Raw genomic sequence first — 116,714 nt, 5'->3', positions numbered from 1 at the left:
TTAAAAGATCATATAAAACACTTACTAATATCATATATTAAAATAACACATTTTAATTAACAATATTAGATTAATGTATTGTAAATTACATTTACATTATTTTGCACTTAAATCATTTTACACATTTATCTTTTGAAATTGTTATAAACTTTATTAAAATGATATCATATGTTATTTATACGACAAATTTATACCAAAAATCTTTATAAAATTAAGACTATTAAAGTTTTAACAAAAATTTAATACCAAAGATATAATTTTAATATAAATATATACAGATTCCACTATTGTTACTAAATTATTAATTATGATTTACATAATAATTCAATTTGATTTTGTTTGTCATCACATTAATGATATCATCGATTATATCATTAATGTAATCAAATATCATAAGTGTGTCTTAATTAAGACATCAGATTTATGGTTCTACTGTTCTTCGAAAATCAAAATAATCAGCAAAAAAATTTGGTCATCTCTGAGATGCGGTATTTATTTAATAAACTTTTATATTGTCCACCACCTCCCGTACCCCAAACTATCTAACAGAGCCATTTCCAATATGGATCACTGCAATGATCATATTTATTTGTATGGCAATGGTTGGCATTATAGTAACATTCTTCGTCTCAAAGAAACTTAAATTTGAGTCCGAATTGGCCGACTTGTGGTGGAAAGTCAATTATGACGGTATGTATGACATGACACACAATTTTTGAACAAAATTTATTTATAAAACATATTATTCAATAAAAACAGATATCATATTTCCCGAACACGTTATTAAAAGCCGAGCGAGTGGTCAGAAATCGGTTATGTCGTTAAATTACAGCGACACCGATGGCTTTGTGTCGGGCAAGACATCTACAAATAAGGCGCCGTCAGTCGTCAACTCATTGATTAGTGCCGGCGGTGTTATAGACTCGGTATTGATCGGCACTTATAAGGGTATTAAAGTTGCTGTCAAACCATTGAACATAAATAGGTTAAACCTATCGCGAGAATTGCTCCACGAATTGAAATCTGTATTAAAATTTTATTTTTCTACTCTTTTACTGATTCATATTGTTATGTACAGGTGCTGGACATAGTGTAATCATACAAACAAGTTATACAAATAGTATAAAAGTTATATAATAAACTTGACTTAATTGATTTATAATTATTAGTTAACTTGGCAAATTGTTCCTGGTAATTTAACATTGTATTGTATAGTACAATACATTGTATATACAATGTATAGTAATAATAATAATTGAAAGTTTATTATTAAGATTACAATACAATACTAAATTATCAATTTGTAAAGTTAACTATATTTAAAAATAAATACTAAAGTTTAAGTATTTGTTGATACATTTGTTAATATGTTTGATGTGTAGTCAGTCTTATGATAAATTATTTCGCAAATAATTTACATTAACATAAATTATATAAATTTTTAAAAATAATTATTAATATTAAATATCACAAACAATAGTTTTATATGATATTTAAGTTGTATTTTGAGAGACAACTATTTAATTAATATATGACTAAAATAGGTTTAAACTTTAAACTGTCCAAAGCATCTGTACCTCAAGATATTGTGATTCAATTACTAATTCTGTGACGTTGTTTGAATACCTGTCCCATTACAAGCAGATGCGAGAACTGACTCATGAAAATCTGACCCGATTTGTGGGTCTCTGTCCCGATGAACAAAATTTAGCCCTTCTTAACGAACTATGTATTAGGGGATCGCTTAGGGATCTACTGGAAAACGAAAAGATTAACATTGACTGGACGTTCCGGTATTCAATGATGAATGATATTGTCGAGGGAATGATTTTTCTACACAACAGTCTACTCGACTATCACGGACGGCTCAAGTCGACCAACTGTGTAGTGGACGGCAGGTTTATGGTAAAAATTACCGATTATGGGCTGAGATCACTTCACGAACAGGTGTTTAAGGAAACGGATGTTAATCCTAGAATGCTATTTTGGACGGCACCGGGTATACCAATTAATTCATTATATATTATCATCAATTTATTATTAATTTTAATGTACAGAACATTTACGTGCAAGAGATCCGATAAATACCGGTTCCAAAAAAGGCGATATCTATTCATTTGCTATAATACTACAGGAAATTATCACTCGTTGCGGACCTTTTGAATCACTTGAACGACTGGGTCGACGGCGAGTAATTTACGAACCAAACGAAGTGTTAGATCGCATACGAATGGGAACAGTACCACCGTTTCGACCGGAAGTGGCACCGGACGAGTGCAGTAAAGAACTGTTGAATCTGATGCACGAGTGTTGGACAGAACAGCCAACCTCTCGGCCAGAATTCATTTCCATTAAACAGAAGCTCCGGAAGATATCTCAGGGTATATCCAGTCGTAACTTTTTAGACAATTTGTTGCAACGTATGGAACAGTATTCGGAAAACTTGGAGCGTATTGTCGCCGAAAAGACCGAATCAGTAATTGAAGAAAAACAAAAAACAGAAGAACTTCTCTATCAATTGTTACCCCGATTTGTGGCCGAAGAACTGAGAAAAGGTATTCACGTTCAGCCCGAAAGTTTCGATGAGGTGACCATTTTCTTCTCGGATATTGTCGGCTTTACCTCACTGTCTGCTATATCAACTCCTATGCAAGTGGTATGTCATCAAACTATTTGAGTTTTTTTTAATTGTGTTATTTTGTGATAAATTCATGATTGCTTTCCTATCATTAGGTGGATCTACTTAACGATTTGTACACATGTTTTGATGCCACTATTGAAATATACGACGCCTATAAAGTTGAGACCATTGGTGACGCTTATATGGTGGCATCAGGTTTACCGATAAGGAATGGCAGCGAACACGTGCGAGAAATCGCACGGTTAGCTCTAGACTTGCGTAGGGCTACCAATGCGTTCAAAATTAAACATTTGCCAAAACGTAAACTACAATTGCGTATTGGTTTCCATACCGGTCCCTGTGTTGCTGGTGTGGTCGGCCTTAAAATGCCAAAATATTGTGTATTTGGTAAATATATTAATTTACTAATTAGTCAATTGTTATAATTTTATTATTGTTTTAATTACATTTAGCTAAAATCAGTTTTAATATAATTATTTTTTTTTATTACCTCCTTTACAAAACACAAGTATTTAAATATACAGTAAAATAATATAAAACTGGTGTCAAACATAAATTTTGTGGGATAACTAAATATTGTGTAAATACTAATAAAAATTAATAGCCTAAACAAACAATATTATTATATAATTTTAGATTCTCTGAGCTAATCAACAATTAATACTTAATTTTATTTACTTACTTTTAGATTGTGAACGTAAGTATAAATAAATTGTTATGTATAAAATCAACGATACTACAGTATTAATATTATAATTAAAAAAAGAAAAATAGTATTTAATTATAGTATTTTTAATTTCAAATAAAATTTGTTAAAATTATCTTCTATGTTATTTTTCGATATTTTTTCTATTTTATTTATTTATTTTTTAAATTAGGCGATACTGTAAATACTGCTTCGCGTATGGAAACTAACGGTAACTAAATTAAAAACAATTGAAATTTTGATTGATTTTATAATAAAATTTTATCATATCAGGCGAACCCTTGAAGATACACATATCGGAAAAATCGCATAAATTGTTGGAAAAATATGGCACATTTGTGACAGTTCCCCGGGGAGACATCGAGGTTAAGGTATGACCACTGTTTAGACTGTTGTTGGTATCTGTGTTGATATTATTATTATTATAGTAGAAGTTTAAATACTCTGAATAATATTATTTACATTAGGAAGATATGTATAATTTATATTTGTTTGTCTACTTAGGGAAAGGGTATTATGAGAACCTATTGGTTAGAATCGGAGAAACAAACAAATCATTTGAATCACAATAACATCACTGATAGTAACGAACAGGAGATGAAACTCGAGAGCATTACTGGTGTCGATGGGTTGGCTAATGTTCAGACGTGAACTCATTGATAACATTGGATCCAATTGTTTCATGACTTTGATTAAGTCATATTTATTTTGACAAATTTGTAAGACACTAGTCGTGTGACAAAAAAATGCTATTTTTATCGCTGATACTTATTACTGAGCGATATACTGTATAATTCAATTAATATAATTTTGAATTATAACATACATTTTAAAAGTTTTTTTTAGTATACCTAACTAATTATGTGTCGAGTTTGTGTATGTGTTTATGTACGGTAAGTGTACTGTATATGCCTATGTGTATGTATGTACTGTATTGTATAAGTAATTACTTTTTTTTAGCATACAGTATATGATTATATTTATTTTAAGATTGTGACTCACAATTTGTGATCCTATTTAGATTATATACTGTACTTACTTTATATATTTTGGCATATATTGCATGTTAACTAATGTCTAATTGAGTGATTGAAATTAAACTTGTTGTTACATATGTTGGTGTTTTGCACATATAAACTATTGATAGTACAAATTAAATGACTTAATCTTATTCATATAAATATTTATAAATTTTCAAAGTTATTATGAAATATCTGTTAAATTTGTTATGTTATATATTATTAGACATTTAACCAAAAGTTATAATAATAATATACTTATTACTTGCTAACCTCACAAATTATATTTAATTTAATTAAAAAAAATAAGTTATACCAAATATTTCAAAATTATGTTATGATATACATTGTTAGTATAGATGTATTTGATATATAATTAATATTGTTATTACACTATTTACACTATACCAGATTAATTAATAATGTTACTGGCATAGTTATTAAATATTGAATAAATATATGACACTATAATTTGTGTTATAATAGCAATAATATGTTGTATGTTAATTTTAACCCATATACATTATGCATTAGCATTAAATAAATATGCTAATTGTAGAAATTACATTTTGTCACAATATTTGGAAAAATAAAATATTAGTTTGATTAACAATTTATCATTTAAGTAAAAGCAAATGTCATTATATTAAGTTTAATGATTTTTATTAATTTTATAAAACTAAAGTGTGATAATATAGTAAATATTAGCATAATTTTAGATAATAGAACATCACTTCAAATATTAATAAAATACTTTTACAACATTTTATTTGAGATTTAATTTTATAATTATCATTATTTTTTGTAATTATCATTTTAAATATAATCATTTCTATTATTTCAAGAAAATTGTATATTTAATAGTAAGGGGCTGATCACATATTACGTTCGCAATTTTTAAGAAATCTAAACCTCCCCATCCCCTATGTTCGCAATTGTTCGCATGTAGTCATTATAAAAAATTACTTTCACGTGTCAATGACCTCTAACCCCCACTAAAAAATAAAATATCTAAATGCAACGTTCTTAAGATCATTGCCCATCTCTTCCCCCTCGTTCGCAAAAGTTCGCTTTGGCCGACCCCACTCCCCTCAAATGCGAACGTAATATGTGAATTACCCCTAATACAATTTTTATAATTTTGGTTTGGAAATATTTTTATTTTACTTAACAATTAATAATATATTTTTAAATTATCTAATATGAGTATTACTATCTAAGTTTAAGTATAAAAGATTATAATAATACTTACAATGACTTTATGCTATTATACCACGATTTATACAGTAATTTCTATAATAATAATAAGTAAATTTTATAGTATTTTTATTTACAGTGTATTGAAAACATAATCTTTATAATTGATTTTATTGTTTTCACTTATAATTATGTTCATTACTTTGACGATTAGTTTATATATTAATAATAACCATTATTTTTTATAATGATTCAGATATATATTATAAATTATACTGATAAATTAAATTATAATAATTATATATAAATTTATGATATAAGTATTATACCGTATAATACTTTATATACTGTATACACTAAATTAGATAGGAGTAGGCAATAATGTTATACTGTATATAAAGTTGTATATATAATAATTAATTTTCATCATTTCAATCTTATTTACTTTATTACTTATGTTAAATAAAATAAATGTGTTTAAATAATAATTTTTTATTTTTATTGACGCATTACAAAAGTAATGTAACACTTATGTTACATATTAAGCAGGGTTGCGATCGGGGTCGCAGTGGACGGGTGGGGGTAAGGCTGGATTACATAATTTATTTCAACACAATATTATTTATATACTGTACCTTGGACAGAGTTTTAAGAGCAAATTTTTCAATATTTTAATTAATATATTATATATTAACTAATTTATGTTTTTCTAACTTAGTTACATCAAGTAAAATAGTTAAAATTTATTTAAATATAACATTATTTTAATAAAAAACATGTTACTAAAATCTTATAAAGAACTATATGTATAAAGAGAATTATGTTCTTGGTAGAATATTATTTTTATATAATTAATATAATAATAATAAATTAAACTGTGAATATTACTGTTTTACAGATGAAAAAACTAAAAAATTATAAAATTTAATTTGAATTAATTTTTATTATTTATATTTTATTAAAAATATTCAACGTAAAAATTAAAAATGAACTATTTGATTAGAATGATTATTTTATTTTAAGTAGAGTATGATTTTAAAGTAATAATAATAATAATAATTAGTATAACTATAATTATATTAGAATACTCATTAATTATTAATGCAAAACTAGTTTTTTATTTTAAAAATTTAAGTTAAGTTTAAATAAATTTATAAATTTTCTAATAATAAATGAATTTATTGTGAATATTTTCTTATTTTCCTTCGAAGTTTCTCGCATTTAGATGGGAATTTTCGGGAACTTTGGGAATTTCCTCATGACACCTTTCTTGATTTTTAAATTTAAAAAAATCCATTTAAAAATACAATAAAACTCAATACCCCACTCAGTAATACTCAAGATTTTTGGTAGTTAATCCCCCTCCCCTCCCCTTCATCTTCAGTATCCCCCGTAGACCAAAAAACTTGCGCAACTCTGATATTAAGCAATATTTATAAATTATTTTATTGWCAAACTATGGCAATAATCTATATTATCTTATAAATATATGATACATAAAATAAATATTGATATATGAAATGAAATAAAACACTGATTTTTGATATACTATATAAAATAAAATAATTGAAAAAAAAAATTTTATATATCAAATATTACGTTAACATTGTTTTTAAAAAGTTTCAAATATATAATTTGTGGCTTATTGTCAAAATGAATATTACAAATATAATATTCAATATTTAAAATAAAATTAATTTGATTTGTATTATAATCAACTTTTATTTTAATGAAAAATATATTTTATATTTACTAAAACTTAATAATAGTATATAATTAGTGTAAATGTAAGTGACAGTGCAAAATACTTTCATAATTATTATAAATACTTAATCAATACAATACTATTAATTAAATTCTTAAATAATTATTTTAATACTTTTGACTGTATTGTATGAATAAATAAGTTTTAATTAGTTATTAAATATTATTTGTTATTAATAAGTAAGTTGAATATTGATTTTATTAGCTGTAATTTAATAACTAACATACAGTATATAAGTATATGTAGTATTTGATAGATAGAGTACAAGTGTTAATATCTGTATTATACTATATTTTGTTTTTGTTGAATTCATGTATTGTACAATAGTATGCTTAATATTTAATTAAATATTATGCTATAAATATTATTAAATTTATAGTGTATATCAATTTGATTTCAGCACTTTACAAAAAAACACAATAAATCAATAACTTGTAACTGGTGCAACATAACAATTTATGAAATAATAATAATAATAATATCAATAATACTGTTAGATCGATAAAAATTATACAGTATTCAAATGGTATTTTGTATGCAAAATTAATTGAAATATTACATATAAATTTATATTTAAAAAAATAATATAAAATATCAGTAACTGTGAATCAACAAAAAAAATATCATTAATGACAGTCAACTTAAATGTTACAATAATTTGAATTGAGTGCAACTTATAATAAAATATTTAAAAATTATAATACACTTTATTTAATACATTTATAAATTAAAATTGTATTATAGTTTTTTTTATATTATTATAACCGTTATATTATTATTACCGGTAAATACAACAAATGTTTAACAACTGAACAATAGGATCGTAAACATGAGTTAACACCAGAATAATTGGGTTTAGTGTCAAATATGTAATATTTGATACATTTTGTGTTTCCTCTCAATTATCTGATATATTAATTGTTGTATTGTTGAAAGTATTATTTTTTGTTGTTGAAAAATATGGACTATTGTGAATTGACCAAAAAAATAAAAAACATTAACATATTTAAAATTAACTACAATGTAAATACTATTTCTAATTTGATTGGTTAATTACCCCTGGTCAACAATACGAAAACTTAACATAAGTTTAATTGTATTAATATTAAACACTTTTGGGATCAAATTTGAAGAGCTGTTGAAATATGACTTACAATAACTACTGTGGACTCAAACTAGTGGTCAAATATGCTATCATTGCTATTATTGTGTTAATATTGGCATCAATTTTAATTACATCAAATATTGATAATTATTATTTGTGGCCAAATACCAGACCTATTAAATATCAGGTGATAAATGATGTTCAGTACAGTAGTGTCAATATTGGTGATGACATCCCTATTGATAATGCCATCAAAAGAGTCGATATTCAACTTAAAGAACTGTTGTTCAGCAATGATGGCAAACGTCGACCAAATTCGAGGCTTATATCGGCCGAAGAAATGTATAAAATGACAAACATTACAATCGACAAGAAGTCATGCAGTGATCAGTTGGGCAGAGATCTGCTTGTGTTAGTGTTTGTGTTCACACGGGTTGATGCCTTCAGCCTAAGACAAACCATACGTCAGACGTGGGCTCTGGACTTGAAACGAGATAACAGAAGTCAACTATATTTTGCTATCGGTCTCAATGAAGATCCAAAAGTACAAGAAAAAGTCATACAAGAGGACAACCAGTTCAACGATATCATACAATTTGGATACTATGAACACTATTACAAATGTACGGTAAAGGCAACGGCATTGTTACGGTGGACAGCCCTAAGGTGTCCGTACGTTAAATATTTTCTCAAAGTGGACGACGACTCCTATGTTATGGCAGACAATCTAATGAAATATTGTGATGAAAATGATGACAATTCAATAATTGGTTTTCTGTGGACCAATGTATTTGTCAAAAGGAATTCACGCGATAAGTGGTTCATTAGTTCCGATGACTACCAGAGCTCTACTTATCCCGATTATATTAGTGGCCCATATTTGATACCTGGCCGATATATGCTGCCAATGTATGAGACAGCAGTTGCACATTACATGCCAGCGCTGCCCTTTGAGGACGTTTATGTGGCCGGACAACTGGCCAAACATTTGAATATAACACGTAAACGATGGCAATCTCTTGTATATCTGACAGATCCTATCAATGTTAAAAAGATTGACTTTTGTCAGATTGATGTCACCATATTTTGGCAACAGTTTAATAGTGATTTGATGTATCAATTTTGGAAACAATACCATAAATTAATCAAATATTGTTATTATAATAATTGAATTCTCAAATGTGTTTTTTGTATATAAAATAAATTAATTTTTTAGATATTTTATAAAAAATGATTATTTAATTTTAATATTTATATTTATAGGGTTTATTTATAAAAAATATTAATTTTTTGAATGTAAGTTTGTATTTTTAAGATAAGTTAAATCTAAAACGAATAAATATTTTTATAATATCTTTATTTAAAAAAATGATTTATTATAGTTTCTTTTTTTATTAATATGTTTAATATGATATTTAATGGATATATTATAATTATGAGATTAAAAATATGTTTATAATAAAACTTTTATCATTTACCTCAAATTTTTTTATATATCACGAAATTCACAAAAATTGTTTATATACGAAATTTGATATAAAATTAACAAATAAAAAATAATATAAACTAATTATCATAACTAATATAACATAAATTTATTTATAATAAAAGTTTTGAGCAATTATTTATATTCTAATAATTTATTTTGAGATGATTTTGAATTGCTAGTAACTATTTGTTATATATAATTATAATATAATTGTAATATATTATTGTATTAAGAAAAATCAATATGACTAATAATAATAATAATATCAATGATAATCAACTTAAAGTAATAACATTTATTGTAATATTGTTTTTAGCATTATATTTAATATTACAAATTAATTTGAATAAGTTTGACACTGAAATGGTTATCCATAAGTTTGGCCAATTGATGCTTAGATATCATCATAATAGTGACTATTTGACAATAAATGAGATCTGGAATAATGTCAAACATGTGGACAATCAGCTGAAAAGTTTGTCGAAAATTGATGACAATGTTGTTGCCAACAAATCTCGTTTTATATCAGCTCAACAAATGTTATCAATTGATAACATTACTATCAATAAGAAACAATGCAATCAATTGTATGGAAAGGATCTGCTATTAGTCGTAATGGTGTTCACGAGAGTCAACGCCTTTTCAAGACGTAAGACAATCCGAGAGACTTGGGCTCAGGACATGAGGTCAGACAACAGAACTCGTGTGTACTTCGCTATAGCTCACGACGAAAAACAGGAGATCCAGGAAAAAGTCATACTTGAAGACAATGAGTTCAATGATATAATACAATTTGGTTATAATGAAGATTACTTTAAATGTACAATTAAGTCAATAGGATTGTTGCGATGGACAGCCATTAATTGTCCGTTTGTCAAGTATATGATGAAATTAGATGACGACTCCTTTATTATCAGTGATAATTTGATGAAATATGTTGAGACCAGTTATGGTAACTCTATTATCGGTCATTTATGGACCAATGTTATGGTCAAACGTAATCCACTTAGCAAATGGTATCTGAGTTATGAAGAGACACCTAACAGTAGATTTCCCGATTTCATTGGTGGTCCCAGTTTGATACCCGGTTGCTATTGTCTTGCTTTGTATGAGACAACAATTACACAGTTTATGCCGGCCCTACCATTTGAAGAYGTACTCATTACTGGACTGGTGGCCAACCATTTAAACATTAAAAGAGAAGATCTAATATCTGAACTATTTATTGGACCGGAATATGACGTCAATAGTGTAGATATTTGTCAATATCAACAAATGGCAGTAATTTGGCAGCGATTGACTGATAAAATCATCAGAAGATTCTGGCAAATTTCACGTAATTTCTTATTTAACTGTTACTACAGTGTAATATAAACATATGGTTATATATATTTTAATTGATTTTTAATTTTTAGTAAATGAAAAAACTAATATTTAAAAACAATCTCAGATCGTGAAAATACATAATAAAACTTAAATTATTTTTGTAGTTTAATTCAGAAAAAAACTATTTAATTTAATTAACTTTTATTTAAATTAATAATAATTATTTAAATAATAAACAATATATTTTCTTTTATATTATATATGTAATAGCCTTATTTTTAAATAATTAAAATAAAATAAAACTATTGTAAGACTATATGTAAAACTATATATTTAAATAAATCGTTAAAGAGAAAGGTAAGTTTATAAATATTGCAGTTTTATATATGTACAGTAGGGTCGGGATATGGTTTTTTATAAAGGTTGTGTATTTGCCAAACAATAACATTTACAGTATTAAGTAAACTAAATATGAAATTTATAAATTATAATCAGACAAACAAAATGATCAAATTTAGTATATTTATTAATAATAGTCTTATTATATGAGTAGATTTTACACTATATTATATTAATATATAGAGATTTATATAGTTAATAGAATATAATTAAAATTGACAATAACTTATTGTTAATAATCATGACATTGAAATATCAAGTTTTTTTTGCTAATTTTATATTTAGATTTGAAAAACTTATATTTATTTAGTCTGTAGTTTGTTGTATTCAATGCTAACTAATCTTTAAAGCTATAAACATTAGTTTATTAAAATAGTAATACTAAAGTATAATAAACTATTAATAGATTATAATTAACTAGAAATTTCAAATAATAAACCTAAGTTTACATTATATTGAAATATTAAATGTTTGTTAGAATATTAAATTGTTAAATAATTAAGTAATTAAACATATATTTCATGTTTTGATGTGAATAACTTTTTTGTAACATTTGTCTGATTATAATTGTTTTCTGTTTATAAAAGTGATATATCATATACAATATGACTATCCATAATATCTAACTAAAAATGTTTTAAAACAGTACTTCAAATATGTTTAATATATAAAATTGTGTCATTAATACATGATAATTAGTATTTTTAAACATATTTATGGCTAAATAATAAATTATAATAAATTAATTTTAATGTTGTGGTATAAATAATATTTAATGTTTAACATAAAGATTTATAATATTTTGATACAATATTTTGTATTATTAATAAAAAAAAATATTTACCAATAATTATTACAAATTATTTACAAATCATAAAAGCTACAAATGTTATGTTTGTTTAACAAAAATATGATACATCATAATATAAATATAAAAACTGAATCCTAATATGATAAACATAATAAAAATTATATACAAATAATATAATTTATATGTCTAGATATACTGTATGTAAAACATATACCTTTATATGGATATATTCTTTTATATTGAATAAAATAACTATATTACATAGTACAGTACAGTATGTATTTTATAATTATGTTTATAAACTTTTTTTTATAAAACGTTTGGTTTTTTAAAAAAAAATTTGACTATAATTTTTATTGTGATAACACAATGTCAGCTCAATCATTGACATCGCTGTTATTATTGATGTCCAGTATAATAGTTGAGCGCCAGTATGAATACGACAAATTAGTTAAGAGAGAAACAATTAAATCATACTATGATTACGTGATTGTGGGCGCCGGTAGTGCTGGTTCTGTAGTGGCCTCTAGACTGTCGGAAAAACAGTCAAATGGGGTACTACTGTTGGAAGCGGGAGATCGGGAGACAATTGTATCGACGATGCCATCACAGAGCGATTCATTAAAAGACACACCAATGGATTGGAACTATACTATTGTTCCGCAAAAGTTTTCCTGTTTTGGATTAAACAACCGGTCAATGAAATGGCCGCGCGGTCGGGCACTCGGAGGTACGTCGGCTATCAATAGAATGGTAAGTCTTCTACATTTAACAATTAAAATTTATATGAGAACTCTATTATTAATTTTATTATGATTTATGACAAATATTATATTAACAAAATATAATTCATAGTAAAGATAATATGATATTGAATATATTGTATTTAAACATTTTATACGCATGTAATGTATATTTTTAGTATTACGATATAATATATTAATTAATATGTCAAGTAATAGTACAATCATTGAATAAAACAATTAAGTGATGATTAGAAATAAAATTATAATTTATTTAATACATAGGCATACTTGCGAGGAAACCCTAAAGATTTCGATAATTGGGTTCATGAGTCCGGAGCCGATGGCTGGCAGTGGTCACAAGTATTCAAATATTTCTTACGAAGTGAGAAACAAATGGATCCATTGCTAGCATCAAATGGATATCACGCGACTACAGGACCATTGGCTGTCTCTACACCACCAGTAGTCGATGTAATGACAAGACAATGGGTCATTGCGTCCAACACTTTGGGTTATCCTATCATTGACTTAAATGGCGCTCATAGACGAGGAACAGCTATAACACAGCGAAATATATTGTATGGTAGACGACAGTCATCTGCGGAGGCATATCTGCTAACAAACTGTTGGCGCAAAAATCTACACATTTTGGCCAACACTTTGGTTACAAAAGTGCTGTTCAATGACAAGAAACAGGCCATTGGTGTCGAGTTTACAAAAAATGGAATCAAACAACAAGTTTATGCTAAGAAAGAGGTTATTTTATCGGCCGGTGTTATCGGTTCGGCACAACTACTTTTACTGTCCGGTGTCGGTCCGAAAAAGCATTTACAAGATCTAAATATACCGATTATTGCRAACCTTCCKGTTGGCCATAATCTTCACGATCAGCCGCGCGTATATGGCATTCAATTTTTAACAAACTCTACTTTTACTAATCAAGCGATAACTATAGAATCGTTAACCAATTATTTTATCAACGGTTCGGGACCGTTGACACAATCCGAGTACTCGACAACTATATACCAGAGCTCATATGTTCACCAAACTGATTGGCCAGACGTACAGCTAGGTTTAATACCCTCTAGTCCGGCAACCAGGCGTACAAGTGGTCAGTCGACGGGTATTCGAGATGACATATGGGATGTATTTTACAAACCGTACACAAATAAAACTCAATTTAGTATTTCGGTAATATTGTTGCGACCGAAAAGTCGCGGTTCATTGCGACTCAAATCATCTAATCCTTCAGATAAACCATTACTTGATCCCAATTATTTTGCCGACAGTCAAGACTTGTATACTATTGCCGAGGGTATGCAAGAAGCCTATAGAATAGCACTTTCGCCTTCAATGGCACCGTTTGATGTGAAACCATACCAAACTATAGTTCCTGGATGTGAATCTGATCATAACGGCAACTTTATGCGTCCATCACTTGATTACTTTAGATGTTTGGCCCGATCATTGACCTCATCGGCAGCCCATATGGTGGGCACGTGCAAAATGGGCGCTATTAGCGACTCTTCGGCAGTGGTTGATCCGAAACTACGAGTGAAAGGTATCTCCAATTTGCGAGTAATCGATGGATCAATAATGCCATCGGTAGTGTCGGCAAATACCCACGCGGCCATTGTTATGATTGGCGAATACGGCGCTGAAATTGTACTTAAATCATCAAAATAAAATACATGTGCACTACTGTACATTGTGTAGTCAATGATAAAAATTAGCTGTCCTTGATCATTTTTGTTTAATATGTATAAATTTATATTAATTCATTGTTTAAATATTTTTGTATAAAAACTTTTATATCTTTTTATATTTGAAATAATAATAATATTATAGATATTATTAAAATTCAAGTCATAATCATAAAAAGCTTTATACTAAAAGACAGTTTTCATTTGAAAAATCCTTGTACTTTATATATAATATATTACGGGATTCCCAGTTTGCAATATCCTTACATAATAATAATAGTCTCCATTATTATTATAAGTAAATAAAAGTTTTTTATTAACAACAATAATGCTTTATTAAAACTTAATATAATATTAAACAATGTCAGACACATAATAAATATATTTTTCCAATCAATTTGGATTAGCATTTTCAATAGATATTTGTAATTTATTTAATGCATTTTTTCTAATAAATACTTGTATTAGCTATTTTGTATAAAATATCATTTTTTTTACTATACTGTACGCATACAAACATTTAATAAAATATGATTGTATATAAAAAAACTTATTTATATTTAATTTTATCTAATTTACTTATTTTATGGTTTGATATATCAATATTATGTTTGCAAAGCGATAGTCGAGTAGTATATCCCGACGACGATGATAGTGAACGACCCAACCAACCGATTCGTAATACTAGTGCTTCGGTCAGTCCTTCAAACAGTGATCAATGCAAACAACAGGATTGTCACACACCAAACGTATGTTATTTATACTTAGATGAAGCACATGTAGGTCAGTGCGTCCGTAGTAATGGTGCTAAAGGAGTTTGCTGTGAGCCAGACGTCAAAATAATTGGAAAAGATTTTGAATGTAACAAAAAATTATTTATTATATTATTAATATTATTAATATATATTAATTTATTATATTAATCTTTCTTTTTTTTGTATAATACCGGTAATTGTTAACAATAAATACAATATTTGTTTAGTGGAAATCCGTGTTCCCAAAGATGTTATACAAAGTCGACGATTCAGACCTGAAGACAGGTCATCCATCACTTCAAACGAAATAAATAGCGCCCAAAAGTTGGCCATAATTTTTATGAACAAACAGGACAGACTTGAAATTGCACTCAAAAATGATGACCTGTTGGCCAAACGCGGTTCGGGAGAGTTCGCGCACCAAAACTTTTTTGGAGCAAATCCGGTGGCTATATCACTGGCCAGAGATGCGACCATTGCGTTACATACGGCTATAGAATTATCCAAAGAGTAAACTTATTTTTTAAATAAAAATTTTATGACATTAATAGTAATTAAATGATATTTTATAGAAAAGGCTTTAATGTCGGCCAATCAAGACGTCTATTACCTGGTATTGATCTGAGAAGCACTCGTATGAAAACATTTTGTCCACAAGAGCCGCGTTGTTTATCTACTAAATACCGGAGACCCGATGGCAGCTGTAATAATAGAAGAAATAGACAGTGGGGTATGTTTTTAAGTAAAAATTTTACAGTATATACAGTACAATAATATACCGGTAATTTAAATTTATTTAATTTAAAAATGGTTTCTAATATTATCCTTTTATCATTTTAAAGGCAAATCGATGATCACATTTGAAAGATTACTCGAAGCTGACTATTCTGATGGCATAAATGATCCGCGAGTTTCAGTCGATGGCAATTCACTGCCCAGTGCTCGGGATGTGTCAATTGCATTGGCACCCGACCGAAATCAACCYAACCGACAATACACTTTAATGGTTATGCAATTGGGACAGTTTATCGATCACGATCTCACACATACGGCTAGCACTAGAAGTATGACTGACTGATCTGTTAAACTAAAATTAATAATTGAATATGAATTTAATAAAACATATATTAATATAATACCAGCAAATGATAACTTTGCTTTGCGTTGTTGTGGTGAGGAGTTCCGTCGTAATCCCCAATTGGTTCATCCGTCTTGTTTCCCGATAATTGTGTCGCCAAACGACCCGTTTTACTCCAACTTTGGTCAAACATGTATGAACTTTGTACGGTCAGCGCCAGCCATACGGCCTAACTGTCAAATGGGTCCACGCGAACAACTTAATCAATTGACCGCATATTTGGACGCCAGCAATATATATGGGTATGTTATACGTTATATTATAGGATACAGTGCAGAAAAATTGTAGGCTTGCTATCATACATATTTATAAATATAAATTTATGAATAAATTAGATCTACAGAGCAAACAGCCCGATCTTTACGAAGCCTACGCAATGGTCGGCTTAGGGTATCATTAGTTAATAGGCGCCAGTTTTTACCGTTTGACAACAATACAAACTTCTGTGCGATACCACAACAGCAACAGTTACAATGTTTTGTTGCCGGAGATATGCGGGTCAATGAACAGACAGAACTGACAGTTATGCACACCGTATGGATGCGCGAACATAACCGAGTGGCCGAAGTACTGTCGGAACTGAATCCCGGATGGAGTGATGAGATCATCTATCAGGAGGCCAAACGTGTAGTAACAGCTGAGTTTCAGCACATCATATTCAATGAGTTTTTGCCAATAATTATTGGTCGGCCAGCTATGCGTGCCTTTAGACTGTTGCTTAAGAGGAACGACTATAGCAATACATACTCCGAAGATATTAACGCCGGTATTACCTCCAGTTTTGCGACAGCAGCCTTTAGATTGCATACTTTGATTGAGGGAAACATACGGCTTATTAATGATAACAATCGACAGGTCGATAGGGTTGACCTTAGGACACAATTCAATAATCCGCAAATTTTGTATAAACAGCGAGCATTGGATCTCATGATTAACGGACTCACTGGTCAACCAATACAACACGGTATTCATTGATACAAAAAATATATGTCAATCAAATTATTATATTATTATCATAAATAGGAGATAATTTTTTTACGAGTGAAGTAACCAATCATTTGTTTGAACCAATTGGACAGCCATTYGGTATGGATTTGATTTCRCTAAATATTCAAAGAGGTTGGTATAGTTTCTTAAGTTATTATATGAATTACTTAGAAAAAAATTATTGCACATATAGGCCGTGATCATGGATTGCCTTCATATAACCGTTTCCGTCAAGTGTGTGGTTTACGGGCAATAAGAAATTTTGGCGACTTGTCCTCAGTAATGAACCAAAATGCGGTTCAAGCCATAAATCAAGTGTATCGACACGTGGATGACATCGATCTGTTTATAGGCGGTGTGTCCGAGAATCCTATCAACGGTGGTCTGGTTGGACCTACGTTTGCCTGTATTATAGCCGAACAGTTTAGACGACTCAAAATGGGTGACCGATTCTGGTTTGAAAACGGAGGACTCGAGTCATCATTTAACGAGATACAGCTCCGGGAGATWAAAAAATCCAGTTTATCCCGTATTCTGTGCGACAACAGTGACATACGATTTATGCAACCGTTGGCTTTAGTTCAGACATTTGATTGGTTTGTTATTTAGTTATTTACACAATATTTCAATAATGATTTCTAGTTAACTAATTTGATATTATATTAACAATAAAATAAATGTTGTGCACAGGAATCCCAAACTTGAGTGCAGAGGCAATGATATACCAACAGTTGATCTAACATTTTGGCGCAATGAGCCCGTCTGGACATAATTATATAGTAGTCAGAGATTAATCATTTAATGTTTGCAAATATAACAATGTTTTCAATAAATATTACAACAAAAATTGCTTTAATCTAAAATTATATTTTTGCTATTATTTGTCAAATTGACTCTAATTTCTTATTACTAGTGAATGAAAATATATTTAATTAAATAAATAAATTTTAATTAAATATTATATACATTTTTTAAAATAAAAATACATACAAAATATTTAATTAAATATTTAGCATTTTTCGTAAATATAATAAAATATTAATACATAAAACTGTAAATATATGCATATCAATAGTGCTGGTCATCAAAAATCATTGAAAAATTGGAGATTAAAACAAGTGTCAGTACAAGAATCACTACTAACACCAAAAAAATGATTTCAATAGTGATTTGTGTAAACTGTTGGTGACATTGAATATACCGTTTCAAAAAATGATAATCAAAAATAAATATTTAAATAAATATTTTGGTATTTTTTAGCAAATATTTTATTGAATATTTTCAGTTTTTAAATAAATATTTTTTAATGCACTACTTATTACAGTAATCTATAAATTTGAATTCAATATTATGAGCTTAGATTACATCACCGGTAATCAACAAATTATCGTAAAAGTTTATAACATTAATATTAGAATTAGTAATAATTATCAATATTTATTCATTGATTAAACAATTATTTTATTTTTTAATAGGTTAATATTTTTATTTAAAATCTATTATTATTAATATTTAAATTATTATTTATGTATTTTTAATCTAGTTTAAAATATTAATGTAAATGAATTCAACAAATAATAAAATAATTAATATCATAATAAATTTAAAAAATACATTTGTAAATAACATATATTTTTAGAAAAATAAATTGAAAATATCAAGTAATATAAGCACAGATACACCGGCGCCCAAACCGACCGCCACAGAAACCTTGGCGTCTCCTATAGAAATGACAGTAACGGTTACACTGGTAGTCTTGATACGGACATCCCATCCGAGAATCGTAACCCAAAAATTGACCGAAAACTATAATTTTAAAAATTAATTTTATATTTTTAAAAATATTTATCTAATTGTTTGATTTAAGAAAAATTTCAACTCTTACTATAATTTGTATTTAAAAATAATATAAAAATAACACAAAAAATTAATTTATTATTATTCATACTTTTTTCAAATTTTTGAATTGAATTGAATTTTAGTGATCATTACTTGCAATTCATTTAATGTTCAAATAATAATTTTTAAAATTAAATATATATATACACTGTATATTATACAGTATATACTATATATCTATACTAATAATATAATGATATTATACTTAAAATATCACAACAAATTTGTTCAGTTGTTTGTTTTGTAATATAACATTGAAAATATTTTTGTCAAATAAATTTAAACTAAAAAAATTAATCTCAACTTTAACCAGTTGAGAATGCTAGAAAGCATTTCCACACGAATTCCTAATCATAATTAAAAATTAAATTCAGTATGATAAAATAAAATCAACTATAGTTATGTAGAGTATCAAACGATTTAGTATTACAAAATAAACTACTATTTTCCTAAAAAATAAACTTAAAAACGAAAAAAATAAAAAATCAATATTCAAAAAAATTCAAAAAAATTCAAAAAAAAATTCAAAATTTTTTTAATTAATTTTTGGACACCATTTTCTTCAATTTCCTAAAAAATAAACAAAAAAGAAAAAAAAACAAAAAAAAATCAAAAAAAATTTGTAGCGGATAGTGGATTCGAACCTATGTTCTCGTGGGACAGACAGACCGACAGACCGACTTATAGAATACATATACGTATTCTTTTCAGGAATTCGTGACAAGTAAAGTTCGACACATATTATGCATCAGAGGTCAAACCAAACTACAAGTAAAGTTCGACACATATTATTCATCAAAGTTCATGGAAAACTACAAAAAATGTATGACACTTACTGTGAATTCAGAGTTCATGGAAAAATACAAGAAAATTACGACAATTACTATGACATCAAAGTTCATGGAAAATTACTATAAACGTACTACACCTGCTATTACGTCAGAGTTTATGGAAAAGTACTAGCAAGATATTATTTTTTATTACTCAATTTTTAAGTTTTCACATAATTCTATACTAATTAATTTAATAAAATTGTTCATTTTAAACAAGTACTTTTTTAATTTATTTAACATTATTATTTAAAATAAACATTTAAAATATATGAAATTTACTTACTTTTTTAATTTTAATTAGTAATTTACACAAATCTAAACTTAAAAATTTTAACACAATTTTCTCTATGTTCTTGATAAAATAAACTTTAAAAAAATTCAAAAAAAAAATTTAAAAAAAAATTCAAAAAAAAATTTAAAAAAAAATTCAAAAAAAAAATTTTAAAAAAAATTCAAAAAAAAATTTTAAAAAAAATTCAAAAAAAGTTTTAAAATTTTTTTATTATTAATTATTGGACACCATTTTGTTTTTTTTTGCTAAAAAATAAACTTAATAAATAAAAAAAATAAAAAAAAACAAAAAAAAACAAAAAAATGCGTAGCTGAGCCTGGATTCGAATGGGACAGACAGACCGACAGACAGACCGACTTATAGAATTCATATACGTATTCCTTTCAGGAATTCGTGAAAATACAAAACAATACTATTTAATTGCTAATCTATAGTATCAATAGAGTTTTGAATAAACAATTACTGATTAAAATTGTTTCTAAATTTAGTTCAAGAGTACAATTGATTTTTTTATATTGTTTACTAACTTATTATTTATAGTATAACAAGTAATTTATAGAATACTATTGTAAATAATATTTACTCAACTAATCTAACAATATGTTTATTTAAAAAAAATCAAATTTGATTTATATTATATTTAGAAAATTATTAATTAAATGAATTTTTATATTTATTAAATTAGTTAAAATTAAAACAAAACAATATTAACTGTTAATTTGACTATAATTACTGAGAATTATTAAAAATATTATTAGTAAATACTATTAAAATTAAAAAAAAAGTTTGTATGAATTATGTCAGAAGTGGGGTTCGAACCCACGCCCTCAATCGAGGACCAGAACTTAAGTCTGGCGCCTTAGACCACTCGGCCATTCTGACTGCGCGATTGGATGTGCACTGCGCTCCGTTAGATTACATTACATACCTTTAATATTGAGAAAAACATATATAATAAAACACTATTATTATTCACAGCAGATGCCGGTATACAAAGTTTTCAATTTACAAAACCAGTTAAGTTATACTGTACTACAATAATGTAGCAAAAATTAATAGATTAATTCTGTACTGTTATATACAGTAAAATTGTGCATTTTTCCAATATTCACATGTATTGTATGTACAGTTTGTCAATTATAAATGAAACCATAGTATTACCAAACTGTTGGTTAAATTTGGTCACACACTTGATATTTATAGCACAGAAACTTAACTAAAACCGATTTCCTAATGATTTTGTTAGTTATCTAAAGATCACAAGATTAGAGAGAGAAAGTCGAGACACAACAGAGTGAAAGAAAGAAAGAAAGAAAGAAAGAGAGAGAGAGAGAGAGAGAGAGATAATGTTCACAAAAATTAGCAAAAAATTTAATTAATTTCATTAAATAAATAATAAATAAAATAAATCTTTTTTTTTGTTTCTTAGCTTTGCTTCTTGTCTTAAATGTCGTAAACAATGCATAAAATAAACAAAAGACAAAATGTGAGACACAATAGTGTCTGACAGTGATAACAGTGCCGTATATATACCGGCTAATGGTTTGTCGGCTCATTACAAGTCAACTGCCATTAATTATTGTTAGACTATTTAATGAGATCTTACCGTAAAATTAAATAAATAATTAATTTTATTAAACATTTAAGATTTGTTTGATATCTTTTTTCTTGAACACTATTAGCACTATTATCAACAATTAGCTGTCTCTGTCAATGTATCGAAAAATTAATCTAATAATACTTTAATTAAAAAATAGGTGATTAACTAATGTTAAATAAAATTTAAATTAATTTTACAAAATAAAATCAATTTGTTTTATGAATTTTTAAGGAAACCATTATTTATTCGTTTAATTTTTGGTTAATTGAGATTTTTTTATTATAATACTATAACTCTAGTATTATTTTTATTGTTTAAATTTGTATTTTTTATTTAATTTGTGTGTAACAGTAAATACAGGTTTCATTAAAAAAAACAAGATTAAAATGATAAAACTTTTTTTTAAATAAAATCCTAACATAAATGTGTCGATTATTTTGGTTGCCATAAAAGTTTCAGTCATTAAATAAACATAAAAATCTCTCTTACAATGTTGTGAGGCATTGATTAATGATTAGTGTAATTAAGTGTATGAGCGCTCACACAAAGCCATCGGCGACAACACTGTGTATACATAACACCACCGCCAGAGAGAAATGCCTTTCCTCTCAATTGACATCAAGAACTTTGTGATTACAATTGATTGGCAAAAAAAGTTATAGCAAAGGTATATATATATATAGTATAAACACATTTATACTATAATATATATGCCATATACTATATTATATGGTTTATATGGGTGTTATTGAACCTAAAAATAATACCATTAAATGAAATATATACAAAAAACCGAAAAAGCACTATAAAAAGCTAATATAAATTGAGATTCAGAAAACTATTTTGTTTGAATGATCATTAAATGACTAAATAAAGAGTCGGTGAGAGAGAGAGAGAGAGAGAGAGAGAGAGAGAGAGAGAGAGAGAGAGAGAGATAATGGCATTGTATGGTCACAATCAAAAAAAGTCACAGACTAAGTGCCAGAATATTCTGGGCTTTTATTTGTCATAAATGTCGAGGTTTTAGTTTAGTTAGGAATCGAAATTAAAAAACATTGAGATATACTGTATGGCATACAGTGTATGCTGTGAATAAAACACAAACATAAAGATGGTTAGAGAGAGAGAGAGAGAGAGAGAGAGAGAAAAGAGAAAATTGTTATTTTAGACTTAAGTACAGCACATGAGATGTAATCTTAAAAGACCTGATATTAATGTTGTTTTTGTTGGGATGTGTTTACCATTTATTACAATTACATTCTTTTCTACACAAAAAATATTGTCTTATTTGGTAATATTGTCAAACATTATAGACATTTATATTATCAGTTTGTGTGATATATTTATATTGGTTTTAATTAAACTTATCTACATTTACCAATTGTCTTATATTTTAAAATAGTACAGTATAAATAAAGTACTTTTTTGTATATTTTCTAATAAGTAAAATAAAACAGCAAAACATTAAACAAAAAATTATTATTAGATAAATAATTATTTAAAAGATTATAAAAACAGATTTCATGATGTAAACTTAATGCAATTTTATCTTTTTTAATTAAACCAAAATAATAACAAAATTTTTGCTATCAAATTGTTGTGTAATACATTTGTATTATCGAATATAAGCTTAATATAGTCAATAACTTGTTTACATTATAATAATTTATAATTTATCAAAGCAATTATTAATTTTTTATATAAAAAATAGTTAATGCGAAAAAATATGTAATTTATATTACATTGAAAATATTAGGAAATAAAATATATTTCACATATTTATGATAAGTCAAAAAAAAAATTTTTTTGAGACATTAAATATAGCACAGTTGTTGATAGTCATTACATCATTGAACCGGTATTTTTCAAAGATATGCCATAAAAATATGTATATAACCTTTGAATCGTAAAACCATTTTGAGGATTTATACTAAAAATCAATGTACAAACAGTAAAGACATGCCACACCTTTTTTACAGTTTTTCATAAATATGATATAATCCTTAGAGAGAGAGAGAGAAAGAGAGAGAGCAGATGTTTTGAAAACGTTATGAACTATTGTTATGGACACAACCTGTTTGTCCGGTCTGAACATAAACATAGAAACTAATGTTAAATATAGAGAATTGATGTCAAAATAAATATATTAGAGATTTAAAACTACAGAAAAACAACAACAATAATAATAATAACATCGAAAAAATAACAATAAGAAAACAAAACAATAAAGATTGAAGTTTACTAATACATAATAACATTTACCTGAATCATAAAAAATAGTTTTATAGTTTTTTTCAAATAAATTATAACATATAGAACTAGTATTATATAAATACAATATATATTTGTAAAAATTTATACACATTTTACTGCTCAAACCAATGCTCAAACCACTAATAGTATTTATATATAACGTTAAAAATTAGCCTGGTTTCTAATATATAATTGTTTAAGTCCACAATTATATAGTTTGAGGTAAGTTTTTATTGTTGTTATGTGTGTTTATTTCGGTTTTATGAAATGACACCTTTATAAGAGATGATTAAATTGCATAACTAGTTATTATTATATGTGAAAACATGTATCTTTTAATTATGGGGACAGTTAGCTCTAACTGGTTCTAGTTAATCAGACAAAATTAAGTGCATATATAGTAAGGTAATATGGTATTTTCTAGTAAAAAAAGATTAAAATTGTGGCTAACAATAACTTTTTTGTGAAATAGTATTAATGGCATTATATTTATAAATGAGATCTCGCAATACTTAAGTGTTTTTATGTTATAGAATAATACATTAATATATCCATTTAAAAATTGTGTGCGAAAAAAATAAAATATAAATTAGTTAAAAATAAATCACTTGCACAACAAAAATTAATGATAGTAATAATAACAATAAAAAAAGAGAAACAAACAAAAAAAACAAAATATAAATATAAAGTATATATTAAATATATAACATATTTTAAAATAACCACATTAAAAAATATAAAATAAAAACGTATATAATATAATTGTGTTGCCAAAATAATTTTCAATTTTTTAAAACTCTTTGTTGATATTAATAGAGAAATTTTTAACTGAAAATCTTTAAATATTGACCCATTTATTTACAGAAAAAAAGTTAATATAATGTTTTAATGTTAAATATTTATTAATATCTTTAGTATTATTATTATTGTGTATTTCAATCAATCAAAATATTATCAAAAATAGAGTTTATGATGAGATAATATTGAAAAATATTTCTCATTTTTTCTGAGTCTATTGTTTTATTGAAAACTCTATGACTTAGCAACACATTTAAATAGATATAATCTTTTTTGTATTTATTTATAAAAAAATAATTCAAAATATTATCTTTACTTGTTTAAGATACAATATTTCTATTCATAAAAACATTTAAAATTTAAATTAATTAGTTTTTTTTTAAAAAATAAGAAACCAAATTATATAATAACACAATAAAAATATATTTAATTTCTTTATTATTATGAAATAATAGGCTTAAAATATATTTTCAAAAAAGCTAATTGTGTCATACAATTTACATATAATATATAATTTATATATATATATAGCAATCTGTATACGTATTTCACTAAATTAATTGTTATGATAATAAGGGGATTATCTCTCATTTTCTTTTTTGTTAGTGAATCAATAATAAATTATTTTAAACTTATATTTATTATTATAATTTTCAGTAAAATAAAGTTCAATTTAATAGCAGTCTGTGTGTGTGTGTGTGTCGGTACTTATCTCCGACACAACAGCACACTATTAGTCGGAGCTTTTACTAAAAAATATTAGATAGTATAATAAAAATATCTAATACATGGCACGGGTGCCGGTAAATCACCAAATTGATGAATATATTTATATATATCAATATATGTATATGTATTTAACTCAGTATTATTAGAGATGGTATATAAATACAGTATAAAAAATTTAAGTGATGAATACTATATAGAGGTTGTGCTGTTTAATAATAATACTTGTGTTCAAAATAAGGGCTTTCTTTTGCTTAAATAATAATAATAGGAAAGGTATTATACCCTGTTTTCATAAAGCAATCTCTCAAAGTATTTTCAAAATTTCTTAATAAAAACACTACTTATACTTGACTTTTAAAGTTAACAAAAACACAAAACTTTGAGAGAAAGTAGACTTCAAATACTTAATAAAAACCATACTTACAAAGTATGAGGTAAAGCACATGCGTTACACATATATTGTATTTATTATATTATTTGCAATTTTTGTATTAATATTTTATGTCAATATAAATATCAAAATCTAAATGATTAATAAATATTAATAATTATAAAAGTAATGCTAAGTATAACTTAATGAAAACGATTTTATACTTTACTTTGAGAGAAATACTTGCAGAAAATGCTTTATAAAAACAAGGTATTATAAGGACTGACAGACTGAGTGGAGCGCCGGAAGGCATAAAAATAGAGCAGATGGTCGAGACAAAGATCATCACACGACTAACACATACACACACGACATACCCAACAAATACTATTCATAGAAAGATTATTTACACTAATAACTAACTGTCCCCCAAAATATGTAACTCATGTGCACTAACAGACAGTTGACTGTCATTAATAGTATCCAACAAATTTAGTGTACATATGGCTGTATACTATTTATAATATACCTATCGATCCCTTATTAACTATGCCCTACAGGTATATAATATAGACTTTAATGGGACAGATAGGGGTGTCCAATGAGTCCAATGAGTCCAATGAGTCCAATGAGTCCAATGCATACTTGTGCTGATGATCAGCGAGAAGTACATTAAACTGATTAAAACAAATACTCGTTGTGTCAGATATTTCACATGAAAATTGTTAGTCATATTAAATATGATATGTCTTTTGTAAACACATCTGTCAATGCATTTCTCAGTGTTATTAACACACGTTTGTATGGTTTGAGATAAAACAATATAAACTATCATAAAAACCAAACAAATTGTGATATTATTATTATATTATATCTATACATACTGTATGACAATGAATTGCTAATAATATACAGTAATAATAATTATAATAACAATAATTTACTTATTTTATATTTTATATTTTATACTATTGTTTTTGTGAGAAACATATTTTTAGAAAAACCACAGAAACAAGTTTTTTTGGGTATAATTTTTATTTCACATATTATTATCTATGTTGGTATAAAAAAAAATTATATACTGAATATTTTTAGTCTTATAAAATGCAAACAAAGATAACATTTTTTGATACAAACAAAACTTGACTTATGAATAATTTTTTTAAAGTAAAAACTTGAGAAAAAAAACTTATAAGTAATGTATACCAAAATATCAAATAAATTTTCTTGAAATTATCGTCAATTACCACAAATATCAAGTTATTATTGATTTAAATAAAATAAACCACAAAATGTTTGCAAATATTGATATTCATATATTAATGTGTTAGTATCAATAATTATTTATCAATTTACATATTAGTTTTAGTAAATTATAATAAATAAATATTGTCGACATTTACTGTTTACAATATTTAACAAAATAAATACAGTTATATTATACTAAGATCATATTCAACTGTATTTAATTTATTTAAAAAAAAACAATTGATATAAAACTAACAATTATAAAAATGATACAAAAAAAATCAATATTTTTCTATTGTATGAAAAAAGTATTTTAAATTTCAACACAACACTCAAGACTATTATCATAAGTTATTAATTTTACTGATAAATTAAATATTTATTAATAAATTTTATCAATTATTTCTAAATAACAAAAATTTAGCAAAATATTTACCATAAAAATATATTTAGCCTATCGTATAATGCAATAGTTAGTCTCTAAATTGAAATGCAAAAATATTATAATTATAATCAATATAAAGTTTATTACTTTAATATGTGGTAATTTAAATGATTAAATAATTAATAAAAAAATAACAAATGTTTCGTTTTAATATTCAATTTTTATTATGAATTTATGATAAAATATTACAAAAACAATGAAAGAATTACAACAAATTACAATATGTATAAAGATTTATATATAATTTATATATATTTTAAGAGACTTTAATAATTTAACATTTCTTATAATATAGTTATTTGTTTATAAAAAGATGGCTTATTTTTGTTTTGTTTTTTTTAAATAGAGATTACCATATACAATATTATAATAAATAAGCATCATTACAAATAATATAATTGTAAAATAAATTATAAATTATTATATTTTTTAAATAAGAAATCAATTTTAAGCACAAAAATAAGATGATTAATAATTATTTTAACTCCTACCTTAAGAAATAATATTATTTAAAAAATATTAATAAATTTTTTATAATTAAAAAATATTCATAATTATTATAGATTTGTTTCGTCTGTTATATTGTTGTTCACACAACACAACAGGTTATTATTATTATTATATCAGTAATAAAAAACTTGTCGTAGTTTTCATCAATAAATAAGTGTAAAAAATATATTTACTAATAATAATAATAATAATCGATATCCAAATAGATATCCAGAGTTTTTTTTGCTTATTATTAAAACTCAATACAAACAAATTGTTTGAAGTCATTCCAGAGTTGATGATATATATAATATATTATTGATTTGATGAATGAGTTTCACATTTAAAATCAGTTTGAAATTATTAATAATTAAAATAATAAAAAATTGAGAAAAAACCAGAAAACCAGTTGTGTTTGGGTTGTGTTAATTGATATCACATAAGAAAAGTTAGTTTTTTTTGTTTGTATGCAATCATAAACCGTTGATTATATGGTATATACTAAAAAGGTTATCAAAAATCACACACAGATTTGTTTCATAATTATTTAGATAGAGTAGTAGTAGTAATAATAGTCGTGCGGTTGTTATTCAATAGTTGTTTTTGTTGTTGTTATTGTTGACCAGTTAGACGAGGGGCAGCTCCGGTATATAATTTTTCAACGGTTGATGGGTTATCTGCAAATGTCCTGATATAACAAGTAACTCATCAATGGTTTGGGAAGTGACAGTTGTTCGGCTTTTAATGAGTTAAACCGCGATTTGCCGACTTCTCGGCGGATCACTTGACGGCACAACTCTTTCAATGGCAACGGTTCCGCTATTTTTGTAAAAAATAAATTATTTTATACATTCGTTAACAATAATAGTCATAACACTTACGGTCTAAACCCCCGATGTATTTCATACTAATTTCGCAGTGACCCCAAACTGAGCTCACAATTGGGTATAGCTTTTTGCCGCGCAGTCCTCGAAAGGCGACACCGAGATACTGGCCATCAACGACAAAGGCAAGTGTGCCCTCATCCATGTCCAGTACCACATAGAAAGAGTCGGGTACAACAAATGTTTCGTCATTGGACAGTATAGACGGATATGTGAGGCCGGAGTTGTTTTTCAGGTCGTGATATAATTTATTACGTCCTAAATCCCAACCCCACGACTGGTCATTAGCGCCGACCAGCGATTGATAGCCGTTTGTGTGTAAATTAGCCTCACTTGTGGCCACACCGACAACGGCATGTGTGCCCCGTTGACGGGTAGACCACGACATTTGCCAAACATGCATACCTCTAGTGTAGCCAACTTTTCCGCGAATACAGTCCGTGCTTTGGGCCACAGGATGTCTATGAAAAGTGGTCGGATCGTCCTCTTTGACAAAGATATTCAATGACCGGTCCTCTGAACTCCAGCCGTGTTTAGACTGCGTCTCATAGTTGGCGGGCGGCATATCCAGCAAGAGGTCCAATCGTGCGGGTCGTGAGCTGTCCAGTAGATCCTTAGTTCGGGAAGCAATAGATGAGGAGTTATCCCGACTGATGGGAGACTTAATTGAACTGACTTTTTGCCCCATAATTGGCGCAAACAGTTGAGTTGGCCAACGATGATAGGATGTACTACTTGTGTGGTTGTGTTGATACACTACACCGACGGGTCGGTAGATATAAAAACGCGGCTTAACTTTCAATGAAGTCTTTAACGGACCACACTTAGCACTTGCACTGAGGTTAGCACTGGTAGTCGTATTACTTGTTGATGTCGAGGAAGTCGATGGACTGTTAGTTTGGTGTCGATGCTGTGCTTGTAGTTGTAGTGGCGATGAGAGATCACATCGATAGAGACCATAACCCGAGTAAAAGCTATTTATGCTATAAATTCAACAAAAAAAAAGTTTTATTAGATAAATATTAGGTAAAAAAACTTTTTTATATAGTATTAGACAAAGAAATTAAAAACTGCTTTATTTTGTAAAACATGTGACACATTGTACGTTAAATTCAAATTCAATGACATTTCATCACAACATACACTTAAATAATTGCTTATGAAATTAATATGAAATTTTAATCACAAACAACAAAAAACATCATATAATTAATGCAATTATATTTTGTTAATTACATTGTATTTGATGTCTGTTGTCATATACACCACATGTGATATATTGTATATTAAAAAATACTGTATTATTAAAATCTATTTACATATTCCGTCAATTTATATATTGATAAAAAAAATTACTATTAAAAAGTCATTTGAATTATTAATTAGTTATTTTTTTTATTAAAATTATACTATAAATAAGCACATCATTTAAAAAATGTATGAAAATAAAATCAAGTGATATATGATTAATACAAGTAATACAAATTCAAATCAAAACTGTTGTGTTTAATAAAGACAAGGATATTATAGTCTGAGAGATATACATACAATAGTATAAGTAATGACCAAAAACAGTAATAAGAGACAGTCGTATCGTATAAAGTCAAACATATTAAGAGTCAAATTTTATTGATATAATTATATTAATCGATATATAAGTTGGAAAAATTTGTGTGAAAATTAATCTAAAGTACAGTATAAGTTTGATTTCAACAATAATAGTCAATTAATAACAACAACAACACATACCCGGGTGTCAATCTATGATCGTGTAATACAATGTCAATGTTAAGCAGCGAATAAAATATAAGTTCAACAAAAAAAACTTTTAAAAAAAATTATTTCTTATAAAAATATTTGTTGTTATAAAAGTTTGATATGAAAACTATAGTGAAAAAAGTAAAGTAAAGGACAACTAACTGACTAAAAACCTTTTATCACTGACAACAAGTCATAGTCATTACTAGTATAGACAACAAGTAAGTGTGAAAAATGTGTGTTAAAAGCAAGTCATTCACCAGAAAAGTCATACAAAAACAAAATAAAATAAAATCACAAAATTATTATTTCTACGTTTTTTTTCGAGATATCACTATTGCATAACACACTAACAACACAACAACTTAACTCATCAATAGTTCAAAAACTTTTTTTCATAGCATTTCAACTGTTGATATTATATTATATATTAGGAGTTAATAACAGTTTATGCGGTTCATCATTATTATCATATTATGAGATCAATGATATTTTTAGTGATCACACAAAACAATTATTCAATTTTCATCAATTATTATTAGTAATGATTATTATTATTAATAGGCATTAAAATGTTTTTGTGGTGTTTTTAGTCAATTTGTTACATAAAAACGCATTAAATAATAGAAATAAATATTATTTGAACATAAATAAGTTATAGAGAGAAAGAAAAAATACAGTTTATATTCAATATACACCATAAATGCATATAAAATACATTTTTATACATACATATACCGACTGTAATGGTATGAAAAACATTATTATTATGTATTTTCAAGTTTGTTGAACTTTATATTCAATCATACAGTGATAGTGTAGTGACATATCATATACATTATACAGCATACCGTACAAACAACGACACTAACTAACTAAACATGTAATCGTATCATAAGTTTTTATTATAATTTAATAAACACAATGATTAAACATAAAAATTTAATATATTTCAATCATTTGTATTTACATTGTATATCTATTTATATCTTATCGTTTATAATAATATTTGTGAAGTTTTAATTTATATATTTACTGTATATGATATATTTACAAATGTTAGTCATATTGTAATTGTTCATAATAGAAAATAGCATTGAAGTGTATTTATCACATACTGTATATTGTATGCTATGGTTTACTGAATACAAGTCAAGCGATTATAATACTACTACTACTTCTAATTATTATTATTATATTATAATAATAATAGTTTGTGAGGGAAACTCCTTTATATTTAGATAGTTTTAAAACTTGATTATCATCGAGGGATATATATATATATATATATATAAGTATATGAATATGACTAACAATTTATTAATAGACTCCTACAAATAAATTGTTATCAAATATGATATATTAATAACATTGTATTTTTTTAAAAAATATGAAATATACTAGTAAGTTAGTACAGTAAAAAATATACTGCTAATACTTGTATTACTGTATAAATATATTTATAGTATATGTGTATAATTATATATCACACATGAAATGGCAAATTTATAAACAAAAACTTTTTATAAGATAAAAAAGTTGACTATTTTTGTTATTATACATGATATACAATAAATAAATATAATAAAAAAGTTGTTTCAAACAGTGATTTAAACTTTTTGAATTCAATAAGTTTGTCTTTTCTTTTATAAAGTTGTTGTCAACAAAAACAATATATTTGGATCACATTTGAATGAATAAAATAAAAAAGTATTGTTTGAAAAAAGTTATCACAAGAAAAAATATATAAATACATTATATCAATAATTTTTTAGTTGTTTTTAAGATAGTAAGTTATATATCAAAAAATAAAATTATTGATTGTATTGTAATGTAAACACATCGATAATACATACCTATCAATATTATAATACATTATATACTAAACCGGAGCACACAAACACAGATATAATAAAATATAAAAATATAATATTTATAAACCAATGGCACAGTTATGTAACAATAATGTATATATATATATATATATGTTATTTTAAAGTCATATTAAAACATAAAGTCAGTTGTTTTTTGTTGCTATTTTTGTATAAACCAAAGACCATTAGAGTCTATGATCGGTGAGTGAGTAGTGACTGTGAGGACTGGTGTATGAGTCACATAAGGAATGGTAGCTTTTTCTTAGTGGTATAATATTTTTAAGAGTGAGGTTTTGTGTCAAAAGGAGCAAAAACTCTATGGCCTTAACAACAGCAACCCAGAGCTCACAATACATACACAAACATATAATATAATTGCTTGAAATACTACTACTATTTTTGGCCACCAAATATAGGTTACAACACATGCAATACAACTTCGCCAAAGAGAGAGAAAAGAGCTAACCATTCAATATAAGGAGCACAGGGAGATTGAGGAGAGAGAAAGACATACAAAACACATAAGCGATATTTTCAAAGATTCTTTTATGTATATATATATATATATATGACTGGACTCGACTCTGGACTCCCTCTTTAAATGAAATACTACTCTGAGAGGGACTGAACTGAGAGAAAGAGAGAGAAAAGAAATATTTTTAAATAACTCAAAACTGCATCTCTTTTTTGGGCAAACATCTGCTCAATAGAGATATGAATGCCCCATAAATATATGACTCTCTGTTAGAGGCGACTTCTTGTACGAACAGAGGGACTGACTGGTAGTCTTCCCGAAGCACACCATATCCCTGTGCCAGACGTCTGCTGTTAGACTTTCTCATTCATATAAAAAAAGTTATTAGTTTTGTGGATGACTTGATGAGGACATTCCTTCGGGTCAAATCAGCACACATTGCATATCTATAGCATAGCTTTTGGTGGATAGGGAGCGCACGTTCCGGCACACGAGTCGCACACTGCCTGCACGTACCTTTCAATTTAGTTATTAGTTACTTATAGTTGACTACTGTATACAGTGTATAGCATAACCAATAAGAAAGCACTGGTAGTTATGTGGAGGACGACAACAACATCAACACTATCAATGAACAGCTATATGTAAATTTTTGTTTGTACTTTATTTTATTAAATATAGTACCGGTAATTAATAACACATTAGAAAATAGTTTTTTGAAATAGTACTTTCAATTTTAGTTGTATTTATAATTTTATAATTTATTAAACATTAATATCAAAAATAACAAAATAATTTTCAAAATAACCAATTATAGTCTATTATATTATCGCAATATCACAATGAATTTTATTTTATTTATTTTTTATATATGAGCAAATCAATTGAGTGGAAAATTAATTTAGTTTAACGAACAATACTGATAATAGTGTAGTATAATTCCCAATTGTAGGGTATGTCATATCATATGATGAGCAATATTAGACCTAAAAATACATAAACATAACTTTTGGTATTTTTTTGGTCAAATGGGAGTACTATTGATGTAAAGCAAACAGTTGTGTGTCTGTTGTGTATCTGTGCCCTCCGGGGAAAAGGTATGTAACACATACACAAAGGTGGTACTCATTGAGCAGCTGTCGCTTAAGTTTACTGACTAGTCTGTGCTCTCTCTCTCTCTCTCTCTCTCTCTCTCTCTCTCTCTCTCTCTCACACACACACACACACACACACACACACACACACACACACACACACACACACACACACACACACACACACACACACACATCTATCTCACTCAAAATTAGATGCAATATAAAGTACATACAGTACGGTATATATATATAAATAATCAAAAACGATATGCGAGAGACATGTCAGTTATTCTCTCTCTCTCTCTCTCTCTCTCTCTCTCTCTCTCTCTCTCTCTAAAAGCTGTTAAAGATATGATAATATAATATAATAGCGATCACTGATCAGCACTCGTATCTCTCGTGCCTCACCTGCTCTATGTTTATATGAATATATATATATATATATATATATATATATACTATAGTACAGATGCTACAACTGCACCAATATGTTTAAGGATGACTCGTATTTTATATTAGTTTAACACTCAAATATTTGGTGTGCACACTAACAAAGAGAGAAAGAGAGAAAGAGAGAGAGAGAGACTTTTATAACCGCAATGAACTAAACCCTAAAACCATTGCACACTTTGTATATTTTGAGAGCAGAAGGCACGTCAAAACTTAGAGTGTTTTGAGATAACGGTGCCATTTATATAGTCTCTTCCTTATGTCGGACAGATAGACACATACATACATACATACACTTATATAGTACTGTAATAATCACACGATGAGAGACTATTAGGTTACTCCTATTGAGTGAACTCTTGAATTATTGTCTAATCCAACAAATGATAGGCAAACTCTGCAACAAGTTTTTAGAGATATAACTGTTTCTATGTTTTGTTGATTAAGACCTTCAATTACGGCCAAACTGTTGGCAATGAATTTTTGTTAAAAACCAAAAACACATTTTTTTAATTGTGGAAAATTAGTATTTATTTTTTTAAATATATATAATTATCACAAAAAAAATATTTATTGTCATTATTATTATTATTATAAAGCATTTATTGTATACAGTATATGATAGACAATATACTTAAACTTGATCTTTAAACTAAATTTTGTTACTATTTTTTCGCAACATATCATGATATAACAAAAAAAAACTTTACTTCAATTAAAAATAAATAAAGAAATACTACTCATTATAATTTTTTGTGACACATGTTTATAAAACACAAATATAATAAAAAATATCAACATATAAACTATTGCAAACAAACAAAACTATAACTGAAAATATGTTATTTGGAAAATAAAATTTTTCTTTAAAAAAACATACAAAAGTGTAAAATATATATAATATATTACGACAACTATAATTCACATGACTTTCATCATTAATCACATCTCAAACAATACGAAAAAAGAGTTGTTTTTGTTGAACAAAAAAGTTTTATATACAGTATATAACTCATAATGTCTTTTGTTACCTAAAATCCAGAGATTTTTCAAATAAAATGTGAGACACATGTCTTTAATTATTTTGTTGTTGAAAATACTAGCATTTAATACAATAAATTTTATTTAATATAATATATTATAATACCTGATATGTAGTTGTCGTCGACAACAGTGAATCGCTTCATGAGATTTCAACATTGAATTACTGACTATAACTTCAGCAACAATAACACAATAATAATAACAAATGTTTTACTCATTTAAATTACTGTGTATTATAATTTATAAATACATTGAATAGTAATTTAAATGTGATATAAAACGTTTGAATATTCAAGTTAATTACAATAACAGACACGAAATTTTGGTGTAATATATATATATAATATGTATGAATATTATACAGTATATTATAATAATGGTTGTATATTAGATAAAGTATATCTAAATAGTAGTCATAATTAACAGGTAATTTCATTTACAATTACTCTACACTTAGTCAGTCTATAAGCTTATGACAATTTTGTTAACAAACATATGATTTGTCGACAATGTTTAAAAACAAACAGAAAAACTTTAAAAAATTATTTTAAGTAAAAGAATTATTAATAAATTAAATTTTATGATTAAAATAGCTATTTATGAGTTACTCATTGAGAGAACTATTCAACATTTTAATGATAATATTGTATATAATATAACGAAATAGTCATTATCACAAATCTTGAAATAAAACTATTATTTAAGAATTTTATTTCTATTTATTTTTATTTTATTAAAAAAGATTACTACCTATTGTATGATTGCTAAAAAATTTTCATATATATATATATATATATATATATATAATGTGCAATGGCATTGGTATTGTTTAAATTTAACAATAATAAACAATTTTTTATATATGTTATTAATAATAATTTATATCTTTTATTATTTTTTATTTAATAGTTTTTTTTTTTATAAAATTCACTCAACACTGTGAGAGACTTTCACACATTAACATTGAATGATATTAAAGAAATAATGATTTTATTTCATCTTTTATTTCACTTTTTTTATTTCAGTTTTTCTTATGTTTGTGTTTTATTGAATGATTTAAATTGACATTTTGAATGGTATGGACTGTTAGATCAGTTATATATTTGTGTTATCTCTCTTAAAACACGAAACCAACAAACAAGTCATCTAAACCTCGAGAGAGAGAGAGAGAGAGAGAGAGAAAAAAATAGACTGTTTTGGAGTTTTTGAAAACAAAAATTATTGGCAAAAATTATGAAATACTGTCAAACATTTTAAGCAAAAATTTTGTTATAAAAACAAAGAAAACAAATGACAAAAACTAAAGTGTGTAATAATATATTATTTTTTAGTTTAATTTTTTGTTTTGCAACAAATATAGAGTGAATCGTTTGGAAACATTTTTTATTTTTTTTTTGTTATAATAAACACTTCTAAGATTTAAAGTCGACTTAATACAAGATTTTTTATTTTCACTTATCTCTCTCTCTCTCTCTCTCTCTCTCTCTCTATCCATTTACACACTCACTCAGTCATTTTCACCCTCAATCTCGATATATTAGATATAAAAAATAAAGTTTCCAAAATAGCAAAGAAATATATTTTTGAACAATTTATTTTTGTGCCTCAAAGGAGAGAGAGAGAGAGAGTTTTAGTTTTAAAATTAAATCATAAAATAACGACTTAAAGGCAAATATAATGTTATATAACTTATATAAATAGAAATAAAATAAAAAACTAATTGACTCAAACAATGTGAAAAAACTAAAATATAAAATAATTTTTTTTTATTAAACAACAAACTTTGTTAAGCTTTTATTATTGTATATAAATTTATAAATATATATTGATGACCGAAAAGTCTATATCTAATATTTTTTAAACAAAAAAATATATAAATATATAAATCATTAAAACATAACAACAATAACAGGACATAAATGTGTGACAGATATGGTATTTTTAAAGAGACAATTATATATACACAATATATTGTTGTTGTTGTCGGTGTTAAGTGTAGAGTGAAAGGGAAAGGGTGTGCACAAGGAATTTAGATTTTGACTGTATTAGAGACTAGTCATTGTTGAAGACAACTGTCCCAAAAAAATAATGGCACACATATGCGCTGTTGAAATTACATTTAGTTATATTTTTTGTTGTTGTAATACATATTTTTTGGAGGTCAAGTAGTTTTTATATCATTTCCACAATTTGTTGCACAACTTCTCTAGTGTTTAGTTATGTGAATCATTTGATACCATATATAACTACACTTATGGAAAGCCTATAAGAGAGAGAGAGAGAGAGAGAGAGAGAGAGAGCATAGTATAAATGCTTTTAATGACTATTTGATATATATCTTGTGTGAAACATATGTCTCTCCCTTTAAAAATCACTGACAAAGTATATACTGTATGTTCAGTCAGTCATTGACATTCATGGATAGGGAGGCAATAGAGAAGAAGGCGACAATATATATATATTTTCTATTTATGAGAGGAAGCAAAGGAAATGTAGGAAAGTGATGGCCAACAGGACTATTGGATCACATGAAATGAAAGGGCAAACAGGAAGCCGCTCCTCACACACACACATATACAGTATATATATACTTTTAGATTCAACTCTCATGTGAGCTACCGTTCCCAAGAAACTCATGAATGATATAAGAATTGAAAAAACATAATGAAAGCGATCATTGACCAGAGGTTAACCATATTATGATATATGAAGTCATGAATTAAACAATTCATATGACTTTGAGATCAATTAAATCATTTAAAAGGTCACTTGAGTTGGGAAACGAGACTTGAATTGATTATTATAATTATTATTATTCACTTTATTATTAAATACAATTTTTTGATACAATTTAAACGATAAATTCCAAAAAACCTTAAAAATTATTTGGTAAATCAGTTAAACCAAATTGAGTATATAAAAAATATTAAATATTTTCTTTGACGATTATTATATAATTTTTTTGTAATTGTTAATAATTAGACTATAAAAAATTAAATACTGAAACATATGTTTCTCAACTGAATCACAACTTCAAAATCAAAGATTTTTTTTTATAAGTTATTATATTATAATTTATAATTTTCAAGTTTCTCAAAAATAAAATCTATGAGAATTTATTATAACAATAGTTTAGTCAGTAACTTATACACCAACAATAGGTTCATGAGCGCCCGGGTCATACAATTTGTATACATAATGTTCACTCAGATAATAAATATACAAAAAAATCATTTTCTCATCAATAGTTGATATTATAAATACAGGCAATCACTGGGGAAACGGAAAAAGGAGATTAACTTTTTAAAAAATATTGTATTTTCGACCAATTTTTTCTCAATAAAACACCGAATCAATGTATGATTTGAATGAATAAATAGGAAAAATCGACCGAAAAAGACCTACAGTTTTCATTGGTATGGTTTAGACGGAAGTGTCAGGATGTGAGGCATTTGATATTGCTTAGGGAGATGTTTATGATGAGCACGATATTTGCTTACAGCAGTCATATATAAATGAGTCATATATATAATACTACTGTATATGATATATATAAGATCTGCTGTATATGTCTAGTGTTGGCCATCATCATCAACAACAACATTGAATATTGTTTGAGAGCTTCAATAAACATACAATCAATAAGCAAATAATCAAACAAACAGTGAGCGCACATACTATAGCCATAATGTTAAAAATATACAATAATAATAATAATAGAGTTGGGGTTATGGATGCAATATTTGGAAAGGGATATCGAATTTCCATTAAGCATAATATATATATATTTACAATACCGGTATATACACAATATATATATATAATATATATATAAATAATTGTCCTCTCGTTCATCAATCTTAAAGTATAGTACTTATGCCATTATTTTTATAATAATAATAATAATAATACTAATAATACTATACAGCAAAACCTTATATTTAAGTCAATAATATCAAAGTAAATAGAAATTTTATGTTTTCATTTAGAATAAAAATAAGTAATTTTAATGCAATTATTGTATTTTTAAATTATATTTTGAATTATATAATACTATGTTTTTATAGTTTATTTTCGTTTTTCGTATGATAAAAATTATATTTATATTATAAAAGTATTATATCACTTATATGAATAGAATATAAATTATTAATTTATGTAAATAATTTGCTAAATATATAAATACTAGTTTTTTATATTTAAATAAAATTTTTAAAATTGTTTAATAATAATTATCTAAAATAATTAATAAATATCCTCATACATTGTTTAATTAAAATAAAAAACATTATATGTTTGTATTTAATAAAATATTTTTTGAATGAGACAAAAATAAAAAGCTTTTAAGAAATTATTTTAACATTTTTGTATTTTTAATTTTAATTTTCATATACAATATACAATATATTATTTATGTAATTATTATTTCTATCTATCAATTGTATAGTTAAATATATTTTGATTGATATCGTTTATGTTATAATCGATATAAAAATATTTAGTTTTTTTTGAAAATTTGTTAAAAATAAATAAATGAATTTTTAAATTTTAGTTCGTAGAGCATGAATACAAATTGATGAAATTTATTTTCTTAAATATATTGACAAATAAATTATATATTAATATATTATAAAACTAAAAATTTTAATTTATGATATTATTTTGAGTAAATATGAAATCCTGTTTTCAAACTCTCATTAAATGATGAATATAATCATATTTAATATATTTATCAAAATAAGTTTATAAATATACATATAAATTGAGGCTAATTTGTGGCACAATTTTATTATCATATTATATAAAATCTATTATAATATGCAAAACAACAAAAGTTTAAGATTTTTTATTTTGAAATATAAACAAAATTGTTACAATATATTATATACTGTGTTACATATATATATATATTGTGGATATTTAGTCTATAATTTAGAATACTGTATATATATTTAGTATATCTATATTTAACAACAAAATACTTTATATTACTTTAACGTTTTATATATTAGAAAATATTTTTCAATGTAAAGTTTAATAATGTGAATAAATGAGAAAATAATGAAAAAATTATTGTTTTTTATTATAAATAATATAAAGAAAAATGTTATTTAAGTTTTCTATAGTTAAAGGTCAGTGAATGGCTATAGTTTTTTAGGTGTCATTGCAACGTAAATAACTTAAGTATTGCTAATATTATATAATAAATATGTTTTATTATTATTGCTATATTAGACAGCAAGTCATAATAACAATAATCATAAAATATAGATAACATTAAGTGTATATAACTTATGAAACAAAAAGTGTTTATTTTTCATTATATCTGAAGCTTTTCTTTACTTTATATATTGAATTAAATATACAAAAAATATAGACATTATTATTATTTGAGTTACGCAAGTAAATGCTTCACCAATAATATTGTCATCAGTAATAATAATAATAATAATAGTAATACTAATAATCTTTATATTAGTCGGTATTAATGACATAAAACATGAGATAAGAAGTTATTATTAAGACATATAAAAGATAGTAAAGAATAGGACAAAGAATAGAGAAAAGAGACATTATATCTAAGATATTATATACAGTTATGTCAAACAAACAAATATAACCTTTTAATATAATGTTAAATAAATATATTATATAAATGTTTGAATATAAAAATTGGATATTAATAAATAACTTTACAATATTTTAACAAAAAAAATGTAAAATAAAATATAAAAATTATTTATAATATCATTATAATTATTAGATTTTATTTTTGTAACATATACTATATAATGGGAATTACATGTCTTGATATATAGAAAAGCAAAAGATAAGACTAAGAGATAAATCTTATATAATATAAGTTATATTGATATATCTTTTTAACTATAATAGTGGTCCACTTTGAAGAAAGAGAGAGAAAAAGAGATTTAAAGCTGTGATTTAATCGCATCTTTTAGTCGTATATTTACTACAAGTAGTCTATAAATATAACTTATGTTATATATAATAAATATATATCTCATAATAGACCTTCAATTTTGAAAGAAAATGATTGACTCATAAAATAATGAAAAAAAGGTACAAAAGTAGGCAGAAGTTCATAGTTTTTTTTGAACAAATATTAAACTTCTTTATATATAAATCGTAAACAATATTGATATATAAAGAAAAAATAAAATGCTATGTAATAAACGAAAATTATTTTACACATAACTTATATATATATATATATATCTAAAGTAAAAATCTATAAAATAACAGTAAAAATAGATCCAAAAACTGTACTAACTTTGTAAGTGACGTTTTAGTCATTTATTGGCAAAATTTACTGATTGCATCTTTATATATATATATATATATATATATATATATATATATATATATATTATTGTATACTTTATATATATATATTTATATAAACACGAAAAGCAGACCCTATTTGATGATACAATTGAAAATTTTGTTTCCCAATGCCATTCAATTGTATTCAATAAAATGAATAACCACTGACTCAATAAATTGAGTCCAAAACTGAGTTTTCCTATTATTATGATTATTATTATTATTACTAAATTATTATATCTAACAACAATTTGTTGTACCAGTTATTGGTGATGATTATTATGATTATTATTGTTGTTGTAGTATTATTGCTAACCAATGAGAAAATTTAAGTTTATTATTAGACTTGTTATTATATAGTACAACATTTTGACAATTTTTATTGAATTGACTGCCAGTGGGAAAGGGATGTTAGAAAGTCTAGTACTTTATAATATATGTCACTATATATTCTGTTTTGTGTGAAACACGACTATAAAAACTTTGTGTGCAAACAGTTACTGACATTTGATTTACCAATAAGTTTGATGTGTATTCGTTAACATAGACTACTCATAGATTTGTGTGTTAGTCTGTATGTACTCTATGTATGTATGTGTGTGTAAATGAAATAAATTTAAGGCAACAAAATAAAGATCAAATGAAAAGTAATAAATGTCTAAAAAGATAATCAAAAAGTGATAGTAATGTTATGTCAATATAAATGTTAGTTAGTGTTAAACGAGAGATGAAATGTTTGAAAGATTTAGAAATTTAACGAAGTTTTAGATGAAAATCATAAGCAATGGGAATAAGTAAAGACATGTTTAATAAGATGACTATGAATGGGATCAGTATGTGTTTGCACAGTGAGGTATCAAACATAGCTATAACATTGACAGATTGATTAGAAAGTATGAGTGAATGAGAGAGAGAGAGAGAGAGAGAGAGAGATGGTTAGTGTTAGGCAATAATCAACTCAAATAAGTGATGGCAACTCAAGAGATGGTTACTCAACGCCAGTGTTGATACAAGTAAGAGGTCAACGAACCAGTCAGTCAACGGTTTAGGTTTTAATAACATAAACCATACCCACCTCTTAATGCCAAAACATATTATAGGATAATATCTATGCGAAACCGTTACTAAAAGTACTTTTAACTCTTTAATTACTGTTAAATATATAATATATAAATATATTCTATAATTATACACTCTCTTAAAACTAAGATAGACTCTGAGTTTCCCAGAGATAAGGCATGAAATTGGCCGATAAGACAGTCATATCATAGACACACACACTTCCAGTTGTGACACCAACTCTATAGCAACCGATATCTGAGTTTTTTTTGGTAACTGACACCAACAGACAGTTGCTAATAGACTGTTCCCTATTTAGTCCTTTAAGATTATAAATGTCTCACAACTAATTAATAGTATCGGTAACAACAACAACATTGACAATAAAAACAACATCAAATGCAAAAAAATACTTGATATACATATATATATACGTATATACAAACACACACACACACACACTCACATACACACACACACACAGGGAAATAAATTTAGGACTCGTTTTTAATTACTTGAAGTTATCAAAGCAGTTAATTATATACAAACAAAAATAATTGTTTTATTTTTTACATTTGAAATACAAGCTTGATTAATTATTGTTATCTGATAGTAAATGTAGATTATTTTTCAATTTAATAAAACTGGTAGTAAAATGTTTGCACAGACCCTTCAAACGGATCTGTATTTATTTAGACCCACTATTGCCAATAGTTTACTGTCCACTAAAGCTTTAATTATTAATAGCCAAATACCCGGTGTCTAAATGGCTTTAAGCTGTATATCTTATGGATGTCCAGTAATTTTCACGCCATTCTCATCCACTCTCAAGTCAAACGTGTGTTTAAACGGCAAATATATATCAATAGACAAACAGTACGGTTGTGTTGACTCTCATTTCTGGGCATCGATTTGATGGCAGCTAAAGATCAGCTCAAATAATACTATCATATATTGTATAGCATTAGTGAAACACATAGACTGTATAAATGAATAAAGGATGTGACGGCTAAAGATATGGTTCAATAGACGGCTCAATACGACTATTACTATTGCCATGTTTTTGAAGATATGTTTGTTGCCAAAAATGCCTGTCCATTCAGTCATACATCTCATCCATTTACTGAGTCAATGAAAGATAGGCTATTGAAGTCGTGATGAAAAAATGTCGACAATTTATTTGCAATAATATTAGAGAAAACACAACAATACAAAAATTTTATAGTAAAACTTGTCTGTAAAACATATAACTTACTATTTTATATACAGATATACCTAACGAAAAACATTAAATTCAATATAAGCCGGGTTTAAGTGTCTATCTCTTTGGATATTTTTTGGTCATTTGTTTGGATGTATTCAATGTTTTTATTGATTGGATAACTTAAGGGAAAAACTATTGAATCAGAGAGTGAATGAGTGAAAAATATTAGTAATTGAAAAAAGTATTGAATTTTTTCTGTTGACCTCTTATGTTGCTTATATGGATTGTATAAATAGAAAATGTATTGTAATAATCAATGTCTAGTCATATCACAAGTTTTTATATTAATGAGAATAAACGAGAGTATATCCCTTATATTTTAGTAAAAACATCAATTGAAGGAAAGGGCTGATAGATATCAGGGATATCTATCATTGTTAGACAACACACTCACAGATACACAAAGTTGTTGTGTTTTTTTGAAGGAAAAAAACTAAAGTAACAAAAACTTTGTTTCTTATTTATGCCTAACTTTTTACTCTTAAAAGTAATCAAACATTTCCTATCAGTTTCTCTCCCTCTCAGACAATATATTAGACACATCAGTGCTTAAGATATATAAATGTAACAAACGTTAGGATTTTTCCACCAAAAAAAATATAAGTCTTAATGAGAGTCATTTAGTTATATACTATACAGTAAGTATTGTATCAGATTTTTAAGAGATTTTCAGTCACTATTACTGAAATAGCATCCATAGTATAGTAGATATATTACACAACAAAAGTCAATGTAAGTCATTTCACTTGTTGTCAGTCACTGATAGTTAATCCGGATCCATATCCTCTCTCTCTCTCTCTCTCTCTCTCTCTTTCCTAACACAAACTAATTGCTTGTAATTAAAATTCTTTTCAATAGTTTTTATTTGAGATAAAGTAAATTAAAATTTTTCATTTAAATAGATTAACATTATAACGCATAAATAGTCATCTATTAAAATATTTGTAAAATTAAATATATATAGTCTAAAATATATCTTTTAAATTTATTAGACTGATTTTATGCTAACTTTCACTTATAAAATGTAATGATTAATTATTTCCATAAAATTATATGATTAATGTGTCTTAAAAATTGTCATTCAAAACACTTAATAACATTAAAACATCTTTTTTCTCTTTTTAAAAAATATTATTTATTAGTGATATTCTTTCAAGAATGCTATCAATTTATAAAATGTTTTAATTTTATTTATATATCGATCATTTAATATTTGAAATTATACTATATATAAAAATATTCACATTTGATAAACTGTAAAAAAGTTTGTAATGCGTTTTAAATATTTCTTATATATATTACAATAATAATTACAAAATTTATGGCTTATACAAAAAAGTACTATATATGACATTTTAAATAGTCATTTATGACTTATATTTTGAATGCATTATTTTTAAAAAATTATAATATCTTTCAATATAAAAATATTTAGATATAAAGTAATAAAAAGTAATTTAATATACATAACACTGAAAAATTACAAAACATTTATTTTTATTATTTTGCTTTAGAAGCTATTGTCTCGTACTGTATGTTGAGTACAGTGAGTATCAAAATAAAAATTTGAAACACTATATACACACACATGAAAGTAGGCATTGAATGAAATTATATAAAAAAAAGTTGAGAGAAAATCCACTACAGATAGAAATAAAGAGAAGAAAAAGTTGGCATTTATTGGATAAAGTGATGATTTAAAGGATGACAACAAAAATTGGTCTTAAATGACACAACTGTGCGATGAAAAACATACACGAGTTTAGTGTAAGTGGTTTTCACACACAAACATATAACACACACAAACATACAGACACCAGACGTATAAATGTACGCCAAAACCAATGATAACACATAGAAAATGTCAAAAACACTAAAAATAATTTCTTTTATACAACAGTAACAACAACCGGAATAATAATAATAATAATAAAAATAATAATATAAAGTAAATAATAAGATGTGTAAAATAAAACGATAAAATTGAAGAAAAATAAAGAAAATGAGAGATAAGTGTTTTAATAACAAGATATGTGAGAATTGAGCACAAAATTAGAGGGAAATATAATATTAGATATTAGTTTGTATTGAGAAAGACAAACAACTTATAAGTTGTCTACAAAAACATATATTTTTTATATAAAAATATATATAATTGATTATAAATGAGAAAATAATAGACAAAATAAATACAATATAATTAAAACAAAAAATTAAAAAGATTATAAGAAATAAGACTATATATCTATATAATTAGATTAATATTATACATTTTTATATACTGTACTTTGATCTTCAAAAGCATTTTATCAAATAATAATATAAATATTTATCACAATTTATTGTAATAAAAGAATTTTTTTATGTACGCTTTAGTGCATTAAATTATAATATAATGTATTTCACTAAAATATACTTTATTGACGCAAATGTCTAACAAAAGCACTATTTACAATACAAATTTTTATAAAAACAAAAATTTATATATATATATATACAGTATTTATATAAGTTATATATTATTTCTATTAGAATTAAATGAAAATATTTTTCATCTCAAAATACATAGTGAGTGAGTGTGTGTGTGTGTGAGAGAGAGAGAGAGAGAAAGAGAAAGAGATATAGAGAGAGAGAGAGTTCAATTTTCAATGAATTATGTATGACTGGATGATATTTACTTGAAAGACAAACTGCTTTTTATATAAATATATATATATATATATATATATATACCGTATATATATATATAGATATATTCAGTAGAATAGTTGACTCGGGTATTGAAGTCAAGAGACACAGATTGTTGTGTTTATAAAACACAATATACTATAAAACTAGTGAATAGATTGCTAAAGATATCAGAATTATAGAGAATATTCTGTAAAATTTGAATTTTTAGTCGAAAGAGAAAAGAAAAAAACACTGAATTGAAAGCATATATTACTTTTGATTTATCAGTGAAAAACTCAACAAAATATAAGGAGAAAAATTGCTTTTTATATTATTTATGTTTGAAAAAGTATTAAATTGCAAGTGAAAAGTAACGGTTAAATAACTGTTTATATACAATAATAAATTGGATAAAAGGTTTGCTTTTGCCTTAAAAGTGTTTATTTTTTATTTCAATTTTGTGTTTCAATTTGATGTTTTGTAATATTTTTAGGCTATATAAATGCATTAACTTTATTTAGACAATCATTGTAAAATATTACATCAATGACAACAAATGTATATTACTTTATATACTGTAAATAAATATAAATTATATAAACAAACTAAAAATGTATTTTTTAAATCTTGAATTAAATAAAATAAATAAAAACTATAAAGGTTATATACAAAATATTGCATAAATTAATTAAATAAATTATAAAATAAATTTATAAAATATGATAACAACAAAATAAATTAAATTAGTTTAATATTTTTGACATTTTGATTACTTATATAATTAATAAAAAATAAATTTATAAACTAGCAATAGTAACTAAGTCTCGTAGACTTAATGATTTAAACATAAAAATTTGAATCACGATTAATAAACTCATTGGACAGTTATGTTAACTAATATGGGTGATCACCAATAATGGTTTAGTACATATGTTTGACAGGGATTACCGGCAAATATCTCTAAATTAAATGAAGGATATATCACATAAATCTACTGTCTATCAACTAATACTATATATATAACCTAATGTCCCTTCAAATCCAGTGGAACGACATCACTGGCAGGTCATTAAAAAAGCCATATTTTATTTAACCTATTATAAAGAATTTTTTTATATATAGTACTATAGTTTGCTATATACAGTAAATTATATAAATTATTATCAGTTGAATATATTTAGTTATAATAATGAAAATAAAATATAAATAACTTTAAATACTTATAGAAAAAGACATTAGAAAACTTGACAAACAAAATAAATATATTTATAAAATGCAAAAAATATGCAAAATATAGAAACTAATACTACCGGAAAATATTCATAAAGTATTTTTTTTTGTATAAAAACAATTCAATTGTTTTTATAAAGACTATAATCCATTCAATTTATTTATACGCTTAGATTTTTTTGCTGAAGGGATAGCCAACAAAACGACTCTGTCTTATGTGTGAAAAATCGGTTTTAAATTCTTAAGGTCTTTGAAAAAAATGTGAGACTCATTGAAATTTATAGAAATATTCTGAGGTTTATATGTAACAGCAAAAGAAAAGACAGTTGACTAAGAAAAATGGTTTCAATTTATTCACACAAAACTTTTGGTAAACTATGGGAGTGTTTATATGAGTTTAGAAACAATTCTCAGTCAAATCATGGTATCATTGTATTTGGGGTTTCGAGGGAATCGTAGTTAAAATATATTTCTTGTTTTTAGTCTCTCTCTAACTCTCTCTCTCTCTCTCTCTCTCTCTCTCTCTCTCTCCAACTCACTAACTCACTCTAACAATTTGAATATACAATTTTCAAATAACTATATGTAAGACAAAATGTTTTTACAATAACAACATTGATAAAAAATTATTCAATCAATTGTATGCAAAAATTTGTTGTTTAGCTAACAATACACAGATATACAGTGCCATAAATTTTGTTTATTGATTTTAAATTAAGAAACAAAAACTAGTAGTGTTTTTGGATAAAACTAATTTTTTTATATGTTTAAATGTGTTTCTCATTTGGTTTTATTTTATAATAGTTTTTTTCTAAACCATTGAAATCATTTATCACTAAAAGTTTGTATTCATCATAGAGTAAAAATAAAATAATAAATATCACTTAAAAAATTGCTTTCAATTGTTTTCTATTGTTTTGAATATATATATATAATTTATAAAATTATATATATATACTATAAATGATTCATGAATATAATAAATATGTGATTCAAATGTGATAAAAATTTTCAATAAAGCGCTTACAAACTGTTAACAATACATTTACGTTATCTAACAACAGAGCGTTTGTCTAAAATTAATTGAAAAAATTTTATTTAATTATTCATTGCACTCGCAAAGTGATATGAGATATGAAAAACTCATTTATCCCATAATAACAACAACACAGTGACAACAATACAAAAAGTGATACAATGATTAAAGCCTTAAATCAATTTTTTTATCTGCCATATATTCAATATAATTTATATAAAAATATATAAACTGTTATATCAACGAATAAAATAGATTACCATTTATAGTGTTTAGAAGGAGAGTAAGAGCACCGTTAGCTATGTATATACATATAGATGTATGTATGTATGTATGAGCCGAAAATGGATGAATGAACGACAAAACTAATCAATAGTTTGTTATGTTATAGTTGTGATGGCAGTAATCGTCGACAGTTGTTAATGATCTCAAACGGTTAGGCAACTGATCTATAGATGCATATATTGGCTGCTAATTAAATGTATACATAGATTGCCAGCGAAAGCGGGTGAGTGGGTGAGTGAATAGGCAATACTAAACACACAATATATTATACAATAAAAATAAAGGTTTACATGGATTGATGGCACAGAATAAACGAGTATTCAATTGTATAAGTCATTGGACTCCCATTCATCTGATAATCAATAGTGCCTAACTGTAGAGCACCGGTAGTTAATTGAGGGACACAATGAAAAAATTGTAACACCATATGATGCTTATTGTATCAGTGATTTAGTTGGTTTACAAATACTGGTTTACAATTCCGGAAATATTACCAAAATATTCCGGCATTAATATCATATTATATTGTTATACATTATGTTTTATGTAAGTATTTTATGTTTATATATACTGTATTTATATTGAGGAAATTTAATAATATATTAATTGTTGTGTTTTATTAAATTTAAATACAGATCTTAATATGTATATTTTATATTTAAGTTTCTTACATAAATAAATTATTTTAAATATTTAACATAACAAAATATTAATTTTATTGATATAACGCTAAAAATATGACAATGACTGCAAGTGTGCGACAACTATACAATTGTATTTTAAATTATAATATTATAGTATTGTTTATAATTATATCAAAAATTTATAAAATACAATAATATTATGGTGTCAAATAAAACTGTAATACACATTGATTTTGCTAAAGTACTGTAAAGTTGTCTAAAATATTGGGAGAGAAAATAAATTACTGTTTACTCGGCTTTTGGATTTTCATCGACAACAACAACAATATCAACAAAGACACCAATAATGCCTAAAACAATGACAATACCAGAGAAAAGTCGAAAATGTCATCGACTTTGCAATTATTGTAACAAAAAATAACAACAACAACAACACTGTCTGATATTGATATTATCTAACGGTTCTGCAATCATACAAAGTCTAGGCAGTAGTGGATATACCAGTGCACTGGTATTAACCGTTAAGACAATTCCGTGTGTTGCGTTAGGTTAACAATAAAATATTAGTTTTTTTGCCTCCCTATCCTATTCTCAACACTATTTGTTATGTTATTTACCAAATATATATATAATATATATTGTATGGCAAGAAAAAAGTCATTTATAATTTTGAACACAAAGAATATTTCCTGTATATGTATATAATAATAATCATTGAGAGAATATTCTGTAAATAAATGCAACCAAAAAATAACTATTTATCTGGTATTCATAGACCATGTAGTTTGTGAGGACAGGTATTATTGATGATTGTGTTTTACTTTTATTGTATACATGTCTACATATATCTATATATTATATATTTAACTTACATAACATTAAATATATAGTTTTAAATCATCTTTTGTTAAATCAACAATACATTACATAAAGTATATATATATATATATATATATAGTAAAAGTATGAAACATTTATTGTTTCATTAATAAAAAAATACAATAATCTATTTGATGGTAAAAGTATTGTTTTGTTTTTTTTTGTTTTTTTATTATTTGTTAACTTTATATTAAACAAATGTCAAAATATAACTAATGATTTGTTAAAATCTAATGTATTGTTTCATCGAAAAGTTAAAAATACATTATTTTTAAATGTTATCGATAAAATAAATCAAAAACAATCTTTTTGTTGAATAAATGAATTTTATTACATATATAATTTATAGCAATTTTGATTAAAATCATTAGTAAAACGTTTAGGATTTTATGTTTTAATAAAATGGAAAAAATTAGAATAAAAATATTTTATATAACATCAATGTTTTTATATATATATAAATATATAACAATATAAAATTTATGTTCATAAATATTGATGAATTCATAAATTTCTATTCATTTATATGCATTTATATAGACGCTTATAACTTACTATGTATTATTGAATGTGAATATTATTGAATATATTACAACATGTTTAGTGGCTTAAAACTAAAAGGATTAGACATAAACAAAGTTGAATGACTGATTGGTCCGTATGGTCCATACATTTTACTATCACTTAATAATAATAATAATAATAATAATAATAATACAGTAATAATAATAATATCATATTTTGATGGAGACTTGTGTGAGTGAGTGAATGTGTGTTTGAATAAAATTATCGATAATACCGTCAATAATAACTCACATTATTATAAGCATATCATCACAAATATTAGAAACTATGGCATAATGTGATGACTTTCCTGTAGTATTACCTATTTTTCTCTCAATATTAATATAATAGTCAATACATATTATATGCCGTAAAGAGACGACAAGATAATTATGATAAATGCATTAATACATTCAATTTAGTGAGAGATGTCATTAATCCATGAATTTTATTCATAGACAGATAGATAGATAAACAGATAGATAGTTTGGTTGGCTTATTGAGATCATATTATGAAGATATTATATATATATATATATATATAATAGTATATACTGTACAGTATGTAAGTCATAACAATGAATGTCATTATTATATGGATTGCGTGTCCAATAAATAGATGTTTTTATATGTACTGTATTTTTTCATTGACAAACACGAGATGAAAATGAGATTTAATAAAAAGATTTTTCAATCATATCTAAAAAAATATTGACTTAAATCGCATAAATTTTGCAGTTTTTTCATCATTTAAAAGATTGAATATCAAATGACATTCAAATAAGTATTTATAATTTAAATTTATAATATATTATTTTATATTTCAGATCACATGTTATGCTTCAATTTTCAACCATATCTAATAATCGTTGACCAAATGATATATTAATAATTACGATACAATAATTTAACTGAAATTATTGGGTTGATTTTAATAACTAGAGTATTATTAATAATAATTTATTATTATAAATAAATTATAATTGAACATACAATATTTTCAATGATTATAAAAATGTTATAAATTACATATATATTGAATGAAACATAAATTTTATGTTTAAATAAAAAATTCACTCATTAATTAAATAGTAAAATATATCAAAATATATATATTATTAATGAACACATAATATAGTATTTCAAATGTTTTGTTTCAAATAAGTGAACAATAATTATTTTGATAGTTAATAATTACCTCTTCACTAATCATAATAACAATACTAATGATACTAAAACAAACTTCACGTACAACTTGTTTATATAATACTCATTTAATAGGGGCTAATATACTGATAGTTTTGAAAAGTTTGTTGCATTTCAAATACAAAAAGAGTCATTAATAATGTTTAAATAAGTGAGAAAAACAAGTCTCTCTCTCTCTCTCTCTCTCTCTCTCTCTCTCTCTCACTCATACTCTATCACTTGCTGTGTATTTATATATATAGTATAGTCGAGTATTAATGATAAGTTGTTTCACAATTATTTTCATTTATTTTCATTATATTTATTATTTCTGTTATTATATGCGAGAAAATCAGTTAATACAAAGAGAAACATTTAACACGATATACATTACATTTAATACAATACTTAAAATAAAAACTTTTACTCATTTAAAAAGAAATGACATGACATCTACTCTTTTTATGTATTATGTAATAATGAATATAAGCTTTTTATACATTTATCGTTATAAACTTAAACATTATATAATATATAAATCCTTCTGTAATTTATTTAAATAAAATAGTTTTAACATTATTTTTTCATTAAAAAAACACAAAAATACATATAACTATACATTAAGCAAAACGAAACTTTTTAACATTACTGTAGACTTGTAAATGTAAAGTCATTATATAAGACAATTTCTTAAATTATTTTCTACATTTATTATATTAAAAAAACTCTATGAATCTTACATTAATTTAAAATATATTAATTACTATTAGTTTCATTGCTATCATTGTTTTATTATTATTAAAACTAATAGTCTGTATATTTTTCATTTACAGTATTTTCTTTCATATATTATAGACATATTAAACTATCTTACATTTAATTATCCATAATTTTATAAAAGTAACTTTTTCATTATATTTAATTACTACATAAAATGTTTTTAATTTAAAACAAAAAATAAACTTCAGGTTGAGGTCACAATCATATCATTTTCAATGATTAAAGATGTAATCAAACATAAAAATTAATAAATATTATGTGTATTATATCTTTATTCTAAAAATATTATATTTAATAATAAAGAATATTCTTTAATATGAGATATAAATATCAAACCCGGAATTTATATGTCTTCAAGAATTTGATGTTTTATTCTTTAATATAAAAGAATTTCGTTTCTTTTGGCGGAAAAATATTTGCGGTTTAATAGCATCTAAATTACTATTATTATTCACATTTACAAAATTATAGTCTATTTTTATTTTCCTTAGTATCATGATTTTTACTCATTAGTTATATACAAACTCATATATTTCATATTTTTAATATTATTATCCATTGAATTATATATATATATTCATTTTTTATATAAAAATAAAAAAGAAAACTTTTTTAATTTTCTATATATACGTAATTAAAAGATATTACTGGAGATATATATTTTTAAATTAGTTTTTTGACAATTCGTATATTCATTTCGTTTCATTTATATATTATTGTCTTTTTTTGCGTTTTAATATTACGATTATTATTATCATTAGTCAAAAATTGTTTTATTATATAAGTTTTGTGAACTAACAAACTGGCGAAGAATATGGTCATTAAAATAAAATACGACTATTTTATATATATATATAATAAATATATAAGAGTTCCCAATATTATTAAAAAGAGAGCCGTAACTAAAAAATCCATTAAATTTGTGCACAATATATAATACTTCTATATATATATATAAATATAATATTACAATATATATTATATTAGTCTTTCATCTTATTTAGCAAAAAGTCATTCACTTATACTCTTTATTGTCATTCATATAATCGACTAATAAAACGGTTCGACATTTAAAGTCAAGTGACAGTAGATTATCGTTATTACAGTTGTTGTTGTTGTTATTACTGCTATTGTTGTTGTTATTGATAATGTTGTCGACATTTAAAATAAAAACTATTTATTTGAAATTTTTTTTTCATTAAATACATTATCGTTTAAAAATATATAGAAATAATAAATATCATTTTATTATCTAAAAAATAAATTAAATTTTTATCGATTATTTAAAATTTACTTAACATCTTATTAAATATAAAAGTATCAAAATTGTTACACATAAAAAATATATTTTTTAAATAATAAATATACTAAATAATTAATTATTAAGTGCATTTTTCTTATAGTATTAATGAAATTATATTAAATGATGTGTACAAAGTAATTAAAAAATTCAATTAATTAAATCATTTTAATATCTCTATTATATTAAATTTTTAAAGATATTCATTAAATTATTGTCACATGAAAAACGATATTATTGCTAATAACAGCATATTATTATTATTATTAGTTTTTATACATATAAATAACCATAAATCAGAAAAATAGACAATTATTAAATTATATGTTATAAATATGTTACGTATATGTCTAAGTGATAGTATTATTATTATTATAAGTAATAGAAAATATTCATTAAATTATAATTAATGCATATCAAAAATATATACTCATATAACATATTAAAAATCTTTATTATTATTATTAAATTAATAAGTTTTATGTATAGTATAATTGGATATTTGAGAGCGGATTTAATGGATATCCTTTCATATATATATATATAATATCTACATTTTATAGAGAAAAAACTAATCAATTTTTGTGTATCGACTTTAATACAAGTATCAAATATACGGTTAAGTTATTCAATACTGTACTCTCCACTCAATAAACGTATAAAAAATAAAATAATATTTTTTTAAGAAACAGTGAGAGTAATAGTAAAATTGAAATAATATCACCATTTTTTATACAACCGAATAATTTTTGACAGATTCAAGAGTGTTATACAGTATATTAAATGAGAGAAAAACTGCATGTTTTGATGGCTAACTGAGCGAACATACACTCACACACACATTCACTGTCGATATCATGAAACTGGAGACTGTTATAATGTTTAAGATTTTTTTCACTAAAGAATTATATATGAAATATAAAATATATGACTTATTACTAGTTGTGAGCTGAGGTCGCACTCAATAATAGTTGAGAATCATTGAAAAAATATGTGCCATTTTATCATTACTTATATTTATTTTTTGAGGCACATATAAATGATTTGGCAAAACTGTATGATATGTTATTATATTGTATATATATATATTTGTTACTGTAAATATTTTTCAAATATTTTGTTATTATTGTTGAGTTGCTGTTGTAAAATAGCTGTTATATTTTACAGACCAATAAAAATTTTCAAATATATCATCAATTGTCAGATAGCACTGGTCTGACAATAATTGAGTTAAAAAAAATATTAATTACATATTACTTAGAAAAGTATAATTTTCTAAAAACTTTTATTTTTTTGAAAGAATGTTCACAATAATTGTCAAAATTATTAATTGTAAAGATTTTTATACATTAGAATAAAAAAAAGTTAAAATCACTTAAATTAGATTTAAATTAAATGATGTGTGAAAATATCGTCATAAATATAAATTAATTTAATTTAATAATGCAATTAATCAATTTTATTTTAATAATTTTTCAACAAAAATTATGCAAAAATTTAATTTTATTAGATAGTCAGCAAAAATAATTGCATCAAATTTTTATTAGTTTTTTGTTGAATCTCATTTTCATAATAATATGCAAATGTGTGTATACACTGTACCCATAATGACATCAATGGTGTCAACGATTTTAATCTATATTTTATCTCTAAATAGTACATATAAAATATCACATAAATACTAATTAATATAATTCATAAAATAGTGCTAATATTTATACATAATTATTATTAATATTACTTATCAAAGATAGTATTTTGAAAAAATATAAAAACTTTTATTTTAAAAAATAGAGATATCATTAAATAATTTTTAATACAAACAAAATTATAGTATATTTTATAATAAAAGTAAACTTTGGTTTTAGATATTAAATCAAATACTGTGATATATTAAAGTATTTACACCAATATCTAAGTCCACACAAAAATAAAAAGATTTTTGTCAGTTTTTTTGTGGATGTTTAGTATATAAAACACGTATGAGTTATACAATACACCACACAAAACAATGTTAAGGAATGAGTCAGAGAGGATCAGCCGATAATTTTACAATAGTATATCATGTATTACTGATATATATATATATATATATATATATATATATATATATATATATATATATATATATATATATATATATATATATATATATATATATATATATATATATATATAATACTAAATAATGCTGTATATAATAATAATAAATAGATATCAATATATAGAAAAGTATACGTTTATTTTCCACACATAACATTAAAATCATTTTTTCCAATTTTGGTTTCAATTAAGAATCTGAAAATTCTTAACATAAAGATTCTGTGAACCAAATAAAATAAATAAATACTATTTACATAATATTTTCCAGTGGTTTAATAGTTTAATTATAAAAATATCATAGTTTATAAATATAATAAAGACTTTATAATATTTAATGATCAATGACTTAAAAACGTGATATTAATATTAATCATAATAGACAACATATAAAATAAATTATTTAAGAATGTTAGCTATATATATATATATATATAATAACTTATTTATAAATTAAAGTATTGCAATTTCACACTTTTCACGTTTATCACAAATAATAAATCAAAATTTATATATATATTTAAAAATGGTTAAAATATTTTATGGAAATTGTTGGGGAATGGGTGCTAAAGAAAAGGGATTATTTTAACGGAAAGGGGACTAAAACTTTGAAAAAACTATTCAATTATATCTTTTAAACAAAAAAAATATATATATAATACTGTACTATCAAAACAGCTGACTATAAATTTTCAACACAACAAATATCTTTCGTGCCAGTGATTTATTTTAGTTGTGACTAAAATTTATAGATTTTTATAACACATAAAATATATAAGTTATATATATGTATATAAAGTCAAGGCATTGCTTGTGAAAAATAGTGGTAGCAATTTATCATACATATTTTGTGAATAAAAAAATTTTGTTGCAAAAACTTAAATATATTTATTTTTATATATGTATATACAGTAGATGTATAAATATACAGTATATATATATAAAGTATAAAGACATATAATATATATATACATATATGATATATACTACTTGCGATGAAAACCTCAGAAAACACACACAAATCTCTATTGGATTGCAGAAAGAAAATACAAGTTTAATACAAACATTACTTTTTTGATATTATATGCGGTATGTGTTTGTATACGGTATATGTGTAGGCAAATAGTTATAAATATAAAATGAATAAAGTTTTTTTTGTCGCAAATATGCTATTATATATAAATATATCTACAAATATGTAAATAGAAATAAATAAAAAGCTTATTATTTTGTAGAAAATTAAAAGCCAAGTATTTATATTTGAAGTGATGGTATGTCTTAGTCTTTAATGGTATAATATGAATGTATGTGCAAAATATATAATACATATAACAAACCATTTTTTGGGATAATATTTTTAGACATTCTTTCGTAAAAAACATAACATTCCTCTTAAGGCATTTCTAGAAAACATCCAACAATATTATAGACACATAAACTTATTGTTTGACAAAAATAGTTGTGTGTATGTGTTAAATATTTTTTTGTAAAACATCAGAAAAAATATTATATAAATTATTGGATAAAAAAATATATATAAGTGTGAAATGTTTGTCAAACAATTGAAATAGAAAGTATGCCCTCAAGGGGTTAAAGGTAGTCACAAACTATACTAACATTTTCTATATATTTGACAAACAATATAATCGTATTTTTTAAGAAACGCTTTATATTTAGAGAAAAATTTTGATTTTGAAAATTCATTGCATATCATTATATCGCCTATTCTTACATATACTAAAAAATGCAATTTTCATATATAAAATTAGTCTTAAATTTATGCCACACAATAAACTTATATCATATTTATTATATGATGTTTATTATTAATATGCTTGAAAAATGTAATATATAAATATATTATATAAACATATCTATTAAAAGCTAAAGCTAATACCCATTAATTTTTTTAAGCAAAAAAATCGATAACTAAAAAAATTAACACATAAAATATAGACATTAGCTTTTCAGTACAATAGCTAAATAATGTGTTCACAAAAAAAAGTAATAAATGAGAGAAACACTGTTTGGAAGGAGAATGAAAAACATTAAGCGAATGAATATCCATATAATTTAATATATAATCGATAGTCAAATGCTTTCAAACAATTTTCTACACTTTATTAGCTGTTGTTTGAAATAAAACAAAGAAATAAATGATATAATACAATGTCATAATGATATTTTATATAAGCATAGAGAGAGAGAGAGAGAGAGAGAGAGAGAGAGAGAGAGAGAGAGAGAGAGAGAGAGGATATGATAAATACTATTACGTAAAAAATACATCTCATTTAATAATCAAAATACAAATGCTAGAAAAATTTAGATTACTTTTGTTGTAATTTAATAAAAATAACAAACATACAAAAAAATATGAGTAAAAAATGAGCAAAAAAAATGTTGGAAAAATCTGTATATATTTTTTAGGAAATAAATATTGATATATAATGATAAAAACGAGTGTTTGAGAGCACAGGCATAGCGAGTACAGCCATCAACAGCACGTGTTGTTTTTGTAAGCTTTCGGGAGTAATATTGTAAATGGATTGAGTCACGGGATTATATACTAATGAAAAATGAACGGACAGTAAGTTTTTTTTGGGTAAACTAATGGCAAAGGACTGGCAGTTATTTTTCTGTAGACTTGAAATGAACAATGGATTTACAGTTATTGTTGAAAAAATGTATATATTTTCCTATTTATTGATGTATTTTTTCCTAACTATTAATGTTTTTAATGAAATACAACATTTATGATGTTTTTAGTTATAATATATGGCAAATTTAAGTTATATTTTGTTGTTATAGTTTTATGTTTAAATAGTAAAATGAAAATAAAATATCATTAAAAGAAACAATAATTTATATTTTCAAAAAACAATTAATAACAATAATATATATATTGATAACAATATTTTATATGAATTTCATATATGAAATGTTAACAAATATTCAAAAGTCATCGATAATACTATATATATAACAATATATAAAATCTATATAATAATTGTCAGTTTATTGATAGAAGAGGAGCTGTCATTCAATAAAACGGACAGATGTTTATACAAAAAATAATAATAATAACAACAATAGAGTATAAAAGGGTTGTACTGTATATAACTTATAAGGTTAAGCAGGAAACTGGAGAGCGTTTTTACACCAAACAATAAAGTGGCGATAAATTTACAGTTTAGTTATCAAACACATCATAAATTTGTTAATTTAGTGGATTGTAATGTATTTTTTGGCAATTTTGGTAATATCACACACACAGACACACCACCACCACATCGGCAAATATATATATGTGTTATATGTCCGCACATTTATGCCATATACTCTATGTGTTAAATCTAACGATCCTTTCATAATATATATATATATATACCGTATATAAGATGTACAATATATGTGTTATGTTGTGTATGTTATGACTAACAATAAATTTTTTTAGGCATCAGTTATATCGTGTGTTTGGTAATAACTGGCCATTTATATGGATTGCTTGTTAGATGTTTAATCCCGTATGAAAAATGTTGTTATAAAATAAATAAAACAAATAATAAATGAATGATTGAATGAGGACTACTCGTTACTTATGATATTTCCTGTTAATTCCCAATAATTTATAAGCAATTATTATTTTGTTGGTATTTTTGTAAAGATTTATACCATATTTCCAATATAGACAGTATATACTAAAGAAAAACGATGTATGGTTTTAATATATCAATAAATATATTGATTTATACGTAAAATAAATATCACATATAAATAGGAATTCAAATATTGATTAAACATTATTTTTAAAACAATTATATAAACAAATAATTATATAGTTTTTGTTGTTGTTTTTTGTATTATAATCCAAAAATTCATAGATAATCTATAGTTGTAAAATAAATTTGATCTCTGCACCAAAACATCTCATATATATAAATTTATATAACATTATTTATATCATATATCAATATAGTATATATTGTTTAACAAATAATAATGAAGTAATGGATAAATACTTAGATGTATAATAAATAAAATAAGCAAACATTAAGACAGACAACACAAATAACAGCAATATATATATAAAACAAATGAAATTCTGGTTATAAATACAATTCTTGGCATTTAATATCAGAATAATAGGCCATCATTTCAATGATAGTATTTTTGAGAGCAAAACACATGCAAAATACATACCAAACATAATAAAACACATAATAAAAACATTTTGTTATTGTTATTGTTGTCGCTATTTGAGTGCAACAATAGATAGAAAATAGAGAAAAGACATCAAAAAAGTCAACAATAATATAATTTTTGTCTCTTTTATGGTTTTGTTGGACACCAGTTGTGTTTTGTCTCACACATCAAATTAAATGATAGTTTTGTATTAGAAACCAGACTTTATAGTCGAGAGTTAATTATATATTTATAATCATATGTCGATAGAAATGTTTTGATAAAAAGTTTATAATTAATTATTTTATGACAATACCTATGAGTATAGGGAGAAGTAGTTGTGTCCATTGGCACCGGTAATGGCAAAGTTGGTAATGAATTCGATGAAGAAATATTAGATCCATTAGATCCAGATGTAGATGGGTTAGTATACATGAGATAATTTTGATAATAAGACAATGTATTAATGTCAGTCAAGTGGACAATTGAGGGCCAGTATTGACATAAATGTTGATAGCAATGATTAATATTAAGCACCGGTACGTAAAATACGGCCGATAATTGTAAATTTGAGTTGAGAATATTGGATTGATTTGGACACCAAACTAATGGCACATAAGGTAACAGATGATAGTGAGCTAACTGACCACCGTTAGATAGTAACCCGTTTTGTCTATAAATATAATTCAATGGCACTGAACTTTTCGGACGGACAGCACTGTTAGGGCAAACGGTGTGAGCTGGCAAACGAATTGTTGTTTGGTGCGCTCCAGCAGGTAATTGTATGGATGCCCTCTTATGCATCCTCATCGACACACAAACACTAACTGACTGACTGGCACTCCTAACATATACAGTACTCGTTTACTGTATTTCTGTCTCTCGCTCCGGTCTCTCAAAAATAGGGAAGGGGAGCACCACTCCAGTGTCAGCCCAACTTGCAAAACGTGTTTACTGTATACTACTGACAGTACAATTGACTGCTGAATCCAAACTAAAGGGACTCCTTTGGCAAACTATCGCGAGAGTGGCGCGTGAATACCGGTCTCCAAGTTTGTCTGTATGTATTTATGTGTGTGTGTCTGATGTCGACATCCCTCTGAATCCCTCTATATGGGCGCCCAAAATAAGTGCTGTCACAAACCTCAACTGACACAATACACTCTACTGTACTATACATATACCGTACTTATCGTCACATATGTATGATATAAGTATATGGGATGTCCTGACGTAAGAGAGTAAGTTTTTGGAGACACACTCACACATTATATTGTATAATCTGTGCCACAAATATCTATTTTAATGAACAAATTAAGACAACAACATATCATTCTCACTTAACTGCCTGTGCTCTCAATTTATATATATATATATATATCATACACATAAGTATCCTAAATAAAAATATTTATTATTATTATTGAAGTCATGGGAGCTGATAGTCATATATCTCAGTGACTGGAAAAAAGTTGAGACATAATTTTGTGCTAACAAATTAGATAACTGTTTTATTAGATATCAGACAATTTTACAAACAGACACACATATTGTGATATATTGTACACTGTATTTGTGTTAAATTAAATTTATTTTTGTTTATAATGATAAGTATGTGTTGTAGAAAACAAATATATATAATATATAGTGCATTATATATCATATAATTGCTTGTTAGATATATGTGTTTGTTATTTAAATAGTAATAAAAAACAAATTTGTTTTTCACACTGCATTTAATTAGTGTCTCATTAATTTCAAACATATAATTATAATACAACAAAAAAAAGATTTACTGATCCCACCAGTACTGGAATAGTAGCGATAATATAATGAGGGAATATTGTATGAAATTAGGATTATATCAAAATTGATGTAACCGGAAACTATAGGAAATGAGAGATTTTCATCAAAATATGTATAAATATATATATTCTGTATATAAATGTTTTGGGATTATACTGCCATAACCCTCGAAGATAGTTATCGGGTACAGTGACCGATGTGTGCACATGTATGCAAACTAATTCATATACATAATACAGTATATGGTCTAAAAATACATATATACCCATCAACTGATGAAAAACAAGATTTCAAATATGACTAAAAGATATTACAGTTTATTGAGATTACAGTCCATATACTGTCTAATGGAAACATAAGTTAATCGATAGTGTGAAGCAATAGTATTTACATATGACATGACTTTTGCATTAAAACAAAACAAATAGTGAATAAATGCATAATTATTAGTGTATTGAAAAGATCAAAAATTTCAAAGTTGAGATTTATTTTCATATATATATATATTTAATATAAAATATTTTTGATTTCAATTGGTTTAATTCATAATAAATATTTTGAATAAAAGTATTTACAATACAGAAACAAAAACATGTATTTAAGTCAATAGCTATAAACTTATGAATCGATCATCAAATGTTAATATCAATCATTTTTTTGAAATATGAAATAAGACATCACTTTATTGGTGACTATATGTTTGGGTCACACAATACTTGCACATAGAGAGAGAGAGAGAGAGAGAGAGAGAGAGAGAGCCAACCAATTCATCATTTGCTAAATCTTTTCTCAGTGTTTATGAAGACAAACATATATCATATGTTTGTCTGACTATTTTCTTAAATATAATATTAGTTTCACTTTTCCCAGTAGTTTTGTTCATTATAATCAGGGCTTCACATATGTTATTCAATATTATACATTCACTTAATCAGTAAATACTATATATTTAGTTATTATAGTGAAAATGTTGTATAGATTTTGTTGTTGCGTTGTTTCAAACAGATATGAGAAGCCAAACAACTGGCAGTCAATTAATTACTTGCATATATATATCATATTTATTGATATCATATACTCTTTTGTATATACAATGCTTTATATATAAGTTTTTATATAAATTATTTTGTGAAATGTTTAGTGCATAGTATATAACAAATTTAATATTATTTAATAATAGTAGTTAACTGTAACATGTATTGACAATCAATTAAAGTACCATTTCAATAAATACATTAACCAGAGTTTTTTTTAAATATAAATATAATGTATATTTTCAAATCTATTTATTAACATGTAATGCAATATATTAGATTATAACACTACACTATATGCTTATAATGGGTGCAAAATGTATATTATAAAATATTCATAGACACAAAATGGGCTGTAAATAGGTGCTTAAATGTATGGGGTTTATAAAAATGTATATAAATGTATATAAAAGCAGCAATGCTATAATGTATATTAAATTACATTTGATGTGTGTGTACTTACTATATATAGTTTATATGTAATATAATAAAATTAGGATTTATAGTAAAATATTGTATGAGTTGACAGTAAAAGAGAGATCTCTTATGATTTAGAGATAGTTATCAATTTTATGAGGATATGCTTTATATGGCTGTGGATGCTATGGATATGACTGACTGCTAGTGTTGGGAAACATCAAAACTAATAAAAGCTTTTTAAAAAATAACACATGAAATGTATATACAGTATATGTATTTGTGTTATAATAATAGCAGAAAAATGGATGCAATCACGTATTGAATTGAAGATTTGCTCTTTTATTCTCACATTGCTTTAGTTTGACTTTGAAAATACACACATCAAACACACACACACACACACACACACACACACACACACACACACACACACACACACACACACACACACACACACTCACAACACACACATAACAGTACTAATATTATAAATTATAGTTTGTCCTCCAATATTTGGCATCAAATATTTTCAAGTATTTTATTATAAGTCAAATTTTTTTATTATTTGACAAAACTTCAGTTTTCATTGGCTATATAAAGCATAAAAAATATACTATTATTACTTTATAATATAATATAATAAGATATATTAATATTTTGTATTTTATATGTAATTTAACCCTTCATACATAAATAGACTATTTATGTTAGTAATTAAATAAATAAATAATGTTATATATATATGAATAATTTTAAAAGTTATATTATAAAATATTTACAGTAATAAGTATATCAAATATTCAGTATATCTTTTAAATAAATATAAATTTAGTAAAGAATATACATTAGATTATTATATGATATAATTTATATCTATATATGTACTGTTAAATATCAAAATGCATATTCATAACTATTTTAAATTTAAATAGTGATAAAATAGACTGTTATTTTTTCAGGACATATAAATAACAACAACAAAAACAAATGCAAGAAAATAATAAACATCTCATTCTCAACACATTTATATTTAACTACTATATCATGAAATAAATATTTAGTTGAAAACACATTATTTTTTTTGCTGACTAATCACCACTTGGTTTGTGGCAAAAATAATTTTTTTTAATTAGTTTTTTAGGAGTCATATTTTATGCAGTATTTAAATTTATTTGTATTATATTTTTTTATAAATACTTACTATTTTACAACTAATTAGTGGTTTTAAAATAAATTTTATAATTTTTTCTTAGCTTTTATTCTCATAGATTTATCGATATGTTTTGTTGTCTTTAAATATCGTTTAATCAAATAGTTTTTAAATCATTAAATATTTCTCTCGTACATATCAAATAAGTTAACTGTAATATTATTTGCAACAAAATTAATTTTTTGATAGTTTAATATAATGGTAAACTATTTAATTGAGAACTTTTAATTAAATATTTAATTTTAAATGAAATTAAAGTAAAATAAATAAATGCAAGACTTTTTATATATGGGTAAATAATACCGATGTATTTTTAAAACACTTTAAAACTAATTAATATTTTAGTATATATATATATACAGTATTTATTAGATGTTTTATATTTACATAAATTTTTATCTTAAAAATATCTAAATTTTGTTATTTACTTTTGAAAATATATCAATTTGTTAGATATCAGAAAATGTATTGCTATAAACACTAAATATCTAAAGTAACTTATTTTAACATTTAATTGATTGATTAGTTTTAATGTAAAAAAGTTTCAAAACTCCAAAGATTGACTCTAGAGATATAAAATTATTTGCAAAAAGTAAAATAAATTTATATTAGATTTAATTTAATAGCAAATTTAAACAAATTGCTGCCAAATAGCAAATAACGAAATAACTTTTTTCCTAAATGAATGGCAAATACATTAAAAAACATTAAAAGCTATTTATGACGACTATTAATAGCAATAGCATTGCTTTTGAACATAAAAACAAAGACTTAATCTATGATGCAATGGGTTGTCACATATCGGATGACATCACATAAGATAAAGACAATATTTACATGAAATATCAGTCTCTTTTAAAATTAAGGAGAGAGAGAGAGAGAGAGAGAGAGAGAGAGAGACCGGTAGGTATACTATACATATTGATATAAATAGCAGTGTGAATGCACACAAATGATGACTTAATGAGTAAAGAGAGTATTAGTTCACTTGAGAGTGAAAAAGAGAGGTTGTCTGAGGAAGAGATATATGAGGGAGTGTAGTCAATGTTGGTGTGTGTGTGTGTGCAGCTGCTAAACACCGGTGCTTTCATTTAATAGTCATACATATGCTGTATAAGCTTATGAAAAAAGGTCTTTTTATTTCTTATTTTGTAAAATGTATTGCAATTCATACATCAGTAGACAACATATAGGCAACAGCTGCCGGATATTAGGCACTAGAAGTTGTGAGACGACCGTCCTTTCAATTACATGTGTGCGAAAAATGAATGAATGAGTGAGTGAGAGGGAGAGAGAGAGAGAGAGAGAGAGAGAGAGAGAGAGAGATTTGATACAATAATATAAAATATGTTTAATATACTTAACTTTTATCAAAAATGATGATTAATAAAATCATTGATACTTAAATGCTTAAAAGTTATAACTCTATGATATAGTTGAATGAAATTACATTTGATTTGTTTAGTGACCGACAACACAAAAACACATAATAGTAGGAAAAGGTGTTGTCATAAATTTACAGTATTATCAATACATTATTTTAGGGCCAAATAACATATCAATTGTAACTTTCCTTTTTCCTTTAATTATCAAATTTTTATTTACGAACATTTAAAATATATACTTATTTTATACATAAACGGAAATGTATTGAATATATATTTTTAAAAACATTTTATGTCAGAAATACCCTAAAAAATAGTGTTTCACATGTTTTTGTATTTTATGTTATGTTTTGTTCGGTAAAAATAAGACTTAACACATATTAATTGGTAATACAATATTTGTGACACATATGAAGTTTGCCATTATTTTTATGGTATGTTTTGTTTGGTGCCTTAATTCATGGTAGATGTGCCATAATTTATCAAGGCATACACACACACACACACACACACACACACACAATAATATAGTACATTTTTCTTATGTTTTTTTTGTTGTTCACTGTTTATTGACAGGCACTGGCATAACATACCATTGAGCCAACTGTGCTATGACTGTAATTCCCAGTTTATTATTAGAAGCTTATTAGTTACTCTATCATATACTATAGTTACATATTATATGGTATCGGCAAAACTGTTTGGGCAATAATTTTTATTAAGTAATCCAAAAGTGATTTATAAAAATGACCCATGTGTGATTAGTTATATTTGTATTTATTGGTAATTATAACCAAATGGACAGGTATAAATTTATTAAACATAAAATATTATTTTGCAATAAAATTGGTATAATACTGTATATTATATAATTAGTATTATTAGTACAGCATTATTACTATTGTATATTATACAGTAGTATAACAATTTATGGCAAATATTATAGTAAAAAAATAGTCAAATAAAAAAAATATTGTTAATTCAAATATTGAATTGTGTGATGAAATGCCATTACATTTATGGGTGACAATCATTTACTTATATTAAAAACATATCATACAATATATTCAACACCATTAACACTAATTGTTTTAATTTGCTTTTATGTTTATGTGTGTGTTTATCTATGCACTTGCATTAGAGATGAGTTACAAAATAATAGCCCAAAAATATCAATATAATGTTAAAAACATATCAAACATTAAAAACAGTGGCATTACTTACAGTTTAGTATTTGTAGTCACGGCTTCACAATTAATGTCTGTCTATTTTATATGTGTTTCCCGTGTGGGTCCACAACCAGTAGTTGCGATTATCTATGCATACAATTCCCTGTAGAAACAAATATAATAAAAATATAAATACATTAGTAATTTTGTATTATAAAAAACACACATTAGATTAATTTTTATTTATATTTTATTTATTATTCATTTGTATTAAAACTATTTAATTCACTAATTAGTAGAAATTTATAATAACAATTATATATTAATCTTAGTTAATCTAATTAACATTTTTAGACAAGTTAGAAAATGTCTTAATTACTGTAAATAATATATAATTATACTTTAAAAATATAATCATTTAAAAATTTTTATTTAAAAATTTTTATTGTATGTTTATTACATTTTTTCTATACATATGTGTTTTTGCTATAATAATAATACGACAAAAATATATAAATACTTTAATAGTTTATATTATTTATATAACATAATAAATAAAAATATAATTATATAAAAGTGAGAAAAAAGTTAGAGATTAAGTCAACTCTATGAATGACAACAATAATAGCACAAAAAATTGATGACAACTTAGTTTTGGATGATAAGGATATTGTGTACCATAGTATGCCATACAATACATATAAATGTAACATTAATATTGTTGTGTATGAAAGTGATGAAAATAATAAATGAGGACAAGTGTGTCGTGTAAACAGATTATATGTTGTGCTGTTTTTGCTATCATTAATTGAACCCAAATGTATGTCCAGACTCTACGGCAATACAATATGTGTGTCCATCCAATAAAATTATAACAGAAATGGAAATATAATCATTGAAAGTGAGTGAGAGAGTGAGTGAGTGAGTGTGTGTGTGTGTGTGTGTGTGTGAGTGAGTGAGTGAGTGAGTGAGTGAGTGAGTGAGTGAGTGAGTGAGTGAGTGAGTGAGTGAGTGAGTGAGTGAGTGAGTGAGTGAGTGAGTGAAGTGAGTGAGTGAGTGAGTGAGTGAGTGAGTGAGTGAGTGAGTGAGTGAGTGAGTGAGTGAGTGAGTGAGTGAGTGAGTGAGTGAGTGAGTGAGTGAGTGAGTGAGTGAGTGAGTGAGTGAGTGAGTGAGTGAGTGAAAGAAGCAGAGAGAGAGAGAGAGAGAGAGAGAATTGTGCAATAAATGAGAAAATCACAACAGTTTACAATGCAATGCATGTATGCACTTGTAGTTCAGTGTACATACACTTTCACATAGGAATTGGCGAAGTGATTGTGATAGAGAACAGTATATAATATTACAAGGAATGGGTATATCAGTAATCTATATAATATAACGTCACACAGTGTTTGGTCAAAATACTGGTGCAGTTCATGTGTGAGATCAATGAATGTATGAATGGATGGTGAGGTAAATGAATGGCCACACCATCGAAATCCAATACTATGAGCACTGGCCGGTGCTATCAGTTTCGGTAAATGAAGTATTCATTACTTATTCCGTTGAATTTATGTTTTTTTCTCTCTCTTTCTCTCAATACATCCAATCTTTGAAATACGCATCAATACTACTGGTCCGTGACGTTTATGATGATTATATATATTGGATATATTGATATATACCAAGGGATCAGAGCTGGCTCTGTCATATGCAGCACATATGTTACACATACAGATATATACGAACTGTAATCCCGTAAATGGATTTCACAATTAATCCATAATATCATGAATGTGCCAAATATTGTCGGTTCAATTAATTGCCTCAACTCAGTCGTCAAATAAAAATATGTCATAAATTGGTAAATGAAATGTCAATATTATTGGACAAACATTTTTGTTTATAGAGATTATACAGAATATTCAGTGCAATCAAACAAAATGATTGACAGAATCGATAGATAAGTCACTAATCGATAGACACTTTAATTAAAAGTTTGTTATTTCTTATCTCTCACTCTCTCTCTCTCTCTCTCTCTCTCTCTCTCTCTCTCTCTCTCTCTCTCTCTCTCAAACACACTCTGTCTTATTGTATGTATGTTTTAAAGAGACACAAAACTAATTGTTTGCAATTATAAAGCAAACCCAAAATTTATGTGACAATTTAAAAGACAGTTAGCCATAAGTTAGTTGTAAAATATTCGTATAAATATCTAAATGTTAAAACGAAATGAGATTTTTTTGTTGTTGAATAGAGATTTTATTGAATACAAAAATATTCATTCAAGCGAATGGACTGTAGATTTAACAGCAAAACAGATTGCATTCAATTATAATCAGTGACTCATTTCTCACATAACTATCCATTCAATCTGTATAAGCCATTGGAGTTTTGTAGGCTTCGCTGTAATTAAAAGTTTGCTTCTCTTTTATTTCTTTTGACTTAAGGCTATTTCACTAGACCTTAATATGAGATTTAATCTAATAATATATAATATATATATTAGTGCCAAAAGAGCTAACTTTCCCCCACAGAGTTATGCCATGTCTTTCGTTATAATAACTGTTCAAAATTCTCAACTCATTCTGTCTTTCATAAAATTGTTGTACATATTAGTGGTTTTCACTGGCATTTAGAAACAATTGTACTGTTAATTCAAAATACAGTTTTTCGGATTCAGTTAAATATATATATATATATGATGTATAACTATATATATATATATATAGTATATATTAAATAATATATATATAAAGTAGATTTTTAGAAAATTTTGGATTCTCTCAACCATTAACTCAATAATAAATTAGTTTGACTTTTGAAAGGCATAGAGATTTTTAAGCGCACATACAATCATACAGGATATACACAATGTGTATTGAATTTTATTAGAAATTTTTCAAAAAAAAAAATTTCTTACAGTTCATTCACTCAAATGTTTTATGTGTAATAACAATATTAATAATAACAATATTTAAAATGACTTATACATTATATATATATATATATATATATATATATATTATATATATATTAACAAGAAATGACTTTTGATTTATTCAATAGATATACTACAGTATATTCCATTTGTTTTCTAAAGTATATATATTTTTTAAATCTTAAATCTATCAAAAAATGGTTTATTTATAACTACAAAATTTGCATAAATAGTTTAAATAGCTATTTTAAATTTATGCATTTTTGTTATTGTTTTTATTTTGTTTTCTCAAAGCAGTGTTACAGTATAAATCAATATATTTATAAATTTTGTTTAATTATAATAAATATATATTATATGTGTATATTTCAGTGAATCACTTGAATTGATTTTTAAATATTGATATTTATTAAAAATAAAGTTTGAGCCGTCAACCAAAGAAATAAAAATTTTTATTTTTCAAAATAATTTATTTAATAGTCAATACAATTTACAATACAATGTTAAAAAAATTATTTTTATTCAATTTAAACTAACTTTAAAAGGATGGAATAAGTTTGTTTAAAAAAGTTTATTTACATAAATATTGATATATGATATATAACTTGACATTATATAACACAACTAACAAACATTCAAACTTTTTTCGTGTGTTATTTATTAGCATTTAAATACAACAGCAAAAATCGATTTAATCTTTGTGTATTGTATCGCATCAATGGCTATATATATATAGCATAAAGTATATAACTTATATTATAATTTTTACTGATATGAAAAATATATTGACTTTACTATTATTCATTGCAAACATTATGAGAGAAAGTGGGCAAACATATACAAAATAATGTGTTTACTGTATGTTATAACTTATAACTTATGGCTTATATCTATATTAAAGGATAGAAAAGTATATCGTGAAGTGATATCAGTAAAATTTTATATACAATAATATAAATCATAGGTTGAGTGCACTTACTATATAACAAAAATATTTGAGTTAAAAAAATATAATTTTTGTATAGAAGTCTGCATTTACTTATGAAATATTTAAACTGCATTTAAATTAAATTGTACTTACAGTGAATACAATAATAACTAAAATTCAATTTATACAATTATTAATAACATAATAAGATATATTATACTGTAATTGTAAATATAACTAAAAAGTTGATATATTATCACAGATATTATAAAAATCTTTATAAAAAAGTGTTTGATTCCAAATAAATGTCATTTTTTAACAACAATATGATAACACATACACACTCTTCAAGATTTAAACCAATCTTTTTGTTTGATTTAATAAGACTTTAGGGAATATCAAACAAACAGATATGTGTCATATATATAAATATACTCTATATATATCACTAATAAAACTATAGACAGTTAAGACAACCATTCAAATATATATTTATATATATATATATATATATATATATATATATATATATATATATATATATATATATATGTCGTGGCGTAAAATATGGTATGAATTATAAAAAACAATTGAAATGAATTGCAGTCGATGTGTTGAGTGAAAATGAAAAAACTTTATTTAAAACTTTATTATTGAAAATACATTTGATATGAAATATTTGTATTTCATATATGATATGATGTCTATAAGCATAGACTATGGTATACAACGCATACGTATCTATTGGTTGACATACATTTATATAGGGTTTTAACATATAATAAAATGTATTGAATGGTTGGCCACTGGAAGGTCAGTTTGACCCACATTTCAAAGTGTGGTCTTATTTTTAGAAATATGTATGATATCTGTGTATAAGATATAATTGAAATGAATGTATGTGTGTTTGTGTATGTGTGTGACAATAGTTTTAATTGATATTTTAAGGTATAAACTGTGATAAAAGTGGTACATAGGGTTGGGTTCAAAGGGTTGTTCGAGAGATACCGACAATAGGTTTCTAGGAATAGATAGTCAAAAGTATGGGAACATTGATTGAAATTTAGTTATATTTACTTTTATTAGTTTTTCCCATCAAAATAACTTTTCTATATTTACATCCCTGGGTTTTATGACATCCCTTCAGGTATGTATGGTCTGAGTTTGGATATATGGTATGTGTCGGTACTTTTGCCCTTCTTATCACAATTTAGTACATATGATATGTTAGATAATTTTTTTACAATTTTATATGGGCCACACATTAATGGATCTAACTTTTTACGCGATATTTTATTTTTATAGTCGACTAATACTAGGTCTCCTACATTGAATTCAAATGGATTATGTTGTCTATCATAATATGATTTGTTCACTGTATGACTATTTAATGAATTTTTAAATGCATTTTTTCGCGCCTTATCTACTGTAACCTGAGATCCATACATGTAGTGGTCAAATGGTTTGACGCCAAATAATAAATAGTTTGGGGTGTATTGTGTTGTTGAATGTACTGTATTGTTGTATTCGTGTGTACAATGGTTTAGTAATTTTGGCCAACAAATTGATTGATTATTATCATTGATTTTACAGCGAAGTCTAGTAATTAATGTTTGGTTTATACGTTCGCATAACCCATTAGATTGCGGGCAATTTGTTGTAATAAACATGATTTTAATGTTGTGTTTTTCAAGAAAATTACAAAATTCATTGCTTTTGATACCTGTGTACCTGTCGGCCAGAATTAGTTTTGGTTTATGTGTTTGACAAACATTTTTGATTAATTGTATAAAATCCTTAGCACTTTGAGTACTGGAAGCGGTAGTCCATAGGAAGCGACTGAAGTTATCAATAGCTACATGAATATACTGTTTCTTTGAGTAATACCCGGCCAGACCACCGACTGTATCAATGGATATGATATCAAACGGTTGCTGTGCCGGACCTATTTGGGACAGTGATCCCAACTTTTGTTTTCTACTAATTTTATTTGTTTGACAAACTAAACATTTGGTTAAATAATCATTGATATGATTGTGTATATTTTTGAAATAATATGCGCTACAAATCAATTGTGTCATAGCATGAGCACCTATATGACCATAATTTTTATGAACAATACTTAATAGTTTAGGTATGAGCGGGTCGGGTATGTATATACGTTTGGTGTCAGCCTTTTGTCTGATTATGATATTGTTTTCAAGAATACAATGTTTGGGTAATATTTTAATGAATGGTTTTTGTGTTTCAACTATTATGTCTGTAGTTATGATATTTATTGGTAATGTTTGACAATTATCTGTTAGCTCTAATATATTGAGAAATTTTGTAGTACAGTATTTATCATTACCTTCGAGTACAGGGTTTCTACTCAATAGGTCTGCACCGATATTAGTTTTACCAGTAATATACCTGACATCAGGATTATACTGTCCTATCCTGAGAGCCCAATTGAACAAACGTGTTGTCGGTTTTTTAATTGAGTTTAACCACTTTAATGGGTTATGATCTGAGTATACAATCACTTGATTACCGTAGAGGTAATGGTGCCAGTAGTCGAGCGACTGGATAAGTGCTAGACACTCAAGCTCTGAGACATTATAGTTTTTCTGATAGTTTAATAACTTACGAGAGAAGTAGCCTATCGGGTGTAGTTTACCGTCACTTTGCATCTGCTTAAGCACGGCTCCGGTACCTATTTTGCTGGCATCGGTATAGAGTATGCACTCTTTATTTGCGTCATATATAGATAAGACTGGTTTGTTTGTTAGGTATGTTTTAACCCAATTGAATGAATTTTCACATTCGGTATCCCATTTAAATTGAGTATCTTTTTTGAGTAGATTATATAATGGGTTTAGTTGTTTGCATGCATTTGGTATGAATTTATAATAGAAATTGATTTTTCCCAAAAATTGTTGCAGTTGTTTAACTGTATTTGTTTTATGGAAATTTTTAATTGCAATAATGTTATCATTTATTGGTGTGTATTTGTTTTTAGTTATATAATGACCTAAATATTTTACAGTATTTTTTGCAAATTTACATTTTGTTAATTTTAATTTTATGTTTTCGCACTTTAATGCACTTAATGTTTTCTCAATATGTTTTATGTGATCAGTTAATGATTTTGAATGTATTATGATATCATCTAAATAATTATGAGCAAAATTATTTAAATTATATTTAATTAATATATTTTGTATAACTCTCTGAAAAATCATAGGAGAGTTCCTGAAGCCGAACGGCATAGTTAGCCACTCGTAGTGTTGATTTGTAGTGACAAATGCTGTCTTATGTATATCTTTTTGGTCAACTCTTATGTGCCAAAAACCACTAGTTATGTCTAGGGTTGTGAAATACTCACAATCTATGAGTTTGTCTACAATGTCATTGAATAGCGGGAACGGAAAATTGTCGGGAATTGTAATTTTATTTAGTTTCCTATAATCTATGGTTAGCCGGCTTTTTGTACCCTCGTCTTTTTTGTAAGCGAGAGTTATAGGGAAACTGTATGGACTGACACTTTTCCTAATAAATCCTTTTTCTAGTAATTTATCGATTTGATCATCGATTACCTGTTGATCCGATGGTGAGCACCGATACGGACGTAAATTTATTGGGACATTGTTTGTGATATTTATTGTGCATTTTTCGGTGTTTATTAACCCGATGTCGTATTTATTTATCGAGAATATGTTTGAATGTTTGGTTAGGATTGCATGCAATTTGTTTTGCTGATCACTGTTTAAATGGTTTGAGATAAGCATCTCATTGGTATTTATGTGACAATTATTGTCAATGCATTGATTTTCTGTATAATTTGATAATATCTCATCTGTTTGAGTGATATTATTGTTTGTAAATGTTTGTATAATCTGATAATTGCTATTCATATGTAAATTGAATTTTTTTATTAAATCTAAACCTAATAGAAAATTATGGTTAGATTTTTGAATGACATATACTGTACATTCATGAGTTAGTGAACCTATGGTTAATGTAATATCTACGAGACCTAAACATGAATTTGAATTATTAATAGTTTTGAAATGTGTTATCTGTTTATTAAATGGTAGTTTTAACTTTTTAACTATTTGATCACTAATGACACTAACATTAGCTCCGGGATCAAAAATAATATGAAATATTTGTTTATTAATAATAGCATAAATTTTGATTAGTTTTTGATGATTAGGTCTCTTATTTAGTTTAAATGTATTGAATTGATGTCGTTTTCGACAGACTCTGTGATGTCATTATTGACTTCAAAATTGTTAATTTTTTTAGCATTAGTTGTCTGTGTTGTGTTAGGTTTGCCTTTGTTTAAACACTCATTAGACCAGTGATACCGGCCTTTAAGTCCAAGCTTTTCACATATAAAACAAGGGGACAGGGGTTTGCGTTTTGGTTTATCTGATTTTTGGTCATATTTTTGCTTTGCTATTGGTTTGTTTGACACAGTATTTGATTTAGCAATTGATTGGAAGCGCTTTAAGTTATTTTCTGCAGTTTTTGCTATAGTATAAAAATCTGCAAATGTTTTTGGTTTCACAGCCGTGAAACATTCAACCATTTTTGGGTGTAAATTATGGATCATTAAGGGAATCATCTGAGACTCAGTTAGTTTTGCCGCTACACCTAATCGTCGCTTTGCTTCAAAGTACTCTTTTATGCCTTGGCTTACATCATATTTTAAGTTTACAAACTCTACAATGGGTTCAATAGATTCAATGCCGAATCTGTACAGTAATTTATTTTTGATTGAATCAAAACTTTGGTTATCGAAGTTTTCGATATACCAATTGAGAGCATCATCTTCGAGATGATTACCTAATAATATAGCCTTATCACTGTCTGTCCACTTATAATATTTTGCTATCATTTCATAGCGTTTAAACCAATTTTCTATAGAGATCTTATCTCCTAAACCTTTATATACTTGAATCTTAGGCTTACTGTTTGATGGCTTGATATGCGATGAATCGTAAATCTCGGTGTCGGAGCTGTCATCGATGTCCACCAATTGCTGTGTTGGGCGAGTGTTGTCATTGTTTGGCGGATCAACGTCTTGTGGAGATGTGTTGGGTGTTGTTGTGTTTGTTTGTCTCATCGGTTGTACTGTTGGTGTCGGTGCCGGTGCTGTTTGAGTTGACTGTCGGGTGTTTCTCTTTGGTGCCATTCTTCAGGAGTGCGATTATTGCAGCGATGGTTTGCTCGTCGATATGTTTATCACTTTTGTCAATAGCCTTCACTATTTCTTCGGCTGATCTAATGGTTAAGTCGACGGCAACTGTTGGCACAACAAGTTTTTTACCGATTCTGTATAGTCTACTGAATATACCGGCGCTCACAATACAACTTGCAGTTAACAATAATATAAAAACTGATGCACTAATGAAAACTTTTAAATTCATTTATCGGGATTGTGGTCACAATCCTGCCGACTATATGTCGTGGCGTAAAATATGGTATGAATTATAAAAAACAATTGAAATGAATTGCAGTCGATGTGTTGAGTGAAAATGAAAAAACTTTATTTAAAACTTTATTATTGAAAATACATTTGATATGAAATATTTGTATTTCATATATGATATGATGTCTATAAGCATAGACTATGGTATACAACGCATACGTATCTATTGGTTGACATACATTTATATAGGGTTTTAACATATAATAAAATGTATTGAATGGTTGGCCACTGGAAGGTCAGTTTGACCCACATTTCAAAGTGTGGTCTTATTTTTAGAAATATGTATGATATCTGTGTATAAGATATAATTGAAATGAATGTATGTGTGTTTGTGTATGTGTGTGACAATAGTTTTAATTGATATTTTAAGGTATAAACTGTGATAAAAGTGGTACATAGGGTTGGGTTCAAAGGGTTGTTCGAGAGATACCGACAATAGGTTTCTAGGAATAGATAGTCAAAAGTATGGGAACATTGATTGAAATTTAGTTATATTTACTTTTATTAGTTTTTCCCATCAAAATAACTTTTCTATATTTACATATATATACAGTATAGTAATCTTTAAATTATTGACTTAATCAGTATTAGCCTAATATTAACTTTAATAATATTTCACGTCTATCTATTGAATCATACATAAAAAGTTTTAAATAAATTAATTTTCCATTTTTTTTGGTAAATAACAATTGAAAAGTTACTGTTTTTAAAAACACTTCTATCAAATCTGTTGGTTTGACTTATAGTATTCTGCAATAGAAATCATATGTCGTTTTCTCATAAAAAGTAGTTTCCTTAATACAATAGCCCCTTATTTATTGAAGTTATTAGTTTTTATATTTATGTTATCACTTTATTTTTTAAAATTAATATTTTTCCTTTAAAAGTTCAATAACACTGTTAATCATATATTATATAATAATAATATGTATTGTAGATACAGAGTGGTTACAACATAACTATCATATTATTATTTTTTTATTTACAACAAATACAACAACAAACCGACAAAAAAAACCAACAAAAACATTGGGAATTATACTGTAAAACATGTTTTGCTGCACAACCTTAATGTAATACAGTATAAACATCGACACATAATTTATAGCTACAAATTTGTATGACTACTGTATTATTTGGTTATAACTTATTGTATAGTATAATATAGACTGTAGTATATTATATACAGTAAAATAAAACATATAGAGTATTGTTGATGAGACAACTAATATCCAATTTGTATGAAAATTAAATAATTAAATTTTTAGGTTTTCATTAGCGCTAATTTATGGCTGAAAATATAAGGTCTAAAAGATATTGAAATTTATTATACAAAAGACAGAGAAAACCATATATTTTCTAAAACATGAGTTTCCATTAGGAATATATTATGAGTCTTAATAATAATCAAATTATGTGCCAAAGTTTGTGATGTGAAATGAATAGATATAATTAGTTAATAAATTAAGATGAAGAAAAGGATAGACCATAAGCTAACTGAGCCATGAAAATGGACTTACAATTCAATTGCAATAGTTTATTAAAGTAGTGATTAGGAAAAATCACAGGAAATTTCCATACATAAAACAAAACAAAAAATATATTACACATTAATAGCAAAGATAATGCAATATATAATGTGTGTCCAAAAATTTATTCACTATTTCATTGGTCACTATTTGATTGTAATTCTTGTCGACTTTTACTCTCTCTCTCTCTCTCTCTCTCTCTCTCTCTCTCTCTCTCTCGTCGTATGATTGTAGAGGAAGTGTTAGCACAATAGTAAAGTGTAGGAAAATCAAAGTTAGAGCTCATACCTAATGAATTGGTTCGTATGGATATTTGGGATTCAAACACTCTATTCGTGTCTCATGGGGTGACCTCAGGACTGGCAATATAATTGAGATGAGAGTTAGTTGAATAGGAAGTGATAGAAAAATAGATAAAACACAATAGAATGAAACGGGAGAGTAGAGTGAATGGCAAATAAAAAGGATAAATACAGGCATTGGTAACTGTTTAAGAAACTAAGTGCCAAAAGTAGGCCGTTTTATTAAATTAGAGACACATACACACAAAATGTGAGATAGAGTCAGACAAAAAGCTAACAATACTGTATAGTCAAAACAGTGCATCTGATTTTTGGGCACTACTAGGCTTACATTGAAATTTAGTTATGGTTTACCAGTTATAAGTCATATAAAGTTCAATATACTACATACAGTACTAAACCACTATATAAAATCATTCAATATATTTAAATGATTTGGTATTCAAAAATATTTTGTCCTAAAACTTGAGTTGTATTTGATAAAGAAATTATTAGATATGCCTTTCCTTTCAAAGACAGTATATGTATTACTGATGAACTGTCGCACAATAACAGTGCGATGCATACAAATGCTATGGCAGACAAATTAGTAATAATATTATAGATCTACTATATTTGGAAAAACATAAATTTGCATGATCAAACAATGCGAAAAATGCAAATTGACCAAGTGCATATACACTGGTATATATATATGTCTCTATTGATTTGTGCGTTTAAATTGACTACAATATTAAATGCCAGTGGCGTACACCTGAGCGCATTGGCATATGATTTGTATGACATTAACATATAAAGTAGAGTTAAAAAAAAGTTTGTGTAATTTTTAGTACAATACAGTAAGTAATTTCAATTTATTTTATTGAAATAGTTTGTATGTGTTGTGTATGTGTGTGTGTGTGTATGTGTGCAATCATTTTTCGACTCAGCTCTACTACACATAATAATGTTTGTGTCGATAAGTTTTCTATGAATTAGACGTTCATTAGGCTGTTTATTACAATTACAACCAACCCGTCAACTAAACAGTACAACAAAATATTTAACTTAATTAAAATAATATCAAAGTAAACACACAGACAGACAGACACACAAACAAACACACATTAAGTTGCATTAATAATAAACATTTAGATGAGAGATCTGTAAAATCAAGTGTTTTAATAAATAATTGAATATGACTTGTGGTGTATAATTATATGATGGATTGAATATACAGTATATTCATACATGTATTGTACTAAACATTCAAATTCCTAATTATATATGAAATTATAAATAAAATTTTTACTGCAAAATGTCAACTCATGTCTAAAATTATTTATTTGTGTGTAAAGGGTTGCGCCGGTGTTTTGAATTTTATTATAAAAATGAGTAATTAAAAAATATATATACAACAAAATTTGTAATTAAAATCATATATTACATATTTTACAAAACACTTTTAATAATAATAATAATAAGTATTTATAATTACAATCAGCAATCTAATTTATTTATATAATATAAATCATAGACAGACACTACTTAAAATTTGTAGTATAGATGACATAACAGTGCTTTAATGAGTGAGAGAGACCCCACAAATATAATTTTCAAATTTATTGTATTACATAGGTTTCCTCAATTATAATACAAAATATAGATAGAAGATGTAATATAAAGTCTGATAATTTAGAAAATATTTGTCGTTTATTATCAAATGTTTATAATTACTAATAGTGTTTCACAAAAATTGTTGGAATAGTTAATAGTAAATGAATATTATAGGCGATACCAACCCTTTAATAAACGTCACATAAACCAAGTGTTATACTATATATGAGTTTGTTTAACACATTATCTGTATTACCCATGAATTCACTGCTCTCTCTCTCTCTCTCTCTTCTCTCTCTCTCTCTCTCTCTTTCTCTAAACAAATTTAATCTCAATTAATGGTTTTACAGAATACAAAACACAACAAGAATTTAATTTATAATAATTATTGTCAAAATAAATCACTGTTTATTTTATATACAAAACAAACTCATATTTATGAGAGAATGAGAGAAATGAAGGAAATTTTTATGTAGACTTAATCTCTTGAAATGAATTATTGCAAATAATAACAACTAATAATAACAGCAATTATATTATAGTTATAATAAACATTGATATTATTATTATTTTATTATATAAAACATAAAGCTTGAATTCATTCAAAATTTAATAATACACAAAATCTACATTTGTACACATGTTATTGTTGTTTTAGATTATCTCTAACTTTATAAAACATTTGTAATAATTTATTATAGTTAATATAATAGATGTTATTAAATAATGAAGATTTACAATGAGTTTAAATTATTGTAATTCAAATATATAACTAATATTTGAATATTTTTACATTTTGCGAAAATAATCAATACTTTTTAAATCTCAAATAAAATCGTTGTATTTATTATTTGATTGTGTAAAGCTTAGGAAGAGGATGTTTAGAGAGAGAGAGAGAGAGAGAGAGAGAGAGAAGAGGGATATGCCATCAATTTAATGATGGGTTCGGGTGTTGAATCAGTCACACACTCAGCAATAAATCTAATTTTATACTATATATGCTATATATTTATATAATATATCGTCTATAAAAATCTTACGAAATATAATGTAAATGAAGTTCATATTTACATTTATACAGTATATTGCCTTAAATGAAAGCATATCATATATTATATATATATATATAGTTATATATGTACAGTACTGTACTATACATTATTTTTCATCATATGAATTATGTTTGTATTTACATACTGTATATACATATTATAAAACACAGACATAGCTAAATTATTGAGGATTTATATTTTTTATGTCGAATATTTTTTAAAATAATAAAATTTAATTACAAATTACATTATCGAATTACTATGTTGTGCTTTTTATTGTAATTTGAATATCTTTGATAAAATCTTATTATGTGTAGTAAAAAATCAAAAATTTAACTTTATTTAGTTTTTACAAACACTTTTTGCATTATTTTGAAATAGTTAAAATATTTTTTATGAATACAAATGTTCTTAAATTACGATAACTTAATAATTATATAAATAATAAATATTGAATGAGAATATAAGATAAATGAGATTAAAATATATAGAATATGTGAATAGGATTCATAAAATAAAATTTGATAATAATTTCATTTAAATGTAAATTTAATGAATTTTGTCATTTTCCATATATGATATAATATATACATATATTAATATATTACAGAATATATAATAACACTGTATATGATGTTTATTTGATAGTGAAAAGTAGAAAATTATTATTTTTTAAATTAAGTCTTTAAATCTGTGTTACGTGTTATCCCTATTATTTAGATCTTTCATCTCTCTCTCTCTCTCTCTCTCTCTCTCTCTCTCTGACTCACTCATACTTATTCATACATATCTCCTAATTTATCTCATTTTTTCACTCACACATAAACTCATTTATATCATTGTTAAAAAATACTATTATAAAAGCTTTTGCTAAAAAAATTATAGCATAAATAATAAATTAGTATTTTCTATATAATTGTTATTTTTGTTTATCTATTAAAACTTTAAAAATTAATTATAAATGTTTATTTTTAAATAATTTATATTCGTTTTTGAGATTTGTTTAAAGTATTATCAAAATTTTTGAATATTTCCAGGAATGCGATATTTTAATCGTAATAATATATTTTTTAATTGTTATATTTATATATATATATTTATAGTAAGTAAAACTAATTAGAATATTAAAATAGCTATTTTTAATAGAAAAAATTAAATATAAATTAACATTAAGATCATTTACAAGTAAATTACTTTATACTAGTAGATAATTATAAACATAATTTTTTTATTTTACATTTTATTACATTATTATATCATAGTTATAAACTCAATTATTATCAAACATTAAGATAATTAATAAATAAAACCTTATTATTTATTAATTATCAATTACTAACAACGCTTTTAAATATTACATTTATTGTCATTTTATATACAATATATTATATATTTTATATATAATGTATTGTAATAGTTAGCACACAAATATTCAATTCATTATCGACTATACTATTATATATGTACAATATATATACAAATAACTTTGTATAAAATATAACTGCATAGCAGCAATATAAAGACTATTAGTGTAAAAATATTGTTAATATTTAATAATCATAACAACTATTATAATAATATAATGTTAGACAATATAAAACATAGTACATTACATACTATATAAAAATGTATGTTCACAATAAACAGTATAGTATATGCATTATTTGGCGAATAAAATAAGTCTATCTAATAATAATACTATTATAATAAAAATTAACATTAATAATAATTCAGACAACAATAATAATAAGTAGAAATGTTGTATATGTTGTATATATAGATTATATTTAATAAAAAGCGTAGAATTTTTTTTGTTTGGCGTTAAACATGACAAAAGCCAACACATAAAACAGTTTGAAATCTTGAGAAACTATATTATATATGCTATGAATAAATGATAAAATATTTTTATAAATAGTTGTCATTTTCAAAAAACTTTTCCATTTATATGAATAAACGCCTTGTAATCAATTTATGAGACCATCGATGGTTTCTCTTTATATTTAAAATACTAAAATATATATATATTTATTTATAAAGATATCTCTGAAGACTCCAACAATCATCACTAAAAAACAAAACACAAATATTGTGGAGAATTGTGTGGTTTTTGGGCTTTAAATTTATGACCCCTAATGTCTTTGTCTCAAATAAATATATATATATATATATATATATAAACCATATATAGCATAGATATACACAAAGATTTATAAGTAATATAGATATGCTATAAATTTAATGTATATATATATATGTTTGCGCTTAAGTCTCTCACTCTCCTATGCTATCAATCCTAGAGATGCAATGAAAAAACAGTCAAAACACAAAATACTGTTACCATAAAAGCAAAATAATGTTATATAATAAATGAATTCACTCTCACATACGCTAAACAACAACAAATGTGAAACTTTTTTTTCAGACCATTTGCCTGTATTTACTATACAAAGCACTACTTTTTTACTTTTATATATTATATATAGTGTACTGTATGGCACACAAAAAATCTCTTTACTTTATTAAGTGTTCAACACATGGAAAGGGAGCCGAAAAAAATATTAATGAACGCCTGTAGAATATGAGAGAGGGATATATGGAAATCAAGTTTGCTTTAAGTTTGTTTGGGAATATAACACCAAAAGTGCATTTGATTTGCACTGTTATATAATGAGAAGTTCAGAGATAGACAAACAAAGAGAGAGAGAGAGAGAGAGAGAGAGAGAGAGATAAAGGAGAGAGAGAGGACTGTGAAAAGTAAATATAAACTATTTTTTCTGGTGATGTATTATCATTATTAAAGTCCAATATTTCTCATTTATTTTGTAGCCCACTATCACTCCCTTTCCCATCATTTGACAACACATTTAGCTCTCATATATATCCCAACTCCCTCTCCAACTACTCTAATATGTATCACAAATCTACTACTCTTTAGTTGTGATGTGTCTATAAATTGTTAGTTTTGCTGCCAATAATATAAATGTTTGCGACAAATACAAAACGCATAAAATTTATATTTTTATTTAAACAAATTTTGTTGTTTTTGAGAGTGTGGCAATATATTTTGCTTACTGTTTATAAACTTTATATATAAAATATATGTATTAAAAATAAAATAAAAATTATTTATACAGTATTTGTTATGAAAAACAAAGCACAACTAAACAATAGACAGATATAGTAATATAAAGTGAATTTCAAAAGATAAAGTCTATAATAAAATAAAAAACAAAAAACACATTATCTAACAGTTTTCCAGTCAATCCTATTATAATTTTTTTTGTTTAGCTGTATGTGAAATGTGTGCTATTGTTTTATTTTAATATTAAAAAATATTTTGTTTATTATATGTGACAAGTATTTAATGCTTTATAATAATAAAGTATATTTTTGCTGTATTTGGGTTTATATTGGATGCAAACATTGATTCACAACAAAATATATTATACGTTATACAAACAACAAATTGTGTTTTGAAAAGCAAAATATATTTAAAAATATTGTTTTAATCTTATCATTTAAAATATTGTAAAAATAGTTACTATATATTAATAATACAGTATTATTGTTGAAAAAAAATATTTAAGATATTTAGTAAGTATGCTAACCAAAAAAATAACTTAATTAATAAAAATCTGGTTAATTTGCAACTAACTCATTATTATGTACGGCAAACAACATGAGACACATAGTACACATACCAGTGCTTTGAATAAACTACCAGTTCCTCACTTTTAATCCATACGCTATTATTGTATTCATGTATTTAAAGTATTGTCAAAGATTTTATACTCATTAGTATTACTCATTAGTTGTGGAAATATTTTCTTTTGTTGTCTACAACAAAGTTTTCAAAGCAATAATATTTATGTAAAAACCATTATATTTATAATCTATATATGATATATACGGTATATACGGTACCAATGATATAAAATAGTCATTTACTGAGTATAACAACAATTTTTTATTACTTTGCCAATGATAGTATTGCATATTAATGTTAAGTTAATATATTTGATAAATAAAAAAAATATTACTATTAATAATATTGAGAATTGAAAAAACAAATAATAATAATTTAGTCATAGATTTTAATAGATTTAAGTAAAATAATTTAGAAATTTTTGTTTCGTAAATAAAATTTTATAATTACATTATAGAAATATATTTAAAAATTTTCACCAATTATTTGCTAAGAAAATAAGCTATAATTAAGATATTTCTCTAAATTTTACAGTACATTCATATTGGTAACACTATTTTTGCTATTATTAATGTTATTATTATTTTGTTATTAAAATTGTTAAAATAGTTAAAATAGTTTTAGGTTAAGGTTCAGTGAGAAAAATAATTATCAACAAAAATATTTACAAATCAATGTCGGTCTATATAGTAGTGTATTATAAATATAAAAGCTTTAGTTAGGCATTGAACTGATAGGTTAGTATGTGTGTAGAGATCTAAAAATAGAGGGATTCATAATGTAAACATCATTTAGATAATTCTTGCGAACCGTTATAATATATATATATATATATATACTGTATATACCGTTATAACAATATATACATAACAAGAGGATAACTGTGTTGTATAAGACATTAGATCCAATGCCATTGAATTGGCATAAGTGTTGCACTCATTCCTCAATGACTGCATCCCTACCTAATCCTTAAATCGGGATATTGTGTAGCACAGGAAGATAACACCATAGACTACTACTACTACTACTGGTATGGTATGACAACAAAGAAGGGCAAATATATCCATATATATGCGAGAAAATTACTTAAATATCGATCTCGTTTGATATTCACATCCAATAAGCATTACATTATATATACTGGTATACAATATATATATATATATATATATATATGAATATAATTTATATGAATCGTAAAGCACCGGCAATATTAAATTGTTTGGCACGAGAATTTGTTCCCAACACCACACTATACCATACCATACCATACTATACCATATTATATATTAGTATCTTATAAATGAAATAATGGCATATCATATAATAGGCGACACTAAATAAAGACATGAATGTGAAGAGTGCTAAAAGCTATTCAATGAGATCACACAACACAATAAATAGCAAGAATTGACGCCTCAATAGATAGCAATAAATTGATAAATTTATATAAAAATTTATATATTATATAATAGGAAATAAATATAATAACTTTCGATATAAATGGGAATGGTTTTTGGGGAATAACTTTTCTATGAAAAGAAACTAAATAAAAAAATATATTATTATCAACTATGAATATTTTAGAACATATACATTAGCTTAAAAAGTTTTTAAGTAAATGGGCACCTGTATACTAGCTTATGGAGGTTTATCTTAATAAGTATATGAGTTAATGAAATTCTGTAAAAATAAACATTTTGCTTTTAAACGTTGACACGTGTTTTGACATTTGACACAGCTTTATAATAAAATAGTTTTAATAATTTCAAAATAAATATTTTAATTTTTTATAAAATAAAAATGTATTATAATGTTTTTAATTTTAATAAATATTATATTTAATATAGAATAAGTTTTCTATTAATTCTAACTTGTTAACTTATATAGTTTATGAATTACTTATAACAATTATTTTTATCGTTATATTTTTTATTAGTATTTAGTATTATATAATATATATTGATACAAAAATATTTATGTTATAAAAATATAGTATATATATATTAAGCTGAATTAATAAAAGAATCAGTAGTTAAGAAAGATTTATATTTATAAATATATGTGTCATATAATGATGATATTAAATCCATACCATATTATCCATAAACTATCCATAAGGCTATCATTAAGTTCATTGGACACACAATAGGGGATTCCGACACTAAATAATAATATAAAGTGTTTATACACTTAACAACACTATAATATATACACTTAAGAAAAAAACAATATATATATATTACATAAAAATTAGAAAATAAAAGATGTTTTTTAATTTATTATATATATATTATAATTTAACAATATATTGATTTAACAATATATTTAATTTAAATTAAAATATTAAACGGACTGATCAATGACTTGTTTGAGTCCAACTGTACAGTCAACACACCAACACATATGACCTGAAAAAGTAGTGGCAATACTACTAAAAGCATTACTTGTTTGACGGCTACAGTATATCCATCCACTACTAACTCACACACAATCTTCAAGTGCATGCGTGTGTGTTGTTATATAACTATATATATATTTCAAACCACTATATAATTTTTGATGGTGTTATTCCGGGACAATTTTTTTATTTTATATTTTATTGTTAATTTCAGATTGAAAGAAAGAAAAAAAAGATTGTAACTAAACTTAATATATAATAAATTGGTTCAATACAGAGATTTGTACAAATAGTAATCAATGTAGGGTTATTTGAGGTTATTTTAAGGTATGTTATGTTATATAAGCATCACTTCCTTATTTAAAACCGGTTTTGTTAGTCATTGTGTGTGTGTGTGTGTGTGTGTGTCTGTGTGTTTGTCCGACTTAAGGAAGAGACTATATAAATGGCACCGTTATCTCAAACCACTCTAAATTTTGATGTGCCTTTTGCTCTCAAATTCTACAAACTGTACGTTGGTTTCAGAAAGATATAAATATAACATTTTGCAAAAAAAAGTAAATTATTATAATATGTTTTTAAGGTATAATAATAATAATGTGATAATTTTGATTCAAAGCTAACAAATCCTAATTAAACATTTATTTATATATACTGTACAGTAGTAATATTTACCTTTAAAAAAATCTTTTTTTTATTGTATCAAAATGAAAGTACGTTATATATAGTATACTGTATTAGTATAGTGATGCCAACAAAATATCAATGATATTTGAGGCATATTTTATAGCACATGACATATAAGCTCTCATGAGATTTAGTGCATTAATTTTAATTACTGATAATTATATGCATCGCTGATTGTGTAATATAAGTGCACCGGTAGTTGATGTCAGAGTGATGGGCACTTCAACTAATTTACTCGGAAAGCATATGAATCTCTGAATAACGAAAAACATTTTATTTCATATATAAATTTACATATATTTTTAGTATTAAACATCTTTTATTGCTTATGTTTGCCTATGTTTGCTATTAGTTAGTGAAAAATGCATAAACAAATATCTCAAACATATATATCAAATCAAATAAAGTTTATATTATTATACAACAACAAAAAATTTAAATAAACTAGATTATATTTTTTAAAACTATTTGCATTAGAATTTACATCATAAAATTTATTTATTCATTAAAATTAAAATTAATAATAAATTTTTTAAATTTAAAAAAATATATTTTAGATATAATTAAATGGCATAAACGAGTATAACTATTATTAAACATGATATTGCATTTAATACAAGCAAACATTTTATTGATAATTATACAGTTAAAGCTATGTTTGTTATAGACGAAAGTTAACCTTTCAGGGGGTCACACATAATAAATCCCTTAAATGTATTTATAAATTAGTGGAAATCTATGACTTGTTTTTATACAAAGTTTATTATATGACTACAGTATATGTTTAGTGTTACTACAGGTATATACAGTATTATATTTTTTGCATTACATAAAAACATATATAAAACATCAATCCTGACATCTATTATACAAATAATAAACTAAAATTTATTAAAAAATATTTTATTACCCTATAAATTATTTCCTGTATTATTAATGATACCTTAATATAAGAAAAAAACATTAAATAAATTTATTATACAATCGCTATACAAATGTATTGTTAATTATTTTAAAAAGTCATAAAAACATTATTGAAATTATTTAATAATTCAAATATATATTACTGATTATTGATTGAAAATAGTAGATATAATGACAATGAAATTATATTAAATAATATATACAATAGATATTGAAATGAGATAAACAACGTGAGAGTCTTAAAACAGCGGTGATGGGGATGATAGCGGCGATGCTATTAATTTCAATTATATAGTCAACAATACGTTGGATTTAAAAGCGATTAATATAAAAGTTGTAGATAATTTTAAACTAAATAAAATTGTAATTGGTCAGTTTTTAATTAATTGCATTATTAGCCAGATAATTTGCAGTCGACTGTTAAATAATATTAAAATTAATAGTCGACTGCAATTATCTAGTCAATAATACAAGTAATTAAAAAATGACCAATTACAATCTTATTTAGTTTAAAATTATCTGCAACTTTATCCTTGGTCAGTTTTAAATCCAACGTATTGTTGACCAGATAATTGTGATTAATAGCATCGCTGCTGTTTAAGACTCTCTGATAAACAACAGTTTAGTTGTAAATAATGATTATTTATTTTATAAAATTAATATGAGCCAGTAACTTTTCGATAGACAAAGATGATAATTTTCAATACTTTATTACAATGATTATTCCATTTATCTATTTATAGTATAATTTATGTTTTATTTTCCTATTTAAATAAATAAAATTTTAATGAATTATAATTAATATTTAACTATCTTAAAAATAAGCAAATGTAATATACCTGTATATTTGAATTATTATTAAAGTTCGTATAGTCAATAAATTTTTGGTGGCATTTCTATAGGTTTCTTTAGAAATTACTAAAAAACAATACATAATCATTAATATAATTTAATTAATCTTTATTATAATAATTTTAATTTTCAACTTATCACTAGCACATATGCCAGATCAATTGTCTTTTTTATATACAAATAGCTAATACAATTAATATATAATTAAAAAATTTCTATGCATCCATGTTAGATTTTTTTTTAAATGTATTGCTATACTCCAATTTATATGTCTACTTTAATTAAATAAAATAAAACATTTAGTCAAAGCTAACAAATTAGAAAATTTTAGCAAATAATATATAATTAGTAACACTTAATCAATATAATTAAATCTGTAAAACATTATATTAGAGCTTAATTAACAATTATTATCAAAGTTAGACATTATTATAATATTATAACTAATACCAAGTTCATGGCATCAGTCTATCAAATTTACAGCTCAATGTATTCAATATAAATTTTACTGTATTTTCAATATATTGTATATTATCACTTGTATTTTACACTTTATTTATCGGTTAATTTGTTTTAATATGCTTATTATCCAACAAATTGAACAGGTAGGTTTATTGATTAAAAAGGTTATTGATTGCCAACGCGTTGTGTAGATCACTGTGTTATCATACATTGTAAAGATATAGTACTGTATAAAGTTTATACTATAAACTACATGAATATTTTAAAGATATTATATATAATATTATATCTGTAACACTTAAATCTTGACTTTAAGGTTATTGACTAAATTTATAGTCATTTATTAGGTATATATTTTGATAATTGCATTGTATTATCGGTCATAATCTTAAACTTATTGATTAGATCTTAAGTTTTTGTCACATTAAGTCCTCTTAAAAGGTAAGACAATTGAATTTTGAAAATTGTATAAATACTTGGATCAGTTTTCGTAGTAAATCATCAGTTTGTTTGTAACAAAGTTTTAACAAAAAAAACTAATAATAATTATTAAGAAAAATTTGTTATTTAATTATATTTAATATATTTTAACACAACAATTAACAATAATGAAAGTTATAGCGTTGTTGGCGGTCCTGTTTTCATTGACAAATGCCTTCCCGTTTGAGTCCAATAGTAATGGTACGACTTGGGTAGTACTGGTGGCCGGTTCTAATGGTTGGTACAACTATCGTCATCAGGTAAATGATAACATCATGTTTTGTATCTTTAAAAATATTATTTGACCATATATTTTATTAGGCTGACGTTTATCACGCCTATCAAGTGGTTCGCAATCACGGCATTCCCGAGAAAAATATTATTGTCTTTCATTACGACGACATCGCCCATCACTCAAGTAATCCGACACCGGGACAGGTGATCAATAAGCCGGGTGGCACTGATGTCTATCATGAAGTGCCCAAAGATTTTATTGGCAAAGACGTAACGCCTAAAGTAAGGATAAAACAATAAAAATGTTATTTTTTTAATTAACAAAATTTATATATTTTTTTATTTACAATCAGAACTTCTTGGCTGTTCTTAAAGGAGATCAAGAGTTGGCCAAATCGGGCAAAAAAGTTCTTAAAAGTGGAGCCAATGATAACGTATTTGTGTTTTTCTCAGATCACGGATCTACAGGTTAGATGACTGTCCTATCATAGACTATAATCTTATTGTTTAATATGTTGAACCACTACTAGACTTAATTGCTTTTCCCAATGAATATCTTTATGGAGAGGATCTCAACAAAGCTCTGCAGTATATGTTTGACCACAAAATGTACTCAAAACTCGTGTTTTATTTGGAGGCGTGCGAGTCGGGTATTATATTAAATGTCACACATGTTTTGCACTTAATATACTAAAAAATTATATAATTTAAATTTACTAATAGGTTCAATGTTTAACAAATTGTTACCCAAAAATATCAATGTATACGCCACCACTGCCTCCAATCCCACTGAATCAAGTTATGCCTGTTATTATGACGCCAAACGAAGCACATACCTGGGTTAGCATACAAACTATAATAATAATAATAATAATTACTATTATTATTAAATAAACGACTGATTATCACAAATTATATATTAAAATATAGGCGATGTCTATAGTGTCAATTGGGTTGAAGACAGTGATCGTCGTGATGTCGGCAAAGAGACATTAGTAGACCAGTTCAATGTTGTCAAACAACGCACGACTACATCCCATGTCCAACAATACGGTGATCTTGTTATTAATCAATTGACTCTCAAAGAGTTTCAGGGTATGGATGACACATAACATCATTTTAATAGAAATATGTTAAGAAATTTAATGTGATATCATTACAGGTGACAAAGTTGCGCCACCAATGGATAAACTGGTAGTACCGGTGACCGATGCTGTGGACAGCGGTGACGTTCCCCTTGAGATACTTAAGCACAGAGTCGATGAGGCACAGAGCGACACACAGAAGCTGATGTTTGTACACATAAAAAATCAAATGTTTTTTTTATAATTAAGTTAAATTTTTAAACAGATTTAAAGAGCAATTGCAGCGACTGAAGGACGGACGCCAATTCCTGACCGACCATTTGCGCCAATATGTCAATAGTATTAAACATTTGGTGGGCGACGACATCGATGCCATTATGAATACCAAACAAGAACTCAATAATAGACAGTGCTATAGACAACTGGTCGATATTTTTAACCAAAAAGCACTTAATTTGAATCAGGTTTGTCATGAAATATAGTGAAGTTATTGTTTGAAATTAAGTTTTTCTTTTGATTTATTCAATTTTTCATGGATAGCACCCGTATGTATTGCGCAAACTTCACGTGTTTGCCAATGTATGCGAAAAGCTGAGCACTGGTACCGATGTCGAGCTTAAGGTTGACGATGCCGTACAACATTTGGTTAGCTATAGCTATGAACACTTTGCCAATGCCTATCCGTTCCCAATTGAATAAAACGGGATGTTCAGTTTGGATACATTATTTGTTATAATATATAATATGTACCAAATAATTTAAATTGTTATTGTTTGTGCAATTTTCTAAAAAAAATTGTATTAACATTGTTATTGTTGAAAATTTTTAGAAATATCAAATTATCTAAATAATTTTTTTTAATTGAATAAAATCTATTTCAAATTTAATATTTTAATTTAGTAAAATTATTTATAACAAAACTAAATAGATGAACGATTGAATAATAGATGTTTTTATTGCAAATCAAATGTTGCATAAAAAGAGATAAGCAAATAGAAATTTCTTTTAAAAACTTTCTAGAAATTTCTTAATTATTTCTTTTTTTGCCAACACTAGTTGCATATATCTATCTACAAAGTCATCTCAAAATCATTAAAATAATTTATGATGTATTAGTATTATATAATTAAATAGTAATAAAAATAATTTCATTCGGAAAAAATATTAACAACAAATATATAAACATAAACTTTAAAAATTTTATTAACATAACTTTAGTCATGATTTAAATGAGAATTATACAAAATTTATTATAAGACTAGATAATGATAAATCTTTTTTTTAAAAAAATTAATATGAGTTCTATATTTAGATTTTAAAAAATATAATATAAAATAAATGTCATTTATTTAAATGAGTAATTAAATTATATGAATTGATTTAACTTTTAAGAGTTGTCATTTCTTCACCAAAATAATTATGTGTTTGATTATATTGAAAACTATTCATATTCAATACTATGGGTCCCCAGGTATTCAACATAAACAATGTTACGGCCATACATATAAATTTTAAGAAAAATCCCGGATATATCTGTCAATAAATATTAAACAAACAATTTTGTAATTATGATTATTAATTTAAATTTAATTATTAAAAATGATGGCAGAAATTAACTATTTCTGATACAAATATGTGACAAATATTGTATAACATATGCAAACATACCATATCTCTATTTTTCATTTTTCCCGATTCAAATATGATAGCATTGGTTCCCGAGGCCGCCGGTAACATGAATGCATAGGAGCAGACTAGGGTGACCGGTAACATCACCGATAGAGGACTGATACCCAATTCTATAGCCTAAACAACCATTTTTGATAACAATTAATATTATGAAAAAAATGCCTGCAAACAATACTGACCAATCGTTTAATAACGGGTAACATTACAGTACAGGTGGCCGTATTGGACATGATTTCTGTCAGCAACAGAGCTATTATGCAGACAATCACTGTTATAGTAAACGGAGAAAACCTTTCTAATACTGTCAGTTGAGTGCCCATCCATGTGGATAGTCCCGACTTTTCCGAGCCCTCGGCCATAGCAAAGCCACCGCCAACGAGAAGTATTATACCCCAGGCCACCGAGTCCTGTGTGGTTCGCCAGTCCAATAGTGTTGGCGATGCGTTCAATTGTGTCGGTTTGGCCGGAATTATGAAAAATAATATCACAATTAATAATGCCGGAGCCGAGTCTTTTATGAAGCTAACAGTGTAAAGAAACGATAGTATAATTATAATTATATAAATAATAATATAATAGAAATATTAGATAATATATACTTATGTGAATCACTGATATAGAGAGCCCAACCCTTCATGAAGTCTGGGTCGCGGAAAAACCATAGCATTAATAAAAGTATGAAAAGTACCAAAACTGAGGATTCGTAAAAACTGTTGGTTTGTTTAAATATATGCAAATTGAGAAACAAAATTGCTTTTTATCTAATCGTTTATATGACTACCTAATTGAGCCCAACTCATCGTATTTGTATTTTATTGCTTTATACACGGCTTCGTTGTCTTTTTCATCGGTGAGTCTATTGTAATAAAAAAAAGTTGATTTTATAAAATTGCACTTAAAATTGAAAATATTTAATATTTAGATATAATGTTTGCTAACAAATCTTCCGATTTTTTCATAAAAAAGTATGCGATGTACGCCCAAGTGATGAATACCAGTAGAAACATACCGGGAATGTTGAATATCATCCAATCGGAAAATGATACCGGATTTCTAAATAATATTAATTAATTAGTAAATTGTAAAATAAATATATATAAAGCGTAAATATTTACTCTTTGAGTATTCCGTTAAGTACGAGATTAGTTGATGTGCCGGTCAGCGTACCGGTGCCGCCAACGTTGGCCGCATAGCATACGCCCAGGTATACCGACTTTTTAATAGACTCATGTGTTTCCTCCTCATCTATTCTAATATTTATAGATCTAATATAATATAAAAAGTGGATTAAATTAGTTTATTTTAATTTATTAACCAACAAATAGATAACTTACTGAGCAATACTATGCTTTCTAATCGGAGTTTGATGTTCACCATCTTTGTAATCCAAGTTTAAAACTGATTAAAGTTATTGAAAAAATATTTACCAAATAAAATGATTAATTTTCATTTGTAATTTTAATGACGATTACAAAATTATAATCAAATAATAAAATAAATATTTAAAAAATTAATTTCCTCACTTTAAGTAAACAATTATACTGTATTATATTAATATTTATATATTTAACTAATCTAATCACCAAAAAACATGATAAATGTGTTGTGAATTACCGTTTGAAGAGCTTTGTGTTAAAGTGCCATAAGTTTTAGACTTCCGGTGCTTCAATTGATCCAAAGCTGCGTTAATAATGGGTATCATCAGTGCAGTCGACGCAAGATTACTGTTTTTGTGTATATATATATAGAAATAATTATTTTTTAAAAGTTTTTATAATTGTCTTTTAAATATTGTTTTTGTATACCTGATCCACATCGATAGGAAGGCAGTGGTAAACATAAATCCAAACAACAATCTAAAACATTAATTAATTTATTAAAATATACTGAATGTGGCCTAACTTAACAAAACACTAGACCTTTTAGGTGATGTCCCTGTAATGAGCAGTACTTTTAGGGCAATCCTCTTGTGTAACATTGATTTTTCAACAGCAGCTGCAGCTATAAGACTGCCCAAAAATATCATAATTGTGCCCTTCGTGTCATAATTTCATTGTTATTATAGATAAAAATAGAAAGGAATGCCTAATAATTATCGATTGAAGAAAAAACAAATATTACATACATTTACGTAAGCTTTTGATGTCTGTTCACTCGATAGGATACCCATCAATGGAAACAATACTATCGGCAGTAATGCCGTCACCGATATGGGAACGGCTTCTGTGAACCAGTATAAACTCATCAGCAATACTACATAAGCGCATTTGCCGGCCTTCATGTAAGTCAAGTGTAAAACAATAACAAAAAAAATGAGTTTATTTTGAATTTAGATTTTATTTAATACTATTTATGATATCATTTAGTCTTTGCTATAGACTTTGAACAGCAATCGTCTTAATATTAAATGATTTCTCAAAAAAAAGTTTGTAATTATTTAGCAATTTGTTTACATATCAATAGTAATAACTTTTAGTAGTAAACAATTATTTATAAACTTTAGTCCTCAGAAAATATTTGTTTTAAAAGATTTAATATAATCAATTTATTAATGTAATATAATTGACAGATAGTAATAATAATAATATAAATATTTAGTATTTCTAAATAAAATCACTGTAATTAATTAAAACAATGAATGTTACTGTTTTATATGTATTTAATATTTAAAATAATTTAAATTATAGTAAAACTAAATTAAAATACTTTTATCCATAAAAATTAATTATATAAAATTTTGATTTATTATAAAACTACTATTATTATTAATATTTAAATAATGTTGAGTCGGCCTAAATTTGTTTGACAACAATATAGTTCAATGTTAATAATTATGTATTATATTATATTATTAGTAAAATATAATATAAAAGAAATTAAAATTAATAATTGAATGTCAATAACCAATTTTTAATCTTATAAATTATAAGTTATATATAATAATTTAATAAATTTAAATATTGCAATAAAATTTCATTTATAATAAAATTTTTATAATAAAATTAATAAACGCTTCGATTATATTTAAAACTTTTTTTTTGACATAAGTGTGTTGATCTACTTCTACACTATTAATAATTGATATGATAATACCTGTACTAATTTATCAGTTATAATATTATTATTTTTTACTTTCAAATAAAATAAATTAAAATTTTTATTAAATGTTAACTTAAACATATGTTAAAATATTTAAGATTATTTAAATTAAATGATCCGAATTTTTATAATTTATTTTTTTAAAAATCTCTTAAAAATTAATATCTTATATTACAAATGATTACATAATATAAATTAATTAAATTTTTAAATATAAAGTAAACAAACCGATGTGTCAATCATTAATGGTATGGGTATGAGAACCAGTGGTAAAAACCAGGCAAATATATAGCTCCTAATGGCCCACAAGTACTTAATTGACGGCATATTGAGTGCGATGAATGAGTTTCGGGTCTTCAATCTCGTCGTCCAATAAATAAAATGTAAATAATAAAAGAAAACTATAGTATTTAGTCTTATATAATAACCAGGGATTCATTAAATAGCAATAATTTTGCATAAATTAATATGTATTAAAAATACATTCAAATTGATATTATTAATTTTTCAATAATAATAATAATTAAATATCTGTGACATAATAAGTTGGCATTTAATTGAAAACTGTTCTCACAATTACCAATGAGACCACTATTTATGTCTTTAAACATATCTATAGTTAGGGCAACTCTCTTCACGTGCTATCATATTAGGACGTCACCAGTTATTTACTGATTGTGATGGTTGGGTTGGGTTGGGTTGGGTTGGGTACAGTTATCTTAAATAACTAACTCTACTATAATTTAGATGAAAGTTAATTTTTATTTAAATAAATATTATTCAATATATCCTAGATCTAAGTTACTATAATTTAATATTGTTAACTTTTTTTAGGTTTTTATTTATAATTTATTTTTAATTATTTAGTTTAAGGAGAATTGTTTTTTACTTTCAATTAAAATTATAACTTATACTAATGTTTTTGCCTATTATATGCTCCAATCATAGAGTTATGTTATATCAATAGCTTATATAAACATTGTAGACCTTTACCTATCAAAATATTACTGTACATGTGTACTAAAATAAACAAAATTTTATTTTTTACATTTTAAATAGGATATGGATATTTATATATTATTGTATTAATCAATGAAGTATTTCATAATCAAATAACAATTACTTTATATAAAATTGAATTGTATTTAATATTTATTGGGAAAAAATTGTTGATAAAAATAATACACTAATGCATCACAAGACATATGATACTAATTGCTATTTATTATTATTTGTTTAATTATTATAATTAAGTATACAATTAAATGGTATTATCGAGTGTTGTTACAATATTACGTACAAAATATATGATTTATGATAACACTTCACTTAAATTTTTCTAACAAATGAATAAATAATATTAATTAATTATTAATTAATTAGTTAAGAAATTTAGTATTTTTTATATCGATATAATATTTTATCATAAAACTATTTTTTATTGATAATTTCAAAACCATGTTTTTAATTTTTTTATACATTAAATTACATTTTGATTGTACATTAGATTCATATAAAATCTTACAATCCTATGACATTAAAATTGATGCCTAAAATAAATTATTATAATTGCTACTTTTATTTTATAATTTATAAACTTAGATATTAAATACTTATCTTGAAAATTACTCAAAATATTTATGTTAACTAACATTTTAAAGACATATTAAATATGTAAATAATTTATTGACAAATTACATTTGCAATAAAATATCATTTATTTAATCTAACATAAATATATAATTTACTTAAAATAAAACAATATTATTAAAAATAATATTGTATTTACATGTTTGGGTTATTACACTATTAGAGAAATGATATAATTTATAATAATCTTTATATAGAAACTAAACAATAGTCTCAACTTTGGTCTGAAATGAAATGAAAATCAGTTTTATGTATATAAATGTTAAGATGTTTTGTTAAATATGATATACAAATATATTTCATGGACTTTGAGTTAATTATGAACAATACAGAAGTACTTGTATTTCATTAATAAGTAAAACCCCATAACATATACATTAGTTTAGAGTGAAATTAAATAAATGATAATTAAAACACACGACTTTTGAGATTATCATTATATTATTATTGTCATAATTTTTAGATTATAATAATAATTATATTTCCCAGGAGTATTGTTACGTATTTTTGCTTGGTAATAAATGATATAATAATAATAATAATAATAATTTGAAAATCGATATACAATTATGCAATTATACAATAATTAGGACACATTAGGTTTAATGTTTAGTCTCAAAAATTAATGTCAAACTATTGATTAGTTTATTTATGATAAACTGACAAATTTAGTTCACTATATATATGTTTATTTCAATAAAATACAGTATAACTATTGTGATTACTATTATAGCTATTTACATTTTTAAAATAATTTTTGCTAAATACATTAATTTTAAAATAATTATTTATATTAGTTTTTAACTTCTGTTAATTTTTTTATTTGATATATTTTTTATCGAAAAAATCATGTTAAATGTCATAAAATATCAATCAAAACACAACAGTAATATATATTATAAATATATCAGCGTTTTGTTGCATTAAGTGTTAAAAAAATTTAATGGATAACAAATTAGACAAACAATTGTTTTTTGAAAACCATAAATATTTTTAAAAATTAATCTTATGGCATATACGGTAATATTTAATATATTGCGAAAAAAATTATGAATTATTTTATATTTATTACAATTGTTATCATAATAGATATAACACAATATACTATAAAATATAATAAACAGTTTATTAAATCAATTTTATTATATTTGTTGATTAAAAAATTAGTTTTTTATAATAGTAATTGTTAGCTCTTTTATATGTTATTGAAATATTGTATTAAATTAAAATCTTACAATCTTTATGTATCATATTATTATTTTTTTACTAATATTCATTCTATTGAGTGTTTTATAAAATTAAATTTAAACATAATTTACATAAATATTATAAGTGTAATCCATGTTAATCATTGAATATTAATTAATTAATTCTAAACCTCCACATTAAAAAACATTAATTTATTAAAATATTTTTCATTAAATTTAAGTCAATAATTAATAATATAATTCTATGATAAAAAAAAGATTTTATTAAATTATTTAATTCAATCATTGATGAGAATTCCCCAGAAATTTCTAATAGTTTAATAAAATTAATTAAATATTGACTGACAATATTTTAACAAAAACAATAAAAACATCTCAACTTTTATATTGATAATTGTCATTATTATTATTATTATTATTATCATTACATCTATTATATTTGTGAATCTTATGATTAGGTTTTGTGATAATGAATTGAAAAATTCAAGTTTATTGACGAAACACAACGTTTTTTTTATATTTTATCACATCTTACTATTTATGTACTAATAAAGTGTGAAAACTATTACTACTAATATTATTATTATTAATATTATACGCAAAACTCTATTTTATTTGTGTATATCATTGAAGAAGTTTAGCAAACTTTCAATTGTTTCTCAAACGTTATGACAACAAACAACTCGACTCATCCCTTGCCTTATAATCTTAGGGATCAGTTTGTCCTTCGAAGACAATGAGTATATATTTTAGAGAAATTTTCACACCATTTGTCAGTTAGTTTCTTAAAGGGAAAGTCAAGCCCTGACATTAAATGCCTTCACATATACTGAACTCATCAGTTTATACCCATCCATACGTCTCATACATTTTAAACAATTTTTATTTTTAAATAATTATCATTAAATCTGTGACTTTATTTTAAAATAAAATAAACATAATTTATAACTCATATACATTTCATATTAATAGAAATGAATGCAACAATGGATGAGATGATAATTATGACGAATCCATTGGTGACACTATACAGAAGTGCCAGAAATTTGAAGACCAATGTCATAGTAGACGAAATGTTTTTGTTTCGCGGCGGAGTGTGGCCACTGGTGTCCATTTTGAGCTCATACCTAATATTTGCAATTGTGATCGGTCCCAAAATGATGGCTAACCGTAAACCATACGATTTGAGAGGTGTCATAACTGTCTACAACATATTTATGGTGGCATTGAATATCTACTTTTTCTTTGAGAGTCTCTACGCCTATGAGTTTGGCCGATCACTCATGAATTTTCAGTTCCCCGACAGTCAGCACCGGGACATAACAGTAGCTGAAATGAGACGTCTAACATTTGTCTACTGGTATTTTGTGTCCAAATTGGTCGACCTATTGGATACCATATTTTTTATACTACGAAAAAAGTGGACACAAGTATCACCATTGCATCTCTATCATCACGCATCGGTACCCGTATGTGTTTGGTTGGCCGTTAAGTTTGCCCCAACAGCCGGCGTGAACGGCATATTCCCGATTTTCAACTCAGCCGTTCACGTGCTTATGTACACATACTATGCACTGTCGGCTTTCGGACCGATCGTTCAGCCGTATCTCTGGTGGAAACGATACATAACACAAGTACAGCTAATCCAGTTCGTCATATTTTTCATCTATGGCACCACTTATGTCTTCAAACAGACCGGTTGGCCAACCATTTTGATCTGTACATCTGTAGCTCAACCGCCCGTCTATTTGGTATTATTTTCTTCTTTCTATTTGAAAACTTATTGCGAGTCCGCCACTAATAAAGTCATCTCCGGAGCTAAGTATCAATTGAAGTTAACTACCAGTGCTCATACAGATAAAACTCAGTCACAAATTATAACTAAACTAAAATACAACTAACTTTTTTTTTATAAAATTTTGTTTTTAATCTTTCATTTTTGAGTATATTGAAAAAATATATTTAAAATTTTAAAATACAATATATCATTATATTTATTAATACATATTTAAAACTTATTGCAAACATTTTAATTTGATCTATTTTATTATATATATATTTTAATTTTGTTATATTTTAGAAATATATTTTTTTAAATAACAAAATGAAAAAAGTATTATTTTGTAATCATCATTTAATTAAAGTAACACTTAAATCAATTGTTTAAAACATTTTATTAATATGTTAACTATAAATTTTAATAATGTTATACTTTCAAAAATATTGTAAATATTTTTTAATTTCACAAATTATATTCATTGAGCAATAATAAATAAAATCTATGATATTGTTAATGAATTTACAATAAAATTTCTTATTTTTAAATATAAATATAAGTTAAAAGTGTAAAACAAATAAATCTTATATTTTAATATTTAAAAACACAATAACATGTTTTATTATAGTTATAATATACTGTATATAAATTTATATTTACTTTAAGCTGTGAGTAAATATTATTTAAATTAAGTGTGAAATTTAAGATTTTTAAAACAATACGTTGTTTTTAATAATATATACATTTATTTATAGAAACGTCTAAGAAATATCTAAAATAAAATATTAATATTTTTCAAAAGTGCTACTTTAAGTTATATAAAAAGTTTTTAAAATTTTTAAATATAATAATTTGTTATAATGTATTAAATAATAATTGGCAATTATCAATTGCTACTTTAAATTACTACAATTGCTAATTATTTATTAATAGCAATTGTTAGAAAATTATATTATATTGTTTTTAAAAAGTACGTTTAATTAGCAAAAATTTTATATTTGTTTTTATTTATTTTTAAAAATGAAAGTACTTTTGGATTAAATATTACGAAATATGTAAACTATAAACAGCAAAACTTATACAATATTAATTAAATAACAATTATTTCAATTGTATTTGAGTTTTATTATAGATTTAATAATAATAATAATAATGAAATATTTGGGAACAGAATGTAAATTAAGTTCCGGTCATTTGTGTCCTTATATGTACTCAAATATTTCAATACTTTATTATATTATAATATTATTAAATATTGTATTATTTATGACATTTATATGATTTGCGTTATTGTTATACTAAAATTAGTAAATAATAAAAATAACATAATAATGCTAATTTTTTAATTGTATTTTATCTTATTTTTTCCTATTTATTTTCTTGATTTATTTATAATTTTTTATAAAATAATAGTAATTATATATATATAAATAAGTATAATATATATATTTAAAAAATAAAATAAAATACAATAAATATTTACATAAATTTACTAATTTTAAAAGTCATTGTATAACAATCAAAACAAGAGGTCCTTGTATTATATAGTATTGATTGTACAGTATTTTGATGGAGAAATTCATTTAGCATATAAATAATGACAACAATAATTCAAATAACGTGTTTGCAAATTAAAAACAATTTATTATAAATAATAATTTTTAAAAAGACAAATTTAGGGACAAAAAAAAGTTTTTTTATATTAAATGAGTTATGGATATGAAATATTATGAATCGCCTTTTAAGACAATATACTGCATGTTTGGAGACTTTCACTAAACTAGTGAAAAGTCGTCTATAATGTAAAGTCAATAGCGCTTAAAACCTGTATTTTTTAATTTGAAGGCCTTTTTTATATAAATAATTTACAGTACAATACTATAAATTTATGCGTTATTAGGTTTAATAAAAATTTCATACAAATATTTAATAGACTTCCTCTCTATCTCTCTGTCTCTGTCTCTATATATCTATCTCTCTTTCTTTCTCTTTCTAAGCATACCTGAGCGCCGATATCTGTAATTCCCTTATAAAACAATTAAGGTTATACTGTAGTTAGAAAAAAAGTAAACATTAGTTAAGCAACAAATCAGTGTTATATTATATATTTTTCATAACTTTATTAAACATTACATATTAAACATATGGGATACACAATGTTATTACACATACGTATTAAACAATTTTTTTTATTACTATATATATATAAGAAAGTCGTTGAAAGCTAATTGTATTTTACATACAGTAGTTAAAGGTCTTTATTAATGAAAACCCGACTCTTAAAAGGCTCTCAAAAATAAACTGTAAAAACAATTTTGTTTTTATAAAAAGAGTTAATTGATAAAAATTGATTGATTATTCAATAAATAAATAAATAAATACTCAATGATTATTCAATTTGTGTTTATAAATAATATATAATATTATTGTAAAAATTGTTTATAAACCTTATTAACGACAATCAACTAAGTGTTTAATTAAGTCAATTCATCCCAACTTTGAGGTAACGGATGAAAATAAATGATAGAATTGTGTAAAAAACAACATAAGTGTTAATTGAATGACTTTTTTCAATCAATTACTTGAAGGAAACAGTAGTATTGGTTGTGGGATGAAATGTCAGTCAATACAAGTACATCCATTATCTCATCTAATGGTGTCCTCCGATACTATTTATTTGATTTTTGGCGTGAAATGGGCGATCACCGGACCGCTGACTACCCGCTCATACGAGACGGCCCGTGGCTTATGCTAACAATTATGACCAGTTATTATCTGTTTGTCCATAAAATAGGTCCGAGTTTTATGAAATCTCGCGAACCGTTTGAATTGCGGTCAACGTTATTGATATACAACAGTGCAATGGTTGCGGCAAACGCTTACTTCTTCATTCAGGCGCTTCAATGGATTAAATACGGTTCAGCTTTGTTTGACTTTAGATTTCCGACAAAAGATGACCATTCGGTGGCCATTCAGCAACAGATCTGGTCTTTCTATTTGTATTATTGCACCAAATTTGTCGACCTCTTAGACACCGTGTTCTTTGTTTTGCGCAAAAAGTATTCACAGATAACTACTCTTCACGTCTATCATCACACGGCTGTTCCCGTATTGGGTTGGATGACCTTCTGGTACCGGTTCAATGTGCCGTCCATAACCTTATTTGCATTACTCAATTCATTGGTCCATATGGTTATGTACTCGTATTACGCACTGTCAGCTCTGGGACCACGAATCCAACCGTTTCTTTGGTGGAAACGATACATAACACAACTCCAGTTATTGCAATTCTGTGCGTTTGGAGCCTATGGTACTCTCGTTAAGCTTCTCCATCAGGGAACCTACCCGTCCTTTGCATTTTGGACCGCATATTCACAATCCATACTATTTTTCTATATGTTTATTAAGTTTTATTTCAAGTCTTACTGTAGTCGCAAAAGTGCTAAACTCGATAATAAAACACAATAATTGTGTTTAACTTATATATAGTAATAATAATTAACAATAAAATTGTAAAATTAGTTATTAGGATAAGATATTAAAATATCTTTATATTTAGACATTATTATATTTATATGTAATTGCTAATATATTGTAATAAAATAGATGCAATATAAACACTAGAAAGTTTTTTAAAAATAATTTTTTAATTACTAATTGTTATTAAACATTATTGATTTATTTTTGAGAATAGTAATATAAGAAAAAAATTATTTATTTTATTTTAAGATAATCGTAGTATTCATATAAATTTTGGTACGGTTTATCTAGTTGTAAATATAAATAAAATACTTATTAAACAGCAACAATTAACAATAAATTAGCAATAATTATTTTAAATTCAATTAAAATTTTATACAAATAATTTATAAGTTATATTCTAAAAATAACATGAGATATTATTGTTAGGGTATATATCAAAACTATTATTAAATTCTATCACTTTATTAAATTTTGATAATATGTTATAACTTATATTAAATCTATTTTCAACATTATATGAAATATGGTATTATTATATAGATATTCTAAAATCCATTACCGGTAATATACTACTGTTAACATATACAGTATCGGTACAAATAAATATTAATATTATATAATACATTTTATTTATATTTTATTTACATTTTATTATAGTTTAATACTTTATATTTATTATAAGTCGATAAATAAATTTTATTGTTGAGTGTAAAGAAATGTTTAATTCAATTCGGATGTTTATACAGTACTGGATTCAGTTATACAACTGGTATTCTTCCAGTACTGTTAGTACGTAATGAAAGTATAGCATTTAAAGCTTAGTGCCGCACAATAAACACTGCTACCCAAGCGAGAATCGAACTCACAATCCTCCGATCGTGAGGACGACTCGCCAGCTCATTGAGCCACTGGGCTGCTATGGTTTGTTACCAATAGTTACACTCAATTTCAATTTCACAATCGTTTTACAATATTATTATTATATAAATTAAATTTATATGTAGATATATAATATACAATAATTTTATTTTCAGTAGTGAATGATATAAATACTGTATATGATAATTAACATAATAAAAATATAATAAAAATAATGATCAAGAATTGTGTATTAATTATTGACAATTCAACAGAAAATGTATTTATTTTTAATATATTTGATAAATCAAAACAAATAAAAATATTATTAACTATTTTTTATTTACAATCAAATGTAATGCAATTAGACTTAATTTTAAAACTATATGATTTGATATCATTAAAACAATAATTTTGTGTATTATTCATTATTTTTATGATAATAATATGAAGTTCATTAGATTTACTTCAATAATATACCATGATAAATTATTGATTGTTATTTTTTTATATTGTGACATTTATATGAAAACAACAATTTTACCCAACATATACAGTATATATTTATTGATAACAAAATATATATCAATAGTTTTATTTATTTATATTTCAATGTCAGTAAATGTTTAATTTTCAGTTTTTTTGTGATACAGAATTACAGAATTTACAATAAAAATATTATATTTGTATTTTCAAATAATTACAAAAATGTTTCAATTTCTTAAAACTAATATTATTTCGTTGTAATTGAAATTCAGTTTAATTTTAATTAAAATAAATATTTGGTCCACAAAATTAATTAAATTTCTTTTAAAAATATCAATTTCGTCATATAACCTTATATTATTATATTAATACTAAACTGTATGTTTGATACAGTATTTGTAAATAAATTTAAATATTGCAATTTTATGTAAATACAACAAAAAAATATTTTTTAAATATGATATATTTATATTTACATATATATTTAAATGTAAAGTTAAACTACTGAATGTCACGCATGACTTAGTATTCAATATTCAAATATTATCTACAAAATTAATTATAAACTAAATTAAAGTCTACTTTAAGTTTAACATTGTTTTTGGGAATTTAATTTCATTTATTTTATTAAATGTCAATAAGTGACAGACCATCCGTGATTGGTATGTCTGCCAGTAGTAATAAAAAAGGTGGTATTGTAACCAACTCGGCTGATAATAATCCACAGATATTTAGTCGCTCGTCAACAGTGGCCAACTCAAAGAATTCGGGTCTATCGGTACATTCTGGAGGACAGGTCGATGTGCTTATGGATGTCAACGCCAATTGGTCGGTACATTCAATGCCACTCATACCGAAAGTATCGACAAAATTTTGGCGAAACATATTGTTTTTACTTATGTTACCGTTTGTATTGACCGGTGCACCCATACTAAGTGCCCTATTTTACTCCCGTACTGATAATAGTCACTCAATTAACACTACATTCAAATGGTTGCGATCCATATTTTCAAATCTATTACTACTACCGCTAACTATACTATCATTAGTTATAACGACAGCACTAAATGGTTGGCTTATGTATCTGTGGTTTCAAATATTATACGGATTATTCATTTTAGGACAATTTCCCTTATATTTTATTGATCTTCTAACTGATCTCTTTGAAGTTATTCCTCTTATTCTGGCAATCAATTTGTTTTGGCTTAAAGGTTACCACATTAAAGATATCATTACTGAATTGGATACCTATCATATAAATCATACAAAAATGTTTAACCCTTTAATAGTTATCATTAAGTTAATGATAATTATTGGCATTTGTTTATCACATCATATCATAGCTTTTTTTACATTTCAATGGCGCCTTCAGTTTGGATACACTTTTGATACTTTTGGAGAATTTCTCGGAAAGTTACCGCACCGGGTGGTCAACACATTGCTCATACCTGTCTATATTGGTTTTGCATTAGTAAGTAATTTATTTTGAAATAAATAATATTAATATTTTATTTTTATAAATAAAAAGGCTATAAACTCGAGAATCAAGCAATTGAATGACTACATGGATCTAATGGTGACGGCATCGGAAATACCCGATATTATACATTTACGAGAGATTAAAACACTGTTCAAAAGTAACACCCGATTGACTCAACGGATCAATTCAGCCTTCAATTTGGTTATGAGTACAGTGTTTGGTCTGTTTTTATTGCAAATCTCAATCGACGGCTTCTATACTTTCACATCGTTGCTAACGTACACCAGTTTAGTCAGGATAGAGACCCGGAGCGATACAACCGATCAAAACAATGACAATCTATTGCGCCAAATGTTGCGCTGCATATGTGCCGACGTATTGGTCATAACTATGCGGTTCCTATTGATCGGTGCGACAGCCGTACAGATGATGTCCGTCAACACTGAATTACGCTCAACGCTCATACATTTCAACGATCTGTTCACTCAATTCACTCATATTATACAACCAGTTGTCTATAGATCAGTAAGTTTTTTAATCATATCATACACACAATAGATTAGTTATAATTAGAGTTATAATCAGCGTTCCCAGAGAGAAAATTTCTCTAAAAATCCCTCCAATTTTCCCGGAAAATATGGAAAATATTTTATTTTCCCTCCATTGATCGTTAGAAAGGAAAAATATATTTTATATTCTTAAATAAATAGTACCTAAACTTAAATATTTTGCAAATTTAAAAATCCAATAAATTTATACTATTTATCAATACAACTTAAAATACAGTTTAATATAATATTTGTTTTTCAAATATTATAATAAAATGTATTGTTTAGAGTTTAATAGGTGGTAGTATAGGGAAATAGATTGCCTGGAATTCCCAGTAAGCATTGGGAACATAAAGAACTTTTGGATTATAAAACGAGAGACAGAATCTGATCTAACTCTGCAAATAACTAACTTTTTTTAGACTTGAAATTATATTTTATTTAAGTAGTAATTAAACAAATTGTTTTAAAAACTGACTTAACCTTTGATTTTTTTAAATTAAAATAGTATCGAATGTTGAAGTATTATATAAAATCTGTGTTAACCAAGAGTGACACACCGGCACACCTACACATCGCCCTAATATCTAATCTACCGTTTCTCAGATCTCGATTATTGGGTATCACTAATTAAATTTGTCTGCAAAATAATCATTATTTTTTACAATTGTATAATTCAAGATATTATGCAAATATTTAAAATATTATATTAATTATAAAGTCATCAATTATTTTATTAGATGTATATCATTTTGTTAAATATTAAAATTATTTTATTAATAAATTAATATTTTGTTAAAAATAATAATCTAAAATTGTTCAAATTATTTTTTATTATTATTCATCTAAATATAAAATTTTTATATATAATGGTAATTACAGTATATACTTAAGCTAATCATAATTCTACCATATTTGATTAATTTGATTAATAATAAATTATGCAAATAATTTTTTAATATTTAATTAATAATTTAATTAAGTAATTTTATACTTGAAAAACACCTCATTTAATATAATAAAATTATTTGTTGCTTTATATTTATATTATGATTAATATATAAATAATACATTAGTTATAACATTTTACAATCTAACCTCACATTTATCAAACTCATAATTTCTGTATAATAAAGATGGCATTTGTATGACTATTCAGTCTAATTGTGACTTTAATATGAATCAAGTTTTATAAATTGGATATAACTTTGTTTAATAAACTATATTAAACTATTAATTGAAATTAAATATATTTATTAACAATATTATTATTAAGTAAATAACATTGAAAACAATTATCACCGATTTTTGTTAAAATAAATTATTATTTTTATCATAATTAACGGTTAATATTAATAAAAGAATTTTGTTTATAGTTTGACGAGAAAAATACAAAAGTATAAAATGATATTCAATTTTGACTGACAATTGATATCATAAATATATCTATAAAAAAGTATATTTAATGTGTATAAATAAAACCAGTGAAAATGCTATGAGAATTGACACAAACAAACTTTAATGGCATAAAATATGTTCGCACTTTATTATAGAATATAATTTAAACTTATCAAGGTATCAAATGTTTCATTACATCAAAATAAACTTAACTATATATATATGAGGTATCAAATGCTTCATCATGACAAAATAAACTCAACTATAGTCATGTAGGGTATCAAATGCTTCATCATGACAAAATAAACTCAACTATAGTCATGTAGGGTATCAAATGATTCAGCATGGCAAAATAAACATCTATAGACATGTGAGGTATCAAATGTTTCAGTGACTAAATAAACTTTTTTTGTCATGTATGGTATAAAACAGATTTATAAAATAAATTACTGCATTACTTCTATATTAATATAAATCTTAGAATTACATACATTAGCATACATTACCATACATTACCAAACCGCCATTTTTGAAAAAATAAAAACTGAACTATTATATCTTATTTTTGATGTTCATGCAATTCTAAAAGTTAAAATTTTTACTTAAATATTTTTTATACTTTGGCCGCCATTATATCTAAGTTCCCTATTTTTAATGTTGATCCCCTATACCTTATTTTTGATGATATAACCGAAACTGAAATCAAAATTTCAAAATTTGCAAAATGAAAGCGATAGACACACATATATATAGATTTGATTGAATCAACTTTTTCTAAAAAAGTTTGTTCGAAAATTTGTTTGAATGTTTAATATAATATTATAAACACATTTTTACTTAAAATAATTTCATAACTGATTATTAAAAATGTTAGTTCAAAACATTTTATCATAAGTTGTTATAATTATAAATACAACATTCAATTAGTTTTTAGAATAAAGTAATTATTTAAGACATTTTTATTAATTTAAATTTTAAACTTGTTTTTTTAGTAAAATATATGAATTGAATTGATTTTAATATAAAAATTATTGTTTGAAAGTATTTATTGATATAAAATCATTTGCAAAATAGGCGGAACTAGATTTTAGGGAATAACTTCTCTCTGGATTGGAATTTAAAAAAAAAATATTTAATATGTAAATATGGTTTTCTGGGACGAATACATTAGTTTTGCTACTTTGTATGTATACTGGCACTGGTATGCTAGCACCAGGATGTTCTATATCTCATAAACAATAGGAGATAGGAAAATTAATTAAAAAACAAATTATACACCATTTAAAATGAGTTGACACGTGTTTTGGCAATTTTTAAAATATTAATTTTCCGCCTATTTTGGAAATGATTTTATATATTTAGACATCTATTAATAGCATTATACTCTAATTGTAAACTTTACTGTCTTAGAGTCTAACAATTGAATAGATGTGTTGAAAAATATGAACTTCATATACAGTATTATTATATATTATATATTAATAATATGACATTAATTTTATCATTGATTACACCCAACAATCAATGAGACTCTAATCTTAAAACTCGACTGTTTTCTACTGTTGATTGTTTATATTAAAAATATGTTAAACCATACTTTAAATGTAAAAATGACAATAAAATGACATAATTATAGATAATATTGTAATCTTTGGTCAATCTATGATTAATTGCAAAACAAACTATAATTGCATTGACTTCTAGAAAAAATAGTCGACTAGCAGTTGATTCAATTGTCTATAATATTATAGTTTGTTTTGCAATTAATCAAAGATTAACCTAAGATTACAATATTGTTGAGTTTAATATTATCTATAGTTATGCCCTTGGTCATTTTTATATTTAAATTATGGTAAACAACATATTTAATATAAACTGTTAACAGACGAAAACAGTCGAGCTTTAAGATAGTCTCACAAAAAATGCAATATTCAATACATTAATAATTTATTTGATTCAATATTTTTAAAATATATATTAATATAAGTATTATAAATACTGTATATTATATATTATATGATTATCTAATATATAAACGACAATTTTATTGATCAATGATGACTCCAAAATTATTGATCATTTTTTGTCTGAAAAATTTATTAATTTAATTTAATAATAACTGAAATCATAAGATTTATTTTAATCTAAAATTATTTATACATAATATCTAATAATGAAAAATTTATAAATATTTTCAAATCAATAAAAAATAATACAATTATATCATAAACATAGGTATATTATATTTTTTCTACTACTATATTAATAAATATTTAAAACATGTTTTATTATTATACTTATAAATCCTACTTATTAATGTAACAATAATTGTTATAAAATGTTTTTTTTGTGTCAAAATATAATAAATAATATAATTAATTAATTAATTATATTTAGTTGTCTTTGTCAAACAATTCTAAAATATTAAATTATCAAAAATAAAACAATTAATAATTATTTTAAACTTTAGAAAACAAAAACAAATAAAACAAATCGCCGACAGCTATATTAAATTCCGACTGTCCTCAGGATTTATGGCACCTTTAAGTCCATTGAATACCTGTTTATGATAATTATCGATAGCTTATCGACAAAATTGTATTCAAGTAAATACAGTATTTTTTGGGAAAAATATCAATTAATGGGTTTATATGATAAGTATTGCCAGTAGTGGACAAAATAATAAAAATATATTTATTTTTTCAGTTATTTCCTATAATATTATTGGTTGTGGACTTTTGATTGGTAACAACAAACAGAAAACAAAATCTTGAAAAATAGCCTTGAAACATTCAATACCCTCAATATATTATTTATAATGCACTGTATTATTAGTACATACAATACAGGTATTTGTCTGTATTGGTTATGGCATATACTGTATATATATGTGTGTGTATGCATGCATGTATGTACTACTACCTGAGAACTTTGAATATAAAATATAATAATAATAATACCTGAAAGGTAAGTGTCTACACATGTTGTGTCTCCCGGAGCAACCATCAAATGGGATATATGCGCACAAATGTATTGGCAAAAACATATATACATTTTTGCTCAACATTTATATTATATACATATAATACATTAAATGAAACATTAAATATCTCAATAGTAATAAATAAATAAAATTATAATAACTTATCATCTTTTTTGTTTGTTTGTTACATAAAATGAAAAAATTATATTTATTACAGCCATAGTTGAATAGTGTATTTCCCTAAAAAACTGTGATATTTAATACTATTTGTATAATCAAAGAGCTATTAATTTTATCTCAAAAAAAAACTTTTGTTTATATTTACTATAATTTATGTATTGATAAAAAATATTTTTTTTATAAACATATAATGTTTATTATGTAATAATATTTACAGTATTATTAGTAAATGTGTTGAAACCATATGATTTTAATTTTTTTTACAAATGAATGACAGCCAAACAAAAATCATTTTAAAAATTGTAATAAAATAAATAAATAATAATATTATTTATCAATTATTTTTGTTTATCATCTATTTTGTTTTATTATTTTTGTGTTATTTTTTAAATATAGTTTTTATAAGAGTGATTATTAATAATTATATTTTTGTGTTTAATGTTTAATTATAGTAAGTATAAAAATTAATTAATTATTTGATTATATATTTGTAAAATTATAATTTATAGAAATGAATTAAAATTAGTATAAATTTATATTATATTTTAGTCATTATTTATATTAAATATTCGATCTATTCATTCAATTGACTATATTTGCTATAAAATATAAATTATCCCTAAATATTGTGTCAATATTGTTGTTAGCATTTCCTTTATAGCACTGGATATCCTATTTAAAAAACAGGACTTTCGTTAAATATTAGGCTATGAAATCATTTTTACTTTCAATCTTTTTTGATGTTTAGTTAGTGAGACACAGAAACTTCCTGAAACTTTCAAATATATAGCCCAGAAATATTAACCTAGAAATTAAAATTATTGTTGATTTAAGCAAATATTTATAATAAATAAAATTATAGTATAGATTATGCTTACCGTATAATCCCGTATATACCTCCTGGCCATCAGGGGCTATATGTGAAAATATGAGGTAATAAGTGAGATATAGCCCCCCCTAACAAATGATTAATTTAATGAATTCACAAATAGCCCCACTGTTGAAGTTTTTGAATATCTGTAGATAAAATTACATTCAACCATATCATCCAATGGTTTCCTACCCCACGACTTTACATATAGCCCCAGTGGTGCGGTATATGTGAAATACAGCCCATACCAAATGTATGAAATGATTTTTAAATTTCAAAAATTTGTGAGGAGGTATATACGTGATTATACTGTATATTATTATTGTAGATTACGTTAATATATTTATAATGAGAAAATTATCTATAAATTAATTTAAAAGACAATATACTTAATAAGCTTAATAATATAAAAAAAAATCATAAATATAAAAAATTAAGTTATAAATTATTAAATTAAAATAATTTTCTAACAATATTATATTAATCATTTCATTAGTGAGTCATATAATTGTTTTTTGTTGTTAAATTTTAACAGATAATTGCAAATAATTTAATATTATATTTGAAAATTTTGTTTAGTTTGTGTCATTGTTCTTATAGGGTTTTTTGTTAATTAATATAAGCATTGTTTATTATAAATACCTACAATACATATGAATTATTTTGCCATTTATTTGACAATAAAACATATAATAATTATTATTTTGTTAATTTATTGTCTGCTTAAATATTAATGACATTAGACTTATTATTGGTTTGCGTGAATCAAATATGTTATTCAATATAATCAAGTTTTCTCTAAATGTTTATTATAATAAATATTTTATTTTAGTTAATCTTTTGAATATATTTTTGCACTTCAATACAATGTTTATTTTATCGCAAAAACAAATTACTATTAATAAGTTATTTAATATTAATAATAATAAATGATATTTAATATATTGTATTACTTATAATAAATTTATACACATATAACTTATAAACATTTCTTGATACATAAAAATACAGTATAAAATGTCAAATATTAATTATAAAGATAACTTGAAACAAAGATATAATATACAATACAATGATAAATATATAATTTTTAGTCTTATTTTTTATGTTTAAGTAATTTAATAATAGAAATTATTATTTTACTGTTAATTCATTGTTTATAATTATGGTTATTAAATATCTTAATATAAAAATAATAATAAAGTTTTTCATATCAAAATATTAATTTCAAACCATTTTTTTTGTTAAAATACTAGACTTTAAACTTTTTAAATATTTTTTTCACTTATCTTTAATTCTACATTAATATTGTTACTTAATATTTGTACCGTAAATGTAATCAATATTTACTATCGGATATGATATTATCAAATAACACTTTGATTTTAAACTTAATTCATATCTTAAATGCTTTAATACATGAGTTGATATATTTAATAATTATTATAATAATACTTGTGATAATATATTGAGATAAAGTATAAAAACACTT

General features: G+C 24.9%; 10 protein-coding genes and 1 non-coding gene across 18 annotated transcripts in view; 8 read left to right on the top strand and 3 right to left on the bottom strand.

The window, feature by feature from the left end:
- The window catches only part of LOC128958647 (atrial natriuretic peptide receptor 1-like), a 4,714-nt gene extending 603 nt beyond the window's left edge, over nucleotides 1-4,111 (top strand). Inside the window, exons 1-9 of one of the 3 annotated variants that reach the window (XM_054304544.1) lie at nucleotides 365-488; nucleotides 616-690; nucleotides 760-1,025; nucleotides 1,645-1,999; nucleotides 2,058-2,656; nucleotides 2,734-3,028; nucleotides 3,520-3,558; nucleotides 3,621-3,718; nucleotides 3,852-4,111. In XM_054304544.1, the coding sequence (XP_054160519.1) occupies nucleotides 816-1,025; nucleotides 1,645-1,999; nucleotides 2,058-2,656; nucleotides 2,734-3,028; nucleotides 3,520-3,558; nucleotides 3,621-3,718; nucleotides 3,852-3,998 (1,743 nt within the window). In that variant the 5' untranslated portion in view covers nucleotides 365-488; nucleotides 616-690; nucleotides 760-815 and the 3' untranslated portion in view covers nucleotides 3,999-4,111. Of the gene's footprint in view, nucleotides 1-364; nucleotides 489-549; nucleotides 691-759; nucleotides 1,026-1,644; nucleotides 2,000-2,057; nucleotides 2,657-2,733; nucleotides 3,029-3,519; nucleotides 3,559-3,620; nucleotides 3,719-3,851 lie in introns of those variants that run through there. The other 2 variants (XM_054304543.1, XM_054304542.1) reach the window with 2 other exon arrangements.
- Nucleotides 4,112-8,176: 4,065 nt separating this feature from the next.
- LOC128958161 (lactosylceramide 1,3-N-acetyl-beta-D-glucosaminyltransferase-like) lies at nucleotides 8,177-9,752 on the top strand. Its single transcript, XM_054303975.1, has 2 exons — nucleotides 8,177-9,546; nucleotides 9,749-9,752. Exons 1-2 carry the CDS (start codon nucleotides 8,474-8,476, stop codon nucleotides 9,750-9,752), a joined length of 1,077 nt encoding a protein of 358 aa, XP_054159950.1. The 5' UTR covers nucleotides 8,177-8,473.
- Nucleotides 9,753-10,285: 533 nt separating this feature from the next.
- On the top strand, nucleotides 10,286-11,369 carry LOC128958160 (lactosylceramide 1,3-N-acetyl-beta-D-glucosaminyltransferase-like). Its single transcript, XM_054303974.1, has one exon. The coding sequence runs from the start codon at nucleotides 10,286-10,288 to the stop codon at nucleotides 11,294-11,296; it is 1,011 nt and encodes a 336-aa protein (XP_054159949.1). The 3' UTR covers nucleotides 11,297-11,369.
- Nucleotides 11,370-12,788: 1,419 nt separating this feature from the next.
- Nucleotides 12,789-14,890, top strand: LOC128958158 (glucose dehydrogenase [FAD, quinone]-like). The gene is made up of 2 exons (XM_054303973.1): nucleotides 12,789-13,211; nucleotides 13,487-14,890. Exons 1-2 carry the CDS (start codon nucleotides 12,828-12,830, stop codon nucleotides 14,888-14,890), a joined length of 1,788 nt encoding a protein of 595 aa, XP_054159948.1. The 5' UTR covers nucleotides 12,789-12,827.
- Nucleotides 14,891-15,528: 638 nt separating this feature from the next.
- LOC128958157 (chorion peroxidase-like) lies at nucleotides 15,529-18,571 on the top strand. Its single transcript, XM_054303972.1, has 9 exons — nucleotides 15,529-15,768; nucleotides 15,890-16,172; nucleotides 16,235-16,392; nucleotides 16,505-16,726; nucleotides 16,805-17,042; nucleotides 17,136-17,764; nucleotides 17,824-17,919; nucleotides 17,981-18,383; nucleotides 18,478-18,571. Exons 2-9 carry the CDS (start codon nucleotides 16,003-16,005, stop codon nucleotides 18,557-18,559), a joined length of 1,998 nt encoding a protein of 665 aa, XP_054159947.1. The 5' UTR covers nucleotides 15,529-15,768; nucleotides 15,890-16,002; the 3' UTR covers nucleotides 18,560-18,571.
- Nucleotides 18,572-21,609: 3,038 nt separating this feature from the next.
- Trnal-uaa (transfer RNA leucine (anticodon UAA)) lies at nucleotides 21,610-21,693 on the bottom strand. The gene has a single exon. It is a non-coding gene; the product is annotated as a tRNA-Leu (tRNA).
- A 7,242-nt stretch (nucleotides 21,694-28,935) lies between these two features.
- On the bottom strand, nucleotides 28,936-63,099 carry LOC128957410 (protein gustavus-like). Of its 6 annotated transcripts, XM_054303155.1 has the most exons (4): nucleotides 62,165-63,099; nucleotides 30,304-30,610; nucleotides 29,625-30,240; nucleotides 28,936-29,562 (listed from the first exon to the last, which is right to left on the bottom strand). In XM_054303155.1, exons 1-4 carry the CDS (start codon nucleotides 62,656-62,658, stop codon nucleotides 29,417-29,419), a joined length of 1,563 nt encoding a protein of 520 aa, XP_054159130.1. In that variant the 5' UTR covers nucleotides 62,659-63,099; the 3' UTR covers nucleotides 28,936-29,416. The 6 variants fall into 6 exon arrangements, with proteins under 6 accessions (XP_054159130.1, XP_054159129.1, XP_054159131.1 ...); XM_054303154.1 differs by having other exon boundaries at nucleotides 29,625-30,610; nucleotides 62,165-63,097; XM_054303156.1 differs by lacking the exon at nucleotides 62,165-63,099 and adding an exon at nucleotides 36,429-36,519 and having other exon boundaries at nucleotides 28,941-29,562; nucleotides 29,625-30,610.
- Nucleotides 63,100-92,321: 29,222 nt separating this feature from the next.
- Nucleotides 92,322-94,211, top strand: LOC128958156 (legumain-like). Its single transcript, XM_054303971.1, has 9 exons — nucleotides 92,322-92,453; nucleotides 92,515-92,709; nucleotides 92,781-92,895; nucleotides 92,958-93,077; nucleotides 93,151-93,267; nucleotides 93,358-93,522; nucleotides 93,590-93,719; nucleotides 93,778-93,976; nucleotides 94,053-94,211. Exons 1-9 carry the CDS (start codon nucleotides 92,322-92,324, stop codon nucleotides 94,209-94,211), a joined length of 1,332 nt encoding a protein of 443 aa, XP_054159946.1.
- A 633-nt stretch (nucleotides 94,212-94,844) lies between these two features.
- Nucleotides 94,845-98,881, bottom strand: LOC128957554 (Na(+)/citrate cotransporter-like). The gene is made up of 13 exons (XM_054303343.1): nucleotides 98,529-98,881; nucleotides 97,327-97,476; nucleotides 97,121-97,236; nucleotides 97,007-97,057; nucleotides 96,816-96,925; nucleotides 96,536-96,599; nucleotides 96,317-96,466; nucleotides 96,141-96,254; nucleotides 95,983-96,057; nucleotides 95,801-95,911; nucleotides 95,381-95,723; nucleotides 95,181-95,318; nucleotides 94,845-95,045 (listed from the first exon to the last, which is right to left on the bottom strand). The coding sequence occupies exons 1-13, from the start codon at nucleotides 98,625-98,627 to the stop codon at nucleotides 94,893-94,895; spliced, it is 1,674 nt and encodes a 557-aa protein (XP_054159318.1). The 5' UTR covers nucleotides 98,628-98,881; the 3' UTR covers nucleotides 94,845-94,892.
- Nucleotides 98,882-101,801: 2,920 nt separating this feature from the next.
- LOC128957538 (elongation of very long chain fatty acids protein 1-like) lies at nucleotides 101,802-103,080 on the top strand. The gene has a single exon (XM_054303315.1). It carries the CDS (start codon nucleotides 102,133-102,135, stop codon nucleotides 103,057-103,059), a length of 927 nt encoding a protein of 308 aa, XP_054159290.1. The 5' UTR covers nucleotides 101,802-102,132; the 3' UTR covers nucleotides 103,060-103,080.
- A 2,308-nt stretch (nucleotides 103,081-105,388) lies between these two features.
- LOC128958155 (elongation of very long chain fatty acids protein 4-like) lies at nucleotides 105,389-106,403 on the top strand. The gene is made up of 2 exons (XM_054303970.1): nucleotides 105,389-105,438; nucleotides 105,524-106,403. The coding sequence occupies exon 2, from the start codon at nucleotides 105,552-105,554 to the stop codon at nucleotides 106,401-106,403; it is 852 nt and encodes a 283-aa protein (XP_054159945.1). The 5' UTR covers nucleotides 105,389-105,438; nucleotides 105,524-105,551.
- The last annotated feature ends 10,311 nt before the right edge of the window (nucleotides 106,404-116,714 follow it).

The sequence above is a fragment of the Oppia nitens genome, unplaced genomic scaffold (assembly GCF_028296485.1).
Source record: "Oppia nitens isolate AA-2021 unplaced genomic scaffold, nextdenovo-longstitch-racon4-pilon3 scaffold3_pilon_pilon_pilon, whole genome shotgun sequence".
Lineage (NCBI taxonomy): Eukaryota > Metazoa > Arthropoda > Arachnida > Sarcoptiformes > Oppiidae > Oppia > Oppia nitens.
This window is presented reverse-complemented; position numbering and strand designations above follow the sequence as displayed.

Excerpts from the sequence above, each read along its gene's own strand:
- LOC128957554 (XM_054303343.1), bottom strand. The coding sequence starts at position 98,627 with ATGCCGTCAATTAAGTACTTGTGGGCCATTAGGAGCTATATATTTGCC. Across the intron at positions 97,477-98,528 it reads CATTAATGATTGACACATCG|GCCGGCAAATGCGCTTATGT; the intron begins GTTTGTTTACTT and ends ACTTACATGAAG. Across the intron at positions 97,058-97,120 it reads ACAGGGACATCACCTAAAAG|ATTGTTGTTTGGATTTATGT; the intron begins GTCTAGTGTTTT and ends TTAATGTTTTAG.
- LOC128958161 (XM_054303975.1), top strand. The coding sequence starts at position 8,474 with ATGACTTACAATAACTACTGTGGACTCAAACTAGTGGTCAAATATGCT.
- LOC128957538 (XM_054303315.1), top strand. The coding sequence starts at position 102,133 with ATGAATGCAACAATGGATGAGATGATAATTATGACGAATCCATTGGTG.
- LOC128957410 (XM_054303154.1), bottom strand. The coding sequence starts at position 62,658 with ATGAGGATGCATAAGAGGGCATCCATACAATTACCTGCTGGAGCGCAC. Across the intron at positions 30,611-62,164 it reads ACTTCTCCCTATACTCATAG|CATAAATAGCTTTTACTCGG; the intron begins GTATTGTCATAA and ends TTGAATTTATAG. Across the intron at positions 29,563-29,624 it reads ATACATCGGGGGTTTAGACC|CGGAACCGTTGCCATTGAAA; the intron begins GTAAGTGTTATG and ends TTACAAAAATAG.
- LOC128958156 (XM_054303971.1), top strand. The coding sequence starts at position 92,322 with ATGAAAGTTATAGCGTTGTTGGCGGTCCTGTTTTCATTGACAAATGCC. Across the intron at positions 93,268-93,357 it reads CAAACGAAGCACATACCTGG|GCGATGTCTATAGTGTCAAT; the intron begins GTTAGCATACAA and ends ATTAAAATATAG. Across the intron at positions 93,720-93,777 it reads AGCGACACACAGAAGCTGAT|ATTTAAAGAGCAATTGCAGC; the intron begins GTTTGTACACAT and ends ATTTTTAAACAG.
- LOC128958155 (XM_054303970.1), top strand. The coding sequence starts at position 105,552 with ATGTCAGTCAATACAAGTACATCCATTATCTCATCTAATGGTGTCCTC.